At 42.5% G+C, this 102,773-nt stretch overlaps 1 protein-coding gene across 3 annotated transcripts; it reads left to right on the top strand.

Moving 5' to 3' along the window:
* Nucleotides 1–7,553: 7,553 nt before the first annotated feature.
* IBTK (inhibitor of Bruton tyrosine kinase) lies at nt 7,554–66,724 on the top strand. Of its 3 annotated transcripts, none has more exons than XM_053287084.1 (29): nt 7,557–7,796; nt 18,441–19,120; nt 21,817–21,913; nt 24,947–25,071; nt 27,961–28,071; nt 29,464–29,634; nt 30,524–30,641; nt 31,972–32,152; nt 33,667–33,790; nt 35,748–35,922; nt 37,090–37,261; nt 39,548–40,156; nt 41,051–41,137; nt 42,003–42,085; nt 42,172–42,209; nt 44,774–44,870; nt 47,810–47,911; nt 48,206–48,323; nt 51,863–51,923; nt 53,200–53,327; nt 53,888–53,994; nt 56,087–56,235; nt 57,938–58,101; nt 58,688–58,780; nt 59,243–59,386; nt 63,116–63,256; nt 64,497–64,568; nt 64,655–64,787; nt 65,404–66,724. In XM_053287084.1, exons 2-29 carry the CDS (start codon nt 18,800–18,802, stop codon nt 65,527–65,529), a joined length of 4,047 nt encoding a protein of 1,348 aa, XP_053143059.1. In that variant the 5' UTR covers nt 7,557–7,796; nt 18,441–18,799; the 3' UTR covers nt 65,530–66,724. The 3 variants fall into 3 exon arrangements, 2 of the variants coding, with proteins under 2 accessions (XP_053143059.1, XP_053143058.1); XM_053287083.1 differs by having other exon boundaries at nt 7,558–7,796; nt 59,240–59,386; XR_008314167.1 differs by lacking the exons at nt 64,497–64,568; nt 64,655–64,787; nt 65,404–66,724 and adding an exon at nt 59,467–59,560 and having other exon boundaries at nt 7,554–7,796; nt 59,240–59,386; nt 63,116–63,244.
* The last annotated feature ends 36,049 nt before the right edge of the window (nt 66,725–102,773 follow it).

Genomic DNA, 102,773 nt, shown 5'->3' with positions numbered 1-102,773 from the left:
ACATACTCACATTTATTGATGACTATTCAAGATTTACTTATGTATATCCACTGAGAGAGAAAAGTCAAGTGTTTGAGAAATTTAAAGAGTATGTTGCACTCGTGAATAATGAATTTTGAAGAAAGCCCCAGCATTTGAGATCAGATAATGGAGGGAATACATGTCAAATAGCATGACAACATTCCTAAAGGAAAACGGGATTTCACATGAAGCTGGTCCAGCATTTTCACCAGAGCTTAAAGGTGTGGCAGAGAGGAAAAATAGCTCTGAATTAGAAATTACCAGGTGCATGTTACATGATTCCAGCTTGGCAAATAAATTCTGAGGAGAAGCAGTGATGACTGCAAACTACTTGCAAAACAGATTGCCAACCAAGGCAATAGACAAGACACCATTTGAACTGTGGCATGGATGCAAACCCTCTCTAAACCATATCAGAGTGTTTGGATCAAAGGCTTATGCATATGTCCCAAAGGCCAAATGAACCAAAATCAATTGCAAACTGGGAGTGTTGGTTGGATGTGTGCCTGGTCAAAAGGGATAAAGAATCCTTGATCCTACAAATGGAGAGGTCAGAATTTGCAATGTAGTGTATTTTGATGAAAGACAAGGGACAACTAGAGATGATGTACCAGAATTTGAGCCAGAGATCCATATGAAAGAAAGGCCATGTGACTGGACCCCCACTGAACCCAAAGAATCTGTGCCAGAGGCAGATACAGATTCAATAGGGGCTGCACAGCCTGAGCCAGAACTAAGGTGCTCATAGAGGTCCAACAAATGGGTTCCACCCAAAAGGCTCCCACTCATGACCAAAGGAGGAGAGATACAAGAACCGCACCACAAGGCGAGATGTAGAACAGATGCCAGCTGATGGAGCTAAGAAATGGAGAAAAGCAGCATTAGAAGAAATTGATTCCCTGCACAAAAATCAGACTTGGATACTTGTGGAACTACCCGCTGGAAGAAAGACTGTGGGATGCAAGTGGGTCTTCAGAGTCAAGCAAGATGCCAAAGGGGATGTACAGCACTACAAAGCCAGACTAGTAGCCAAGGGTACTCCAAATCTATGGTGAGGACTACGATGAGACCTTTGCACCAGTTATGAAACACACTTCAATTAGGGCACTGCTCAGTGTGTCAGCATCCAGAAAGATGCAAGTTGACCACTTGGATGTAAAGACTGCCTTTCTTCATGGGGAAATTGAGGAAGACATCTACATGCAGCAGACACCAGGCTTTGAGGTACCTGGAAAGAAGGGACTTGTGTGCAAACTACAAAAGTGCATCTATAGCTTAAAGCATGAAGCTATAGAATGAGAAGCGAAATCAACTACTACTTAAAGAGGGGTTCACTCAAGGAAAAGCTGACTCCTGCCTATATTCAGTATTCAGAGACAATAAATGGACTTTCATCCTGACTTATGTAGATGACTTGATCATTGCATATGAAGAAAAACAAGACAGCCATGAGATTGTACAGCACCTGAACAAGTAAATGGAGGTGAAGGAACTCGGAAGCATCTCCTATTACCTTGGCATCCAAATAAAGAGAGAAGGGGATGGGACATTCCTTCTCAACCAGAAGCAGAAGATAAAAGCTCTTCTAGAATGCCTAGACTGACAGATGCCAATGAAGTCAGAACATAAATGGATGCAAATTTCTGGAAGCAAGATGGAAACAGCAAGCCTTTACCAGCCAACAATCTACAGAAAGGCAATTGGAAAGCTTCTGTATATAGCCACAATAACGATATTGCTTCAGTAGTGAGAATTCTGAGCAGAAAAGTAAGTGTACCAACCAACAATGGTAGATTGCAGTGAAAAGACTGGGAAGATATCTAAAGGGCACTGCACACTATGCGTCGGAGATTCCTCCAAGCAGCAATCCCAGACTAGTGGGATACATGGATGCAGACCAGGGTGAAGACAGAACAAACCGCAAGTTCACAAGTGGACACCTGTTCTTGTATGGAGGTGGAGCCACAAGTTGGGCTAGCTGCAAGCAGTCACTTCTTGTGCTCTTATCCACAGAAGCAGAATATGTTTCTGCAGCTGAAGCATGCAAGGAAGTGGTGTGGATACACCAGCTACTATCGGGCTTTGGGATTGAGGAACCAAAGCCCACAACAATGTTTGAGGATAACCACATTTGTATCCAGATCTCCCAGTTGGAGAAGATGAAGTCTCAAACTAAGCACATTCCCATAAAGTATCACTATGTTTGAGACATGCAAGAGAAAGGGGTAGTCCAGTTGGAGTACTGCCCAACAGAAAAGATGGTGGCAGATGGATTGACTAAGCCACTGCCCAGAGACAGATTCCAGGTGCTTCGTGAGACGATGGGAGTCGAGAGCTGGTGCGACAGGCGATGAGAATGGGTTTTGGAGATGGAAGTCCAGTGTATCGACCTTTTGCACCAACTATCCTAATGACCACTAGGGGCATTGGGAGTAGAGGTAGTTAGTGAGGGTCTCCTTATCTGTCCCTGCTTTGCCTCTACTCTACGACCCCTGCCTTGACTCCTCAGGTACTTCCTGTGATAAGTCAGTCCCCTTCCTTTCCTCCTAGCGAAAAGATGGAAACATCTCTCTCCCTCCCCCTACCTATCCATTATGTAGCTGATAGATAGGACTAGGTCTTTCCTATCTCAAATGTACTTCACCAATAAAACTATTTAGTTTAGATTACACAACAATCTCCATGTGTGTTCTTTAAATGACTGCAACAACTAAACTCAGCACTCTACTCTGTAACTGGAGTGGGTAGCTTCTTTTGGAACTTTGCTACATAATCACAAACCCCAACACAGTTCTTCTGAGTATGGACTATTGCTTTACAAATGTAAAATATAGTAGCAGACCATTGATTTGACTCTTATTTTAAATTAGTCAGCCCACCTCTGCATTGTGATGTTGTCTCTTTTGTTCCCTCTCCTGCCTCTCTCCCTCCCCAACAGCTCTTTCATATGTAATTGTTATAAACAAAATGGCACAGGAAAGTAGTTAAAATAGCTGACCTGAAACTATTACTTTTTCAACTCCTCACAAAAAGGTCCTTTTCTGCCAAAGATAATCTCAAGTAAACAATACCAGTTGCTACTTTATCTGAGTATTCCTAGAAAAACTATTTCTGATATCATCCTTTACACATTTTTTCTCCACTGATATTGTTTAAAAGAAAATGAAATCCCTAAAGCTAGTAATAGTTAAGTAGCATGACAGTTTGTGGAAGAGGGAAGTGTTCTTCCTTCCATGTAGGAAGAACATAAAGTGTGGGTTAGTCCTAAGATTCTATAAACGAGAATCCCTCTTTTCCACCCAGACTGTTTTCAAGTTCTCTGGGTTTTATGTTGAAGACAGCGAGGCTGTTCTCACACGCAGTGGAAACTAGGGTAAGAGAGATGTGTGAGAGAACCGCCGGGAGCCCCATGGCTCCCGGCGCAGCAGCAAACCCTCTTGGGTAGCCCATCACTTAATCTGAGTTTTGGATGTAGGAACGACCAAAAAGCAGGTTCCTAAATTGTGTGTTGCCGTGGTGCGGTTCCACACCGCAAGTTGCGCAACTTGTGTGGTGCCTCATGGGACTCCTGGAGGCCCCCAAACCCTGCCGCCCCAACCGGCTCCATGACAGAGCCAGTAATCGTCTGGGTGGCTGATCTGGTTGCCCAGGGAGGGCTCCCTGATTGTCTGTGGGGAGAGTGGGTCCAACCCGCTCTCCTTGCAACCCGCCTTCTGGCTATACACACAGATTGTGTGTAGAATCGTAGTAGATGGCCCACAGAAAGCTGCTGCATGTTCCTTATAATGGATTCTTATTACAGTACTGATAATCTTGTAATCCACAATTTTTTCTTATGAAGAAAACTTTTAATATGGTGCTTGTACATACGCAAAGCTGATGAAAGGTGTAAATCTTTCTGTTTAAATCTGTACACAAATCATGGGATTGAGGAGTTTGGTAGTGCTGTGTGGATGTGTTTCAGTTGTGTCTTTTGGGGATCAACTTTGCCACAGATGTACTAAGATTTTAGCAGCACCAGTCTGCTTTGACTGCATACTGCAGTGACCAGTTAAGCAGCTCTTCTCAATGTCAATTTTCATGGGGCATATGGCAAAACAACATCTGAAACTATGTTTGGAAAGATTAGCGGCAGCAGCAACAAATATTTATATACTGCTTTTCAACTAAAGTTTCCGAAGTGGTAAATAGAGAAATAATAAATAAAAAGATGGCTCCCTGTCTCCAAAAGGCTCACAATCTAAAAAGAAACATAAGATAGACACCAGCAATAGTACTGTGCTGGGGGTGGATAAGGCTGGTTACTCTCCCCCTGCTAAATAAAGAGAATCAATGTTTAAAAGGTGCCTCTTTGCCCAATTAGCACCATTCAAGAAAGTTGAAACTGGTGTCCCAGCTGGGACATAGAATCACTGTGAATTGCAATCTGGTAAAACTATTCCATTATTTTAATTTGTTTTTACCCTGCCATTCCAGCCACAAGGTGCTCTGTCTTGTCTATAGATCATTTACACATGTGGATCAGAACTTGTTACCTGTGTATTAATTCAGCCTTGCGGCTGCTTAGAAAGATCTCTAGTTGCCAGCCCACATGGTTTTTTGCTCATTATGTAACACATCAGGAGCCTAAAAAAGGAACCTCTGGTTAATGAACACTTCCCTGCCTTGAGGCAATTCTTCTCACAAGCAGCCATATGAGTGTCAATTTAAAAGTCTGTCTTATATTGTGCTTCCCAAGGCACAGTTGCACACCATTAAAAAGAAATCTTCAGAGGTTAAATGGCAAGCCTTCCACTCACAAACACTCCTCACTTTATTAATTAATCTTTCTTCTAAGATACACATGTGAAAGCTTGTGTATTTTTCACTTTGTGAAAGAAGTTCTGAGATGAGATGTCTTTTACTACTTAGTCACTTCACTGTATCTTTAAATTTATATGCTATTTTAATGTGTGTAATTTTTAAGCTCATATTTACAATTATCAATCAATAAAAAACCCAATATTGAAGTATTTTATTAATTTCCTAACACATATATCCAAACTATTTTATTAATATAGAATTGTGCTTTAATAGTTATAAGTGATACACTTCATTTAAAATATTTATAGTAACCTATAAGTAACAGAAAACAAAGATGTTAGATAACAAAAGTTAACAGAAAAAAACAAATAAAACTGAAAAACACTCCCACTGCTCAAAACCCGGTGCCCTCCCCACATATACTCCACCACCCTCTCAGTGCCCCCAGGGGCAGGGTCCAACTTGCGTTTCCTCCAGACAATCAAGAAAATGCTATGGAGTGAGAGCATGGCTCACACTCCTAGATGATCTGCAGTGCTCCAAGCAGCGTGGACTCTGGAGGACGGGATAATGCGTCCCAGCCTCCAGATACCCCACAGTGCTCCATGTGACAACCGGCACCATGTTAAAAAAAAAAAATTGCTGATGATGCGAACACTTGCAAGTATTTAACAAGCATACTTTGAAGTGATCAGTCTCCCCCTATAATAGGCATCCAATGTGGTCATGGCACTAATATGGAATTGAGGCACAAATTGGCATCTTATTTATTTTTGCCCACTTATTATTGTAATACACTGTAGCCCAGATTGCGAGATTTAGTAAAGAGTTGATATGAGGGCTTGGTTAATTTGGTTTGGTGAGAACTTGCTGGTGGGTTTTGTTTCATACTTGATTTCTAACTGCTTAACTGATCAATATAATTGGGGTTAAGAAGATTCACCACCCCCACTCTCTAAGAAATGGATCTACAACATGCAGCTTTCTGAGTACTGTAAATCCTTGAAAATTTCTGTTAATGTGACTCATGGAAAATAAAAAGCCAAGATGTAAGTCTCAAGTCCAGCGTGAAAATGAAAACCACAGCATACTCACCAAACAATTAAAAACATTCTAAAGAAGTACAAGAGCAATGAAAACAGTTGGAATACAAAAACATACAGTATATACTGTTATTAAACAGTATTGGTAATGATTAACACACAGAATAGAAGGGTCTTATTGTGAGCTGCATTTCATTCTGCCACATATTTTTCTTCATGAGTTACAATATTGATTAGACTTGTATGTGTTCATTATATACATGTGTGATGCTCGCAACTCTCAAAATATTTTGGTATAGTTTAAAAAAGGCTCTTTGAAAAGTTGCACACTTAACTTTTGCCCTAAAGTATGCAGATTATGTTATACGTACATCATGATCACTTTTAGTTACTGACTGAGATATTTGCAGGGCTGTTTTTTTGTTTTGTTTTGCTTCCTTTACTCCCCCCACCATGTTCTTGGTTTTGTGTGTGTGTGTGTGGGGGGGGGCAGTCCTTGGTGTTTGGCTGCTTTATCTATTTTAGATTAAAAGCTTACATTAAGGACCTTGTTTTAAACACTATGTAGCACCAAGGAATTTTACCCCTGGTAACAGAGCAAGGAGACACCTTTTGAAGTGGTGGCTCTCTGCAACGGAAGAGCAACTGTTCATCCCAGCATAACGCCCCTTCAAGGAACCATGTTATTCACTTTGCTATATAAACCACTTTGAGAGGTTTTGTTTTTTGGGGGGCGGGCGGGCTGAAAAGCATGATTGATTGATTGATTTCTATGCTGCCCTTCCAAAAATGGCTCAGGGCAATTTACACAGAGGAATAATAAATAAATAAGATGGATCCCTGTCCCCAAAGGGCTCACGATCTAAAAAGAAACACAAGACAGACACCAGCAACAGTCACTGGAGGTACTGTGCTGGGGGTGGATAAGGCCAGTTACTCTCCCCCTGCTAAATAAAGAGAATCGCCATGTTTAAAAGGTGCCTCTTTGCCAAGTTAGCACGGGTTGCTAACTTGGGTTGCTAACATAATGTAACTGACAATATTATGTATTAGTATTATGGGATTTGTATGGTATGGAAATGCCCACATTAATGTAACAAGATTGTTGCACACGTTAAAGGATTCCCATTACCAAACTGAAGTAAAGGCAATCGAAACCTCAAGGCTTGAATCCTCGGCACTCTTACTGGAAAGAGCCATCTCTTTGCGCCAAAGGGCGACTGCGTTCTTCCAGTTAGACATGTACAGCAAGGTCGTGGGGGGAGGCGGGTCAACCTGTCCTGCACATCTCCCCACGACGACTCCTTGGGAGGGAGTTTCCCTCCATCGCAGTCAGAGCGCTTCAGCCGAAGTAACGCCGCGCTGCAGACCTTCTGGAAACAAATAGGCGGGCGAGCAGGGGCGGCTCCGCGGCGCGCTTCCCTGTGCAGCCTGAGCCTCTTGCATTCCCGCAGCAGAAGAAGTCCCCTTAAACCCCATAGGCTTTCCTTCAAGACAGACACGTGGGCTACAGCTGCAACCAACCGCGGATGGAGCGGGGGAGCCCGCTTGGCCCTGCCCTTCATAGGGGCTCGCCCTTTAGCGCCACCCCTAGAGGGCCTCTCTTGCGTGTCAGTCTCTAAGCTCTGGGCTCAGAGCGTGAGCCGCTTGCCAGCCAATCGGCGCTCGGGATGCTTGGGTTTCCGGCCAATCCCGCTCTCCCTTGCTACCTGGTCGCAGCGCCAGGGTTCCGTCGTCGCCCTCCTCCGTCCCTTCTGCTGCTGAGTTGTAGCCGTGGCTGGGTTTTTGACCGCTCCAGCCCTTCTGTCTTGTTTCGCCGCCAGCTCTCCTGGCTCAGTGCGGAGTTCTTCGTAGCCACTGAGGATGAGCTTTGTCGCCTTGCAGCGCGCGTCCCGTTGTGGCCGTCTGAGCCCATTCATCTAGCAACTGGTGAGGGCTGGTGGAGATGCCGCCGGGGTGGTGGAGGGAGGAGGAGGAGGAGGGAAGGAAAAGGAAAGGAGAGGAAACAAAGGTGGCTAGGTAGGAAAGCAGGCAGGATATAAGCCTTACCCTACGCCCTTACCCTTATGCCTTTAATCACTGCATGAGACGAGAGGCAAAATTTCAACAGGTGCAGACTTCCCTAGTGTGGGCAGACATGGGAGGTAAATGGTGTGCTGGCTGCATTTCTGATGGTGTGGTTTTTACAGATTGCTGTCAGGAAAGCAATAACAGGGGTAGCAATTCTTGGGAGAAGACAAAAGCCAGATAGGCGGTCTCATTAAGAAAGCTTTTTTTTTAAGGTCTTAATACTGCCAGGCAAAAGAGTAGGGGAGGATCCAGACTAAATTAGTTATGACTAAGTACCATTGAAATGAGATAGGTTAGTCATGATTAAATGTAAGTGCTTTAATTTCAATGGGACTTATTCTGGATTCTCCCCTAGGTGTTTGAGAGGCATGACAGACAGAAGGTGGGGAGCTTTGAGAGGAGAATATATGAATTGAGGCTCTCGCTATTTACTAAATAATGCTGGAGAAAATGGAGGGCTCCCTCCACACCCCGCCCCCTAAACTTGCATAAGCCAAGGAGGAATGTATGTACAGAAAATACACAAAAACAGAATTTTACAATTTTACAACAGACCTAAAGTTCACAGAATTGACATCTCTGTGTCAGTCGTGCCTTCATCTCCTAAAAGGACTGGCATATTAAACTTTGATTTTGCCCAGGACTTACCTACCTCCCCACCCACCCAGAATCAAAATCCCTTTGTGCTGTATAGCTAAATTGTTTCCAAAGGTAACTTGATGAAGATCTGTTTTCATGATTGTTTATCTCAGCTTGACAGTACTCAGCATATGCCATTGTTTGATTGCTTACACTGTTTAGGTTAGAAGCTCTGGATTCTTTCTTTCTTTCATCATGAGATAACTGATTATGTGCATAGTAACTGGGTGATTATCTCTGGTGCAGTGCACAATTCTCAGAAAAAAGTACTGACCTAATTCAGTAAGTAAGAAGTATTTTCTGAAAATATTCTTGCCTTCTCCAAACTCTAAATGTTGACTGTGTAAATGAACCCAGGACCTTAACATAAGCACATCATAAAAGCCCTGCTGGATCAGGCCCAAGGCCTATCTAGTCCAGCATCCTGTTTTCACACAGTGGCCCACCAGATGCCTCTGAGAAACCCACAGGCAAGAGATGAGGTGAGGGCATGCCCTCTTTCTTGCTGTTGCTCCCCTGCAGCTGGTATTTAGAGGCATCTTGCCTCTGAGGCTGGAGGTGGCTTACAGTCACCAGACTACTAGACATTGATAGACCTGTCTTCCATGAATTTGTCTAAGCCCCCTTTAAAGCCATCCAAGCTCGTGGCCATCACCACATCCCATGGCAGAGGATTCCATAGGTTGATTTTGTGATGTGTTAAAAAGTACTTCCTTTTGTCCGTTTCATGGGATGACCCCTGGTTCTAGTATTGTGAGAGAGGGAGAAATATTTTTATCCATCTGCTCTCTATGCTATGCATAATTTTATATACCCCTATCATGTCTCCCTGTAGTCACCTCTCTTCCAAACTAAAAAACCCCCAGATGCTGTAGCCTTGCCTCACAAGGAAGGTGTTCCACGCCCCTGATAATCTTTGTTGCCCTCTTCTTACCACTTTCCAGTTCTACAATGCCCCTCTCAAGATACAATGACCAGACCTGTATGCAGTACTCCAAATGTGCCTGCACCATAGATTTGTATAAAGGCATTATAATATTAGCATTTTTATTTTCAGTCCCCTTACTGATGATCCCTAGTTTGGAATTTGTCTTTTTCACAGCCGCCATGCACTGAGTCGACACTTTCAACCAGCTGTCCACCATGACCCCAAGATCTCTCTCCTGGTCAGTCACTGACAGCTCATACCTCATCAGTGTGTATGTGAAGTTCGGTTTCCTTGCCCCGATATGCATCACTTTCCCACTTGCTTGCATTGAACTGTATTTGCCATTTTGTCACCCACTCACCCAGTTTGAAGAGATCCTTTTTGAGCCCCATACAATCCATTTTGGATTTCCCTACCCTAAATAGTTTTGTGTCATCTGTTAATCTGGCCAATTCGCTGCTTACCTCTACTTCTTAATCATTTATGAAGAAGTTCATTCATGAGGGAGTGTGACTCTGTTGGTTTGTTTTTTTTAAATCTCTCAGTAGCCATTCACCATGGTGTCTTTCTGGATCGCCTGAGGGAGTTGGGGATAGGAGACACTGCTTTGCAGTGGTTTCGCTCCTACCTCTCAGGCAGATTCTAGATGGTGGAGCTTGGTGACAGTTGCTTTTTGAAATGGGAGCTATTATATGGAGTCCTGCCCCAATGTTATGACTTGTCCCCTTAGCTAAAAAGGGTCAGCCCTGGTTGCATATGAATGGGAGACTAGAAGTGTGAGCACTGTAAGATCTTCCCCTTAGGAAATGGAGCCACTCTGTGAAGAGCATCTAGGTTCTAGGTTCCTCCCTGGCATCTCCAAGAGAGGGCTGAGAGAGACTACTGCCTGCAACCTTGGAGAAGCTGCTGCTAATCTGTGTAGACAATACTGAGCTAGATGGAACAATGGTCTGACTCAGTATATGGCAGCTTCCTATGCTCCTAGCCTGTGAAAAGCAGCTGTTAACGTGTCTTCTGCAAAACTGTTCCAGACCTGAGCGGCTTTAAAATAGTTATAAACTTTTGGTCCATATGCACAAGTTACTACACTTCTGAATAATCCTTCTGACTGCTCAGACTTCTGGGAGCCTGCAGAGAGCTGCTGTTGCACAAGCGCTTTCACTGATGCAAGCTATTTGGCACCTGATTCCTAGCAGATGTTCTGTGGCCTGCAATGGCCTGGGGTGAGCTGAGAAGGCTCTTTGTTTGCTGTCCTTTTACTCTCCTCTTCCTGTTGTCTGTGAACATCTGGATGTCAGAGGGGTGGAGTCTGTGTGTCAATGCCCGCTTATGTTGTTACATTTTATTATTGTTTTCACTTTCAGTAGAGTGTCCGCCTGGAATCTATTAGTGCAGGGCTGTGGGGTCGGCACTTGGTACTCAGGCTTTTCAGTTCATACTGGCTTGTCACTGGAATGCAATTCTAGCACCCAGAAGTGTTTCTGGTCCTTCTAGCATGAACAGGATTGAGTTTAGTGTGTTCACTCCTCTGTTCTAGCCTTGCCATGCTGTTTGACCTTTACAGGCCTTAATTGTAAGTAATGATGCTTGTGTGTTAGGTGGTGGAATATCAACTACAAATCAAAGTATTTAAAAATGTTTATAGATTCTAGGGGTGGTTTGTGTCTTTTAACTGTGTAACAGGAGTGAGATAAACATTAGTTTTATCATTTCATTAATGTTTCTCTCTAAAAGCCTGTACTGCTGCATACAGAAAAGCACAGGACCAAACTAGATGTTTGGGGCAAACCAGAATATGGGGGAGGAAAGTGAAACCCACCTTGCCTTCTTTACCACCCTTACTTGGATACCAGAAATTTGCTAAGCAGGGGAAAACTGCTTAAATCAACCAAGAGCTGTGAGGTAGGGCAGGTGAATTTGCCATGTTTACCTTTGAAGTGGGGGAAGAAGAATCTATTTCGTATACCAAAATGAGCATACAGGGGAGTGGGGCGAAACCCACTCAATCCCCTGTCTTACCTCATAGTGCTTGGCTGATTTAAGCAGTTATCTCCCTGCTTGGCAAAGTTCTGGTTGAGATGGGGTGGCGGTGAGGAGGTGGCATTAGAGGGTGCTTTTTGCAATCCTCTCATATTTCCTCCTTTTTGGTGTAAAAAAGTAGATCCTCCCTATTCCCATTTTATAGATGATGAAGGCAAGGACAAGTTTAACAGACACGCAGGTACCCTGAACGTCTAGTTTTGCCCTTAAAATTAACCTATTCAGAACACAGAGTTGGAAACAACCAAGAGCTTATGAAGTTCTTTCTGTGAAATGGAAACATCTGCCTAGCATAGATATGCCTATCTAGTTCAGGCCAGTGCATGCCACAAGCAGAAAGCAAGTGCTCTGAAGGAAGAGGCCTGCAGAACAAATGACTGTATGTCCTTATACTTTCTCAGTGGCAAGCCATACTAGTTCCTAGAAGCTGAGGCTCTACACACGATCGGTGAGTAGAGCCTAATAGGGTTCTGCGGAGAGAGCAGGACAAGCCTGCTCTCCCTGCAGATGATTGGGAGCTAGCCCTGGGCAGCTGGATCAGCTGCCCACATGGTTACTGGCTCCATCATGGAGCCAGTTGGGGCTGTGGGGATTGAGGGCCCCCTGCCCCCTGGAAGTCTCATAATATGTGGGGCATTCTGGGGAGACCCCTGATGCCAGGAGGCTTGTTTTAGCCTCCTGGTCATGGGTCTTCTTGTGAGTCGCCATGGCGTGGAGCATGCGCCATGGCGACTAATCTCGTTTTAGGGGAGGGGTGTTTAGGTGGGCTAGCCGCCGATGAACCACCAGGCTCACCTGCGAGCCTGGTGGTTCTCATGACTGTTCGAAAGCGGGCTGGGCTCCCTTAGCCCACTTTCAAGCGGTTCTGAGAATAGCCTTGTTATGTTAGTGTAAGTGCTGCAAGGCAAATTTGTTGGTATAGTGGTTTTGCTGCTGCAGTGGTCCAAAATAAAATATAGGGTAGCATTTTAAAGATTCATCTTTCTGGAGGAAGGTTTTCTTAGGATCCAGCCACATAATCTTGGCCTCAGTAATTTAATGGACAAATAAGTCCTTTTCTCTCTTGAGTTAAAAACAAAAGAACATTTCACTCTTGTGTCTTAGACCTGCTTGGTTATTAAAGGAGCGCTTCCTGCTTGACAGCAATGTGACACCAAGCAGTGGTGATATAATTCAGGTTATCATATTTGCTTCAAAATCTTAACGTTGCTATGGATAATGGTCAAGAAAGAAAGAGAGAGACTGGCTTTCTGATTGCATTTGTCATAATACTGTTATAAAGAACAACGTGAAGCTAATAGCTGAGAAGCAAAGTACAAGACTTCTAGTACGTATTCAGTTACGAAATGCACACTTCTCTGCCTTTGGGGGGTGGGATTAGAATGTGGCATTGATCATGTCTGAATTCAGTCCTACATTTTGACAGATTATTTAATGGACTTCAGTTTCCCACATATGCAACTCTTTTAAAACCCAACCTACTTGGATAGACAGCCACCTAATGGTGTGGCGGAAAAATGACTTGATTAGCAAGCCAGAGGTTGCCAGTTTGAATCCCCGCTGGTATGTTTCCCAGACTATGTGGTATGTTTCTCAGACTATGGGAATCGCTTATATCGGGCAGCAGCGATATAGGAAGATGCTGAAAGGCATCATCTCATACTGTGTGGGAGGTGGCAATGGTAAATCCCTCCTGTATTCTACCAATGACAACCACAGGTCTTTGTGGTCGCCAGGAGTCGACACCGACTCGATGACACACTTTACCTTTACTTGGATAGACTTCTTTCTTTCCTTAATCAAATAGCTGAAGTTTTTGTGAAACCTGCCTTGTATTATAAGAAAGCTTTCCTTTCCAATACCTTAACTAGAAATTGTTTATGTTGCAATAACTGCCATAAAATATGGTTATGTTACTGTGAAATTACATATTGCTCATCTTGGTGGAAAAAAACACGCTGTCTGGCTTGCAGTAAAACAGATGCTTGGGGAGACAGTTGCATGCTGAACTTGTCTATCATTGTTTCACAACTTGTGAAGTAACAGATAGGAGAGAAGTGCTGAGTCAAAAACACTTCATGATGTCAGCAATTTATGTTTTTTTTAGCAAGGTCATAAATAGTACTCTGACTAATGTTGTCCTGCCTTCATTTTGTTCCCTTTATGCCCTCTGCTGTCAGCTTGATAGTTTAAATAGCTGCTGTTAACACACTTTGTAGTGGTTGACAGTACACAAGCTGTATGTTTTATGCCCCATCCCACCCCCCAGGTCATTGAGAGATGTACCTGGCAGGTTCAGGTATTTTATGCTTCATCTTTCAGCCATTAAAGTAGATTCCCTAGCAAGGAGGAAAATAGAATAGAAAGATACTATATTTTCCCTCGTAAATTTCCTTCTTTATTTGCCAAATAATTGATATCTGATGTTCAGTGTCAGTATGACAGTGATGGTGTTTGATTTCTAATATTTGATAGTCTGCTTTAGAATTAGTAGTGTTTCATAATCTGTATAGGACACATTGATTGTTTTGTTAGTTTATGCATTGATAACCGATACTTGATCAATAGGTATTTGATGTTAATGTTTACAATATTGTCTTGTATACTGAATGATTCCAGTTAATGCTTTGCAATACCTAGAACATCAGCGTTTATTGATGAATAGGATTCTTTACTAAAATATGCGTTTCTCACTTTTGCTTTAATGGGATGATGAACTTTGTGGTTCTTCGAAAACACCTTGACCGATGGATGAACTATTCCCCAATCAATAATATAAGGCTTGTGTGACTTTATAAAGGAATTACTTGTAATAATCTAAGAGCTGATTTACTGTAGCTTCTGAGAGTATGAGCTGGAAGTCCCTGGCTTAAATCTCACCTCAGCTATGAACTCAATACGTGGCCTTTGGCAAGTTGCTCTGATTCAGTGTCAACCCACCACTTACAATATATGGGCATAAAAACAGCTCTTGCCTGGTTGTTCCGATGGAATGTTTCATGCATTTTGTGTTCTATTCCAAGCGCGAAATGGAGTGCAAAATGTATTTCATGCGCAACTAGTATTTGGAGGCATCTTGCCTCTGAGGCTGGAAGTGCCCTATAGTCATTAGACTGCTAGCCATTGATAGACCTGACCTCCATGAATTTCTCTAAGTCCCTTTAAAGCCATCCAAACTAGTGGCCATCACCACATCCCATGCCAAAGAATTCCATAGATTAATTATGCACTGTGAAAAAATGCTTCCTCTTGATGGTCCTAAATTTTCCAACCTTCAGTTTCATGGGATGACCCCTGATTCTAGTGTTGTGAGAGAGGGAGAAAAAAATCCTCTCTGTCCACTCCATGCATAATTTTATATACCTTGATCATGTCTTCCTGTAGTCGACTCTTTTCCAAACTAAAAAGCCCCAGATGCTGTAGCCTTACCTCATAAGGAAGATGCTCCAGGTCATGATCATCTTGGTTGCCCTCTTCTACACCTTTTCAAGTTCTACAATGTCCTCAAGATACGGTGTCCAGAACTACGCAGAACTCAAGATGTGGCCGCACCATAGATTTGTACAAGGGAATTATAATATTATAACATTTTTGTTTTCAATCCCCTTCCTGATTATTCCTAGCATGGAATTTGCCTTTGCACATTTGCCACGCACTGGGTCGATACTTTCAACGAACTGTCCACCATGACCCCAAGATCTCTCTCCTAGTCAGTCATTGACAGCTTTGACCCCAAGCTGCGTGTCCAGCTTGGATCAGTGTATATGTGAAGTTGGATTTTTTTTGCCCCAGTATGCATCAATTTAAACTTACTTATATTGAATCACATTTGCCATTTTGTCACCCACTCACCCATTTTGGAGAGATCCTTTTGGAGCCCCATACAATCTGTTTTGGTTTTCACCATCCTAAAGAGTTTAGTGTCATCTGCAAATTTGGCCACTTCAATGCTTACCCCAACTTCTCGTTCATTTATGAAGACGTTAAAGAGCGCTGGTCCATTTATTCCTACTCTCTGTTTCCTGTCCTTCAACCAGTTACCAATCTATAATTGAACCTGTTCTCTTATCCCATGACTGCTAAGTTTACTCAAGAGCCTTTGGTGGGGAACATCGTCAAAAAGTTTTTGGAAGTTCAAGTCTAGTATGTCAACAGATCACCTTTATCTACATGCCTGTTGACACTTCAAAGAACTCCAAAAGTTTAGTGAGGCAAGACTTCCCCTTGCAGAAGTCATGCTGGTCCTCCTTCAGCAACAAGGCCTGTTCTTCTGTATGTTTAACAGTTTTGTCCTTAAGTATACTTTCCATCAATTTATCTGACACAGAAATTAAGCTAACTGGCCTGTAGTTTCCCGGATCCCCGCTGGATACCTTTTTGAAAATCAGTTACTTTCCAGTCCTCTTGTGCAGATCCTAACTGTTGGGACAAGTTACATATCTTTGCTAGGAGAGCAGCAATTTCAAATTTGAGGTCCTTCAAAACTTGAGTGGATACCATTTGGCCCTGGCAGTTGGTTAATTTTTAGTTTTTCAATACAATTTAGAACATCCTCTCTCGTCACCTCAAATTGGTCCAGTTCTTCAGCCTCCAGGCCTGAGAAGCTCAGTTGTGGAGCAGGTATTTGGTCATTATCCTCCACTGTGAAGACAGATGCAAAGAACTCATTCAGCTTCTCTGCATTCTCCACCTCCTTATTCATCCCTTTCATGCCCTTATCATCTAAGAGTCCAACCATGTCCCTGGCAGCTTTTCTGCTTCTGATATATTTAAAGAAATTTTTGTTATTCCCATTGACACTTCTTGCTATATGCTCCTCAAACTCTCTTTTTGCATCCCTTATTGTCTCCTTGTATTTCTTTTGCCAAAGTTTATGTCCCTTTCTGTCCTCTTCATTTGGGCAGGGCTTCCATTTTCTGAAGGAACAACTTTCCCTTTTATAGCTTCCCTGACTCTACAAGTTAGCCATGCTGGTGTTCTCCTGAACTTGGTGTTACCTTTCTTCATCCTTGGTGTACGGTCCAACTGAGCTTCTATTATTATGATTTAAAATAAGTTCTATACTTTCTGGAGTGATTTGACCCACTTGACCCCCCCCGCTTCCTTTTTACCATTCCCCTCATTTTTGAGAATTTTACTCTCCTGAAATCCAATGCATCTGTGTTAGACTTCCTTGGCAATGCTCCACTCGCGTATACGCTGAATTGGATCACACTATGGTCACTATTCCCCAGTGGTTCTATGATTGTGACATCTCGTACCAGGTCCTGGGCAGCACTCAGGATTAATCCAAGGTTGCCTTCTCTCTTGTTAGTTTCATGACCAGTTGTTCCAAGGCATAGTCATTTAGCATGTTTAGAAATTTTTCGTGTTAATACCCGCAAGTTAATTTGCCCAGTCTATGCGAGAGTAACTGAAGTTACTCACTATTATTGTCTCTCTTTGACACCTCTCTGATTTGCTTCACTAACTCCACGTCACTCTCAGCATTTTGCTCTGGAGGGCGAAGCACTTCCCTAGTAACACACTTTCTTTCATTCCACGTATTGGCACCCATAATGATTCTGTAGAAGACTCCAGTCCTTCTAGGTTTTCTAGAGTTTCCCCATGTCTCTTTCACTCTGCCACAAGTGTGAGCTCATGGGTTTGCATGCAGGTAGCACAAAGATCATTCCTGTTAATGGAAGGCCTATCCATACCCCATCCAGCCCTCCTCCCGTGCACTGTACAAGATATTCTTGTATGAGGAACTTGCATAGTGATAGGTTGGTGTGCCGCCCATATTCCCATCATCTCCTGAAAAGGTCTCCTTACACTGTGTGGGCAGGGGCTGATGTGGAAAACAGAACGCAGTGGGACATTTGTGCACATATGCTGTGCCTCGATTCTACATTGGATCAAGACTATTTCCCACTAGGAAAATGAAATGCAGTAAACACAAACCTTCCCCATGCTGGATTTACACAGCTAGTGTCATGTTTAAACCAGGTTGCCAGTGCTTGTACATGTATAAGCATACTAGTCTGGATGTGGTAAACTAAGGTTTGTGCAAAACAAAATCTGTGACCGCTGCTTGCTTTTGGTTTGAGGGCAAACCATGGTTTGCTGCATGTTGATGAAATGGTGTACTGCAAACCAGAAGCTCTGTTTCTAATCTAATTGTGCATGAAGGAAAGGAACAGGGTGAATGGGAGCTTGAGATTCCCCGTGGCTTCTTCCATACAGACACAGGTTTGAGCTGAACCATTAATATTCTATGTCAAGAAGTCTTCTAGTATTGTACTTAAAATAGTTGACTGCTCTGGTTGAATCTGATCTGTGGTCAGTGACTAGGGCAAAAGTTAAATTTGTCAGTCAGATGAAAGCACAGAGTTAGTTATCTGTCCTGATGCTTTTATTATTATTATTTTATTTCTTTTGAGCTTGTATCCATCGTAGTGGGTTAGGCTGTTTTGGTATTTGCTAGGGTCCTATAAGTGTGTAAGAGAAAGTTTAGAGCAATTGATTAAATGCCATGAAGTCGGTGTCGGCAACCACATTCTCTCTCTCAGAGCTATAGGTGGGGCTTAAATGTGATGGGAAGGAACAAGGGGATGTGCAGGACCCAGAAGCTGAATCCATTTGACCCCAGGAGTCCTGTTCAAACCCTCAGTGTTCTATCTATGTATTTTTGAGCTTCTCCTTACATCTCTGAGGACTTTAATCTAGAGTTCAGTCTCAACATTTTCTTGGGTAGTGAGTACACAGTTTAACACTTAAGCAATAAACCTAGTGCTCTCTATCCATGATGGGTAAAGACAGAATAATATTTCATGCCAGCACCCACATTTCTGCTGAAGATGTACATATCTCAAATGTTTTATAATCTCTTCTTCTTCTTCCTTCTCTTCTTGCAGGTCTCCTTTGCAATTATGGAGATCTAAAAGGACTCGAAAGTGTGGAGGGGGAATCCCCCTCCCCGCTCCTTTGTTTGCCTTCTGGAAAAGTTTTTCTTCCTGGACAATTTTACAATATTTTGTAGATAAAGAAATGAAGACTTGAAATATAAATTTATATTGATGAAAATATTTATTTTTTTAAGTGCCAAGCCTTAACAGCACAATGATTCCCATGGCAGCTGTATGAAACGTAATTCAATAGCTGGAAATCATGAACTTGTGAAGAAGAAGCAGCAGCAGCAGCAGCGAAAGCAGGACTCCTTGGGGTGTTTACAAGGGCTTCTCTTACAGAAGGGAGCAGTTTAGGAAAGCCTAAGATGAGTTGCCTGCCTGACTGTACCTTGAAGTGTCGCTCGCTGCAGCATGCTTTGGATATTGTTTCTGTAGTGACCCGAGGAAGTGAAGGCCAGATCAAGGCCTTTCTTACGTCTCACTGCTACAATGCTGCCACGAGCAAGGATATCTTTGGTAGGAATGCCCTCCATCTTGCCTCCTCCTGTGGTAAGAAAGGTGTACTTGACTGGCTGGCAGAAACGAATGGAGTGGATTTGTTGGCAAAAGATAAGGAGTCAGGATGGACAGCTTTGCACAGAGGCATCTTCTATGGGCATATAGATTGTGCATGGTCTCTGCTGAAGGTCAGTGTTTCCAGTTGTTCAACACTGTGTATTGTGCCTAATGTCTTCTGATGACTACAACATCTTCTTAACTGCTGCCACTGTCATAGGGCGCGTGCTCCCGCAATAAATCACACAACAGCGGGAATGTGTAGGATAAGTTTTTACTAGTGGCAAAGCAAAGTCAGTGGAAATTACCACCTTGAAATTGTCAGTCCATAAATCATAGTCGGGGGGCCAAGTCCAATAAGGGTCAATGCCACGGGAGGGGTCGGTTGCCAGTTGCGTAGTCCAGGGGGTTCCGAAGAGAGTCACAAGTCGATAGCCAGGCACTGGGTCAAGAACACAGGAGCAATCAGGAACAAGGTGCCCAAAGCAAGGAGCTGGAAGAGCATGGTACAGAGTGAGCGGTCTGAATGGATACCTCTTCAGGATTAATTGCCAGGTGAAGCCAATTAAGGCCCCGCCTGCCTTTGGAGTTACAGATTCAGACACTCCCTGGTCAGACTTTGCAGCCAAACGGCTGCTTCTTCTCTGTATAAAACACTGCTCCTTTCTGCAGTCATGGCGACGTGCCACATAGCTCACTGGTCTGTTGCTTGGTCCTGGCTCCTCCCCATCTGGAGAGGGCAGTGGCTCCCCGGCAACCTCCTGCTGTTCTATAATCTGTAAGCAGGACTGTATGGGGCGGCGGGGGTGGGGGGTGGGCTGTGGGTCAGGTAGTTCCTCCTCAGAATCTTCTGAATCAGACCACTGCCCGACAGCCACTGCTTTCTCTGGACTGCCAGGTGCAGGTAAAGTGGTGGTGGCAATCTGACGTAAGAGGTTAAGGGAAACCAAAGGAAACGTGTGTGTGTGTGTGTGTAACTGTTTAAAAAGAACAAGTTATAGTTTATTTTTGTAAACAGAAGTCATTACTATGTTATGATTATAAGTATTATAGAGAAATAATATATACAATCTTAATGTAAAAATAATTTTGTGCTACAGGTTTTTTTTAAAAAAGAGTAAAAGGTGGGAGCAAAATACACCGCCGTAGGGATCTTTTTCAACTGTAGGGATCTCTGTGTGTGTGCAGAACCTGTAACTGCCTTTCTGGCTGCCAGCCACCTCTGCATTTTTGTGCATAATGAACTTTATATGATTTCAAAAGCTTAACCTTGATTCACAAGAACTGAAAAGCATACACACTGAAATTCTCTGGTGAACACCTTCAGTATTGATCAGAGAGCTGAACCATTACACATTTTGGATTCAGTTCAGGTTCATCAGTATTTTTTAGCTCTCCAGTTACTCTGTAAAATGAATACAATAATAACTTATTTGAGGGGGGAAATTAAGGTTTCTTTTTTAACTAACAAAATGCATTCAATTGACTTTTAAAAACACCACAAAATAAAACATTAATTTTATACCTGAAAGGTGAGTAACTCATTACAGTACTATGCTGCTTATTTTGAACTAGTGATCACTTATTGTTGTAAAGGTTCAGTTCTGCTTCAGGTTTAAGGTAACAAAGATATTTTAGATTTGTTTCCAATTCCAATTCACGGGGGTGGGGGCGGGTTTGTTAATTTTTGCGTTCAGGTTCAGTTTAACTCCTGGAGGGTACTTTCAGAAACATTGTCTACTTGTTACTAGTATTGAACAAGTTTCTCGGTGGCAGCATTTCTTTAGTCGTTTACATAATAGGAATGATCTGAACTGAACTGATATGTAATATCTGATCCTGTTTTACTTCTTTCAGATCATTCTTTTTGCAACTCATCCATCTGCAATGAGTTGTTTAAATGTTGGTTTGTCCCTGCATGAAATGATTAAACCTGGTTGATGAATTTTATGTAATGCGTTGTTCTATCTTTCCTTCCCAAGAATATCTGATGGGTATAATCCAAAACTGTGATGTGCCCCTGGGGGAAACTTATGTGAGTGGAAGGGGTCCTTCCATTTACAGAAGGAGCTTTTGTTGATGGGGTGCTGCTGTGCCAAAGTCTCAGTGTCATCCTGTTGGGATGTGCATGGAACTGGCGGGGGCTGGTTTGATGGTGGGTGGGATGCCTTTAAGGGTGGGGGAGGAAGCACTTACACCCCCCTGCCACATTTCCCTCGTCGGCGCATGATTGCCAAAAAGTCTATCGGCGCGGCAGTGTACCTCCCTGCTGCCCTGTTGCCCCATTTACCAGATATACCTGGAAGTACCTGCGCGTGTTGGGTGCATGCGACATGTGCGCGTGTGCCTGACGCACGCAGATGCATCTAGTGCTTCCAGGTATGTCTGGTAAACGGGGTGGCAGGGAGGTCCTCTGCCGCCCCAATGGGCTTTTTGGAAATCGTATGCTGGTGGGGGAAACATTCCGGGTGGGGGGAGTGCATCCCCCCCACCCTTAAAGGCACCCCCCCCCCCCACTGTCTAACCTTCAAGCCGGCCAGGGTTCGAACCTGTTCAGAGGCTCGTAAAAGGGCCTCTGAAAAGATTCGTGCACATCCCTATCATCCTATATATGTAAATATAGTGCCTGTCGAGCTACAGAGTTGAAAATATTTGGTTTGCACATGTGAAATAACCTAATTCAGACCTGTGGAATGAATGATAATTCATTCCACAAATCGGAATCAGGTTAAGTTATGAAAGGGCTGTGCCTGTTTGGTCTTCAAAAAAGACTGCCAGTTTCAGTATCTTTTCTTTCTCTTTTCTTCCCTCTCACCTCTGCTATTAGCATGGAGTGAACTTGTATTTGCAGGATAAAGAAGGCTTGTCTGCTTTGGATCTTGTAATGAAGGACAGACCAGCCCATGTCACTTTCACAAAAACTGGTACGTCATGTAAGAGGATCATTTTGGTTGCAGATATGTTTAAACATGTAGGCAGAATGGCTTTTTAGAAAAAAATATGTATAGTGTGCAGTGCCGTGTGGCCATTTGATCGTGCTGAACTTCTGGAGCTGTGTGCATCCTATTAAATGCTGGAAACTGGATCAGTCCCTCCACTTGCAATATCCTCTGCAGCAGGTGTACATCTAGAAGGGCAATCAGCAGTTAGCTGGCAGAGGCCCCCAAAAGTTGCTGTTACTTGCCCACTTTCAGCCCAAAAGTGACGTGGGAGGACACTGACACCAAGGGCAGGCCCTTGTTAGGCTGTGGTGGACTCTCCCTCTGAATTTTAAGCAGCGTTCCTTGGCAAGTATAGCCAAATGGCCTTGTTTGCTAAGCATCGCTGGCTTGTTTGACAATCCCTAAACAGAGTCCAGTTGTGTGTTTTAATGGGGAGTGCAGGAGCCTGACCCAGCTACTTGCCTCCCTCGTCCCTGGCAGTACGTGCATGAGAGCCTTGTTTGCCAGTACAGTCTTGGTGACTTTAGGGCACTATGAAATGGTTTGAGGGCTTGAGGTGGGTAGTCTTGGTAAAGTGTAGAGGGTTGATTTGTTTTGCCTGGGTGTATCTCTCACAAACATATAGGCAGGACAGCTTCTATCGTTCATGTTTCTAATGCATTTGGATAAATGTTCCTTTGATACAGGTTTGTATTTTGTATTTTAAAATGCATTGTGATCACCAGTCCTAGCAGCTGTCCTGTCTCTATGTGTTTGCAGCTGTTCTTGATCCTCCTCCTCTCTTGTTGTGTGCAGCCCACCACTTTGCACAGCTTGCATATCTAGCTGTGTGGGAGTTTCTGACCTATAGGAGTTTTGAAGTAATGATTTAGACTGCAGCCTAAAATGTAGATTCAGCACACTATGTTTATTGTATCCTGCTAAATTATTACTCGTGCTCTGTGGCACTGTTTAGCTGTAAACAGCTGTGTGGCTCCGTTTAGCTATAAATCCTCCATGATTTGATTGCAGATGATGGAGTTCCCCCCCGGATGGGGGAGGCTAGTGGTCCAGTTTGGGCCCAGCTTCTCCCGGCAGGATACTCTGTTGTGGAGCAAGTGAGAGGATGTGGGCTGTGGTGTAATATCTCCCTTACCAGGGTTCCTGTCAGGGAATTGGCCTATGTAGGAGAACCCCATTATTTGTGCAGGTTTGGGGGGGCTGTGGATAGCGAATCCACAAATAACGGGCCCTTGAGTCTATGGGAATCAGGGAGGTTAGGTTCCTGGACTGCTCAAAATGGCCAAAAATCAGCTGAAAATAATAGTTTTTGCCCCCATTCCCCCTCCAAATTACCCCCCCCCAGTGCCCTACCATACTGCAGAGTGATCCAGGGGGCCCAAAATCAGCTGAAAATTGCCATTTTTGTCCCATTTCTTTCCCAATTATATGGGCCATAAAATGGCTCCCAAACACAAAATGACCACTGAGGTCATTTCCAGGCAGCCTTGACCTGCAGATATGAGGGTTTAATCCTTTCTTCCACATTGTTCAACAAAGTCCCTAACTGAACTGACTGATTTGGTTGTGGAGCTGGCGTTGGAGTCTCCCAGACTGATAGTTCTGGGGGACTTTAATGTTTATTTTGGAACCAATGTGTTAGGATCAGTTCAGGAATTCATAGCGGCCGTGACAACTATGGGCCTATTTCAGGTGGTCTTGGGACCAACACACGTGGCTGGTCACAGTCTAGGTTTGGTTTTTGCTCTTATCAGGATGGTGTTCTGTGGGTGGGGACTCATGTTATTTCCCTGTTGTCATGGATGGACCACAATCTGGTTAAGTTTGGACTCACAGACACAACCTTCTTCCACAGGGGTGAAAGACCTATTAGGATGATCTGCCCGAAAAGGCTATTGGATCTTTATGGTTGGTTTTGCCAGTGATTCTGTCGCTGCCCTAGTTCAGACTTGGAATAATGAACTTTCTAGGGTGGTAGACATGATTGCCTCTAAGCACCATCTCTGACTCCCTTCTAAATTTGCCCCTTGGTATATGGGAAAACTATGGGGGCTAAAGTGGCAAGGTAGATGGCTAGAGTGCAAGTGGAGAATGACTCGTCTCAAATTGGACAGATTATAACACAGAGTGCATTTGAAGCTGTCTGCTAATCTGCGCAGCAAAGAAGCAGTTCTTTTCTGCCCTCATTGCTTCTGGAAGCTCATGTCCAATAGAGTTGTCTAGGGTTGTGAGAGGGCTAGTACATGCCCTCTTCCCTTGAATGAGAACTTGGATCCATTCATTACCCATTGTGATGTTTTAATTGAGTTTGAGATCACCCAACTGTCCATGTCCATGTCCCTCTGTCAACTTGGTAATGCCTGGACCAGTATGAACCAAATTGGATACAGTTGTAGGGACACCTCAATGGCATAGTTTGTGATGATGTCATCCACTCCAATTCAAGATGACAGATGCATGAACGTTTCAGGTGCAAGTGGGCTAAGCTATGGACTGTCTAACTAATTTGAATCAAATTTGGTACAGTTCTGGTGACTGACACATAGGGACACCTCAGTGGTGTAGTTTGTGATGATGTCATCCAGCCCGATTCAAGATGGTGTACATGTAAATGTTTGTGGCCCAAGTGGGCTAACTTGTGGACCGTCTAATGGATTTGAACCAAATTTGATACAGTTCTAGTGAGTGACACACAGGGACCCCAGCAGATCAGCAATCCCCCCCAAGAGTAAAATATCGGCCAAAAATTAGGTCTCCCCCCATTTTCCCCTCAAAATGAGCCATAAAATGGCTCAAGATCTTAAAATGGCAGCTGGAAATGACCTCTGAGGCCATTTCCGGCCACCCCGGCCTGCAGATATGCAGATCTAACCCTTTTAAAATATTTTCCCTTGCATATACTGAGGCCGGGTGTCTATTACCCAGCCATGGATATGCGAATCCGTTGGAGCTGGATCCGCGAATATTGAGGTTATACTGTATATAACTCAAATGGCATTTATAATTTTGTGTTAGATCCTACAGATGTCTACACTTGGGGAAACAACATAAATTTTACTTTGGGACATGGTAGTCAACAGAGTAAACATCATCCTGAGTTGCTGGATCTCTTTCCCAGGAATGGTGTTAATGTCAAGCAGGTAATTCATACATATTAATAGTATTTAATTTTGTTAGTATAAAATATATTCCCTTCAGAGTTGAACCATTCCATGTAGAAATCCTAGTTTAGGTTCTTAGACTTCCTCTTTTATGTTAAAAGAGCCCCTGGTGGCGCAGTGGTAAAACTGCCGCCCTGTAACCAGAAGGTTACAAGTTCGATCCTGACCAGGGGCTCAAGGGTGACTCAGCCTTCCATCCTTCCGAGGTCAGTAAAATGAGTACCCAGAATGTTGGGGGCAATATGCTAAATCATTGTAAACCGCTTAGAGAGCTCCGGCTATAGAGCAGTATATAAATGTAAGTGCTAGTGCTAGTGCTATTAAGATCCTTGCTTTTAGGCCGTGTACAAGCCAGAGGTTGCCGGTTCGAATCCCCACTGGTATGTTTCCCAGACTATGGGAAACACCTATATTAAGCAACAGCTATCTATCTATCTATCAAATTTGTACACTGCCCCAAACTTTCGTCTCTGTGTGGTTAACAATATCTGAAATAGATGCTGAAAGCCATCATCTCATACTGTGTGGGAGATGGCAATGGTAAACCCCTCCTGTATTCTACCAAAGACAACCACACGGCTCTGTGGTCACCAGGAGTCGATACCGACTCAATGGCACACTTTACTTTTCCTCCAAGTTGCTCAGACATGTGGGGAAGACATCTGAAGAAGATTGTTCAAAGATCCTGTATTTTTAGAATTGAAAGGAAAACAGAGTGTCAAATGCTTTACACATTCCTTTTCCTTTACATCTGTGGGTAGTTGCCAGCAATGAAGGAACTTCATTGACACTCTGTTTTCCTTTCCATTCTAAAAATGCAGGTTGGATTTGGAAATAACTAAGCCTTGATGGGGAAATACATGTTGTGTTTGATTGTGGTACAAATATTATATGGGCATCTGCTGAACACTGAATAAACTCAGTGTTACTACTTCTGTCCCATTCATATGTTAACTGATTTAATGCAGCTATTTAAGTTCAGATTTTTAATTTTAATTCTTCACATTCAGTGGGATAGGTTTCTTGCCATTTCAGTAATGTCAGGTAAAGCTTTGCTAATTGCTTCAATATCTGAAGATCTGTTTTGCCTTTTGATTTCTTTTTTGTCTGTTGCTCATCCCCAAATTCATTTAATGATAAAACTAGTCAGTAAAGTAATCAGGGTTATTAGTTATGGTCAGAGATTCTGGTCAATATAACCAAAACAGCTGCTTGTGCTACCTTTTGTACTTGGATACACTTCCCAAATACAGAATTCATATGGATTGTATCAAATAAATCATGGCTAGGCTGACCCCTAGCACATGACCTTGCTGATCCCTAGCACATGACCTCCCCCCCCTTCACCAGAACCTCTCTGGTGCAAGGAAACGTGTTGAATTTACAAAGCAAAAAGTAAGGACCTCTTGCAAGACTGATCTGTGTTTAGTGATCACAAGTATATATTCTTCCTTAAGAATATGAGCTGAACTGGATCAGACTGGGGTCCATCTAGTTCAGCATTCTTTGCAAAAATCCTAGTAATCGGGTGTTAGGTGATGGGCAGTGATCATCCAGTGCACAATGGTTTGCTTCCTGTATAACCTGAAAAATGGAGCCATGCAGATGTCCAAAAACAGTGGCTGACATGCAGAGCAACTGAGCATGAATACACCGGAAAGCAGCATGAGGTGCACAGCAGGCAGAGAGGGGAGCAAATTTCAGCACTTTTCTCTGGCTCAAGAAGTGCCTCCTGTCCCTTGGAAATAAGTCTCTGAGACCTATGCAGCCCTTGGGGACGTACTTTCAGGTGACACAGAGCACTTCTGGAACCAGAGCAAAGCATCAAAACCTGCTCCCCTCCTGCTGTGTGTGTAGGCACAGGGAGTAGTTGGGGAAACTCTCTGGAGCGGGGTCATGTCCTTATGGTGCATCCATGCTCTGTTGCTCTGGATGTTAACCATTGAATGATACATACACATGTGTGTGTGTGTATCTGTGTCTATTATTCACTGTTGTTCCTTTCAAAATTGAGGTTGTTGGAAGGATGAGGAATTAAGCCTACTTGTGTATTTGAAATGGAAAAGCAGCAACTTATGTATGCATGGGCCTCTTATATCGGATGCAATCCATCTTAAAAAAAAATAGACAGACATAAATATCTAATACAAATAGTAGCACAATATTAACTGTATCGGTATATTTGAGTCTGTGCATTTGTTCAGAGATGAAAAGGAAAAAGTGTTTAATAGCTGCAGAATGCAAAGGTTCAGAACCCTCTTCCCATCAGGCTTGTTTTTGGCAGAGAGAGAAAGAGAGTAGCCCAGATGAGATATATCTTAAAACGATAATGAGGAGTGGGATATCACATTGAAATGGAAGCAGTACTTTAATTTTATTTGTCTGGATATATATTCCCAAGAGAGACGTCAGAACTTTCTTGTATTGGCAGAGTGCCCCATTAGTCAATTTAGACTGAAGATAATTCATATGTATTAGTGGAAAGAACAGATTTACTGCTGCAAAGTCCTGCCTTCATGTATGTTTAACATATGGATTATGGTGGCATCAATGCTGAGTTTTATTGCTTAGTAATCCCCCTCCACCCCCCCGAAAGTACGATGGCACTTATTTTAAAATGTGTAACTTTTTGTTGCTCTTGTGCCATGCCTTCTTGCAGGATTCTCTGTGTAGTCTGTGTAATACTTCCAAAAAAGGAATATGCAATTTATTTACACATGCTGATGAGTATCTTAATTTATATTTAAAAAACTGAGCCCTGACCTCTTTACAAACCACTGCAAAATAGATACTAGAAAAAGATAAAATTATAAAGAAAGGCTAACTCTGCTTAATGGTTTTCTTCTCTCCTCCTGCTTCTCTCCGTAGGTGGTGCTCTGTAAATTTCACTCCGTGTTTCTTTCCCAGAAAGGACACGTTTACACCTGTGGGCATGGTCAAGGAGGACGCTTGGGTCATGGTGATGAACAGACTTGCTTGGTATTAAACTATAGTGTCTTCAACTGTAAAAAGTGGCTTTAAGAAACAGCCTCTGAGCCACTAAGCCGCCTTATGTGCATACATTTTAGCTTTTTTTTCTTAAAGTAGTTTATCTCTATTTTGACAGCATAGCCAGCATAGCCTAGTGGTTAGAGTGTTAGATTAGGACTAGGAAGACCTGAGTTTGAATCCCCATTCAACTATGAAACTCACTGGGTGACTCTGGGCCAGTCATGTATCTCTCAGCCTAACCTACCCCACAGGATTGTTGTGAGGATAAAAATAAGCATGTACACCGCTCTGAGCTCCTTGGAGGAAGAGCGAGATATAAATGTAATGTAGTAATAGCAAAATCAGCTTCTGAAGCACTGCATTCAGCAGCAGCTTTTATTCTTGCACAGGGAGTTACTGTGTTTACTGGCTATAAAATGTAACATGCTAGTTTGGGCTGGCATTTGCTGCTGTAAGTCTCTAAAATGAGTTGTAGATCACATATGTATGTTGAATATTTTCTGTTTTAATACTGGGATATTTTGTATCGAGCACTATGGACAGACTGGGCATATATCTTAAATGTAATAATCCACAAATAAACCAACTAACATTTTGATTTCGTTTTCTCAAATCTTAGGAGTCTACATATACTCCTACGTGAGTCTAGATTCCCCGCCATGCCTCATGTTTACATGAGTCTAGATTCCCCACCACCACTCAGAAAGCTCTAAGGATGGATGGTGATGTGTGCTACAGAAATGCTTAAGCAATAAGCTACTTTTTAGTGCAAGCCAAGATAATCTCTTTCGTTGCTACCTTTGACCTGATGTGTTCTTTTCTTAGTTGTGAGATCAGTGCAAATTCAGTAGAAAAAAACAGCATGGCAATTCTTTCCATTTTCATTGAATATATTTCCACAAATGCACTTATTAGTGGCATGCATATCTTTCTGATTTGTGGTGCCTGCCCTAGCCCAAAGCGAGAGACAGAATGGAGCTAGACTCTGACCTCATGCTGGGCTTGCAACATTTGAAAACAGTGTTGCTCCAAGTGCCTCCAAAGGCAAGTGCCTCCAAAGCACAGTGAAGCTGCAGTTGTAGGTGGGTTTGGGGAGAGTGGAAACCACAAACTGTCACTGGCTACCAAGGCCAGCCGAAATCTCGGGGTCCCATATGGTAAAATAGCTTTTAAAATCTAACATAATTAACATCTAGTCTAGGATGCATGTATGAACTATGGTTTAATAGCAACCTGGATTTCACAATAAGGAACACTGTGTATGTGCGTGTGCGCATGCATGAGAGAGAGAGTTTGCATTGCTTTGATTACAGGGGGCAAAACCCCTGATTATGAGATGCATATGAAAATTGCAGTGTTTCCTTTGTCAATCTCTTCTAGGTTCCCAGACTGGTGGAAAGCCTGATAGTTCATCATTGTTCTCAGGTGGCAGCAGCTAAAGATCATACCGTTGTGCTAACAGAAGATGGATGTGTGTATACTTTTGGCCTGAATACTTTTCATCAGCTGGGCATTCTTCCACCTCCTGCCAACTGCAGTGTTCCAAGACAGGTAAAAAACCCCAAACTTGTGTAAGTGGGTAGTTGCTGGCATGTTTATAAATTAGAGGGGGCAGAGGGGCATATCTGTTGCCCATGCTGGACAAAATATTTTGGATTGGTTAGAAGTGGCTTCGGGTTGTTACGTACCTGGATGGCCGCATGCCTGTGACTTCACTAGCCTTGTTTGTAACCAATCTTGCTGCATGATTCTTCATAGGAGGAGTGTAAATTGTGAACAATGGTCAGCAGCAGTGCATAGCAGTGAACCAAAAAGTGAACGATGCTTTTATCAGGATCTGATTCGTTGACCCCTTGTAGTGGTACATTAAGAAGAGTACATTAGCCTAATTAGTTGCATTTGTACAAACTGGATATAATGGGCCTACTCCTGTGTAATGTAGATTTCGCACTTGTACAACTTAAGCAAATTCAATGAATGCAACGTTACTAGCTGGCGTATTCTTGTGCAGTATGTCAGCCAGTCACAACAGCATAGCGACATTATAGCATAGTTATAAAAGCACACGAAGCTGGGAATAAAAATCAGAGCTGTTGAAGGTCATGGAAAACAGTTAAAACCTGATATAAGAAAACAGTCTTTGTGACATCTAAAACTGAACGGAGTTGAGTTGGAGGTGGTTTTACCGTCATAATATTAATGCATGCATTTCTAAGTGTTGTTAGATGTTTCAGAGTAGTAAAATTTTGCTAATTAGAACTTTGTTTTCCCCCTTTAAATTTAAAATATGAATGTATGAATTCTGTGCACATAATGAAATATATGTAGTACTGTAGTACTACAGTACTGTACTACTTTGTGTGTAAGTATGTATGTATGTATGTATGTATTTTCAGGTGCATGATACATGTCACTTATGTTTCTCTGGGCTTTCATACAGGTTCAAGCAAAAAATCTTAAAGGAAGACTGGTGATTGGTGTGGCTGCAGGCAGGTTTCATACAGTACTGTGGACCAAAGAAGCAGTGTATACAATGGGACTGAATGGTGGGCAGCTAGGTGAGAGACACATGTAAATATAGGGCATGTTTTGGAAAAAAATTCTCTAATGTTGCTTTCTCTCTTATAAGTAGCTTAGAATCTGTTTGCTCTTTTATTGACAAAGTGCAGAAGCTGGAAACGATCTAAGCAGTGTTGCTAAACTCTAAAACGAGAAGTAGGCTGGGCAGGCGTCTCTGTTTTATATAGCTCCTTAACCTTCTTTATGACATCTTTCCTTACAAATTATTTTGTCTTTTTATCACTATCCAGCTCTGCTTTTTCCCCGTGTTGCCAAGGAGTGCAGAGACCATGATTAAAACCAAAACCAAAAACTGCACAAATAGAATTTTAGCTTTACTTTCCGTAGTGTTTGACACATACTTTGGAAATCCTTGATATGAGTATACACAACTCTGTGGTAGGATAAAACTTCCTCAAATGAACTCTCACTTTTAAAGTCAAGATATTGATACTCAGTAGGACATCGGCCCCAGTTATTGAAAAACTTGTAAGATTTATTGAGTTAGATGCAGCTGTTTTAGTCTCCAGAATTTGCAAGCTCCTTAAAAATGGATTCCAGCTGGTAAAGTTCAAATGCATATAGAACTAAGATATAATGCCAAGTATATTTGCTCCAGAGTGGGGTATATGTACATTTTCTTATAAATGAAAGTAGTAGATGTCTTTTACAAATATAATCAAGGCTGCAATTGTGGAAATACTTACTAGAGAGTAAGCCCCACTGAGCACACTGAGACTTGCTCTGAGTAAACATGCATGGATTGTGCGGCAAATGTCTGTAAGATTCACTCCCAAATTAGGTCTGAATGTTGTCCTTGGTGGGGTGAATTGTCGCACATATTGCATGACTGCTAATGAACAGATTTTAAGGGTCTTTCCATAGTGCAGTCAGCAATCCACAAACATGTCTGTTTTTATGATTCTCTTTAAGAATGTTTATTTCATCCATGTACTTCTGTTTTGCCTTTCAGCCCTAAAAAGGGCCCTCAAGATGACTTAACAATACCTTTAAATACAGATCAAATGCAAATGACCTGTCCTTTAGAAGACTCTGAATAGAAGCAATTCGGCTGCTTAGTGGACACATTAGTGAGTTATGTGGGCCAAAGGTTTGGCTCTGTTTAAGGTAGTTTCATATGGTGAGCTGACTTCATAGATAATTTCCAACTCTTCTCAAATTCTAAATTTTAGTCCCAGTTGTAATATTGGTTGGGCTGTGAATGTGTGTGTATTTCTGCCTTTACTCTGACTAGAGGTATTGTGCTTGAATGCCAAATAGTTATGGATCTGAAAAGGTTGATATTCCAGATGTTTTCTTATTTTGTAGGATACTTGCTAGATCCTAATGGGGAGAAGTGTGTAACGGCTCCTCGCCAAGTCTCGGCTCTGCACCACAAGGACATTGTTATCTTTTTTGTCACTGCGAGTGATGGTGGCACCGTTTGTGTTACTGAAAGAGGAGATATCTATTTGCTTACTGACTATCAGTGCAAGAAGATTGCTTCCAAGTGAGTGCTTTTCTTCAGAGACATCTGTAAATGTAGCCTTGATGAAGTTTCTCTTTAAACTTTAGCAAGCTAGTTTGAAAGACTATATTGTAGGTGTAGGTTTCGCCTTCTGTTTGAACAGACCCATATTGCTGACATCCTGATCCTAAACCACTTGGATTGTTTTGCAGAGGGCTTCAAGTAGAAGGATGAACACTAGTTGTTTTGTGTGTAGATGCGTAAGGTGTTGCAAAAGCATTGGCTGCCATCCAGACTGACAGAGCACTGGTGTAGGTAGTGCTGCACATGCTACTAAATGTGACATCAGGGAGGATAAATTTCCTTTTCACAAACCATGGAAACTACATCGTCAAAAAACCTGCTGGTTTAAGACCAGAGTTAAGGTTATCTCATTTTGGCTTAAGTGCCACAAAGCCGGGAAATTGGAACCTAAGGCTGATGCCATAACAGACGTGCCACGTGATGTGCAGTGTCACCAGTTGTGCTCTCTTACAACTTGCCTTTGATGTGCACACACAAGGACACTCTTTGCTGGTGCCAGGCACTTCCTCCTTCCCATTTTCAGCATGCAAATATGTATTTATGCAAATATTGTTGTATAGCCTGAATCTTTATTGTTGAATGCTTCTATAGTCATCCTACTTAACATTTGTATAGTGTTTAGGGTGCTCAGAATGCTTCCCATACATTACCTCAATAATATTTACAATTCAGTAATAAGGTGATTGTGTCCATATAGCACAGACAGGAGGCTGAGGCTGAAAGGGCAGTAGCCTACCTAAGGCCACCAAATGAGTTCATGGCAGTGGTGAACTTCTAACTGGGAAATTTCTAGTTCATACGACAGACCTCTGAGTCACGAGCTCTCTCATTAACACAGCTGAGATTAAGGATCTAGTTTTAGTCTATTTTGCTGGGCTAGATTGCCACTTATGTGCATGCTTTGAATGATATCCGTGTTCCTTTTTTCCTCTGCTTTGTTCTTCAGATGACCATTTCACAATCCAAAGTGTGTGGCGGTTTTCTTTGTACAAAAATAGCTTTTCATAGGTGTATGTAGTATGTATGTTTCACATATCCTGTGGTTAATATGTGCAGTGCGACAAAATGCTAATGAAAGTGTGGGCAAAAATAACTGGTTCTCTTACCACAGTAGAGGTAGAATTCTTCTATCAGTGGGAAACTTGATGCTGCTCCTTTGATTTAGTACTACCACTATGATGACTACTGCTGCTGATTTATATATTGGTTTTGAGCAAATGTTCTCAAGGCAGTTTACATAAGAAAATGTATGAATAAATAAATACATAAGATGGCCCCCATCATCTAAAAACTGCATGCAGTTGTGCTGAATTGTCAATCCTGAGGTTCTCTTATATCCTTACTAATTCATTAAATAGGTGCTGATTTAAATGGTTCTGTAAATGTAGCATTTTTTTAAAGGTATTATGCTTTTTTGGGGTGTGTGGATGTGTGTTTGTGTAAATAAGTTTATTTTGTGTTCAACCATTCAGGCAGCTAAACCTAAGAAAGGTGATTGTTAGTGGAGGATATTTGGATTATAGAGTGGCTCCTCAACACCTTAAGGAAAATGGAGGTCAGAGGATTTGCATTCTTGCTCTGGATCATGCTGGAAGAGTAAGTTCGCTGTGTGATACTTTGTGTTTCTTTATTAAAATGAAGTGTACCCTGGAACTGCCCTATCCAGTTGTTACGGCATTGGGCACTAAATGCAAATACATTTGTCAACAGTAGTTATTGTGCATATGAAAGCGCTCTGCAGATTGCATTTCTACCATATACTTGTGCAGTTGATAAAAGCAAAGTATGTGCACATGTAAAAGGTTGCCTGCAACAAAAGCATGTTATTGTGCCCATATATGATACTGGCACACACTCCAGGAAACCGAGCCGAGCTGCTACAACTCCTGCTTCATGTGCATACACTGGTAAAGATGCATTTGTTGCTGCAATGGGTGTGTTGTAGTGTGTGTGTTGTAGTGTGTGTGCGCGCACATGCATGTGGCTTCTAGAATAATTCACAAATCATATGAGTGATGCACGTGTCTGAAAAGAAACATGAAGAGTGTAACCTGGGGACAGTAAATCCTTGAGAGGCTATCTACCCAGTCTCACCCCACTGTAGGTAAGACTGGTTTGCAGCTCACACCATGTTGTCAGCAATATGAATGAAGACACTCAGTGTCTCTTTTTCACACTGGAGCAGGAGAAGGCAGGGAAGGGGTGGAAAGTGACTGGTGGAGCAGCAGGTCCTGGCCCCATCATATACCCAATCTATGCTTTCAGAAGCCCTTTGGCACTATAGCGCCCCCTACCCTACCCTGGCAAAATAACTGTTACTGTTGTGATTGTCTTTCCTTTTGAAAAAACAAACATATTTTTAAAACGGTTCTTAATATAATTCTGCAACTTCATAGCAGCTGGAACGAAGCTGTTAAATCATAATTGAAACTAGACATTAGTTCCTGCATGCTTGCTTTGCTTCTAAATTAAACAATAATTTTTTATCTTCACTTAGAACAAATGGCCGGTTTCTCTCCCTCTCTCTCTCTCTCTCTCTCTCTCTCTCTCTCTCTCTCTCTCTCTCTTTGTTGGAGTGGAATGAATGTGTCAGATGTAATATGTGATTGCAAACTTTATGTGTTATTTAAAAATAGCCAGTAGAAGCTTCATATTATGAGATCTAGTTAATATAATTTACAATCAGTTTGGCCATTAAAGAGTTTTATATGCTTACCTCGAGTGGTCTCTTAAATGGCTGTAGTGCTCTGGTAAAAGCCCTCATCAACCCTTAGCAGCCAAGTACAGATATCTCCTGCTTCTGCTAATAATAATAATAATAATAACAACCACCACCACCACCACCTTGAAGAGCACCTCAACACCATAGGGGCCACAGAAATCACCATCAGCCAATTACAAAAAGCAGCTTTACTGGGAACAGCCTATATTCTGCGACGATATCTATAATAACCAACAGTATTGATGATAGAATTCAGCCATCCCAGGTCCTTGGGAAGGACTCGATGTCTGGATAAAACAAACCAGTTAATAACACCTGTCTGACTGTGTAAATAAATAAATAATAATAAAAATAATAAATTAATCAGCAGCAACAGCAAAGATCTGTACTTAATATATAAGTATATATATTTATATTTAAAAAATTATTGTGGGCAGGATCCAGAGTAAGTTAGTCATAATTAATTCTCATTGAAATTAATGGACTTAAGTTAGTCATGACCCATTTCTCTCATTGATTTCAGTGGTGCTTAGTCATGACTAAATTTAAAAAGTAAAAAGCTATAAAGCCAAAGTCCTTTTAGGAAGTGGGAAAGCTCATGCTAAAATTGTGCACATCTGCAAATACAGTATGTCAGGACAAATTGGAAGAGGGAGAGCCCAATAGGCTGTTAAATTGACACCAAAGGAGCTGTTAATGCACGAAGGATCCAATTCAAAGCACTTGAATTGGATGGGAGGCTCAACTGCTGTAGAAATGTGAGAGTGTCAAAAACTTTGCTTCTTTTTAAAAATCTCTTCCACTTCTCAACACACTTCACTCATATTTTAGGTGTTTTGCTGGAAATCTGCCAACAGTCCTATGAAGCAGTGCCGATGGGTCTATGGCCGCCAAGTCTACATGTCAGATATTTGTTTAAATAGGAATGAAATGATGTTTGTTACCCAAGATGGTGAAGCTTTCAAAGGAAAGTGGATGGATGGGAATAAAAATTCAGAAAAGAAAGGTCAGTTAGTTTAATTCTTACTATGTTCACTCTGGGAAGACTGAACCATTTGGGAAAAGTGAGTGGTCTAGCTCCAGTTGATCATGTTCAGCATTGGAAAGAAATGATGATTGTTAACAAACACACAATTTCTGCAGAGTGACAGAATGAAAGTAACTAGCTGGTGCCACCTAGTGTCTTTAAGTAGTAGTCAAGGTTGCATTAAAATGGACTGGGAAAGCATATGTGGAACAGGTTATTAAAAGATTATCCTTCCTGGGATAATGTTGTTATAGAGCAGACCCATACTGCTCTAGTCAGGGGTTCTGCTCGATTAATGTAGAGAGACACGTGACTACATCTAAATATAAAATATAGGATGCTGGACTTTGGGCCGGCCCTATGACTTCAGTATCCATTTCAGTTTCAATTGAAAGATAGCATGAATAAAATATCTTCTGTGCACACAGAGCTGTTAAATAAAGTTTTAGATCAAACAGCTTCTGGCTTTGAAGCCAAAGCTGTTTGGGGTTTACCCAAGAGGGTACAAGAGGGGAGGTGTCAGATAAAAGGGGTGATAGAACATAACCATGGGCAGTGCGTGATAAAGAACAACATCGAGGCTGAGTAGTGAATACAAAGATATTCACCTTGGCTGTGGAGACAGATGTGAGGAAACGAAAAAGTCAGAGAAGCTATATATATATAGAACAGTTGCACCCAACTATAAATGTTAAAGAGGAAATGAGGGAAGCAATGAAATTCATTGGTTATTGAGTGTATGAGCTTCTTTATGCTTTTGTGTTCTTTTCCCTCTTTCCACTGTTTTCCTGTATGTGATATTGGGAGCTACACAGGATTCGTTGATAGCCTTCAGTTCTTTAGCTGAATCATGGTGTGGAGTTGTACTTAAGAACAAGACTCAGCCACCTTTGGAAAGCACTGAGGATGATGTCTTACATCGAAACGTTTTCTGTTTTGCTACATCTGTGGTTTAGTTTTTAAGTTTTTAAACCTGAATGGTTTTAAAACTTTTAACTTCTAATTGCTCATTAAAGAAGGTCATTGGAAAAAGCTTTGAAGTGTGGAAATGTGTATTTCATCACCCTTATACCATCTTATTCCAGGAATGTTTTATTTTTACTTCCTCAGTTAAATTCTACTTAAAGCTCTCCATGTTTTTAACAGAGATTGTGTCAAACCTTCAGAATTCCTCCAATGATGTTTCATCTTGTGATATGAACAATGTATATGAACGAATACGACTTGAGAAGCTTACTTTTGTTCACAGAGCTGTCAGTGTTACCACGGATCCTAATGGTTGTAACTTTGCTGTTTTACAGTCAGATCCTAAAACAAGGTATACTTCCACTATTTATGGGAATAACTTGTCTGAAAATGTTAGATAATAGTGTTTGCACAGAGTTGTTCTTGTTGATATAGCCTAGCCTGATTTTGGCTGGCCCGATAGGGGAGCCTAGCCCGATTTCGGCTGACCATGTGAGCCACCGGGCTCGCAGGCGAGCCCGGAGGCTCCAGGCAGTTAACCTGCCTAAGTACCCCTCCCCTTAAACCAGGCTTACGGAGCAAGAGCTCCGCAAATCTGGTTTTCAAAATCGTGAGTAGCCCCCCGGAGGGGAGGCAAAAAGCCTCCTCCCGGCTCCGGGGGTCTCTCCAGTAAGGGGAGTGCGGCCCCCGAACTCCCCAGCCTGCTCCGTCACGGAGCCGGAAGTTGTGTGGACGGCCGATCCTTAGCCCGCTCTCCCTGCAAACCCAGCCAAAGCGGGTCTCACGGATCGTGAGACCCGCCTCACTGTTTTAATAGTTTTAACATTGTTTTAAATCTTACATTATTGTAATGTGTTAACCTTTTTATTCGTTGTATTGTTGTGTTGTAAACCACCCAGAGACTTGAGTTTTGGGCATTATACAAATCTGCTAAATAAATAAATAATTATCTTGGGGTGGTGATATTCAGTTAAGAGCACAAGATAAACTTTAAGGTGGTATCATACATAAAAATGAGAGATAACTTAAAATACTGTTTAACTAGTATAGAAAAATGGTGCTGCCATTATTTAAAGATACTTTGTATCAACAGTTAAGCCAAAGGTTACACCAAGGAATTTCCAGATGACCCCTACTTTTTGAGGTTTTGTATGTGTGCTGAATTGTTCCTTGCAGTTGCCAAATCTACACTTCTAACGTAAAGGTAGCAATACAGTGCTTTCCTTCACAGTGGGGATGTGCCGAAACATGATTCAGGCATCCAAATCATGGGTACATCCCTTTTTAAAAGGAGGACTTACACAGCCCCTTTAATGTGGAGCAGAGCAGGTTCATACCTGCTTCTTCTCCAATGGCCACCATTGCCGTAATCCCAGTGCCCGCCCCCCCAGCTATGCCCATGCGCCAGCGAGGTGTCTCCCAGAAGCCCCTGCACACATGGCCTCTGCGCACACAAAGGGATATGCCCGTGATTCGGATGCCCAAATCGCGTTTCAGCACATCCCTACTTCAGAGGTTTCTTTTGATACCCCAGGAAGGGTTCCATTTGACCCTTTTGGTCAAGGGGTGGGGTTTCGGCCAGGATTGACCGATCCCCGCCCCATTCTCCATTCATTCTCCATTCTCTCTTCAGTTGGGACCAGGCAATCACAGGAGAAGGAGCTCTCCCCTCCCTCCCTCCCCGGTACAGAGCGGGTCTAGCGACTGGCCGCCTGAAGGGGCCGAGTAGGAATTTTTTGCTCCCAACACATTGGCCACTGTTGGGGGTTTTTCCGCCTACTCCGTTCTGTGTCCTGGGTGCGTAGTTAGAGTTAGGTCAGCCACAATGGCAGGAACAGTGCGGGCTGGGTGGTAATTTGAGGGTTAGAACATTGGTGAGCACCCTTGGATATGTAAAAGGGGTGATTGGTTAATCGCTCCTTTGTAGCCTGTGCGGCACGGGGAGAATGATTGCCATGAACCCTGCTTCAGGACTTCTCCAACCTTTGGGCTGTGCGGTCCGGGGTGGACAAATGCCTAGAAGTATCCAGATCCTCTCTTACAGAAGGGGGGGTCGGCTTTGAAGGAATTGGGTGGAGTGTACCTGCCCATTCCCGAGCCAGGGTGTGTCGCCCAGTAGGGCGCTGGGTAGGATTTCAGAGTTCTGACCTGCTTCTATTGGCCCGCACTGTTCTCTAAGGGTGATTAATCACCTGGTGTTCCAGTCTGCCATGCCTTGTGTAATAGTTAACAAAGTTGTGGCCCTTTTCTTCCATACTAAGTCTACATGTTTTCTTGAGCTGGGGTCTGGGGACAATGTTTAATTTTTGTTTTAAAATGTTTTTAAATTGTTAGTTGTTGTTTTATTGTTTTTAATTTGTTTTAGCTTCTCATTGTTTTATAAGTTTGTTTTAATTGTAAACCGCCCTGAGCCATTTTGGAAGGGCGGTATATAAATCAAATAAATAAATAAATAAATAAATAAATAAATAAATAAATATTTGTTTGGAATAAGCGGGGGGTGGGGGAGTCACACAGTACTAGTTAGAACCTCTCCACCTCTTTCATTAAGCAAGTGTTAATATTTTTAATAGTGTGAAGTGAAAACTAAAGTAGACCTCTTCAAAGTGTATTTATAATAGCATTATTTGTTTTCCAGCCTCTATGAAATTCCAAGTGTGTCGATGTCTAACTTTGCTGAAGATTTTAGTAAATTGCTTGGGGAAGCAGAAGTTATGGACACCATCCATGATGTGACTTTTCAGGTTGGCACCAGGATTTTTCCTGTGCACAAGTATATTTTGGCAATGCGCTCTGATTTTTTCCGGAAGCTCTTTGTTTCAGATCATAATTGGCTAGATCCTGCTGATCTTTATCGCAAAGCTGAAGATGATGTTGGTTGTGATCTCTTTGTAATTGAAAAACTTCACCCAGACTTGTTTATGTACCTTCTACAGTACATTTACACAGACTCATGTGATCTCCTAATTCATGGTCACAGGCCCAAAATGATATACAAAGAAAAAACAGAAGAGAATCAAGACACCTTAATGACAAACCTGAATAAAATAACTTTTAATGGAGATATTAATAAAAAGTCTGCGCTTGAGGTTTACAGAAGTAATCAAGCACACATGGTAGCTGAAAAAAAGAAGAGCAAACCCAAGTCTGCTTCTAAGAAATGCAAAGGTGTTGGGGAGGAAGTGAATCTCATTAAAATGTTGCAGGTTGCTGCAAAGAAGTATGGACTTGCCAACTTAAGCTCAAGGTATGTATCTGTTTTGGTCTAATAGCCTGATCTTCAGGTTAAACCCTTGTGCTCTGGTGTGAAGTTGCTGTCAAAAGGAACTGTGTTCAGATCTATACCTTCAGAAGGGATATTTGCCAATATGTACCTCATCATCTCATGAGAATTTTGCTGCTGTACAGTATATGGTGGCAGTGATCCTACATTGGTAGGAAGTCTCCTTAAAGGTAGGAGAACGAGCACAACTCCTCGTTGCTTGGATCTTCCTTGTTGAGCCCAGTTCTAAAGACTACTTTTGAAAGGCAAGCAGTGGTTTGTGCCATTCTGTCCTTGCACTGTAAAAGCAAAGCTGTTAAGTTCTGCCACATGCTATAAAACCTTACATGACAACAAAACAGTCCTACCCAGATGCACCAGTGACTTGGTTTCTGGGCTCTTGGGATGCTGTACAAAAGAGCTATGCTCCGCTTCAGCTATCCAAGAGTGAAAGAACTGGGAGTCTTAGGCCCAGTCCTCTGAACCCCTATAAGTTCCTCAAAGGTCACACAGTACAGCTTTTTCGTCAGGCTTCTCTAGCATCCCACTGTACATCTTTTAGGATAATAGAATGTCTCTTTAAAAAATGCTTGTACCAGAACACTCTTTCCCATCTTGGAAAAAATATACATAAAAGCTCACATTCACTTTTCTGGGCCAAAATAATATGTTGGCATAATTTAAGGAATGTAAAGAAGCTGAATAACTTTTCTCTATATCAATCTTGAGCAACGGTCATTCCTCAGTGGCTTTTTACCACTTGTATTTCATTGTTTTCTTAGCATACCACCGCACAGCAAAATGATCAAAATGGCTTTCCCTTTGCAATGTGTTTGTTAAAATGTTATGCGGTAATAGAGGTTTCTTCCCCTCTTGCAGGTTAGATGGAGTCAGGATAGAAAATGGAAGAATCAATGTTGTCAACAGAAAAAATGGCAATAAACCAAAGCTAAACCAGAAAAAATGGTGAGTTTCGAGGTGGGAGAACAATATTCTAAGGCCAAGCATACAACAAGTCTGGTCAGATGTTACTTTATGAATTCTGTTCAAGGGAAAGGAAGTGTTAGGCTTTCACTTACCCTTACCCTGCTGCTCCTATTAAAAGCAGTTTCTGATCTGGTCAGAGTCTTGGAGGAGGATAATGAGGTATGTATGTAGTAGTATGGTGTAGTGGTTAGAGTGTTGGACCTAGGACTGGGGAGACCCAATTTTAAATCCTCATTCAGCCATGCAACTCACTGGGTGACTATGGGTTAGTCACTTATCTCTCAGCCTAACCTATCTCCCTAGGTGGCTGTGAGAATAAACAATCATGTACTCCTTGGGCTCTGAGCTCCTTGGAGGAAGAGCAGGATATAAATGTAAAAATAAATAAGTAACTTTTATACCACTTTTCAGGAGAGTTAAGGGTATGTGCAAGCCTTAGATTGTAGATCTGGAGAGTTGTATGCAACCCAAACCCTTGCTATTCCCCCCCGCCCCAGTCCCTTATTGCCTGCCTTCACTTTTTCTGTACCTCTTACTCAGATGGTAAACCCCTCTGAATAGCAAGCACATTACTGTGCTGTGGCTTATGGTGCTGAGGGGGAGGGAGTGGGGAAAGATAGGGCCCAATCTTTCATTACTGCCTTCTGGAACTTTTCATTTCATATGCTCAGGCTGCATTGTCATTGTAAAACATGATGCAGAACATCACGTTGACAACTGTTTCTGTGTTCTTTAAAAACAAAACCCCCACTCGTGCTTGCATGTTGAGTACAGAGAGAAACTACTGGATTTAACTGTCTAGTATTTAACAACTGACTCTTCAAAATATTTACCTTTTTTGTAGTTCATACCTCTGTGATGTGACCATGAAGTCCATAGATGGAGAGGAATTTCCATGTCACAAATGTGTTCTCTGCGCTAGACTTGGTAGGTATAATGTAAGGAATTTGGGTTGCTTGGTTTGTTATCTCTGTCTGCTTGTGCGTGTCTAAGTGTACTCTCTTCCTTTTCAGACTACTTTCGTAGCATGCTAAGCAGCTCCTGGATTGAGGTATGTGTGCTAGTAGACACATTGCACTTCTTATTATAACTTTTTGCAAAAATGTTTAATTGGGGACTGTGGGGAGAAGGGAGCTTCTTCATAAAACAGTATTGGTCAGTCTGCAAAATAGAAGGCTGTGTCCATGCAAAAATGTAAAAACCATCAGCAGTGAATCAAAACTTGTCTTTTGCATCCTTGATTATGTAAACAGTATTGAGCACAAGGGACCTCTTACACTAGCTGTATATTAGTATACCATGCGCCATTAACTGTGCTATGTTGATGATGGGCTTTTAATGGCAGTTAACTTATGGCAACTTAATGTTTCTTTATGACTATATTGGCTGATATATATCTATAGGGAAATAGGCTACGTTCTTGCAGGAAGCTTTTATAAATGGCATTGTTTTCACTAATAGCAAGTTAGTGGCTCTGTGCCAATCTGTTTGGAAGCAAAACATGGCCACTAATAGACAAAATAGAGATTTCATATGCCAGAATTAGATTTGAAAACTATTTTGCCTAAAAAATGGAGAGGAAAAGGGCTGCACATATATGCTATTAAGGAATCCTGCAGCATCTGGGCAGAGCACAGATGCAAGATCTTTCTTCCTCTCTCCCTGGTGCTATTTAACTGAAATAACTAGAGAAGTGTGTGGGACTTGCGGACTTTATGCTAAGTTACAGACGTTCTGGGACAAGAGCATTCCTTTCCCAGCCTTGCAGACCTCTCTGAGGCTGGGCACAAGGTTTGGTAGTCTACCCTAATCTACCTTTTCTCTGTTCCTCCTGAGGCAGTTTGGAAGGAAGACTTGAGCAATTCCAAGGAAGGATTGAGCAATCCCATTGCTTTCTTAGGGAAGCAGTGTTGCTGCTGCTTGCGTCTGAATTGCTTGCTCCTCAGATCAGAAACCTGACCCTGCCAGCTGCAGTGCATTCTTTTTCACGCCTATGTCCACTCTGTGATTTTTACCTTGATTGGCTGGATGAGGTGATGATGCTGCTGGCACCATTGATGTGTGGTCATCAATACAGTAAAATTAGTAAAATATAACATAGAAGTAATAACTAATAAAATAATTAAATACAAATGGATGAAAGTCGCAACTCCCCAGTGCCTGGCAAAACAATAACTTTGTTGATACAGGTGCCATAAACAGGTGCCATAAACTTGCCATAAACAGATTTGCTATCCATGATTTTGTGTATCCGCAGTCGGTGATTGACACCCAACCTCAGCATACACAAGAAAAACCTGGCAAATAAGGGGTTAATGTTGCTTATCCACAGTTTGGTTGGCTGGAAATGACCTCAGAGGTCATTTCTGGATGCCATTTTAAGAAAAGGAGCCATTTTGTGGCTCTTGTTTTTAAAAAGAGAACCCTCACCCCCACTATCTTTCACAGGAAAATAGGCTAAATTGACAGTTTTGAGAGGCATTGCTGGGCACATGCAGACTTGCAGAGCACAGTACAATGCTCACTTTGCGTTATTTTTGCTGCCTCCCCCTTTCCCACTCATGCAGGAACCTAAATCCCCCCCCCATCCCCATAGGTGTAATGACTCGTTCCTTGTGGTTTCATTATTTTTGGTTGTAGGCGGGAAACTGAGCTCTTGTGAGTAACGAGGTATGTCTGTACTATCTTCCACAGGCTGACTGTTGGTAGCTAGTGGTTCTAAAACTCTTGGGTTTCTAGTGATATGTTTATATGTAGTGATGAATGATAATTTTTCAACTTGTCTGAGTTGGTCTTGGGTTGAATCTGAATTATATACCATTCATGACTTGTTGATATCATTAACAGTACACACACAATGCTGTGGTTAAAAATATGCAACAGTAACCCAAGTTCACATCCAAGAAATTGGTACTCGGGATACCAATCAGTTCATCTTGAGTCAAAGGTTTAAAAACAAACAAACTTGAAACTGTTGGATCAAGTCCTCCTTAAATTTCTATATATAATATAGGAAGTACTCATGGATCACTAGTAGCTGTAAAAGAACTGATGGAAGCCCTTGTTTAATTTCCAAAACTGAACACGTGCTAAACAAACCTGTTATGTCTACAGAGCACCATGATCAGAAGTGTATGTGAATGTTTGTATTTAGTTCAGTAGCCGAAAGCAGCTGATGAGTCATGGATGCACTGCATTAGTAACTTTCCAACTTTGTGTCAGAAAAAATGAATCGGAAGTCTGCTGTGAGCCTAGTATACCTGCACATGGAGGAAGCTGCCTATTTTGTCTCAGCATGAGATGTATCTGGCATAGCCACCTTCTAGTTAGCCTCGGCTAGAGGCAAGTGATTCTCTCACATCTCTCCACTGAATGGAATAGACAGTCATTCAGTCACACCTTATGCAGAGACAATCTGAATAATCTTACCAGAATCATTTGAAAAGAAGACATGCTTACATAATATTGAGGTTTCTTTCCCTCATGGTGTTGGTACACCAGCCAAGGTAGGCATATCTCGTCTCTGAAATCTGAAGACTTTCCTCAAAGTTCATAGGAATTCTATTGGGTCTTAAGAGGAATTTAACTTGAAATAAGTGTTTCATTTTAATTTAGGCATCATGTTGTGCAGCTCTGGAAATGCCATTCCCCTCTGACATTCTGCAGGTCATTCTGGATTATATTTACACTGATGAAGCTCTTACAATAAAAGGTGAGGCATGCACAGAATAAGCCTGAATAGCATGATTGGGAGTCCCTTTGAGAAATACTCCATTGAAGATGTCTGTGGCTAGGATAGCAGTTGGGAAGTAATCTTTGATTTGGCAAGGACCAAATTAATGAAGTAGACTGAGATAATAGTGTGCAAATCCATTGCAGATGAGAATATGATTGCTAAGAATGGGGGCTAATTAAAGAATACTGGTTAATTTTAAAATGACAACCTGCCTTTTCTAAGAACCAAACCAAGATGGGAAGGGTAGAGGCAGGCTCTGTAAGTAGCAAATAAATGTATAGTAGGCTGTAGATAGCTGGAAGGAGCAGAATTGGAAGATTGCTACCTCTCTTTTGTGGAGGTTCCTCAAGTCAACTAATCTTTTTGAATATTTATAAAACCATCTCTTTTTCTGGACATTTGTGCTCTTTTTTGGACTTCCAGTAGGTGGCGTTTGTGGGACCTTATGGTCCTGGTACGCCATTACCCACCAAGAAGGAAGGAGCAGAATAGATGCTTTTGTGTGAATGTGGCATGACAGAGAGATGGAATAGGACTAATGCTTTTGGAGAGCACTTTCCAATCTAATCATTTGAAGAGTGCAACCATTTAGAGATGAGTGAGTTGACTCACAGTGCATATGTTAGAATGTGAGCTTATTTCAGCTAGGAGATGGGTCATAAAGGGTAACACTGTGCATCAAGGAGGCAGTGGTAAGACTTCTTTTGAATAACCTCCCCTTGATCCCTCAAACCTGTAGAATTACTGCCTGGTTTCTAATCTCCCCTTTGTGGGCAAGGTGATGGGATGGATACTTCTCATTCAGGCAAGGGGTCTTGGATGAGGCATCCTTTCTAGACCCTTTTCAGCCTTGCTTCTGCTCTGTGTTTAGAACTGAAACTGCTTTGGTTACCCTGGTGGACAATCTATGTTGAAAACTGAAAAGGAAGAATGAGTCCCTGTTGGTTCTACTGGATTTCTCAGTGGTGTTTATTAACATCAGCTATGCTTTCCTTCTGAACTGCCTCTCAGGGATGTGGATTGGGGGACTGGTCTTGGACTAGATGCGGTCCAGCCCTGATGGGAGGTTTCAGAAGGTGGTGCTGTGTGAGTACTACGCAGCCCTTGGTCATAAGCTTATAAGCTTGGCCATAAGCTTCCTGCCGGGTTGGATCTTGTCTCCCATGCTACTTAACATCAATATGAAACTGCTGGGAGAGGCTCTCCAGAGATCTGGCCTGAAGTGCCATCAGTATGCTGATGAAACGCAGATCTGTCTCAGTTTGTCACTTGATCCCAAGGAGCCAGTGGAAGATCTGAACCAAAGTTTGGAGCCATTGTAAGAGATGTAGCTAATAAGCTGGTGCTTAATCCTGACAAGATGAAGGTGCTGTTGGTCAGTAGGAAAGCTGATCTGGGATTAGGTTATCATCCTGTTCTGAGTGGGTTTGCGCTGGCTCTGAAAGAACATGTCCACAGTCTGGAGGTTCTTCTGGACCCAGCGTTGTTCCTGGATGTTCTGGCTGCAGCTGTTTCCAGCAGTGCCTTTGCATAGCTTTGTCTGGTGAGCTGGCTGTGCCCACCCCTGGAGAAGGCAGATCTGGCTACAGTTACCTGTGCCTTATTCATGTCGTGTTTGGACTACTGCAGTGCACTCTACATGGGGCTGCTCATCTGGAAATTTCAGCTAGTGCAAAATGCATCTTTCAGGATTCTCACCGGAGCTGATGTGTTGGAAGCAGATCACTCCCATTCTTAAAGAGCTGCACTGGCTGCCTCTCTGTTTCCAGGCCCAGTTCAAGGTGCTGGTGATTACCTTTAAAGCCCTTAGCAGCCTAGGCTTCAAGTATTTGAAGGAATGCCTTTTCCCTCAGGTGTTTGCCCACTGCACAAGGTCAGAGGAGCGGGGTTTGCTCCACATGCCAACATGAAGGGATGCTCAGTTGTCATGCCTGCAGGACAGGGCCCTCTCTGTTATTGCCCCCAGATTGTGGAATGCTCCTTCCCAACTTTGTCTGCTTTTGTAACAGGCAGTGGCAGCAGTGTTCTCTCTAATTCTTTTCATCTGTGTGCAGAATGAGTTTTGTTCTGGGCAGCAGCATCAAGGCAGTGTGTGCGCACATGCATTCAGAGTGGAGCCTTCCCAATTCAACCTGAGCGGGATCTAAAATAAGCTGAGCAGAAATAAAAAATGTGTGAGCACGCATATGTGTGCACGCCTTAGAGGGAACACCGAGTGGCAGTTCTGTTCTTCCACACCTTTGGGCTCTGAGTGCTTTGCTGATTTACTGCTCAGTCTGCTGGCTTGCTGCTATCGTTATTTAATTTATTCCTTTCTCTGTTTGTTGTGATATATTGTTTTTAATGTACACTTTAATTTTGTCATATGATATTTGTGTGTTGTATTTTTGTTAGCTGCCTTGGGATTTTATCTGATATGGCAGGATATAAATAATAAATCTTAGAGAGTGCCTTTTTCTACATGATCCTCACCACACGTTAAGGTCATCTGAGGAGGTCCGCCTTCAGTTACCACCGTTTCATTTGGTGGCAACTCAGAGGTGGGCCTTCTCTGTAGCTGCTCCTGGGCTGTGAAACGCACTTCCAGCAGAAATCTGCCATCTTAATTCTTTATTGACCTTCAGGAGAGCCCTCAAAACCTAGCTGTTTGGCCTGGCCTTCCAGAGTTTTAATTAGTTTTAATTGTTTTAATGTTCTAACCTGATTTTCAGGGTTATAATTGTTCTGATAGTTTAATTGTTTTTAAAGATGTTTTAATTGTTAATTGGTGTTTATATTTATATTTATGTTTTAATTGTTGTTGGTTTTAATGGCTTCTGTTACCACCCTGAGTCTTTTCGGAGGGGTGGTATAAAAATCGAGTGAATGAATGAATAATAGTACAAGCTAAAGATGCAGTTTTCAATTATTTCCAGAATCACAAAATGTGGAATTCATATGCAATGTTCTTGTGGTAGCAGACCAGCTCCTTATGTCACGACTGAAAGAAATATGTGAAGTAGTGATTACGGAAAAACGTGAGTGTTTCTCTTGTTTCAGAAATGTGTTGGGTTGACTCTAATTGTAATACTACTTGTTCATTTTATGATCATGCAGTTGTTTGCATGAATGTCAACCTATGACATGTTCACTGTATTATATATTGTTGCAAAGTGCATGTTCTCAAAACGTGCACAAGAGTATGGATGCTAGAATTCCTCTAGTGCTTGATATGGCCCATCATTAAGGGCTTATGGAAAAGAGGTTTTTTGTCTTACTCAAGTCATAAAGAATAGTAAATAATTCACTTTTTTCTTCCCCCTCATTTGTAGTTACTTTAAAGAATGCTGCTGAGCTGCTGGAATTTGCAGCAATGTATAACGCTGAACAGTTGAAACAGTCTTGCCTGCAATTCATAGTACTAAATATGGCAGCTATACTTGAAACAAGGTAGGCCCTGACTCTGCATGTAGTCTTAAAGCACGGGTGGAACAGTAGCATTTCATGTCTGCAACCAGTTGTCTCAGAATTTTCTACCAAGCAGCTGTGAACACCCAAATAGCTTCATTCCTTGCCAACCAAATTTCAGATATAGCAGAAGAAATGAAATTAAGTGTGTGCATGTATTTTTTAAAAATTGAATGGTCCACTGTTCTTCTTTAAAGAGTGCTTGAATCAAATTCCAAACATAGATTTTTAAAATTATTGGGTTAGGGGGAGGAGGGGGAGGATTATGTGCTCTGGGGTTCTGTGAAGGCAGATGTCTCGTTATTTTACCCTTTTTTCTTCTTCAATATCTGTTTGAATGATAAGATCACCATATAAAATGATGATAGTTTGAGCTATAAGAGACCATTACACTCAAGATGACCCACCTCTCTCTCTCCCCCTGATTTCACCTTTCGTATTTCCTTATTCTCCTTTTCATACTCCTAAGATAAGAACATAAGAACAGCCCTGCTGGATCAGGCCCAAGGCCCATCTAGTCCAACATCCTGTTTCACACAGTGGCCCACCAGATGCCCCTTAGAAGCCCACAGGCAAGAGATGAGAGCATGTCCTTTCTCTTGCTGTGGTTCCCCTGCAATTGGTATTTAGAGTCATCTTGCCTCTGAGGCTAGAGGTGGCCTACAGCCACCAGACTAGTAGGTGGCTATTGGCCATGACTGTCCATGAATTTGTATAAGCCCCTTTTAAAGCTATCCAGTCTAGTGGCCATCACCACATCCCATGGCAGGGAATTCCATAGATTAATTATGCAATGTGTGAAAAAGTACTTCCTTTTGTCAGTCCTAAATTTCCCTGCCTTCAGTTTCATGTGATGACCCCCGGTTCTAGTGTTATGACAGAGGGAGAAAAATTTCTCTCTGTCCGCTCTCTCTACTCCATGCATAATTTTATACACCTCTATCATGTTTCCGTGTAGTCTCCTTTTCCACACTAAAAAGTCTCAGATGCTGTAGCCTTGCCTCATAAGGAAGGTTCTCCAGGCCCCGATAATCTTGGTTGCCCTCTTCGGGCCCCTTTGCAGTTCTTAACATACAGTGACCAGAACTGTAAGCAGTACTCCAAATGTGGCCACACCATAGATTTGTATAAGAGCATTATAATATTAGCATTTTTATTTTCAATCCCCTTCCTGATGATCCCTAGCATGGAATTGGCCTCTTTCTCAGCTGCCGAGCACTGTCAACACTTTCAACAAGCCTTCCACCACAATCCCAAGATCTCTCTTCTGTTCAGTCACTGACAGCTCAGACCCCATCGGTGCATATGTGAATTTGGGGTTTCTTGTCCCAATATGCATCACTTTACACTTGCTTACATTGAACTGCATTTGCCGTTTGGTCGCCCACTCCCCCAGTTTGGAGAGATCCTTTTGGAGCTGCTCACAATCTGTTTTGTTTCCCCTACCCTAAATAGCTAGGTATCATCCATTCGCTGCTTACCTGCTGGCCATTCGCTGCTTGCCCCAACTTTTAGATCCTATATGAACAAGTTAAAGAGCACTGGTCCTTGTACAGATCCTTGGGCACCCCACTTCTTTCTTCCCTCCACTTAGAAAACTGTCCATTTATTCATACCCTCTGTTCCTGTCCTTCAACTAGTTGCCAATCCACACATGTACCTGTCCCCTTATCCAATGAATGCTAAGGTTACTCAAGAGGCTTTGGTGGGGAATTTTGTCAAAAATAATTTGTAAGTCCAAGTATACTGTGTCATTTATCCACATGCCTGTTGATGCTCTCAGAGCTCCAAAAGGTTAGTGAGGCAAGACTTGCCCTTGCAGAAGCTGTGCTGGTTCTCGTTCAGCAGGGCCTGTTCTATGTGCTGAACAAGTTTATCTTTTGAGAATGCTTTCCATCAGTTTGCCACAGAAGTTAAGTTAACCGGCCTGTAGTTTCCTAGATCCCCCCCACCCCCAAATCCCTTTTTGAAAATCAGAGTTAAATTTGATCTTTTCTAGGCCTCTAGTACAGAGCCTGATTATAGGAGATGAACAATATCACATTTGAGATTAAGGATGTGCAAATTGATCTGGATACAAACAGATATGTACCCAAATTTAGCTGATTCGGAGACAGAATAAATCACCCATGTGGTCCATTGGCTAGATTCGGGTCCAAATCAAATCACACCAGATTAGATTGGAATCGTGCCAGATTCGCATTCCTCGTATCATTTCCCCAGATTCCCCCAGATTCCCGGCTATCATTAAAAAAAGAAAAAGCTAAGCTCCAGCCCTCAGAGAAGTGGAGTTGTAGAGCAAAACTAACTACATCATCTTGGGAAATATTTTGTGGAGAGCCATCATACCATCATCGTGTCCTCTCTCTCTCTCTCTCTCTCTCTCTCTCTCTCCCTCTGCCTCTCTGGCGCCCGCCCGCCCCAGCCTCTCTGGCGCCCGCCCGCCCCGGCCTCTCTGGCGCCCGCCCGCCCCGGCCTCTCTGGTGCCCGCCCGCCCCGGTGCCCCCTTGGCCTGTGCCCTTCTCTGGCCCGCCCACCCCGGCGCCCCCTCAGCCTGGCCCCCTGCCTCTCTCTCGCGCGCGCGCCCTCTGCCCCTGCCTCTCTCTTTCGCTCGCGCGCGCCCCCCTCTGCCCCTGCCGCTCTCGCTCGCGCGCGCCCCCCTCTGCCCCTGCCGCTCTCGCTCGCGCGCGCCCCCTCTGCCCCTGCCGCTCTCGCTCGCGCGCGCCCCCTCTGCCCCTGCCGCTCTCGCTCGCGCGCGCCCCCTCTGCCCCTGCCGCTCTCGCTCGCGCGCGCCCCCCTCTGCCCCTGCCGCTCTCGCTCGCGCGCGCCCCCCTCTGCCCCTGCCGCTCTCGCTCGCGCGCGCCCCCCTCTGCCCCTGCCGCTCGCGCTCTCGCGCGCCCCCCTCTGCCCCTGCCGCTCGCGCTCGCGCGCGCCCCCTCTGCCCCTGCCGCTCGCGCTCGCGCGCGCCCCCTCTGCCGCTCGCGCTCGCGCGCCCCCCCTCTGCCCCTGCCGCTCGCGCTCGCGCGCGCCCCCTCTGCCCCTGCCGCTCGCGCTCGCGCGCGCCCCCTCTGCCCCTGCCGCTCGCGCTCGCGCGCGCGCCCCCTCTGCCCCTGCCGCTCGCGCTCGCGCGCGCGCCCCCCTCTGTCTCTTTCTCGCGCGCGCGCCCTCTGCCCCCCCCTCTCTCGCCTGCTCTCTGTTGCGCGCTCTGTCTCTGCCTCTTATTACATTACTCAAGAAAATCATCCCACAAAAACGTTGGAGTTGACTTTAAGCCTTGGAAGAAAAACAGTATGTAATATTTAGTGGGGCAGTTAAAATTCTAAGGTCTGCAATAACAGTATTTGTCCCAATCAATATAGAATCTTTTTCTCAATCTGGTTAGATACACATTCCACGATTTTAGGGCCCATGTATTATACCGTGCATAGAATTCAAATGTTTGCTTTCTATGTCACTGTACTTTAGCATGCCTGGTTGAATGAAGTACCACCACTGAGTCTCAGTTGTATCTTTGCCTTTAGGGCTCTGGATGTTTTAAGTGGAGATGTTCTGAAGGACCTTTCTGTTTCTTACAGAAAAACTGTAAGTTCTCCCATAAATTAAAACTTGCTACATTTTCAATTTTAAAAATTCAATTTAAGAAACCAAACAAAATTGACTTATAGTGGCTAACATCCAGAAGGGAGCTTGCACTGTAGCGGAAGTCATTTTCTCCATTTCCGCCTCATTTCTGCAGCTTCAAGAGTTACCAGGAAAGCCCTTTTCAGGGGACCCATGGTAACAGTGTAAATGTGGCATGGTGGCTGCAGAAAAGTGGGAAGGAACTCAGAGGAAATAGGTGGAGTCAGGATGGGGCTTTGTGCTGGTGGAGTGCTAGTCTGCATGCTGCCCATTATAATCTTGGACACTGGTATGGACATGGCTTATGGAATCTATAAAGTATGTAGTGGTTTTTATTTTTGTTCAAGTTCTATCAAAAAATATCTCACCACTTAAATCGCTAGTCATGAGATATATCAGTGCTACATGACTAGTGATTAAATGAGTGATATTCACCACTACCCCCAGAAAAAATTAACCAAAAAGGTACATTTTTTTCATAGAAAACATGTCTGGTAATGCTTGATAGAGTGAGCAGTTACTAACTTCTTGATTTATATATTTATTTTTGCATTTATTTATAAGAGAATGCATCAGAGTCTCGGGAGTCACACTTGAATATGTCTCCTGTTAAAATAGTGAAGCCAATTGCATGGCTTGCTCACTGTAATCATTAAAGTATTAGTGCATTTAGAGAGTATCTTATCACATCTCCTTATGGCACTAAAATGCAATGACTGTGAAGCTTATTAAAAGGATATAGATAAAAATTGTCAATGCATTAGTTTATAATAAAAATACTCACAGAAAGTGTGAGGTTGTGTTTGAGAGCTTACACACTACTACCGCAGGTATCTTTTAAAGTTTATGTATATGTAAATGTGGGTGTCCTTAGAGAATTCAGTATAAAAGGGTTTTCTGGATAGGGGTATGCACGGACTGGTTGCGACGGTTTGGTACGAATTTGGTTCAAATTTGGACTGAACCATGGTTCCCCAAACTAGTTCAGTCAAACCCACTGGCTGGGCTGGTTGGGTCAACTAACTGGTTGGAACCTGTATGAAGTTATTTGTGTTTGAACCGCTCGAAACTGCCTGGTTCCTGGTGGACCAGTTCGCGGTCATACTGGTCTGTGTACACCCCCATTTCTGGATGTACATGGGGTTCCCAGATCCACAATGACAGATTTTTAAAGTGTGTATTCATTGCCTACTTGTTTTGCTTTGTATACAACTTGAAGAAATTTGTGCTGTTGCAGATTCCAGCTATGGTCAGGAGAGTTATTACTCCGTACCAAGGTGGACCTGATATTAGTTCTTTGGAGCCAGAGGAAGGAGAAACCTTTGTCTTCCTGAAAGAAGAACTAAGTACAGAGCAAGCTACTCAGTAAGACTCATTTTTTATTCTTCTGATGTAGCTTTGCTTCAGCCTTTCATCCTGCTTGGGCAACTGTGTTTTCAAAATTTCAAGTCTACAGCTGTAACAGAGTAATGTGGATTGCTAGCACAAAACAAATGTATAGAGCACTAAAAAAAAAAATTTTTTTTCCTCTAAGTACTAAGTTATCCTTCTTCCCATAGTTGCAGCTAAGACATTTTGCTTCAGATAATGAGGGATCATGATGTATTAAACCAATTCTTGGTTGAAAATATTGTTTCTTCTGGCTGTTCTAAAGCCCTAATATGGATTTTACCAGCCCCATTCAAAACTGAACAAGAAAAGGTGTTAAAGCGAAACACAAGCTGTAGAGCTCCGAAGGAGTTTTCTTGTTAAATTCCTATCACATTAAACATCTCAGAAAAATTGGGATAGGAGAAGTGTGACCCTGATGTTGGGAGAATGAAGTAAGAGAAGTTGACATGCTGTCTGCTCTCATAATTCTATAAGTGAGTAAAATATAAATGTGTGTGGCTTGCTTTGTTTTTGTTTTTTTGTTTTTTAACCAGGGAAGCTCTTCTGAAAAAAGCAAAGGCTAAAAAGAAGCCTCGAAGACGGTCAGACAGTTCAGGAGGGTATAACTTATCAGATATTATACAGAGTCCACCTTTGACAGGTTAGTGACTTATGACCTTCCTTTATTCATTTGGAAGCTACATTTTTGAGTGATTGCCAGATAAGAAAAATTACTTGCACCTCTGCAAAGTCACAAAAAATTATGTAACTAGCCATGGCTGCTTGTGTCTAAAAACTATCGCAGTGCAGTGGTATGGCTTCAGAATAGCAGTAGCAGATGATACTACCACCATTGTACCAACAAGGCCTCAAGAGCCATTGATATATTCAGGCGGATGTGGTGTAGGACCAGAATGGATGGTGACTGCAGGAAAAGAGAAGGGAACAGAATGGCCGAGTTCATGAGGAAAACAGATCAGAGAGAAAATGAATAAAAACACAAACCTCAGAAGGCTTCCCACGGAATAAATATATGCTTGATAACCACAATGCAGGTGAACATGTATTGTGTCTCTTGGTGGTTTTGTCCAAGCTGAGAACATGCCATAGCCCAGATTAGAACGGTCAATAAAGGGCTGACCTTCATAGAACCACTACTTGCAAGGGCTATCTCTATTCATCTTCTGGCTAACCAGAAGAACATACAGTACCCATGAGCTTTAGTGGTTTGCCAAGCAGACAAGTTAAACTGCCTTGTAAACTTTGGCCGCAATCCACATAGAGTTGCCACAGTCAATGGCAAGGTTAAGCAGGTGCTTACATAAATCTCATTGTAATCAGTGGGACTTAAAAATACTTCAATCTAACAGGATCATGCCTTCAGGGTTCAAAAATGGGTCTTCTGAAATCTTATTTGGTTTTAAAATTCTCTTAAATGCTAAATTGAGTTAAAATAGCACCAGAGAGAGAGAGAGAGAGAGAGAGGCTGACATCCAGATTGTTACTCATGAGTTGTCCATTGAAATTAATGGGACAAGTTAGTCATGACTAACTCCCATTAACTTCAGTGGGGATACTCACGAGTAACTTAGTCTGAATGTCAGCTAGCAGTTCCACTGTTACCATGTTAAAGCTGGATTTGCTCAGTTTTCTTGCTTAAAATTATGAAATATTAGCATAGTTCAGAGTTTTCCCTTTGGCAAAAAATACTGTATGAAGTGAATAAGAAACATGTTTTCAGCTTCTCTTGGTAGTGTGAAGAATGCTTCACGAAACATAACAAAGTTCTGGGATGCAATATTGCCGCGTGGTGTTGGCTGGAAAAAGAATACTGAAACACCCAGGTTGCACTTAAAGTATTACCAATGGATGCAAACGAAGAGAAAGGGTCATAAGCCTTCAACTGGCTGGGAAGTGTGCCATAATCATGAAACAGATTGATTATACTTCAGTCATTTAAACATTCGTACTTTTGTATATGATGTGTTTATATTTATTCATATAAGCAGCTTGTGGGGTACCATGGCCACTTGGGTCAATGGCACTTTCTCATTCTGATGTAAACCAAGTCTCTCTAGAAATGGTGGCTTGAATGCTCAGCCCCAGCCCTAGCAAGGAGGTTGGTAGCAGGGGGAGGCAGAAGTCAGTGGCTGAATTAGTATCAGGAGCAACAACTGTCTTCTTTGCCCCGCAAGAGCTAGCTGCATACACCCTTGGCCTTAGATCACCAACAGTAACCATGGCAGTCCCTGCAGCTAGGCATTACTCTAATGAGTTGAGTTAACATGTCAATAGCTGGAGATGCTCCCACAGTTCCATTCCTATTAGGAGCTCAGCAGCCTTATAGGACATGGGGAGTAATAAGTGTAGTTTTCCCTGCTGCCCCGTCATTGTTCAGATGGTACAGCTGTGTAATGAATTGGAGTGAGCTGAGTGGAGTGAGAATATGAGGTGCCAAATGGATTGATGGAGCCACTGACGAGGGAAGCCCTTCATTCTTTGGTGAGTGCTTAGGTGTGTTGGGGGCAAGGGTAAGGCCAGGCCTGTGTCCTCTGAGGTCAAACCGCTGGGCTGGTACGATAGAGAATAGTGTGATGCTCCATTAAAATCCTTAGCATTCTAGAAGAATGTATATTGCTACTACTCAGTAATATATCCAGTCTTTCTTTTCTGCCTGTGCCATACAATAAGCTTGCATTGCACAGACTAATCCTGATTTTTTTCTCCTCCCTTTCTTTTTCTAATACATGTAGGGATATTGAAACTGGATAAAACTAACTCTGTTGAATCTCTTCCTGAAATGCTAACATCAGATTCTGAAGGTAGCTATGTGGGAGTGAACAGTCCTAGAGATTTGCAATCTCCTGACTTTACAGCAGGATTCCATGCAGATAAGATTGAGGTGAGAACATATTAATTCATTCGTTACCTTGATGCTCACTACTTAAATAAAACACAACTTCCATTGTCTTTAGAAACTAGTTAACTACCTCTTTTAACCACTAGTTCAAATAAAATGTTGGCTGACACATTGAACCGTCTCTTGCTGGTGTTTCTGATCAGTCCATGCTGCTGCGGGCGTCTAAGAAAGTGCCTGCGGTCCTATGCAAGAGCACAGATATGTCAAGTTGTACTCCCGGCACTTCAGGAGTACAACTTCCTTTGGAAACAATGGAAGTTGTGCCTTTGAAGTGTCAGTATGCAATTTTACATATTTGTGCTCTTGCGCAAGATTGTGCTTCTTTGGACACCTGAAGTAGCATGGGCTGATCAGAAAGGCCAGTGTGAGACTGTGCAACATCTTGGCCATTATTTTGCTACTAGTTCAAATGAAAATTTTGTTGCATCAGTTGTGGGAGCCAAAAATCTGGATAGGGAAATAGGTTGGACTAATATGCATTTGAGTGTATGAAGTTGACCTGATCAATGTAGTTATCTTTCGGCTTTAATTTGCTGCTTTCCAATCTTTAAAGTTTTTATGATGTGTGATATATCTTCTTTGCTTAGTGTCAGGGCCGTAGCGCGACCCTGGGGGGCCCAGGGACAAAATTGTTATAAGGGGTTCCCTCTATCATGCCCCAAGTCGTGCCCCCTGAGTCTGACATCAGATGCAAGGAGTGGGGCAACAAACATCTCCCCCCTGCCGCCACCCTTGCCCCATCGCTGCTTCTTATTTTTGCCCAGCAGGTGCTATGACCGGGCCAGGCCTCTCCTGCTGGCCTGTGTGCCTCTCTCTTTGCCAGCCAGCCAAACTGCACAGCTGCGCAGTATGACTATGGACATCACATGCCCATGACATCACAGGCATGTGACTTCCATAGTTGAACTGTGCAGACACACACAGTTTGACCAGCCGGCGAGAGAGAGAGAGAGAGAGAGAGGCATGCAGGCTGGCCAGAGAGGCCTGGCCCAGCCACAGCGCCCACTGCTGTCATGAGGGCAAAGATAAGAAGTGACAGCAGGGCAAGGGCGAAGTGGTGGGGCACGGGTGGTCTACTTGGGGGGCTCCTTGGGACTTTTGGACCCAGGGACATTTGTCCATGCTTAGTGTAGCAAATTTTAAACAAGTGAAACCATGCGCTTTTGCAATACTTTGCTAACATACAGTCAATGTACTTGGGTGAAGAAGTTATAAAAGGAGTCTTGTGATCATCAGGGGGATATAGCACTGGCAAATACTAATTATTTTTTAATTATTTTTTAAAAGCAGCATGTACATGATCACACTTCTTGGAATATGGAGCCATGGAATTCAAAGCACAGTCCAGAATGCCATGCATGACAGTAGGGCTTTAAGTTTGTTAACCACCATATGTAGCCCCCTCCCCCATCTGGGTTGCATGGTAAACATTTCTTAAACTTGAGAGTCTCAAATGCAATGCAATGTGGCATAAGGGGAACTATATAAAGTTTTCGTTGGTCTGCTTTTTAACAAAACCTACTAGATGTGCCCAGATCCTTGTATGTACATAAGTAGTTAATGCAGGTTAAATGCATTATTGAGTTTTATTCTTCTCTTGTATATCTCTAAATGCACATCTTAAAATCAACTGCATTTATGAACATGTGAAGAAGACTCTATAACTTCAGTATTTTTACTACAGGTGAAAGAAAAAATGTGTCTTTCCAGTACAGTCATTCAACATGCCAATAAAGAGGTGAAAATATGCGAGGGAACACCCACACAAAAAATATCTCCTCCATGGTGTATTCCTAGTAACAGAAGCACCTCAGCAAGCTCTTCCAACTCAGTTATTGGCTCTTTTAGGTATATAAACACTTTGTTGCACCATTTGTCAAGTGTTGTGGTCTTCTTACAAGCAGCTCATGGGATGAGTTGTCTTTGTGTGAGCTTCCCTCCACACGGAAAGGCCTGCCTGCCTATAACTACTACTAGTTGCTAACACATTTTCTGAAGCATCAGATGACCAGCTTCTTATGTGGTGGTTGTGATCATTCTGCTTATAGCACAATGTTCTTTTATATGACTCTATGCTTTGGGAGCTAGTTTTCTTTTTTAAGCGGAAGTTATTACAAGCCTAGAGTGTACAGATTGCATCCTAAACTTGCTATCTTTAAAGATCTAATTCGTTGTAGGTTTTAGAGCAAAGTAACCAAGCTTCACATTAACTAAAACACAGGGTTTTAAAAATATTTTGTCTAGCATTGTCAGTAGACCTAAAACTGTCCATTCTGTGTGCGCTTCCCTGAAAAATATACATGTATTTATACACACGCACACGCACAATGTTTGTCTGAAAACATTCTATTTGAGGTTTGCCATAATTGAGGAAGTACACATAAATTATAGAATATCTTTAAAAGTAACAACATAACTTTTTCCCCTCATTCAGTCCTTCCAGTCCTCCTGCTATGGATTTAAGAACTATTATGGAAATTGAAGAAAACATGCAAAAATGTGGAACCATGCCAAAGATAAATTCAGGGTTGGTAGACAAAATAAATGGCTTCTTTCAAGTAGATTAGCATTTAAAATTAAAATTAATTTTTGTATACAACTTGTGTTTGAAGCTTAACTCCTATCTATATTGCTCTTATATACAGAATCAGCTTTGAGAACATGTTGTAAAGCAGTATATAAAATATTCATCGTAGTGGTAGAATAGCATGGTGATGCTATAGTATCTGTTGCATCCTAGATACTGTTGTTGATAACCTATTTAACAACATTAACTGTGTGAAGTCATAGGGCAAGAAAAGAACTGGAATTGACAGAAGTTGTAAGGAACAGCCAATCTTTCTCTACTTTTGTAAGCCTAGGACATATATGCCAGTAAGAAAAAAGGCCCATTGCAGTTGCTTGTGTGATTAGTAATTCTACTTAGAACTTGTGGGGCTATAAGCAGCAGGTGGCTGTTTTCACATTACTGCATGTTATTTTTTAGCAGACCCACTTCTCATGGAAGTAAGCTTTCTCAGAAGCAAAGGAAACTGATTGCCATGGCTGCTAAGGACAACAGCCCAGAGATTGTGCCAGATGCAACCATGCAACCACCGACACCTCCAAAAGCTACAAAACTGGGGAGTGCATGGTATGTTTTGTTAGTGCCTTTGTGTTGTTGTGCAGACTGTCTATTTGAAGTCACCATCTTTAAGATAAGCTTTCTTTCAGCCTACCAGTGCGATCTCGTTTGCTTGTGACTTGAGCTGAAGAATTTGCATATGGCAGCAATTAGAAACTTCAAGGCAGTTGACAAATCAAACCGGTATTTATTTGCTCATTATATGCATGTACATCCTAGTTTTTAAATCAAAAGATATCAGTGGCTCACAAGATAATAGAATACAATATTTCCGTGCAGCATAATAACAAATAGCAGCAAAGCGTTTAAATGTCAAGAAATGTTGACAGTTACAGTATACGCCACAGAGATGAAAATTACTTTATCAGCAGAATTTTTTTAAAAACCCTTTTGAAACAGGAAGGTTTTCATCATTTGTCTGAAAATGGAAAGCATGGGAGTCTGCCTAACCTCTCTGAGGGGAAAATGTTCCATAATTGTGGTGCAGTCAGTAAAAGGCCTTATCTCTGGTACTCGCCAATTGAATCTCTGTTGTGGCGGGCCAAAGAACATGGCTTCTGTGGCTAATCTCAACACCTGTGTAAGCTTTTATGGGAAAGGGCCGCTCTTAAGGTGACTTGGTTTTGTACCATGTAGTTCTTCACAGGCCAGAGACAGAGCTTTGAGTTGGGTCTGGAATTCACTGCAGTTGAAGCTAAATAGGTGTTACATGCTCTAACCACTGTGTTTCATCAACGGTCTTGTTGGTCACATTCTATACTGGTTAATATGAAAACTCTATATCATTTAATGTAAAGTTAAATTTCAAATTGAGAAATTACAGACATATGAAATTACTTTCATCCAGTACATATTTTGCCTGGTGGATATCTTTTTGTCATGAACACCAGTATCTATATGGTAAATGCCAGATTGGAAGGGGGAATCTGCACATACATAAGCAGAGGGGGTGGCATCCACAGTTCTGCTGGCACAACTGTGCTAGCAAAAGCTATTTCCCCACCCTCTCCTCCCTGCTGTAGCCCCTGAGCCTCCCAAAAAGCATTTTCTGAGGGTCAGGAGAGACCTTCAGCCACAAAATGGGATGTGGTGTGGAGATCTATAGGGAAGGAGGGAATCGCTGAAAACCAAGCAGAGGTACCTGCAGAGCTGCAGCGCAGAGGAGTGAATGGGGAAATGGTTTGCGCTAGCACATTGGCTCTGGCACAACTGACCAGTGCTGGTGCCAAGGAACTACAGTTGACTCCAGTTCCGTGGGGTTTCAATATCTGTCTGGCAGCCAGTTTACCTGCACCAACCAATTTGACATACATACTCCTGCCTACAACCATACTATTAGTTATTAGTATTAACTATTGTGCCCCTATTTATAGGGTTCTGTGACTTATGGTTCCTTGTTGCGACTTCAATCCAATCCAATAGCTGACTTTTAAAACGGAAAGAGAGGAAGGAAATGCCTTCCTTCTACAGTCCTTAGGCCAAGAAGATTCTTTGTCTCATAGCATGTGGTCTGGATTGGAAGGCCATTGACAAGTCTTGGAAATCGCTGCTTTTTAGAAACTAGAATAGCTGTGCCCGTGACCAAATGGTGGGCTGCTGCCAGCAGCAGCTGCTTGTAAACTTCACTAGCAGTACTTCACTAGCAGTATTCTCCTTGGAGAAAATAGTACATACAGCCAAATGAAGGGGCAAGTTCTTCTAAGGCTCGGTGTTCACTTCTTCAGAGTGTATTAAAACCCTGTTCAGAAATGGACATTAATCAAGGCAATGTCTAGCCAATACACTGGATTTCCCCCCTCCAAACGTGGAAAGGTTTCATGGTTTATCATTGTTTGTTTGCAGTTACTGAAGTGTAGAGTGATATGTCAGGAACAAGAAATCAGGTATTGTAAAGATGCTGTGATATATGATAGCATGTATTAGGTTTTTCCCATGTGAAGAAGAGTTAGTCTGAAAGATGGTGACTGGCCCAAGATCACCCAGTGAACTTCATTGCTGAACGGATGTGTCAACCTCGTGGCAATCCTACACTCTGTCCTCTACTCCACACTAGAATAGATTGATGGTACTTCAGCTGCAGAATGACTTCTGGTCTAATTGTCATGTGGGCATAGGAGAGTGTAACTTCCTTCCCAGTATTCCTTTGGCTGCAAAAATGGAAAATGGCAAAAGGCTGAGAGTTTTAAGCTGACAATCAGTGTGAAAATCTATAATGATTAAACAAAGCAAAAACTGACTCTTAAGAAAACGGAATTTATTCTAGCGCTTAAATCTCCTGAAGAAATAGATATATTACTACTGCTGGCTTGATGATAAAAAACAAATATGGTTCTCATTAAGTACTTCTGAATATAAGGGTGACAGAAAAAGGACTGTCCTTACCATGCTGAGTTATTGGATAACTCTGATCTTCAGTGTCCAAACTGAGCTCTTATGCATGCAATTGGCAGCAAAGTGAAGTTTCCATGCTTGTGGAATGTGGCATTCTCCAGAACTTTTGTTTTACAGTGAAATGAGATACTTGTCTTGAAAATTCAGCAGCTCCGCTGGCAAGAAAATATGCCAAATGGGTGTGGGACCTTCTGGAACTTGTTTTGGTTGATATGGAGACTTAATATCTTAAACCATACTTAACTTCTCTTCTTCCCCCCCCACCTTCCCCCCTTTTTTTTGCCAAAAAGAAATCAGTTTCACAGTTTGGGAGAAGTCAGTCTATGTATCTATAAAGAAAAATAAACCCAATGCTGAGGTGTGTGTGTGTGTATGTCTCGCACACAGAGAGGTGAAAGAAAAAGAATTGAATATTGCTTTCTTTTTTTCAGAAAATAAAAACAATTCATATCTAAGTCATTCTTCTCATTAAACATGCAAGAAATACACCTCCTAGGCAGGAGGGAGACACTTCTTTGCTGAGATAAGCTTCATAAATGTGCCTTTTCTCCTTGCTTCTGACAGTGTGGAATATGTCATTATATTTTTTAATGTCAAATTATCAATATTTCAGTTAACCAATATGAATTCTAATAACAAATACTCACACCTGTTTCACATTTTTATGCTAAAGGCTTATAATAGTTTTAGTTGTAAAACAGATTGCATAGAATAAGTATTATATTTAATCAAACTTGAGATCAACTCTGTAAAGGTATTGCTACACTTAGAATGTGGAAATGTGGGTCACATGGGCAACCTACCCGATTACTAGAAAAGATGGACCAAATGTACATGGGAAATATGTATGCCTCTCCCTTGAAGCAGAGAATATTAACACTGGTATAAATGTTGATATGCACATAGTCCCAAGGCACCCAGCCCTTGGAAAATCTGAAAATGAGAGCTTTCCACATAGGAACTTAAGAAGCTTGCTTATACTGACTCAGGACAAAACACAACAGAACCCACATGTATATATCTAATATATAAAATGTATTTTATTTAGAATTACAATACCTATTATGTACTCATAATATAATAAAGTGTAGAAGAAATTGTAAATTTGAAAATAAAACCAATATCACCACAAAGTAAAAAGTGGAAATATGTATACTCCACAATTCCACGAATAGCTGGTCCATGCCTAGGACATAATTGAATATCCCGATCAATCCATTCCATAAAGAATCCAATGGTGCATTCCTGTTGGAAATTCTGGAGTTGAAGAAGTCCAAACACTAAAATAACTGCTGTCTTGAGGAATTGCCACACTGCATTATGTCTGTCCTTTCTTTTCTTTTCAAGGGTTCCTTCGTTGCATTCTGCTTTGCCAAAATCATTCCGTGATCTCCTTGCAGAAGAAGAAGAGCCTGTTGCTACAGGTTCCAGTTCTAGAAAGGTTGGGGTTAAAGGGATTGAGGATGTACAGACTCAAAAGTCTCTAAGGTGAAACATAAACTTTTAATTTCCAATCTGCACTGACACTTTCTGGCAAGTATTGTATGTATACAATACTATAAAATGTTGTAAACATTTACAACATAGCATCTAGTTTTAACTATCTTGTTGTGTACACAACCAAATAGTCTGCTGGTTGGGGAGGGCTGGCAAGCAGGCAGGCAGTCTCCTACCTGTCTCCCTGCACAACTGATCTCCTTCCCCAGTTTGCTCTGCTGCTCACCACGACATACGAGCCGCAAACCAGGCTGTTGGAGGAGGAAGTGGATCAGCCAGGATTCTGGCTGAGGATCCTCCATCTCTGTGTGCACACACAACCCCAAAGCTGGGGTTAAGGGTGCACTTAAACCCAGGTTAAAGCCTGGGGTAAATTCCCAGGCTTGGGGCTGAGGCAGTGCCTTATGCTGGGCTGTCCACGCCTGGGCTTTGCTGCCTGTGTGAATAGTCTCTGTGTGTAACTTAAGAACAGAATAATAATTTTGTTTCCCCCCCACAATTCATTAAGCACAATTCATTATGAAGAATCCTTACAATAAAATCATATTTCTAAAATTGCATCAACTACAGTGGCTGAAATCTTGTACTAAATTACTCTGCAGAAGTTCCCCTGAAATTAATAGTTGTGATTCACTTGTCCTATTGATTTCAATGTGATTTCTATTGAGTAATTTAGTCAGGATGTCAGCCAGTTTCATAACATCATTTCATAATGGGCTAGTTCAGATATCATATGGAACCACAGTCAGATCTTGATTCTGTATGATGATTGCAAACTTCAGAAGTGTGTCAGTTCAAGAATTCTATTTGTGACTAGTGGGGAAAAACCCAACATTGGTTGTGACACTCAAACCAATTGATCTTGGTTTATTCTAAACAACTGTCTTGAAATAAACAGGGATCGGAACCCAAGGCTCAAAGTGGGTTTCAGATCTCTGTTTATTTCAAAGAAGCTCTCTAGAGTGAACCAGAAGGTTAAAAGTCCTCATACCATTCTAGATTCTACATATGCAGACCCATGCGCATCCCTGTAACTGTTGTTGAGGGAATTAAAATGAAGCATGTCAGGATCAGTTATGTTAATGTAACCTGCAGTTTGACCCTTGCTCTGTGGAAGATACCTTATTGCATTCAGCAGAGTGGGTTAGGGTTCATGTTTGCTTGTGGTATTTTTTCATTCTTAGCATACGTTTAATCTGAAATTCTTTTGCTAATGTTTTCCTCCTCCTAGATGCACAACTGCCACTGCTCTTTGGGCAGCTAATGAGCATTCTTGTGCACCAACACAGTCGGAGAGTCAAAAGTAAGTTGGCTGTTTTTGATTTTAAAGTATCAATAGAAAAAAAATCTTATGCAATGTGGTGATCTCTAGCATTACGTACTTTGCAGTCCTTGGTTAGCAGCATCGTTGACAAGTCCAGCTGCAGCAATGCCCGTCACATTTGCAAAAATTGTAGAGGAGGAGCTCCAGCAAGAAGCTGCTCTTATCCGAAGTAGAGAGAAACCTCTAGCTTTGATCCAGGTAAAGGAAAACATTTCATACTATAAATTAGGATTGGCTGTCTTGTGCGTTCTGCTCACTAATGTAGTGGGCTGTGATGATGTTAATGTGGTAGGCTGTGATGGTTCCTTCAAGCTGAACAGTCTTTAGTCAGATTGCACAGAGAGAGTGCACATTCTTCTTCATCATGCAACTGAACCTAATGGGGTTAGACCCTGTGCTCTTGGTAACATTTTCTGTAGTGTTCCAAGAGAAGCTGTATACTACTTCCTGCACTGCAGAATCTGTTGGGAACATGGGTTTGCAAGGAAGGACCTGTTCAGTGTTCCCTCTAACAGGAATTTCTCAGATGTTGTTGACTACAACTCCCATAATCCCCAAACAAAAGCCATTGCAGCTGGGGATTCTGGGAGTTGTAGTCAACATCATCTGGGAATCCCTGTTAGAGGAAACATTGGACCTGTTGTGAGGTTCTGCCTGCTATCAAGTTTGTCAAGGCCTATGCAATTATTTTGTTTAGTAAAGTTGAAAATACTATTTTTCTTTGCTTGTAAACATTAATAATTACTGTGCTTCCTTCCAGATTTCAAAGATTATCTCACCGCCATCCCCCATCTCTCTCTCTCTCTCATTTCAGATCGAAGAACGTGCTATTCAGGATCTGTTAATCCACTATCAAGCCTTTGGCAACCCTGATGAATTTGTTGTTGTTGAAAGGTCTCCACAAGGGCCAATAGCAGCTCCAATGTGGAACAAGCATTGATGCAGACTCTTTGGATTTTGTGACTGTGTATGTACCACACAAATGTAGGACTGTCTGTCATTAGTATGCATCTGGTACTAGAATGACGATGAGGATATTAAAGTGTGTCTGTATCTTTTCAACTACATTACTAGATTTGGCTCCTTCACAGCATAACTTCCATAAGGCTGGAGTTAAAGATGACATTTGCTTAAGTTTTAAATAGGGCTAAAAGACTCTTGTGTGTCCGTTAGTAAAAGATACAAAACAAGGCATTGCTTCTCCAGTTAACAAGAACTCTCATAATCATGCATAAAGTTTGAATTAACCAGAATTATCCAAAAGTTTGATTTCCTGCAAATGTTCACGTTTTGTGTGTGATAACAACAAAACCCAATACTTCCTATTGAAGCAGTAGCATCCAACTCTGGACTGTGTGGGTGTGCGTATGTGTGCTCGTTCTCTGCTCTTCTGGACAGTACTCCCAGCCTTCATGCCTTACATATGTGACAAGCCTTTGTGCTAGAGGAGAGTTTTGTTTTGGTCTGTATTATTATGAGAGCACCTCAGAAGAGCCCAAACATCTCATATCAGCTCCACAATAGCCAACAGGAAGGAGAGGTACCTCTTGGCTCACATTTGGCAAAGTGGGATGGGGGAAGCGCAACATGCTGAACTGCAGAATATTTCAGGAAAAGATCAAGCTATTCATTAAACATTAAAGCTCCACAAATGAATGACAATTGCATTTAATTGTACACTTAGCACTTGGTATTGTTTCCCTCCAGTAACTGTATGTTCAAGAACCTGTTTCTGATTGTGGATGGCTTTGTTGTTGTCAGACTTATAAAAGATTGTTTGTATAACAAAATAACATACTGCTTGCTCTGGTGCTTTTTGGGATGAGGGAGAGAAGCTTATAGTTGGATTTATCTATTTAAATAATCTCAGCATTTTATCCATTTTGGACAGTCTGGAGCTACAATTTACCCAAATGAGTATTCATGGTACTGTGAGGAAATGATCGATGTTTACATCAAATGTAGTTGGCTTTGGCTTGAACAACAAAAGTTACTCTGTATGCAGAACTTTAGTAAAGGATAAAGTGATGGAGCAGCATAACTTGCTACAGGAAACAGAAATTATAAGTGTATTTTTGGGTCTCAACATTTCATTTTGGATAGGAAAATAAAAATTAGCAACTATGGAAAGATAACTGACTTGTAGTTCGTTCTTCCTTTCGGTCAGCAATTCCCAAATGTCTGCTTGTGAGCAGGGCTTATATGTATGCTGCAGTTCTGAGAGAGAAAAGGTGCAGAATGTGATACTAGGGGTAAAATACAACTACTTGAGAATCTGAGTGTTCATGTTCAACTTGGGAGTTAAAGGATCAGAAGTGCTAGGCCTTGCTGTTCACTTTTCACAATGCTTCTTGCATGCAGGAGAAATATGACTGTCTTTATGGTGATACGAGATTCCTTCACAACATGGATAATGCGCCTGCACAGTAGCCCTGCAGAAGGATTTCATAGCTCCTCTAGGCACTCTGAAGCTCTGCCCTTCACGTGCAAAGCACGCTCATTATCTTGGGCAGCAGAGCCAAAATAAAAGGAACTGTAGCTCAGTTCCTTTTCAACCACTTCAGTGTGTGCCTTATTAAGGTTCACTCCTCGTTTTTCATCTTGTTCCCTGTGGAAACTCAAAGAAAATTGGTTTAGATTCTAAGGCTTGGACACAGACTGTTCTCGACTACTCTCTTTCCTATTGTTTTGGACTCATGGACGACCAGTATTTGCTCTGTTTGGGAGAAGATCATATTGTCTGGACATGTCTCTCTTTTTCTAAACAGACCAGGAAAAAAATAGAGAATTGCATCTTAGGGGCTGTGCTATACAAAAACGCATTATGCAGTCTGCCTATGCCGCATTCCTCATTACTGTCTATGTACATGGCTTTGATCTTGCCCAACCATTGACACTCAAAGTCAATGTTGAGACATTCATCCAAGAGAGCCTCCCATACCCAACACATTGGCTCGGTGCGCACTAATGAGGTTTTTAAGAAGCCCCCCATGTCTCCAAGGAGGACATCACAAGCCCTATAAGAAGCAGAAATATTATGAGGAAAACTCCTCATCACGTTCAGCTTCTAAATACAAAAAGACCACCTCCGCGACATCAGTCCCAAAGTCAATGACCCAAACATCGGAGACCTCAAATCGTTCAGTATCAAAATCAAACCACCATTTATTGTCTACAGTTGGGTTGGTGGGGGGACCTCAAACTCCACCCCTTCAACCTCTATTCAATCACTGACATCAGACACCTTAACCATGGAAGTTCTTTGGAGGTTTGGGATTGTACCCCTTCTCCTATGATTCAGTATATTTCATCTAATGCCTCCTCTTCCACAGAGATTGTGGACATTACTTGGACTCCGCTCTTGCACCCGGCATCAACACCAACATCGAATTTGAAGCTGATGTCAACAGCTATACCGACACCTAAGCCGACATCAACACCGGTATTGATGACAACTCATTCTCTTGTTGCTCAGCCTTCAACATTGGCGAACTCAGTACCGACAATACCCAACATGGTCAGCAACTCCACAACACAGCTTCAGTTGTCCTCTCCTTTGCCTAAAGCACATACTGCAGCTGCAAAAGTGCTACCTTTACTCCTCGCCTCAGCATCGACTTTCCTTCTACACCTTCGATATCCAAAGATCTCCCCCTGTTATAGGATATAGAATCTATTCTGGGTTCAGTGAGTAACACACTATCTGGTTCCACCTTCAAAGGATTTTCCCTACATGGTTTGGATGAGGACCTGGGCTCTGGTCTAGTATCGATTCCAGAAACCCCAATGCTAGAGTAACACCATCTTCCTCTCCATCCTATGTATCTACTTATCCGTATCATTATTCTACATCTGGCTATTCCTCCTTTAGAAAATGTATGGCCTACTGGAGCTCCCCAGGAGCTCTGGATCTTGGCTATTATTCTAAGGTTTGGTAAATTTAGAGATATTTTTCTCATGTTATCTCCATTGTTACCATATGACAGGTCTGCTCAACTTTGGCCTCCTGCAGATGTTGGCCTACAACTCCCATAATCCCTGGCTATAGGCTACTGTGGCTGGGAATTATGGGAGTTGTAGTCCAAAAACAGCTGGGGGAGGGAGTAAGTTGAGCAGGCCTGCGTATGACTAGGATGAATTTAGGCTGTGGATGTTGAGAAAACTCAAAGCTAACTCTACTCCACAGGGTCATACTCAGGAGAAGGACTTACTACCTTTTTAAAGGCTATCAAACCCATCTCTCTTTCCTCAGCCCAATTTAGATCCTTCCTCTTTCAAGGGATAAGAATCAGCCTGTGATACCTGACAAAGATAAATCAGATGATGAGTATACCTCAAGTTTTATTTCAAAAGATGGCTCTGTCCTAACAGAGAAGCCATCTGACCCTTTGCCAGATGAAAGTGTCCCAAAGCAGCCTTCTAACTCCCCAACAGAGGAAACCAAGCCATGCCGTATTCAGGTGGCTGAAATGGCAAGAGTCTTGGGCTTGGAATTACAGGTGAAACTCGGAAAATTAGAATATCGTGCAAAAGTCCATTAATTTCAGTAATGCAAATTAAAAGGTGAAACTGATATATGAGACAGACGCATTACATGCAAAGCGAGATAAGTCAAGCCTTAATTTGTTATAATTGTGATGATCATGGCGTACAGCTCATGAAAACCCCAAATCCACAATCCCAGAAAATTAGAATATTACATGGAACCAAGAAGACAAGGATTGTAGAATAGAACAATATCGGACCTCTGAAAAGTATACAGTGTACTGTGCTTGATTGGCCAGCAAACTCGCCTGACCTGACCCCATAGAGAATCTATGGGGCATTGCCAAGAGAAGGATGAGAGACATGAGACCAAACAATGCAGAAGAGCTGAAGGCCGCTAATGAAGCATCCTGGTCTTCCATAACACCTCATCAGTGCCACAGGCTGATAGCATCCATGCCACGCCGCATTGAGGCAGTCATTGCTGCAAAAGGGGCCCAAACCAAGTACTGAATACATATGCATGCTTATACTTTTCAGAGGTCCGATATTGTTCTATTCTACAATCCTTGTCTTCTTGGTTCCATGTAATATTCTAATTTTCTGGGATTGTGGATTTGGGGTTTTCATGAGCTGTACGCCATGATCATCACAATTATAACAAATTAAGGCTTGACTTATCTCGCTTTGCATGTAATACGTCTGTCTCATATATCAGTTTCACCTTTTAATTTGCATTACTGAAATTAATGGACTTTTGCACGATATTCTAATTTTCCGAGTTTCACCTGTAAAATCCCCAGCCCCAGAAGCCAAGGATTCAGTTTATGATGATGTCATCTAACTGCTGCTAAACTGGCAGCATTACCTGTGTAACCAGTTCTTGCTGATTCCCCCAAATCCACTTGGGGTACACCTTCATCCTCCAACTTGACATCTAAGCATCCTGTGATTCTTTTTTATAGAGTACAAAGTGGGCGGGGGGTTGTCCTCTTTATCTGCAAGCATCCTTCTTTAAACTCACCTGTAGTAGACTGTGCCTTGAGTATCAAATCTGGTAGAAAACATTCTGCCCCAGTAGAAAAGGAAGGGAGAAAACTAGACTCTATGGGGCGCAGGTTCTATTCAGTCTCTTGCTTTTCCATTGAAATTGCTAAGTACATGTCCTGTGTGGCAAAATATCATTACTCCATATTGGATAATTTTAAAGAAGACCTCAAGGATGCCCCCAAAACTTAAGTCTTAAGTTTAAAGACGTATTCTCCAAATCAGCAGACAATAACCCACCAGTATCTGTGCACAGCGGAAACCGAATCATGCTCACTAGTGAGAGCCTAATCTCTTTGATGCCATGCTTGGTATGATCTGCAAGTCTTCTACTGGACATGAAAAAAAAACAACAAAAAATTGAAGTACATGGCTAAGTCCTTTTATATCTTCCTCTATGCCACAGTCTTATTTTGAACAGTTCAGAAGGTATGGAAAACAAAAGTTGTAATACAAGAAGTCAGATCGCAAGGGTGGCAGAAGGCTCTTCCAGGACAATCCCAGATGTCTCCTATGGCCAAAACCAGAAACAACAACAGAAGTCTAAAAACCAGGACCAATCAAAGCAGCACCTTTGACCCCACCCCCCACCTTTCCCACCACTTATTTTTGCAGACCCTTCTCCCACCAGACTTGCCTCTTTTTTTCCTCTGGCTTGGCTTCACATCACAGCCTACGCTTGGGTGTAGAGTATCATCTCCACTGAATATGCAATCGAATTCACTACTGTCCCCACCTTTTGGGCGATAGAAAAACCCATGCAACTCCTACTTTAAGAAAAGAAGTGAAATATCTCTTACAGAAAGAAGCAATAGAACAAGTTTCTCTGAAAGAACAAAATAATGGATTCTACTCCACATACTTTCAGGTTCCCAAAAGAGATAGGGACCTCCGTCCAATTCTAGACTTATGCTGGCTCCACAAATTCATCCATCCAAAGAAATTCTGAATGGTCACTTCACAAGACATGCTCCTTCTATTGGCAGAAGAAGAATGGCTGGTGACCTTGGACTTGAAAGATGCTTACTTTCATATAGGAAGTTACCCCAAACACAGAATGTTTCTGTACTTCACTTTGGGACAACCAGCTTTCCAATATACCATTCTCCCCTTTTGATCAATTTGTGAAACAGGAGGCAAAAACTCCCAACTTCACATATAACGCTGATGGGATCTGAGCTGTTGGTGATTGACCAGGAGATCTTGGGGTCATGATGGACTGCTCATTGAAAGTGTCAACTCAGTGCGCGGCCGCAGTAAAAAAGGCAAATTCCATGCTAGGGATCAGGAAGGGGGTTGAAAATAAAAATGCCAATATTATAATATCCTTATAGAGATCTATGGTGCAGCCACAGTTGGAGTACTGCATACAGTTCTGATCACCAGATCTTAAGATGGATATTGTAGAACTGGAAAAAGTGCAGAAGAGGGCAACCAAGATTCAGGGGCCTGGAGCACCTTCCTTATGAGGCAAGGCTACAGCATTTGGGGCTCTTTATCTTGGAAAAGAGGCGCTTAAGGGGAGACATGATAGAGATGAATAAAATTATGTATGGAGTAGAGAGAGTGGACAGAGCAAATTTTCTCCCTTTCTCACATTAGAACCAGGGGCCATCCCATAAAACTGAAGGTTGGGAAATTTAGGACCAACAAGAGGAAGTACTTTTTATTAACACACTTCATAATCTATGGAATTCTTTGCCATGGGATGTGGTAATGACCATTAGTTTGGATGGCTTTAAAAGGGGCTTAGACAAATTCATGGAGGACAGGTCTATCAAAGGCTACTAGTCTAGTGGCTATAGACTATCTCCAGTCTCCGAGACATGATGTCTCTAAATACCAGTTGCAGAGGAGCAACAGCAAAAGAGAGAGCATGCCCTCACCTCCTACCTGTGGGCTTCCCAGAGGCGTCTGGTGGGCCACTGTGTGAAAGACGGGGCTGGACTAGATAGGCCTTGGACCTGATCCAGCAAGGCTAATCTTATGTTCTTATGCTGTCACTGCTACAGGCATGCAGGTGCTCTCCTCAGAGCAGCCCCATCCCCTATGGCGAATATCTTGCAGTGCTCACACATGTAGTCAAATGCAAACCAGGGTGGACCTTGCTTAGCAAAGGGGACAATCCATGCTTGCTACCACAAGACCAGTTCTCCTCCCACATTAGGTGACACAGACAAGCTGTTCCAAACAGTATGTCAACCTCAAAATTGACATGATCATAGGAGAGTCATAATCAAAATTTCTTGATTTTATAACACTTTAAAGCAGCTGTGGGAGTAGAAATCAGATTTTGGTCAGAACCATGCTGGAGTATGGAGTGTTATCCCTTTCTCTTGTCCAAGCTGTTGGAGCTGCAGAAGAGACACAAACTCACCCAATGCTGCTACTTTTTTCACCCCATTTTGAAATTATTGGGGTAGGGCTCCAATTTGTAGCAAAGTAGGAGCTTTCGATCATGGATTTTCCATGTCACATCTGTTTTGGCCCTCTGCCATATATACAAAAATTGGCATATGGTATGTGATGATGGGAGTTAATCTTGCAAGCCGCTCCTGCTGCCTTTTGGAGCCTTGGACTAATAAAGCGAACAATAGGCTTTTGATGTACTACACATAAGAGTATCTAAAATTGTTGGGCGGGTGAGTTTGAACAAGATTGACCCAAGTAATTCTGTTTACTTTCTTCTGCCACAGACCATAATGTTTTACCTTGACTTCTGTTATATCTCAAACTTCAAAGCAGACTACGTTCTTTAACCCCCACTTCACTTAATTGAACGACTGCTGTGTTTTGCTGTTCTTGTATGTCCAAGCTGCTGTTGTAGGCTTCTGTGTTGTACCCTCAAAATGCAGTCTCAGTGCATGAATATTGCAATTGTGTTGTAACTACCGATGTTTTTCTTTTGGAAAAGGTTAGAATTCCTTTATAGGTTTGTACATTTCCTACAAGTGTTTTTAGCTGTAGTCCTAAACCCAGTAAATCCCATCACATTAAGTACACTGAGTTCAAAATAAGTCTCCAAAAGGATAAGGCTCCAATTTTTATCAAGTTCTGCAACAGTGTAACCGCCAATAATTCAACATAAGGAATTATAAATAACTGTAATCAAGACCTCACTAGGCTGCCAATAGTTCCCAACATCCCTTGTTTAGAATTCTTTGCAATTTGCAAAGTGTGTTTCTGAAAGAATCAGCAACAAAACAAAACATTTGACTTTGTATGGTACGACTTTTCCATTCTCTCATTGCCTTGGCTTCCTGCAGCTGCAATTCAGTACCTAGTCCTGAGTTTGTTTATTGCTTTCTTTATTTTCTCCAATACTCTCCTTCTCTGGATGCATTAGTGTCTGGCTGGGGAGCTCTCAGGCAAGAAGTCTCAGAGGCTTTCCTTAACCTAAAAGAGGTGAGGCATGCACATAGATAACTCTTTTAGTCCTTTCATACAATCATATGGGGGTGGTTGTGGGAGGCGTAAAGAGTTCCTAACCTAGTAGCCACAAATGAGCAGAACCTCTGTTTGGGTCTGCAAACTCAGCACACATACAATTAAGACAGCCACAGTCTCTCATTACAGAAATCAGGAGTTGGGTCCTACGAGGATCAAGTCCTCCATCTCTGCATGCATTGCGCTGCCAGTAGACCAGCATTTCTAATTCCACCATTAGCTGCTCTCTGGCTGTAAAGGAGGCGGAATCAGCTCTACTGAAGCAACAGGATCATACATAATCGTATATACAACATGCATACAATCATACATACAAACATGCTACAGATATATCCCCTCTATTGCAAACTTGCTTCCTGAGACCTGCAACACAATGCAAATGCATCCAGATGACCAAAACTTTGTGGTAAGAGCACTCACTCTTCATCCTACGTGAGTAGAGAGTGGGGCAGAAGACCAGTGTTACCCAGATTTGAGTGAGCTGGGTTGGAGGGATTGCCATAGGTTCACACAAGGATTAGTAGTTGGCTTTACTGTCTGCTACTCTCTTCTTGCTGGTCATGAGAATGGGCTCAGTGTTTTACTGACTTGGGGTGCTCTATGCAAAGTGAGAGGCAAGGAGTCTGTTGCCAGTCTTGGGATCCAAAAGGAGACCAGGCTGTAAATAAGTGGTAGATCATCTTTGCAAATAGAAGGCCCCAGGTTCAGTCCCTCGCATCTCCAGGTAGGACTGGGAAAGACTCCTGCCTGCAACCTTGGAGGAGCTGCTAGTTAGTGTAGACGATACTGAGCTAGATGTACCAATGGTCTGACTTGATATATGACAGTTTCCTGTCTTCCTAAAGAAGGCGAATATGTATCAAATTATACTTATCCACATGTGGAGATATGTGGAGATTCACACACACACACACACACACACACACACACACACACACACAGCTCTATGTGGTTTAGTATCATTACTTATGTTACTTTCTTTAGGGGTGTACATTTTGGAATTTTCTTGTTTCGATTTGTATCTGAATCGAAACACCCCCATTTTGTTTTGTACCCAAATTTTCTGAATCCGAATCAGCCCTGTTTTGTTTTGTAGCCGAATTTTCCAAATCCGAATCTATTTGGATTTTTAAAAAGGGTCTCAGGGCAAAAAGAGTGGGGGGTGGTGGTAGCGTCCAATGGGTGGAAGCTAGCAGCCAAACTTCAAAGGAATTAGGCAAAGGGCTGATTTTTTGTGAATTTTTTAAGTTTACACATCTTTAAGAATTTTCCCATAGGGAATAATGGAGATTCCAGGAAATGTATCACTTCAAATCAATGGGAAAGGGATGACCCAGAGTGGAGTGTGGTGGGTGGTAGTGCCCAATGGGGGCAAGGAAACTTCCAGAATTATTTCAAAGAAATTGGGCAAAGGGCTGATCTTTTGTGATTTGATGAAGTTTACGTGTCTAAGATTTCTCCCATAGGGAATAATGGAGGTTTAGGTATCAGCAGCCCCATAATTCCACTTGGGGGGCACTGGGGTTGCCCAGAGTGAGGGGTTGTGTAGTGCACATAGGGTGCCAACCACCCCCATACCCACAAGCCCGTGGGGTACTGGGTTTTGTTGTTTCTGAGGTGTTCATTGTAGATTCTTAGGTAGCATATGAGATTTTCAGTGAAAAACAAGAATCCACTCTCATATGCTACCAGAAAATCTACACTCAGAACACCACAGAATCAACAGAACCCAGCACCCCATGGGTTAGCAACCCTTCCCCTGGCCAATGTGGGGTCAGTAAAGAGTGGCAAGAAGCAAAAGAGCCAATGAGGAACAAGGAGGGAATTGTCAGCAGGTCAGCCCATGATTCAGGTCACCAATCAGAAGGCTGGAAGGGTGGGAAATTCAAAGAGATGTCAAACACAAAATGGAGACTGACTCAGAGATCACCACAAAATGGAGGTCCGAAACAAAACATTTTGCAGCCAAAACAGGGACGTTTTGTAGCCGAAACAGGGACGTTCTGTTTTGTATACAAAACTTTTGGCTCTGGAAAATGGGTGTTGTGTTTTGTCTACAAAACACCCGAAACAGGCTGTTTTGGGTACAAAACGTTTTGTATCCGAAACGTTTCGCACATCCCTAACTTTCTTCACACAGAAAGATGGATGAGATTTCTGCATGCAGCAGTAACTGCTCTTGCTAAACCTGTGACCAGAGTATTATCAAAATGTTTACTACCTTCTCCTGCATCATCAAAAGAGTTGCTCAAGCTGGTAGTCCTAATTGTTGTAAGCATCCCAATACAGAAGTCTGTTCTTTCATTCTCCCAGCAGGTGTTAAGGGGAAAGGGGGGATTTAACAGAATGGGAGCATGGTTCAGTTGAAGGAGCAGCATAAAAATGGCAAGTGCAGGAGAAAGGCTAGAAGAACTTGGTGATGGTTGCTGATTTTGTGCATACAGTAGAAAGCAAGTTTAAGTATTTGTATTCTGGAACCAAAGTTGCTGTGGAAAGTAACAAAATCTAAGGAAAGGTAAAGTGGGTGAGGTGGTGGGTGGAAAGTCTTAAGAAATACAGAAGATGGTACATGTCTGTCCATGACTACTAGTCTTGATGGCTATAGGCTACCTCCCAGGTTCAGAGGCAGGATGCCTCTGAATACCAACTGCAGGAGAGCCACAGTGGGAGAAGAGGCATGCCTTTGTCTGCCACAAAATGGACACCTAGAAATTGTGTGCACATATGTGTGTGCATACTGTAGAAAATGATTGTCAGGATTCAGTGTTGAAAAGCTCTTTGGCGGTTGCTATGATTGGTTTTCATGAACATTACTGGATACCTTACTTGCAGCATCTGCTTGAAACTACACACAAAGCTGATGGCCCAGGTTAACCTCTGGTGAAGGAGCATATGCTTTTGAATCCTCTTTCTCACTTTCCACTGGCTGGAGTGTACCACGCTCCACTAGTGGCTGGACCAGGTACAGGAGCATGGAGAAGCTGTCTCGCGTGACTCACTTTGGTCTCTCCCTGCATTCCAGAAAGGAAAAGCTCCTGAGAAGAGCAGCTGCACACTGCTTATCTGAGGAGGAGTTCCATGCCCCCCACTTTTGGAAAGTTTTAAGCTGGTCCTAGGAGCCTCCTCAGCCACCTCCTGCCTGTTCTGGTAACCAGTGGGTTGGAATCTGCTCCACCTCTTGATATTCTGTTCACTCCATTCACAGTTTTGGAAATGGTGGCTGACAGCCAGATTAAATTACTCATGAATAGCCTCATTGAAATTAATGAAACAAGTTGGTCATGACTAACTTGCCCCATTAATTTCAATGGACTTCTTCATGAGTAATTTAACCTGACTGTCAGCCAATATTTTTCACAAGCATCTAAAAAATACGGGGGGAGGGGGGGCCATTGTAAATGTCTTTTTAAAACAAAACAAACAAAAAAGGCCTTTGGCTAGTGCATAGTCATCCTTCCTGACTCACTGCCGCGATGAAGCAGTAGCTTCGTGCTCCTCTAATGTATAGTCAATCCAGTTAAGCTTCAGATCGTAACAAGTGATTCCACTGAGAGCACCAACCATTTTCCTCCAGCTAGGGTGACTCATCAGCTCTACCGTCTTGCATTATGAGTCATGCTTGAGGGTTATTATTTTTTTTTAAATCTCCAATTTCATGTGGGCAGCCACTTGCCACATCTGCTAAATGTCACTGAGCAAAGCATGACACTTCATTAGAAGTTGTGTGCTTTCTTCACCTGGTAAAAACGACTGAAACAATAGGTGGAGGGGAAGGTGGAAGCGCTAATTAAAAGAAGTTCAGGATGAAAACTGCTGTCTGTTTCTCATACAAATCAAGCTGGGTGACGCAGGAGAAGTGGTGGAGCAGGCAGCACCCAGCTGCTTCTTGACCATATTTTCATGCTTAAATTCAAAGGCCTTTTTCTTTCTGTTGGCTCATGAGAAGAGACTTGCACCAGGAGAGGGAGCCAGCAGCTTGATCCATTCTCTGGGCTTGAGAAAACCTTCCCCTTGTCCAAAAGGCAGGGCAGCTTTTGGAACATCCCAGTTTGGGCTGTTGTGATGCAGGGAGTAGTGTCCTCTCCCCCCGCCCCCCGCTCAAACTACTAAATCGCCAAAAAATAAGTCTAGCCCAGCTAACTATAATCAGTAGCAAATTTTATTGCATTTCTATCTCGTCCTTCCTCAAGGAGTTTGGGTGTATAGTCCTTTTCAACATCTTTTCAAATCCTCACAACAGCTATGTGGTTGGATAGAATGAGAGGTTGCAACTGGTCCAGGATCATCTAACATCATGGCTGAGTAGGATTTGAACCCAGATGTAAAGAAGACCCCACTCGAGTTTAGGCAGTTTGACTCACTCAACCCTGCTCCAGTGCAGAGTCTGGTAGTCGCTGCCACCACTCTGTGCTTCCAGAAAGAACTCAGTTTGGGTCTGAACCACTCTTTGAGGATCCCCTCTATGTCTACAGAGTGGAAGCTGGGAGCAGTTCACCCCTTTTGTTACGTTCCCCTTCAAAATAGTGCAATCAAGTGTCCAGCTTGTGGGAAGCCTCAACTCCAGAGTCTCTGAGCAACACACATACGAGGTGTGAGTGTTCTTTCTAAGAGATCACTTTATTAACCTACAGGAATCAAGGTAGGTAGGGGAGAAGGTAGGCATTAGTAAAATAAGCAAAAGTCATTTCTAACTCCTAACACATTCTAAAGCCTAAGTAAAGCTTAGCAAATATCTTGGTGACAGGTGGCCCAGCAAGTCACTCGAAAATAGCTGACATTTTAGCAAAGGTAACATGCAACTTTAAAGAGTTTTTAAGGTAAAGCTCCTGGAAGGTGGTGAATGCCTTTCACAAATCAGAGGTAGGCCAATGCAGAGGTGAGATGCCCTGGTGGGTAGAGGCGACTGTGGGGCTGCCACCTGTCGGTAGTTCAAAGAGATTTCCAGTTACTATCCCCAAAGGGGAATTGGGGGTGCAAAAGTCAATTTCTCCTGTGCTAGACAGGATTAGGGAACTGGTGAGTGGCAGGTCCAATCGATGCTGTGGATGTGATGCTCTTGCTTCAAGATGATGGAGGCTAACTCTCATCATGCTGAGAGGTTGAAACTGGTCCAGGATCAGCTAATGAACTTCATGGCTGAGTGGGATTTGAATCCAGGTCTCTCCTGTTCTCTGTTCCATGCGCTTTCATAGTTTGCTTTTTACCTTCTACACACATACCGAGCAGGGACTTCATGCCATTTTCACAGCACCACCTGGTGGCCAACTCTTGTATTCTGTCAAAAACCCATCCATTTCGTTATTACTGTTCTGGTGACTGGGGGAAAGGGGTGGTGGGGAGTTCTTCATGAAACTCTTCTTCCTGACATACTAGTTTTCTATGTACAAAGCTATGTACAAAAATAATAATATCAGAGAAGCATTAAAACATGTGAACAACAGCCACCCTGAAGTGATACAAGGATTATCCCTCCAGCCAGAATTATCTCAGAGATGAAGGGCAGAACTAGCCCTCTAGTGGTGAACATGCCCACTCCTGTAGCTTCAGGAGAGCTCTTCATGTCAAATCAAGATTGATGATTAACAGTGCTTCAGCTCATGAGGCAGTGCTTTGAATTATCTAACTCTTAATACTTAACTATGGTAAATAATTAATAACCATTTTGATTAATTATATATGTAAACAAATAGGTAGGCTTGCTCTTATTAAGAACACTGACATGCCTTGTGTGGAGATCCCACTTTAAAATGATATATAACTCAAGGGAGCTATCTAATCAACACAAATCAATTCTTCAAGTGAAATGCATTAGAATCATATCATTGCTGTAAAGGCTGCAGTCTTGAATAGTTACACTTGATTGGCCCATCGATTTTCACTGTTTAATGATTAATTTTGTTCTGAATTATTTCCGTTCATGCTGTTGATGTTTCTGTTGCGATGGCAAGTAGTTTCCCCCCAGGGTTTTAATCTTCAGTACTGTTATTGGTGTGCATGCATGGCTCTCATTGGTGGCAACAGCAATGTTAAAATGAGAAACTCCACGTTGCTGGCAACAGAAACGTGAATTTGGAGGACAATTTATCCTATCATAGATTAAAACAGTCACACATGGGAATACATTTTTGGATGTACATTTACCTTTTGGACAGATCTACACTACAGATTTTAAATGGCATTAAAAGTCAAAAGTCAAAGTCATTTCCTTTGACTGGGGAAAACTGGGAACTGCAGTTCTGAGAATGGATAGTGATTCAAATTGGACATACTTTTGAAATATGATGGAAATGTGTGTGGCTGCATACTGCTATGCTTGTTTTCAGGGAATGTGCATTTTGATGACACAAAGCTTCACAAGCTTTCCTTGTAGCTGAGACAGCATGGTGAGCAGCACCTACTGCTGCTACTACTACTACTACTACTAATAATAATAAAAATAATAATAAAAATAAAAAATAAAAATGCATATTTTATATGCTGTTCCTACTCTCTTGACTCATGCTGTGCCTCTCCAAACATGCTCAGATTTTCCTCCACTTCAGATATTCACTGTGACATGCTCTGTGCACCACACACACAGCGTCTTACTCCCCTTATCTCCCCACTCTGACAGGACTAGTGGGCTTCCTCACCTGGAGGCAGCACACCTTTACGCCCCTCTCCCTTGTGCCCTCAAATCACGGGAAAGAAGCAGAAGAGGAAGTGAAGAGAGCAGAGTGCTGTTCTACCGAGCACCTTACTCTCTTTGCTTCCTCCTCTCGTTTTGACTTTTGAAAGGCCAGATGTGAGAATGGAGGCGCTTGAGGGTGGCGGCCACCACCACCACCCTGCTGCCAGGTGAAGTTTGGGGAGGCAATGAGATGGCCTGTGGGCAATCCTCCACCAGTCTACGGAACAAGACCACCACTTCATTTGACCTCATTACTAGGCTGGTTGTGGAACGCTCTAACATGCGTCCATCTTTTGATGCCAGAGAAGCAGCACAGGTAATGCAGTGTTACCTAGTGTCAGTTCAGGAATGGAAGGGGTTGAGCAAACTAAAGTTTAAGCCAGGCAGCATAGAGCTACTGCTGGTCAGGGGTTCTGGCAATCTGGGACAAGCTGTACAACCAGTTCTGGATTGGTTTTATTCCCCTTGAAGGAGAAGGCATGCACATTGTAGGGTAGTCCTGCACTCAATGTTTTTATTGGATGGTAAGTAGTGTGAATGGCCAGAAATGCTCTTTACCAGTTTCGGCTGTTTCACCAGTTGCAGCCTTTTCCACAGACAGACAGACTTAAACACCATTCATTCATGCCTTCCAGACTGGACTACCATAATGTTCACAATGTGGGACTTTACAAACAGTTCAGAAACTGCTGAACTTGCCCCTCTATCTTAAAGTACCTCTCTAGCCCACCTGGGAATTTACACAGAATTTGGAACTTTAAGCTAAATCTGCCTTACAACAGTCTTTTTAAAAACATATTTGCATTGCTTCTACTTTGAAATCTACTCAGCTGAAATCTACACTCAATGCTGAGTGTAATAAGATAGAGGGGCAACAGTTCAAACCTTACAAACAGTTCAGAAATTGCAAGTGGTCAAAAACATGGCCACCAGACTGCTATCTAGGACCCAGTAATTGAAGTATAGAACTCCAATCTTGTCCTAGATATACTGGCTACCTATTTGTTTCTGGGTTCAATTTAGAGTGGTGGTGTTAGTCTTTAAAAAGAGATGGATGAGCATTGACTCCTAAAATAGCTATGTTTCTTCAAAAACCAAAGAAAATAACTTTAACCTGGAAGTGGTTTTTAAGGTTGGGTCAGGGGAGGTAAAGGTGGTCAGGATCTGATGAATGTTGCCTAGTGTTCTAGTGCATTTTTACATCTGCTTGTCTAATAATAATAATAATAATAATAATAATAATAATAATAATAATAATAATAATAATAAATAATGTTTATGAACTACCACATTCATTTTTAAAAAAGGTTTATCACAAATTGCATCAAACTCATAGCCAAAAAGGAATTTATGGAAAGTTTCTGGGCTTGAGCCTAGTGAGCATTACTGGTATATCCACTTCTTAAAGCCCTTACTGGCTTAGGGCCAAGTTACCACAATAATCTTCTCCTATACAAGTTTCAGAGACCCTAGCTCTCATCCGGAGCAATGAAACTGTTAATGAAACAGTTTGTGCAAGTGTATGAACTCAAGAAAACCAGCTTGAGAGAGAGGTTTTAAATAAAGGAGTTGGTTCAAAGCAAAAATAATAAGACTGAATAAAGTAGAAGCAATGCAAATATGTTTAAAAATAGTCTGTTGTAAGGCACATTTAGCTTAAAGTTCCAAATTATGTGTAAATTCCCAGGCGGGCTGGAGAGGTACTTTGAGATAGCGGGGGAAGATTTCAGAAATAAGGGAAAGGGATAGGTTCAGCCCTGAAGAAGCTGGGCAAGAGGCTATATCACCTGTCCTGGAGAGGGGAACACCAAGGTGGTCTGCTGGAGTCTCTTGTTGCAGTCTGCTGGGGTCCAGAGTGAGAGGCACAAGGGAACACTGAGATGTTTCTCAGTGGGAGTCCCAGGTGTAATTACACGAGGAAGCACACTGCGTTTTGGAGTTAGGGATACTTATATCCCAAAATGTGCCTCGGGGGCACATTTCTTTTGTCCTGCTCTGCTGAACAGGGGAGCCCAGAGCCTGCCTTTTTGGGCGGGGGTGTGTGCATTGTGCCGTAGTCCTTCCTGGATAGGAATGTGTGTGAATCGCCTAAGGCATTCAAGGCTGATTGTGAGGACAATTGGAGTGTGCAGAGGCATTTAAAGAATATCTTATGCTAGGAAAGGCTTCCCAATAATTCTATCAAGAGTTTTGATGGGCACCTTTCAAAGATACATCACTAACTCACCCCTATTGTAACGGACACTGCAGATAAGAAACTTGTCTTATCTGTCTTTTCACCCTGGCCTGATGGCCAGGTATTGTCTCTCTTTGCTTGAGGAAGAGGGGAGTTTAGATTTCATTCCAAGGCTGAAATGATCTTAGATGCCAGACACTTGTAGCTAGTCCTGGGAGTTTGCTTAGCTGGGCACCCCTCATAGTGAGTGTGAAGCTAATCCCCTTTCCAATTTGTCGAGCTTGTAGTCAAATCTAGGGGCGACCAATCCACTGACAACTAAGCAACTTGTCCCCATGTTTAACATAGACTGAGAGCTCACATTGTGGTGCAGCTTTTGAGCATAGCAAAAGTGCAATCCCCAAGCCTGGAGGTGCAGTTGCGATCAGGGAGGCTTCTGGGAGCAGACAGAATAAGCTCAGCTGGTAACAAACCATGGGCATACCAAGAAGGTGTGACTATGCTGTGGAGAGCTCCTCCACTACTACTGCACACTCAGCAGCAGGGGGTAAATTTCTGACCATTTGCTCTGGCCCCGGAAGTGTCCTGTGTCGCCTGAGGGCTATGTGTCCCTCATGAACATATTTTTGGGTGAAACGGGACACTTCCAGTCCCAGAACAAAAAGATGCAATTCACTCCCTCCCACACTGCACGCTCAACACTACGCAGCTAGGAAAGCTCTCCACAGCACAGTTGCATCTTTCTTGTGCGTCCACACACTGTTGCTCTAGATAACAGTCCCTGATCTCTGCCCCATCATCACATGAAATTTTGTGAAGGGGTATCAAAGATGGTGCCAACTCTTCATAATGTCTTTCTCGTGGGACTCTGCTGGCCTCCCGAGTTGTATGCTTTTAGGTGTTTACTGAACAAGTTTTTAAAATCCCTAGCTCCTAGAAACTGCTGTTTTTCGTGTTTTAGTCCTGAGATGCTACATTTTTGGTCACTGTTTATCTTTCTATAAGCTGTTCTGTATGTGTTTTGATAGAAAATTGGGGTACTACAACAACAATAAAAAGTTAAACAGGAGAAAACCTTTCCCTATTGACTGGACAGGAGAAAACATTTCCCTATTAGCTGCCTCCTTCTTAGCCTCAAACTATTTACCAAATTTTGAGCTGGGTATTGGGCATTTACACATAATTACACATTTACGTATAGATCTTCAATTTCTAGTCTGTCCAGGGAAAAACCAAAATGGTGGCAACTCTGTTGATGACTGTTCCAGAAATTAACCAAAACATTTTGGTGCTTGAGCCAAAATACAAACGGCAATCACCCATGGTGATCAGAATGCAATCATAATCTATATAGCTGATGTTGATGCCCTTTTGATCGGTTTCATTGGACAATCCACCTCACCCTACCTAATGATTGGCTGTTCTCCCTCTCTGGAACCCTCTTTTCCAAGATCCTTGTTAAAAACTGAGTCTGGACAGTTTCCAGAAATGATGTAGTTCACTTAAGGAACCATTTAGTGGCTGGGGATAAGTGTCAGGTTTGTTTTAGTGGTATGTTTTCTCTGCATTTTTATGTTTATATGTTATGTACTTTGAATGTATATATTTTTGGTGGCATTGCAAAAACTTTTGTCATCTTCCTGAACCTAAAGAATAGGACATGTTGAAGCTCTAAAATAGACCAGCAAGTTTTGTTTTTTTCAAAAATTAAGCCCTCAGTATATTTCCCTCACATCATCTACTTCAGTTCCTGTAGATGACTCAAATGTGTTACCAAAAATATCCATCAGCTACTATTGCTGCTTAAACAGTATCTTGTTTTACTAAAGTTGTTTTTCTCTTATGGTTTACACTCCTAAAATATGTCCTAAGATTGAAACACTGACACCTAATGTAAAGGAATTTTTTTGCAATGGTATACTCTTTCCTCTGAGCAAGAAACAAACAATTAAAATGTGGTGTTTTCTTATGAGGTAGTACAGAGTTTAGACTTCTCAAGGTATAATAATAGCTGACTTTATAGTGACCTTTGCCTCAAAACCAACAATAAAGGAAAAACCCTCATCTAAAACACTGTGATCAACTTGCCATTGAGCTCCATGGTAGTACTTTTAGTTCCTGTGGCAATGGTTTTTATGAAACTGTTTTGAACTGAAAAAGGAGGGGGAAAGTTAAAATACACTATTAACATGGTATGGAAAATACACATCTGGACTAAAGAAACTGGCTAAATAGACTTTCTAGTATAGATGACAGGAAACTAATTTAATCCAAAGTATTTTCAAAAAAGCAAAATCTTTTCATTTAGAGTGGTACTTTCTCTGTTATCCTTTGTGAACATAGTCTGAAATTATTCTAAGCATATTATTTACTAAGAAGTATGTTCCACTAAATTCAGTGTAACTTACTTCAAAGAAACCCTGTAGAAAGAAAGCCAATTTTATTCCTTTGAGCTTTACAAGAGAGATTTCCAAAAGTACTTTTGGCCATTTGGTTAATGTCAGATTATCTTGAGTCCGGTTTAGTCATTACCAGTGGTCCCTCTAATTTTTTAAATCTGTGTGCGGAGTGAGTTTTGTTCAGGGCAGCAATATGAAGGCAGTGTGTGCACACATGCATTCAGTGATGCCTTCCTGAATCAACCTGAGTGGGATCTAAAATTAACTGATGATGATAATGATCAAGTGTCGTCAAGTTGGTGTCGACTCTTAGCGACCACATAGATAGATTCTCTCCAGGATGATCTGTCTTCAACTTGGCCTTTGAGGTCTCTCAGTGGTGCATCCATTGCTGTCATAATCGAGTCCATCCACCTTGCTGCTGGTCGTCCTCTTCTTCTCTTTCCTTCAACAATCCCCAGCATTATGGACTTCTCAAGGGAGCTGGGTCTTTGCATAATGTGTCCGAAGTATGATAGTTTGAGCGTGGTCATTTGTGCCTCAAGTGAAAATTCTAGATTGATTTGTTCTATGATCCATTTGTTTGTTTTCCTAGCTGTCCATGGTATCCTCAAAAATCTTCTCCAGCACCAAAGTTCAAAAGTGTCAATGCCTTTTCTATCTTGCTTCTTCAAAGTCCAGCTTTCGCATCCATAGAGTGTCATGGGAAAAACCATTGTCCAAACGATTCTAATCTTTGTAGGTGTAGACACGTCACGGCATCTAAATACCCTTTCCAAGGCCTTCATTGCAACCCTACCAAGTGCTAGTCTGTGGCGTATTTCTTGACTGCTGGATCCTTTACTGTTGATGGTCGATCCTAAAAGGCAGAAGCTATCCACCACTTCAGTGTCTTCATTGTCAATTCTGAGGCTGGTTGCTGTACTCATTGTCATTAGTTTAGTCTTCTTTACATTTAGTCATAGTTTCATTTTTTCACTGTGCTCCTTGACTTTCACTACTAGAGCTTGCAGATCATCCACATTCTCAGCCATCAGAGTGGTGTCATCAGTGTAGCGCAGGTTATTGATGTTTCTTCCTCTAACTTTAAAGCCACGCTCATCTTCTTCCAATCCAGCTTCTCTCAGTATATTTTAGCATATAAATTGAATAAAGAGGGAGAAAGTATACAGCCAACATTAACTGAGTGGACATCAAAAAATGTGTATGCATGCCCATATGCCTTGGAAGGAACATTGTACTCATGTTCAGCATCCCTAACCCCTATGCTATCCATGGTTACAGTGTTTGCAGAGACAAATGCTGTACTCGTGGACAGATTATTCCTATGACTGGGACACTGGAGCATTATGGGAAGAATCTCTTCATGACTACAGGTATTTGTCTTTACAGACAAAGGCAGTAACTAAAGACAGTGTAAAGGTGGGGTTTCATAGTCAACATGCGTTCAGTTGGGGCCAGAATTTGTGGGCACATTCTTGAAGTTGTGGGCACACACACTATCTCCAGATACAATAATGACGGAACATGACCATGCTCTGCTTGGGTCTGGTTTCAGCACAATTAATTTTATTTATTTCTGATGCTGAGCAAAATGTGTTTAACTAAATCTTCCTCATCTATCATACTACTATCCTATATTTGCCTGTACTTGTGTACAGTACTGCCCCCAGCCTAAGCCAGGCTGTCACTAGGAACCTGAAGTTATTTTCAACATTACTCTTGCCCTTCTTCTTTCTTCTTTTCTTCTTTCAACTACAACTACACTATTGATATACTGCTTTTCAACAAATGTTTCCAAATTGGTTTACATAGAGAAATAAATTAAATTAAATGGTTCCCTGTCCACAAAGGGCTCACAGTCTAAAAATAAACATAAGGTAGACGCCAACAGCAGCCACTGGAGGGATGCTGTGCTGGAGGTGGATAGGATCAGTTGTTCTCCCCCTGCTAAATAAAAGAGAATCACCACTTTTAAAAGGTACCTCTTTGCCCAGTTAGCAGTTACTTACTTCTGCTTGTAGGTACAGTTGGAAGGTGTGCATGTGTAAAATGCCCTTCTGAAAAGTGATTTGCTTCTCCACTGCAGAGCACCATTTAACAAACGGCTTATGCACTCTGTGACAAAACCTGCCATTCAGAAATTACTTCAGTCCTTTCCCTATCTCCCTGGCTAATGGAGGGCCCTCCTATCCTCAGTTTTATTAAGACTGTACAAGATATAGTGGTTGTTCACACAAGCAGCCCTGCGTGGGCTTGCACAGCCTTATCTGGGTAGGGTTGCTTGTGTGGAGTGCTAGGATTGAGCCCAATCCTGGCACTGCCCTGCCAGGTAGCCTGAGTTTTTTTTTAACTCGAGCTTTAACTGAGGTAGAAAGGTGAGAGTGAGATCCCAGTTGTGTGGCTGCTCAGGTTACAGGCAACCTGAGCAGCCACAGAGCTGGGCGCCTAGAGCATCCGGCAGCAGGGAAATCCCCCAATGCACTGCACTCCTTGTGCAATGCACTGTGGGATTTCTGGAGGCCAAGCTGCATTTCCCTGGCCTCCAGATGTCCGTGCCACTTCTAGTGGCACAGACACAAGCATGTAGAGAATCTTCTGGGGGGAAGGTAGGTGCAATCCTGCCTCCCCACGCCAGCCCTCCCCACCCCACTTAAAAAGGTCATTTGAACAACCTTATAATGTGTTACAAGTAGAGAACAAGAACAGAAGAAAAGGTGCATCACCCAAAATGATTGGACAGTAGATTATTCCTAGCAATTCAATCAAGAAAGCCAGTGACATGCAATAAATCCCTGATCTGGCAAGGCTAATCCATGCATGCAGATAGGTTTCCATGGGCAGAACCCCCTCTTCATTGGAGCTCGTCGCACAATCAGTAAGATGAGCTCCAGGACAGTCTGCAGGGAAGGCAGGTTTAACCTACCTTCCCTGAAGATGATCTCCTTCCCTTCCCTGGGCGGGCAATCCGCCTGCCTGGAGTCAGGTGCCAGGATGTACTAACCCACCCCCCAGCTCTAATAATGCACTGTATGGGTGCGTGGTAAATTATTGGGACCCCCCTCCTCCCCGAGTGTGCCAGCTGCAGCTGCAAGCATCTGTGGTAGACACATGATCAAAAAAATGAGGTTAAGGGAGTGCTCACTCACTTCACCTCATTTTAAAGGGAGGCTACTTAGGAGGGTTTGCCACCATGTAGCCTCCAGGATTGGGCCCAATTCCGGCAGTTCATGAGCACATGCAAAATGGCTGGGCTCCCTTAGCCCAGTTTTGCACACATGTGTGAATAGTGTTATTGTCTCTCAGTGTGAAATAGTGCAGCCCATCACCTTGTTTTGCTGGATTCTTGCAGTGAGCACACAGGTCCCTAAGCCCTTGGTGTTGGGGACAATGCATTTTGCTGAATAGAAGGCTAGCACTCGATGGATCTGTCTTGGGATTCATGGGAGTCACTGATGTCAAACACTGGCTTGGCTGCTCTGATCTCACAGGCAGGCTGGGCAAACTAGGATTAGGCAGTTGCAAGTTGAGAAGTACTGGGATGGGGAGTGAGGAGAGACCTGTGCCTTCTGATGAACTATGATGGGTATTTTCAGTACAACATGGGCTTTCAAATGATTCAGTGGTGCAAATCACTTGAGCAATTAAAGGTCTTGTTGAAGCCAAAGCCGATGCCACTTGATCCTTGTGTGATGTAATGTGATCCACCCAGCATAGTCAATACTGAGTATAAAGGAGAAACAAAAAGAGGCATAGTACTCACAATGAAGTAGAGGGGGAAAAGAAGAAAACAGAGTACTAATAAAGAAAATATATATATATACAATGTCAGAATCTGTAACCATATACTGAATAATACAATATTAAACAGAGACCAAATCGTGACCCATATAAGAGATACTCATACAATGAGTGATATAATGTTAAGTAGAGGCCATAAAGTAAGAGCCACGGATAGAAACCATCATAATACAAAGTTAAATGAAAACCAAAATAAGGACCATATTTCGATAGTCATGCAATAAGTTATACAATGTTGAACAGAGACCATAAACATGTAGCACTAAACATGGTTTTTGAGTTTCTCAGAACTCGATGAAGTAAGTGGCAATATATAAGTGGAAACCCCAGAGTGGACAATCTCAAGGTAAATCTACAAAGCAGAGAATAAGAAGTCACCAGTTACCTGAAAGGTATGTAATAATAGTGTACAAAATTCAATAATATGAAAATGTCCCCATAGAGTGTGTGAGATATTTATGTTTTTCTTAAGGAGATATATATATCTCCTTAAGAAAAACAATCACTTTCATCCACAACTATAGATACTTCATGGAGACTGAAACAAATCTTATGGAATTCATTTATTTATTTATTTATTTTACATTTTTATATCCCGCTCTTCCTCCAAGGAGCCCAGAGCGGTGTACTACATACTTAGGTTTCTCCTCACAACAACCCTGTGAAGTAGGTTAGGCTGAGAGAGAGGTGACTGGCTCAGAGTCACCAGCTAGTTTCATGGCTGAATGGGGATTTGAACTCAGGTCTCCCCGATCCTAGTCCAGCACTCTAGCCACTACACCACACTGGCTCTAGGAATAGCTCTAGTAATTTCTGCCACTGCAAAAATAGGAAACTCCCTAATACGATTCATAAAACTAAATGTCTATTTTTATTATTAAAATATCAAAACAAAAAACACCACAAAAACCAAAGTACTTACAATTTTGTACAGATGAAGCACATTTCTCAAACTGCAATGTTGCAAACTTGCTCACTTCTTAACCTAAAGGTTTGGATGGGTTTTTTCAGTACAACATGGGCTTTCAAAACACTCTCAGGGCTCCCCCAGGAAAGAGGGGCTTCCCTGAAACCTGGAGCTGACCCTGACCTGGACCAGTAGGTAGCAGGCTCAGACTGGCCCACAGGGCAACGGGGCATATTCCCGGTGCGCCCCACCCGCAGGGCACTCCTGCGCCCTGCCGCACTCGGCAGCAGTGAGTACTCCCACCCTTTGGCACCCATTCTGCTCAAAACCTGGCATCCTCCCCACATACATTCCACCACCCTCTCAATGCCCCCAGTCTAGCCCTGGTAGGTAGAACAGGATATGTGCCCTAATGTTTTGCATGGGATCCAGTGACTTAAAACCCTCTGCTGAACCTTCATGGACTCCCAAACCTCCACCCCACAGATTGTTTTTAAGTTCTTGCTCATTTTTAGTGGCTGATATCCCAACTAACAAGGTGGTCACACTTTGAGTGGCTGCAGAGATGTGCTGGGAGCTGTTGCACAACTCCCCCAGTTCCTCTGAGCATGTGCACTATTGCACAGGATCAGAAATACAACATTGAGGCTTGACAATGTGTTTCTGATCTTGCAGACATCTTCTGGAGCACAGGGAACATAAGAACAGCCCTGCTGGATCAGGCCCTAGGCCCATCTAGTCCAGCATCCCGTTTCGCACAGTGGCCCACCAGATGCTGCTGGAAGCCACAGGCTGGAGTTGAGGGCATGCCCTCTCTCCTGCTGTTACTCCCCTGCAACTGGTACCCAGAGGCACCTTGCCCCTGAGGCTGGAGGTGGCCTACAGCCCTAACACAGGGGGTGGGACACTGAAGGGACAAAGTGCACTTATGGGTGGGTGAGCTGTGTCCCACATATTAGATTTCTGAAACCGAAATGAGGGGCAAGCCAATTATCTGAGAGGACTCTTCACCTTCCCCCACCCGAGAGCTGCCCTTGCTGCTTTGTTTGTATGTCAGACACTGTATTTCAGTTATGTTAGCAAGACAATATGCTTTTGTTTCATCTGTGTGGGTTTTATCTAGCAACTCACATCTTAATGCTTTGGACAAATGAGTCATTTCCACCTACAAAAGTAGCATTCACAGGCTGGGTTTTTCCTTCATCACTACCCTTCTTTTGGTCAATTGTTTCACTAGTATATTTTTATTCAGTCTGAAAAAATGCACAGCTGGCACAAACCAACCTTCTCGCCTAGGATCAGCTACTGCACAAGATAATAGTAACATAACTGGTGTGGTGTACAAAAAGCTTATGGTCTAATTGATATGGTTTCTGCTAGATTTTTAAAATTGTTTATAAATATGTTGATCTGTAACACAAATGTACAATTTCCAGAGTGCATGTACCATTCACAAGAATCCCTCCCATTTCCCCACCCTACCCTGCAAAAGGAATAAACAGACATGTTTTGATGGAGAGTTTCATCACAGGCAGAGTAATGGCATACAGATCCATCTTACTAACCAATGTTAGCTTGCAAACAAATCCAGAACTTGTGAATCTGGCAACCTGTTCCCTTTCTCCAAAGTCATTGTCTCCCTGGCTGCTAAGGCTACTAATCCTATAGACCTTCAGTTTCTGAGACCATTTAAGATGTCTTTACTTCATGAGCTGAGCTTCAGTGGGGGGGAGGGCATTTTAAAATCTCGTCTCTGGCCCCCACTCCAACCTTGCTACGCCCCTGGCTAAGAAGGACAAACAATTTACAAGGAGTGACAAACTGAATGTGAATTAGCAAAGGGATTCTGCAACATAGAAGTCAAATTGTGCTTGAAAGCATTAGTTCTATGGCCTGTTTGGCTGATAGATAAAACACTGATTTGCAGTGGATGATCTAGATATCTTTTCTCAAGATAGCTCTTCTCTCGTGCTGTTTTCCCCTGACGCTTGAAAATGGCATGATTCCTTTCCCCTGCCCTGAGCTAGTGTGTCAGCTGTGATACGGCAAGTGCTGTGTGGAAAAAACATAATTGTTTAAGTGTCGGAAGTACCAAATTAATAGTCTCTGTGACGTCACTGCAGATGAGTAGCACAAGACTCTCTTTCCATGTCTGAACCATGTGGTCGTTTTTAAATAAAGGCTGACATCCTGACTACTGATGCATGAGCATACATCACCTCCAAGTGCATAGCAGGTCAGCCCTGTTGCCAAGAGCCATGTTTAGGGGTGACACAAAAAGCACCCCTATATATTAGCAGCACAGAGATCATAGTCCCCTTGAACTTTTCACCTTGGGCAGACTACAGCAATTTGGCACAAATTGGTCATAAAGCCCTGGCCAAGTTCGGCCATGAGCCTTAAGGTTAAAGAGACAACAAACTGAAACAGGACACACAGGCTCTTCCTTTAATGGAGGTGAGCCAGCTAATGGACTCATCAAAAGCAAATTGTTCTGGGAATAGGTACTCCCGCCCAGGAGACAACAGTTGGAATGCTTCGCAGAAAAGCCCAGAAGTGGCCATTTCTCACTCTATTAAGTAGCCAACTTGGCTAACAAAGATAACGGAGGAGACACTTGTGAGCAAATAACCCATCTGCATTTCGCACCCAAGACACCTCCATCTTGAGATAGCAAAGCAATTTGATAGCAATTTGATATAACAAATATAGCCCCATTCTCTCTCTATATGTGAATATATACACAGCCTGCCTTGCTTTTGTCCATGAGGACAAATCCATTCATCCTCACAATGAACTCTGTTATTTATTTATTTATTTAGTGATTGATTTGATTTGATTTGATTTGTATACTGCCCTTCCAAAATGGCTCAGTTGTTTTTGCAAAGAAACTCCTTGCCCTCCAGGATGGGATAGCCACCTGATGAAATCAATAGCTACTGTAGTTATAGTCGCACGTTTGCGACTATAACTATTCTAAGCCAGCCACATGGCTTCAGAGTCCAGAATCCCCAGAATCTTTGCTCCCTACAGACTTCCACATGCTGCGAGCTGTTGCTGCTGCCCCTCGCCCCTCTTCCCTGCTGTATCCCACTCTCTACTTGTGAGGAGGTACCTTGCCCAACCTTCATGCACCAAACACACTCAGGAAGGATAGGTAATATAACATCTCCCTTTCTCCATCCCTAAGCTTCCTCGCTTCTTTCTCTGCCACCCTCCCTGGTCTCCAGGCACTTCCTAGTAAAAGCCTTTAATTAGACTCTCTCTCTCAGAAATGCTAGCCCAAGTTATAGAATTTGCTATCCAAACTCTTTGGCCGCCTGTATTTCTCCATTTCTACCCCAAACAAAGCTTTGAAACTTTAATTACATTTCCTCATCCTTTCCAATACAACAGACTTGCTTAAATTAATCCTGTGACGGAACTGCACTCCAATTTGAGCTGATTTCCCCACTTTAGCCCAAAAGCATGGCCTAGCCAATCACTCCGGTGCAGTTCTGTTATCAGCCCCCACAGCTCCCTCAGCAACCTTACACAGGCATTCTTGCACAATGGATCCAGTGGACTATTCTCCCAGAGTGCTCACCTGTGCTCCCAAAGCTGTCTTTGGGATAGGCTATACATGATCTTTATTATGCGATCTTTTAATTAGCTAGATATCATTAAAATCAAACCTTGAAAATAATATCTGACTGTAAGCTTTCATGGAGGGATAACCTAAACATACCCTAACATCTTGGGTAGCATCAAAAGATCAGCACTTAGAAAACTTGTATTGAGTCATCTCTGTCACACACCGGATTCTTTTGTTGATGCAAATTAGTATTCTAGGAGAAGTGGGGGAGCCTATTTCTGTAGTATTCTGTTGGGGAAAAAGAATGGAATCAGCAGCACTGTGTATAGGGAGCTCAGGACTAACATGCACTGAGTCTTGATTCTCTCCATTCAGGAGTTCAGGTACAATTAACCCTTTACTTTCTGGCTAGAAATACTCTAATTGTCCTCATAATTCCAACAATTGGAATTGAAAGTGGGCTGAGCCAGAACCTTTCTCCCTGCTGTGCTCACTTTTATAATTGCAGGGAGTGTTAACATAGGAAATATTACAGAGACATGTTATTCCCACTTGGCCCAAGGCAGTCCTTTCTACCATGTTGTACTGTTGCATGGGTGAAGTACTCAAATATAATAGATATACATGTTAAATACTGTTATCTAAAGAATAAAACAGACTGGAGAGCTTGATGTTTCAGCTGATGTCACAAACATACAAAGGTTGCCAGAGTTCTTCCTCCCAGAGTGTCCTCATAGCTATTTTATGAATACTGGGACTGACACTCTGGCAACTAGTTAAGGTATTCTAGAACACTGCCTAGGATAAGGAAAAGAGTCCATTATCAGTACTAAACTGTGCATTTGTAAATAAGATTTTGGTGAAAACACCTTCATTCCTCAGTGTTCTCGCCTGGCATCTCAAGGCCAATTAATAGAATATATTTTCAGTATATAGGCCACATGTGGCCACATGTACAAATGCAAATATCATAGCAGTCACATTTTTCCAGGTATAATGGGAAAATTCTGCTGACAGAATTACCTGATTCTTATACTTGGTTGCCAGGAGTGGTTGAGGATACATGTATACAAAAAGTACTGTGTAAACTGGTCCTTACTTTGCCCAATTCAAAGTCAATCCCCAAACTTTTCATGGATCTGCAATGAGGAACAAAACCCATTTTTTACCCCATGAAATGAACACAGAAGTTTATCTTGAAATGTTTCACAATATACTGCACTCTGTCCCTGGCACCTCCGTTTTGCCAGCAGAAATAAAATCTACGTTGGTAGCAGAATAAAGAGAGGCTCTATACAATTTGGCAAAAGAAACTGCTGGTGCTCATTTAATTTTTCATTTTATAGAATCTGCTTCTGAAGAGATAATTCCATAAAGGATTCCTGGAATTTTACAGACTCTTGAAATGGAAAAAGCAAATGCTCAAAGTCTCAGCCCACTTCTTGGGCAAGTGCACAGTTCTGTTGGACAGGCTAAGATTGCTATCTATGACCGCCTTATGTCATGGATATGCAACTTTGTGGGATGGGGAAGGGACACTTGGAAACATATCAGATTGCACTTAAAATATTGGAATTTCAAACCTGTCTATTAGCCAGACAATTTTAATATTTTGGAAGGAGACAAATTCTGTACAGAATGTGCTTTGCTAAATTTCTTGCAGGAAAAAGAAATAGCTTTTTGCTGGCATAAAATGTTGCAACTTTTTTCTTCTTCAATGGAGGTGGATTCTTTCCAATCGTATAAGCAGATGTTAAGAAAGGAGAACAAAAAATCTTTTGTGTTTCTAATGATACAGATTAAGAAAGCAATTGGCTCTTTCATATTTTGGCTAAATTTAGCACATTTTACACGTACACAGGGGAAATGGTAGCTTAGTTCTCATCTTCTGGGGAGTGTGGATGCACATCAGCTCTCAGTCATTAACTGCTCAAGATTGAAAACTTGGTGATCAGTATTATGGACTGTATTCTGCTGTTTTTCTGAGCATGGAATCATGAGAGTGAAAATCTTTATAATTGAATGATAAAGTACACTTATACTTGTTTGTATAGCATTTGAAGGAAAAACCAACCAACACTACTTCCTTTCAATAAATATTAGTGAGATACTAGCCATCTTCAGGCTTTGGGGAAAACGTTTGTGTATCCCTGTACACCGTCTAAAGTGGGCCCAGAAGTCCTACCCCCTCAGCACATCAATCATCCCCCTCCCTCTCTCCTGTCGCCTCATGTCTCACTGTTACAGTGTTTGTCTAAAGAGATGAATGCCTTAAGCGTGATGTCAGGCACTTCTGTGAACAGCAGCCTGGGGCTTTCAGACCCACTTTGGACAGTATAAGCTATCCCATTTTCAAAATGTCTGAAGAAGGGGGCTATGATATTTAGGGGCAATCTAGTAAATGATGTGTTACACACATGTGTGTAATGAAGTCATCTTGGTTGCTTTTTCTGAAGAAAGGTGACTTTACTAAGGTCTCATTTTGAAGGTAGAAATGGCAGATAGGGACTTTAACCCTTTCCCTGTCAGCCATTTACCCATTCCAAATAGTCCTCCCAAGCTGCTTCCTGCCCCCCCCCGCCTCCCCATGCAATTCCAAACACAGGCGGCACCTGCTTTTGGCCAGGGTGTGGGAGATTTAGAGCAGAAAAAATGGCCAGGCCCAGCAAAAGGTTCCGTGAATGCACTGGATGTTATATTTGCATAGAGGCTGATTGATGATATGCTCCGATTTTGTGGTATATAAATTCATACCTGCCAACACCTGAATGGGAAAATAGGGACATGTTGGCAGGTGTGCAAACTGCACAGTTGGGGCCTACACACACGAAACCCCTATGCAAATACGACATCCAATACCTTAATGTTTGGCTGTCCTGGGAGTGTGAGAGGTTAGGTATACCGGCGAGGGAGGTGCTCAGTGCACACAGTCCTGGTCTCCCGCTACATGTAGGCTTTGATCATTTGCATGAAGTCTTGATACTGTTGTATTCTATCTGCAAATCTTTTAATTAATCTGATTTGAAATTAATTTAATTTCTAATTAATCTGTTAATTAGAAGTTTGTCCCTGTGGGGATCCTGCAGAGAAAGAGGGGTCAGGGTGGAGTAAGAAAGAAAGGGGATGGAAAGCGAAAGGAGAAAAATTGAGTTTTTTTGGAACAAAGACTCTGGAATAAAGAAAAACTCTGGAATAAAGTCTTAGTTAAACAAACATAAGGTTGCTTCATGTTTAGGGAAGCAGCTATAAGACATTTGGCAATGAGATTTTGAACCAGCTATGCATGTGAGCCTGCAAAGCTTGTGAAGGTTCCTGCAACCTCAATTCCTTGCATTACTGGGCCAACATTCCTGAACTGTTGCATTCTACTATCTGCTGATTGTTTCTCCAACTTTCTGACCTGTACAACCCCTGAAGGTACTTTTTCCTTATCAACACTGGACTCTGTTGTTCATTGGAGCATGGCTTAGATCCCACCACTACCTTCCCCCCCTCTCCTTGTCTACCCCAGGAGAACCTACTCTTCCCTGGAGACCATGGAGGTCCTATTTCTGCAAATACCTCCTCATTATACAGACCCCTGATTTTACTTCAGCAAAGCAGAGGGCTATATTGTGTCAATGCCTGGGCCCCGGTGGCCAAAGAATATATACTCATTTGCCCTTTCCTGCTAACTTGGAAAGGGATGCCAACACTTATGAAGCTGGTCTTCAAGCTTTAGATGATCATTTCAACCCTACTTTGAATGTGATTGCTGAACGTTACAAGTTCTATTCTAGATCCCAACTTCCTGGTGAATCTATTGATCAATATGTCACAGCACAGCATGCCTTAAGTATAACCTGTGAATTTGCCCACTTTACTGATGAAATGATTGAGGATCAGATTGTTATGAAAACAAACTGCTCCAAACTGCATGAAAAACTGCTACTGGTGTAGAAATTTTGCTTAGATAAAGTTATAGAGATGGCTAGGAGGGAATAAAATGCTCTTCAGTGTGCCAGATCACTCTCTTTGGAAACCCAAAACCAGATTCCTGAAATCTAATCTGCTTAATCTAAACACTAACCCAGTGTTTTACCAGGAATGGATACCAGTCAATAAGGACAGTCCCTGGTAGAGTTGGGGCATTTTTCTGTCCCTCAGTTTCCTGTCTCTTTGGCCTTTGCTTATCTCTGCATTCTCCACCTACTATTCCTTCAGGTTTTTGTTTTCACATAATTGCCTGTTCTGCTCTTTTCTCTAACCCCTTTCCCTCCCTGCACAAACTGAATCTCTTCTTACAGCATTCCAGTCTTCAGTTTCCATCATTGGTTACTGCTCATTTCCTTCCTGGACCTACGGAGCATGTGCAGTGGGAATAACTTGGAACTATGCGGTCACGTTAGTGGGATATGGAACAGAAGAAGAGTGAGTTGAGGCAGAAACACTGTCATGTATGAGTCTGCATAAAAGTGTCACAGATTAAAATAGACATTTAAACTAGACACAACTCATATTAATGAACTTCACAGAAGCTCATTCACAGAGAGAAACCATTGTTTCCCATTAGGTCTGAACTGGGCAAGAGAAAGGATCCCTACATACCCTTATCCCCCTCGGGGGGGGGGGCGTTCTCTAAGGTTGTGTGTGTGTGTGGGGGGGTGTATCTGGAGGTTCCCCCTCCCCTGCAGGCCTCCATTATGCCTCAAATAGCCCTGTATGGGTGGTCTTTGGCCCGTTCAGGGCCTTAACCCCATTGCAGTGGCCATTTTGGAGGCTTCAGCACACCATGCAAAGGCCCATTGGGCATGTGCAGTAGCCCCCCAAATGGCCACCACAATGGGGGTGAGGCCCGGAATGGGCCAAAGACCACCTGAACAGGGTAATTTGAGGCATAATAGAGGCCTGTGCGGGGAGGGAGAACCTTCAGAGACCCACTCGCGGCCTCGGAGAAGCCCCCAGAGGGGGTAAGTACAAAATAAAATAAAATATCTAACAAAAAGTTTGCGGACCTCACCCCTGAATGGCGGGGGTGTGGGGGGGCGTGTGCATTGGTCCGATTTTGAGCTGAACCAAGGTGTGTGTGTTTTGGCTCGACACTGAGCCGTCAAACTGAACCTGCTTGACATTAAACCAGTTTGCACATCCCTAGCAAAATGTCCTCTCCTATGTAGCTGTTAAAGGTACAGGAGCCCTTTCCTCCTTTTGATCTGGTCTCCCTAGAGATGCAGAGATCGATTTGGTGGTTACAAAATCAGAAGGGGATCCATGTTACAGGTTGTAGTTAAAGGTGCGTCTTTGAACTGAAAAGGTAGAAGATGACTCCTCAAGAGAACAGTCATAAAGAAGTCCATGAACAAAGATACGATTAGAAGGAAATTGTAAACGTCAGAATAGCATGAAAATGCCCTCAGCATGTGATACCCTCAGTGGGTTCTTTGCAGATAAAATCTCCTGTATTCAAGCCAACTTGGATTCCACTTTTTCAGCAGGGTCTATGGAGGAGGTGTTCAGCAATCCTCCTTGCAGTGTTAGGTTGGATCAGTTTCAATCTGTGATTCCTGAGGATGTGGACAAGCTGCTTGGAGCGGTGCGGTCCACTACTTGTTCTCTGGACCTTTGCCCGACTTGGCTGCTTCAATCTAGCAGGGAGATTATTCGAGGAGGCCTGGTGAATATCATAAATGCATCGCTGAGGGAGGGTAAGGTACCTCCATGCTTGAAGAAGACAATAATTACAGTAGACCTTTTCTTAAGAAGCCTTCCCTGGATCCCTTGGCGATGGATAGTTATAGGTCAATCTCTAATCTCCCTTGGTTGGGCAAGGTGATCAAGAGGGTGGTGGCCAACCTGCTCCAGGTGGTTTTGGAGGAAACTGATTATCGAGATCCATTTCAAACTGACTTTAGAGTGGGCTATGGGGTTGAGTCAGCCTTGGTTGGCCTGATGGATGACCTATACCGGGGAATTGACAGAGGCTCTGTTGGTTCTCTTGGAACTCTCAGCGGCGTTTTGATACCATCGACCATGGTATCCTTCTGGGCCGCCTAGAGGATTGGGGATAGGAGGCACTGCTCTGCAGTGGTTCCGCTCCTATCTCTCGGGCAGATCCCAGATGGTGGAGCTTGGTAACAGTTGCTCTTCTAAATGAGAGCTGTTATATGGAGTCCCTCAGGGCTCCATTCTGTCACCAATGCTTTTCAATATCTACATGAAACTGCTGGGTAAGGTCATCAGGAGACTTGGTGCTGGGTGTTATCAGTATGCTGATGACACCCAAATCTATTTCTCTCTTTCATCTGCTTCATCAGGAAATGGCATTCATTCCCTAAATGCCTGCCTATGGGTAGTAATGGGCTGGATAAGGGATAATAAATGGAAGCTGAATCCAAGCAAGATGGTGCTCATTGTAGGGGCTCAGAATTTGAGGGATGAGTTAGATCTCCCTGTGCTAGAAGGGGTTACACTCCCCTGGAAGGAGCAGGTACGCAGGTTGGGGGTACTCCTGGATCCAGGCCTCACCCTGGTATCTCAGGTGGAGGCTGTGGCCAGGAGTGCTTTTTATCAACTAAGTTGATTCGACAGCTGCATCCATTCCTTGAGGAGGAGGATCTCAGAACAGTGGTGCACCAGCTGGTAACCTCCAGGCTTGACTACTGTAATGCACTCTACGTGGGGCTGCCTTTGTATGTAGTGCAGAAACTTCAGTTAGTTCAAAATGCGGCAGCCAGGCTGGTCTCCGGGGTAACTCAGAGAGACCATATTATGTCTGTTTTGAAACAGCTGCACTGGCTGATGATATGTTTCTGGGCAAAATACAAAGTGCTGGTTATTACCTTTAAAGCCCTGAACGGCTTAGGTCCAGGTTACCTTAGAGAGCGCCATCTTCGGTCTGATCCCCACCGCACGCTAAGATCATCTGAGGAGGTCCGGCTACAGTAGCCACCGGCTCGTCTGGTGGCAACCCAGAGACGAGCCTTCTCTGTAGCTGCTCCTAGATTGTGGAATGCACTCCCTGCAGAAAACCTTAATTTGAATTCTTTATTGACATTTAGGAGAGCCCTAAAGACCTCCCTGTTCGGCCTGGCCTTCCAGGGTTTTTAAATTGTTTTAAAGGGTTTTTAATGTATCGGGTTTTTATACAGTTTTGAATTGTTTTATTTTTTATTTTTTAGCTGCTTTAGTGTATTTTTAAATTTTCATTCCCGATCATTGATTGATTTTAACTGTTTTATGATATTTGTGAACCGCCCTGAGGTATTCTATAAGGGCGGCCTAGAAATCGAATGAACGAATGAACAAACAAACAAACAAACAAATAAAAGATGAGAAGGAAGAGGCTTTCTCCTGAACAGTGGTGGTCTTGTTTTTGTTTTGTATACTAGTTATTTTGTCTACAACTTTACTGGGAGAAAAAAGTTCTAATCTGCTTTTCTATAAGCTATTGCAGCAAATTGTCAGGATAAACAGAAAAGCAGAAGTGCTGAGGTGTTAGAATGTGTGTTTTTTTTTTAATGGTTATAAAGAAATCTTGGAATTGCTTAAGGTTTTTTTCTCCTCTTGCAAAAATTAGCCATGTTCTTCTCTGCTATCCTATAAACTGGACAGAGAGCAGTAAATCTCAAAAATTCATCCAATGCACTACCGTGCATGGCAAACAGCCATTCAGAGGGAAAGCATTTATTTCAAAGCAGTTTGTTCAGGGTTGCCAGGGCTGGAACAATACCATGAATGAAGTTCTTTGGAAATGGGAATACCAGCTCTGCTTTGTTTTCAAAATGTCTCTGTTTCTTTTAATTCTCACAGAACTACTGAATGGTGGAAATTCAAAGCAGAAGCCACCTCTGAAAGGTAATTTATATAATATATAAAAATATACTAAATTGCAATTTCCTCAGATTACTCTAGCATCTTCTTAGGAATATTGGCTTGACTGTGTTGGACTTGTAGACAAAAACAGCTGTGTTGCTATCTGTATGACTGGATTGTTATTTATTATTATTTAATGACTCCAAAGGCTGTAGGCAGTTCGCAAACCATCAATACAATAAAACAAACTATCAGAACAACTTAAAACATTGTGGAGTTCATTCCACAGCCCAGGAGCAAATACAGAGAAGGCCTGCTCCCGATGTCACCGCCAGACGAGCTGGTGACATCCTCTGTTCCTCTGCATACGCAGCTTTAGGGAGGTCACTCCAGCATGCAGCCATTCTCCAGAGGAATCCTGCTGCTTTTTGTTCCTCCAGTAGTGCTTCCATAGTTGCCTGAATGTTTCGCCATCTACTCTGAGGGAGGGAAGTAGTTCTGCTCTGGTTGCCTGGTAACCTTTCCTTAACACCAACACCCAAACCAACACCTGCTATAATTAGGAATTCTGCTTGAATGTTAGGAAATCACAAAGTTCTTCCTCTGTCTCTCACTAGACTTGACAAATAATTGGTGTGTGTATGGGGGTGAACATTTAGTGCCATGGTGAGAGCAAGGAACGAGGAAGCTGCTTTCTACCGAGTCAGACCATTGGTCCATCTAGCTCAGTATTTTCTACACTGACTGGCAACTGCTTTTCCAAGGTTTCAGACTGAAGTCTTTCCCAGTCCTACCCAGAGATATCAGGGATTGAACCTGGGACTTTCTGCATGCAAAGCAGATGCCCCTCTTCCAAAATAAAATCCTCTAAGGTAGTGTTCACTCTCAAGATTTGAACTAGACAACATTTTGAATGTATTCATTCAAAATTTCTGCCCAGATTGATATAGAAGTTTCTCCCAATCTATTCTAGAGCATCTCTCAAAGTGCAAGCCACATGATGGCAACTAGGGGTGTGCAGATGTTTTCAGACTGAATGGAATCGGAACCAAATGGGCCCATTTGCTTTGGGTTCTATTGATTTTGAAATTGATGGACTGGATTACAAATGGGGCTTTCAATTTTTGGTTTTCAATTTAAAGAAAAAATTTCATCTTTTAGTTCTTGTCCAGTGGTAGGGGGCAGGAACTTGGATGGGCAGCCACCTCCTGGTGGGTGCTGGCTTTAATACTCATAAGTGCTGCTGTGTTGTCCCAGGGCAGTGTGAGTAAACCAATGAAGAAGTCTTGCCCTGGGGCACTGTGGGCTATAAATGGTGGCAGCCATTGTTTTTACCCACCCTTCTCTGTGCCACACTGTCACATGGCAGAATGGGTCTTAAAGATGATGCCCATTAGGAGGCAGCTGCATAGTGAAGCTACTGCTGCTGCCAACAGAGGCAGTGATAAAACCCACGGTAAGAGTTGTTTTAAAAGCAAAACAAAAGCAAATGGCAATGAAGAGTGCCCCCCACCCCACTAATCTCATTTCTTTCCTGGCCCATTTGTTTCAGAATGAATGGAATTCAAACCTCCCCATTGAATTTGGATTCCACTTAATACTCTTAATAACTGATATTGCACTACATTATTTCAGGTTGAATCTTAAATTAATATGGATGGTGCTGATGGCACCCTTAGTTTCAGAATTTTTTCTTTCTATTAGTCTGTGTTGCTTCCCCCCCCCTCAACATTCCATTTTGTCTTGGTGTTGGGGGTGTCAGGTTTCTTCTTTTTTCACATCACTGCCTGCCTTTTCTGTCTGCTTCCACTTGAATATGGGCCAAACTCAACAAGATGAAGTTCAGCAGAGACCTATGTAAACTCCTGCGTCTGGGCAAGAAAAATC

Source organism: Hemicordylus capensis, chromosome 1, assembly GCF_027244095.1.
Source record: "Hemicordylus capensis ecotype Gifberg chromosome 1, rHemCap1.1.pri, whole genome shotgun sequence".
Classification (NCBI taxonomy): Eukaryota; Metazoa; Chordata; class Lepidosauria; order Squamata; family Cordylidae; genus Hemicordylus; species Hemicordylus capensis.
Note: the sequence above shows the minus strand (reverse complement) of the source record. Positions and strands in the feature narration are given on the sequence as shown.

Excerpts from the sequence above, each read along its gene's own strand:
- IBTK (XM_053287083.1), top strand. The coding sequence starts at position 18,800 with ATGAGTTGCCTGCCTGACTGTACCTTGAAGTGTCGCTCGCTGCAGCAT. Across the intron at positions 42,086-42,171 it reads TGTTCTCTGCGCTAGACTTG|ACTACTTTCGTAGCATGCTA; the intron begins GTAGGTATAATG and ends CTTCCTTTTCAG. Across the intron at positions 56,236-57,937 it reads TCCATGCAGATAAGATTGAG|GTGAAAGAAAAAATGTGTCT; the intron begins GTGAGAACATAT and ends TTTTTACTACAG.